Raw genomic sequence first — 128,039 nt, 5'->3', positions numbered from 1 at the left:
GGAACAGCTGCAGCTTATGCCCTCACTTCTTTGATTTTGTTGCCTGAGGAGTGACTGTTAATAAATAAATAGACTGAATTACAGCTAACAGTGAAGTGCACTCTGGAAGGCCAAGTTCCAGTTTGGTGGTAGAATCCTGGTTCCAGTTTAATGGTGGAATCTGACTATCAGAGCTGGGAGAGAACTTCAAGTTCTTCTTTTAGTGCAACTAACACAACAACCCCTCTCCCAACCCATTTTATAGACTAGGAAAACTGAGGCCAGGTAGGTGAGATGACACAACTAGTTTGGATTGGTAGCAGGGCTTTTTTTTTTTTTTTTTTTTTTTTACCTTGAAAATATTTTCAAGTGGGTTTAACACAAACGATTTCACCTTACCAAAATCATATCTGGAAAGTACTTCAAATACTTACATATTTGTTTCATTATGTATACCTTTTCAGAAAGGAGCCAAATCCTAAAATGCCATTAGTCATAAATAAACAAAACCTTAAACCAATAATTCAGGCAAAGCCCATTCTTCACATTACCCTTACTTGGCCATTTCAAGCATTTCTCAGGTAGAAACAGGCCCACATCTTCAGGGGCAGTAAAATCTAATGGTTCAATTCAGACTGCTCTGTACAAAGCTCAGTCTATTATTACTAGTTCATCTCTTAGCTTAGTCTCCTAGTATGAAAGAACTGTACCCACCTCTTAGAGCTGGAGTTGGGGGGGGGGTCACATGAGATAACGCACTTTTAGCACCTACCTGGCACTCTATAACTTTATGATTTGGGCGTAATTCTTTCCTCTCTTAAGGAGATAGCAATTCACTATTCGATGACCTTAGACCACTAGACCTTAGACCACTCCACCTTAGACCACTCCGATGCTACTAAACCAAGGAGAAACCCAGCTGTGACAGGCTGAGACATTTCCGTCCCCACCCCCATTCCCTTTTAAGACAGTGAGTAGGCCGGAATTCTGGTTGATAAATGAGAGGAACTGAGAAGGAGCTGAGAGAAGCTGCAGTGATGACTGTTCTGAGAATCTGATCTGCGAGGAGACGAATCTCCACATGTACCGTGGAGATGCTTTGGGAAAGAGAGCCGGCCTACCTGACCGAAGGAGGACCAGAGAGAGACGGGCTGGATGAAAGAAATGCTTAAAGGGAGATGGATTGACTGGAGGTGCCCAAAGAGGAAAAATTGAAACGGGAAGCAGAGGCTGAATATTGGGAAATCTTCTGGGCGGTGAGTGCCATTAAAGGAGGCATTGCGTGTCCCGGGGATACAGATTTGGGGCGAAAAGCGGAGTAGGGACAAAGGTGGGCTACTCAGACTGCGGAGACAGAGCCCCCAAGCTGTGGGGGGTACCCGGACGGCCCGAGGGTGACCAGGGCCGGCGAGGACCGGAAGGCGGGGCTCTGGAGGCACTCACAGGGTTGGCGGGGGGTGGGGGGGGTAGGTCTGGAGCCGGCAGAGGAGCCGACGCCGCGTTCGCCCCGGGGAAGGTCAGCGACCCCGGGCCGGGGAGCTGAGCGGAGACCCAAGAGGGGCCGCGGTTGCCATGGCGCCGGGCGGGGAGGGGGTGACTCGGGCTCCGCCCCGAGCCCCGCGGGACTGCCGGCTCCAGATGGTCCCGAGCCTCCCGCGGGAGCCGGCGGCCTGCGGCAGGGGGAGGCTATTGTCCTCCTTCCGCGGCGCCGCAGTCCCGTCGCTCGCGCCCGCGCCCCGCCACCGCCGGCCCCGCGCGCTCCCCGCGCCGCTCGCGCCCCGTGACAGCGCCCGCCTGCAGCCTGCCGTGCGCCCCGCCGCCGCCCGCAACCGCCCCTCGCGGCTGGGCTGCGGGCGCGGCGACAACCGGTGCGCCCCCGCCCGTCGCGCTCCCGGCTGTCCGGCCGGCGCTCCGCACCGAGGTAGGTGCCGGTGCCCGGGCCCGCTTTGTCCCGGCCGGCGGGGCTGTGCGCTTTGTGCGGCCGCATGCGGGCGGCGGGGTCGGGGTCGGGGTCGGGGTCGGGGTCGGGGTCGGGGCCGGCCAGGGGAGCAGGGGTGGGAAGATGCGGCTCCTGGCGCTCGCTCCCGCTGGGTCCCGGGGACAGGATGGAGAGTCAAGTGCCAGCCACCCAGGTACCCGTGTGCGAGCAGCGGGGATCGAGGCTTGCGGGACGCGGGCCTTTCCGGAGACCAGAGAAGAGTCTGGAAGAGTTGGGGCTGACAAACGCGTTAAGGGATCGGGTCGCTGGGCTCTGAGCGTGTCTGACAGCGCCAGCTGTTCGCATCGCGGAGGCGGGCCGGCCGGTGCCGGTCCAAGTGCTGCGGACACGCTCGGCTGTCTCTGCCCCGCAGCTGTGAGCGCCCGACTCCCTCTCGGGAGCTAGCTGGGGGCTCCCTCTGGAGCCGGTGGGCTTCTCCTCGCCTCTTTGGTAGCTAGCTGCATGCTCTCCTTTTATGCTCCCTCACAGTGTGTGTGAGAGAGGGACACGGTTGGCTGTGGTGACCGGAACACTGGCAGAGGAAGAAGGGAGAATGAAGCCCCTGCGGGTGGCGGGGAAGAGGCAGCGTAAGGTGTCCCTGTGGCCGAGATATGCAGAGGGCTTGGAGTCCGCGGGCACAGAACTAGTGGGCAAGGCCTCCTCCTGAGCGGTTCCAACTCCAGCACCACAATCGGCATTTACCATCCACTGTGGCTCAGAACGACTTTACCCCTTTAACCTCGTGGCATTGCACGCTTGTCTGATCTGCAGACTTGCCCCTGTCCTAACCTGCTACATGCTGTCTCCGTGGGTTGTTTCTCAGCTGCCCTCCTCCCCTCCGAGAGCAGCCACAATTCCGGCGCTGGAGAGCTGGTCGGTTCAGGCACCGGCACGGTGTCTATAAACCAGTTTCCCTTGAAGGTGAAGGGGGCAGAGTGAATTCCAAATACGTGACTTAGCTTGAGGTGCTGGGCAACCTCTTGGCATATTCAGAAGAGCAAGGGATAAGGGAGAAAAAAGCTAATAGGGATCTTAGATTTGTCCCTTAGAGAAACTGATGTAACCCATCGGTTACAGACTTGGGGGAGGGACATAGCAAGGGAGTGGAAATTAATCTGAATAATTCTGCCCTGAGTGGAGGATTCTAAAGGAGAAGATCAAACAAAAATCCAGTCCCACTCTTCAGCCCAGTTCCTAAGCTCCTTGGAGGAGAGTTCCTGGTGCTTTATCAGGAATACAGCCTTGAGGGAAATGGTTGGGGTTTCTTCTCTTGGTTCTCTGGTTGCCCTGCGTGCATTTCCTTTTGCTGTCCTAGGAGCCCCGAGTTTGTTTGTGATTTCTTTTTCCTTTTATCTCTCTGCTGGTCCACTCATACTTTGAGTCAAATAAGATTTTTACTTTGCCAAAGTCCCCATTCCTTCTCATCTGTTATTCATCCCGCTGTCATTTGTTCAACTCCACCTCCCAGCAGCGTCTCCAGCCATATCGTCGTCCTTCCGCACATCTGCGATTCGCCTGTGTCCAGCCATCAGCTCTATTTGTCTCATTAGATCTAGAGCCCACTCCATCTTCATTTTCCTCTCTCATTGCCTGAGGCTTCTGGTTCTTTGTGGGTCTTGGGGTTTCTGAGGGGAAGTTGTATTTGAGTTTAGCATGGGAGAGAGCCTAAACAGACCCAGGGGCTAACCTCAGGTCACACTCACCCCTGAAACTTTGTGTCTTCTCTGTCCTCATAGCTTCTCTAAGTAATTCTAACTGCTCCTCATTTTTGAACAACAGTGGCCCTCAAGATGTGGTCTCCAGACCAGTAGCTTTAGTATCATCTGGGAACAGTTTAGAAATGCAAATTCTCAGGCCCCACCCCAGATCTCCTGAATCAGAAGCTCTGGGGAGCAGGACCCAGTGGTCTGTGTTTTAATAGCCCTCCAGGTAATTACGATTCATGCAAGGTTGAGAATCCCTGATCCTGAACTATAGAGCTCAACACTGACGGTACTCCAGATGAGAAGCAGAGGGTCTTCTCTGATGCCATTTTCATTCTTTCCTTGTGTTTTTTCCTCTAAACCTAAAAAAGACATGAATTTGATGGAAAAAAAAAAAAAGAATTATGGCCCATTCATTCAATGTCTCTTTTTAAAATGTTCTTTTTTTTTCTTTTTTAAAAAATTTTTATTGGAGCATAGTTGATTTACAGTGTGTTAGTTTCTGCTGTACGGCAAAGTGAATCAGTTATACATATACATATCTCCACTCTTTTTTAGATTCCTTTCCCGTATAGGTCATTACAGAGTATTGAGTACAGTTCCCTGTGCTATACAATAGGTCTTTATTAGTTCATTCAATATCTCTTTATTGAATACCTATTGTACTGGGAAAACACCAACATGAGTAAGATGCAGCCCTTGTCCTCAATGGGTTAAAAGTGGAGCAGGCAGAGAGACACATAAACAACTGACTGTAATACAATGTGATAAGTGTAATAATAGCTGCATGCTGAAGTGCTGTGGGAGCACAGAGGAGGGAATGATCAACTGTCTCTGAGGGAGGGAAAGAATTAATCAGGAGGAGGATGTGGCGAGAGAAGGAATTAGGGTACAAGACAGACTCTAGCCCGGGGGGATAGGATTTCTAGCTTTACAGGCCAGCGAAAGGGAGGAAAGGGGAAGGGGGCAGCTGCCCTTGAGGGTCAGCACTAGGCTGAGCAGAGTCCGCATCCAGCAGCGCTTGGGCATATAATCTAGCAGGACCCCAAACTTGCAGCTGGTGGGAGTTGGCTTTATCATAGCATGAACAATGTAAGCTACTTGGGCCTGGCCTCCAGGTCAGTGGCTAAGAATAAGGCATTGGTGAAACTGTAATCTGTAATCTGGATTAGCTGCTGTACCGTCCTATTGCCAGAGTCCAGGAATCCATGGAGAAGAATCAGGTTGATGATTCCCCAGCACAGAGTTGAGTTAGGGGGTCGTGGGGCTGGGGCACAGGCTGACTAAGGAAATGAGCATGGAGACCCAAATCATAAGCGAGGAATGATAAATCAGAGAAAAGAAACCAGGGTGGGATCTATGTAGAGAAACTCAACCAGAAAACTACAGGACTCTGGACATGGCAGCAGGGAACATAGAACACAGCATATTGTCCAAAAGGCCAGGGGTCTGCAGAGCCCAAATGCTTGAAAACCAAAACTCAGAGGCTCTCAGAGCCACTGTGCTGAAGGACACCAGAAAGCATCACTCACTATGGGAATAAACTCCTTGGAGTTCCAACATGGTGGCCCCATGGAGTCCTGTGACCTAAGGCAAGGGTCCCCAACCCCCGGGCCGTGGACCGGTATGGGTCTGCGGCCTGTTAGGAACCGGGCCGCACAGCAGGAGTGAGCAGCGGGTGAGTGAGTGAAGCTTCATCTGCCGCTCCCCATCGCTCCCCATCGCTCCCCATCGCTCGCATTACCGCCTGAACCATCCTCCCCGCACCACCACCATCCGTGGAAAAATTGTCTTCCACGAAACCAGTCCCTGGGGCCAAAAAAGTTGGGGACCACTGATCTAAGGACACCAGTGCCATCTTGGTTCCTTATCTATATGATGGGAGGCATCTTGGAAACTCAGGATGAAAAGCGTGTATGTCTCAAATTGGATTTAGCCAGGGGACCATTTTATTTGGGAGAAGGAGAGGTTCCAGCTTCATATTTTCTCCCCCAAGTTATAGGAGAGGCTGTAACACCCAGACCTCCCTGAGAGGTCTGGATCCCATGCCTCGGTCCCAATAGGATCCGTCAGGAGGACAAAGTTGGAATACCAAAAAGAAGCCAAAGCGGTACATGTTTAGGTTTTGTACAGCTTCCAGAGGTCCTGGGGACACACAGCAGTTTGGAGATGGGGTCTGACAGTCTGCTTCTTTAAGTTTCTGCTCTTTATGGAGTACAAAGATATAAAACAAGGTGTGAAAACCTCAGAGGCCTTCAGGGGCCAAGCAGGTAACAAAAATGTGTGACAAGGCTGGGAAGGAGCCAACAGGGAATGGTGGGGCCTGTAGAGAAGTGGAAAGCGCAAGCCCACCTAAAAGAATCCCAAATTAGTTCTTTTATAACAGCTCATTGGCCATACCCCTGGGGGCTGGCTTTAGTAGGTTTGTGACTCCTGATAAAAGGAAAAAGGGTCACAGAATAGAAGGCGGGACATTGTATGTAGGGTTTTTTGTGGAGAGCTCTGTGCAGGGAGAGTGGGAGTGCTAGAAATGTGCATCCCAGAGCTAAGTGTGAGCATGGCTGCTGTGGAAGAAGCCCTAATCTGAGGGGCCCAGAGAAATGGAATTCGAATTGGTCCCAGGGCTCAGGCTGCTTCCCTGTCCAGTGGCTGAGAGTATTCGGGGACTCTAGTTCAGGTCACACCTTGCCTACAGCACTCTTTGCTCAGGATGACTTGACTCTGCCCTCGAATTTATTTTTATATAAATATTTACAGAGCAAATTCAAAGAATCTGCTGGGGATTAGGGAAAATGATGGATTTTAAATGAGAAAGGAGTCCTCGGCCTAGTAAAAATGAAGCTCTCTTTCCTATTACAGGGAATGAAAAGCCCAAATCTAGGAACCTGAGACCTTAACTCCCAGGGAAATGCTTGCGTGTGTTTTCTTTTTGGGAGAAAGGGGAGGGGTAGTCAGTCCTGGCCTTCACGTGGGGCAGGTTCCGCTTCATGAAACCACTTAATGACAGAAGCCAAGTTCTGCCCTGCGCACCCATGGGAACACTTCTCGCTAACCACCCACAACTCACCACCCATTCTTTCTTCCTTCCCCCACACCACACAAGAGGTACCATACCTTCTTTCTAGAACCAGAGACTGCCAAGGTCATAGCCCCAACCCTAGGAAGTGGTGCTAAGGATGAAAATGTCTTTGTATTTGAGAGGCACTAGGAAAATAAGAAATGCAGAATTTGGGGTTCAGTTACAGAGTCAGCCCCCTCCATTCTCTTGGATGGCTGCTGAATTACTCGAGAACTTTGGATAGTAGAGGTTTAAAAAAAAAAAATCCCTAGAAGCTAATCTGAAACTCATTTGTTAGTTTGGAGAAGGAAAGGGTTTGTTTGTGTAAAATAAGTCGTGAGTTGTGCTGGCGAGCATACATGGTCCCAGTTTCCCCAGCCTGGGCCCTAGAAGGGAGCTCTGAAGGGCTCCAGGAAGTTCAAGGAACATGTAAATGTTATGATTAAGAGCTTGTCCTCCAGAGTCAAAAAGAATCTCGCTTCAAAACCCAGCTCTGTGCCTTCCAGCTGCCTCCCAGTGACCTTGAACCGTGATTTAACTTTCATGGAGCAACTTCGTCATCTATGAAATGGGGATGATAATGGACCCTTGCCCCACAGAGGGTTGTGATGAGGTGATGCATGTAAATGGCGAGGACACATATCACAGCTGATGTTCATTGAGCACCTATTAAGTATTCTCTGTCACAAGTAAAAGGAAAAAAAGGGGAGATAACCATACTGTGTCCTCCTTTGAACTCCTGGGCTCTTTATCCATACTTACTAGCAGTGCATCAGTCTTCCTGGTGTATCATAGATGCATCTTGGCCTGAGAGCAGGATGTGGGTCTTTTCACCTCAAATCGCTTATAGCAGCAGTCCCCAACCTTTTGGTTTCATGGGGGTGGGGGGGACGGTGGTAATGCCAGCGATGAGGAGTGATGGGGAGCTGCAGGTGATGCTTCGCTCACTCACCCGCCACTCACCTCCTGCTCTGCAGCCTGGTTCCTATTGGGCCGTGGACCCATACCAGTCCGCGGCCCGGGGGCTGGGGATCCCTGGCTTACAGGGTATAGGAGGCCATCTCGGGGGTGGGGCGGGGGGCACTCAGAATAGTTTGTGGAACCAGGAATGAAAGAACTCCGGTTTATACTCACTATTGCCCAAGGGGTCCCAGGCCTGCTTCCTGCATTGCCCTGGTGTACACACTGCTGTCCTGAGCCACGCTGAGGGCCATCACCACCTTCGGCCCCCTGCCCACTGTCCCCCTCTGACCTGAGGCTCTGGAGACCATCTCCACTATGTCGCTCTGAGACACTGCTGCTTTCCAGCCTCACTCCATGTGTGTCTGTTGTGTTCCTGTCTCTCTGCTTCTCCACCATGGCTTCCTCTCTCCCACTGGGGGATGATTTCCATTGGTGAAAACAACGACCACAACCTTTGGCCGTCAGGAGAGCAGAGCAGATCTAGGGCAGGAAGAGAGGAGGACACGGTGAGTGTTGGACTCAGTGGCTTTGAGATGCGCCTCACCAGCCACATTCCCCCTTGCAGGAGCAGGAGGCCATCCACCACCATGAGCAGCACCCTGTCACCCACAGACTTTGACAGCTTGGAGATCCAGGGCCAGTACAGTGACATCAACAACCGCTGGGACCTGCCCGACTCGGACTGGGACAATGACAGCAGCTCAGCCCGCCTCTTTGAGAGGTCTCGAATTAAGGCCCTGGCAGGTGAGGTCAGGGGAGGGCCGGGGGAGATGCTGAGAATGCTGGGATGGGAAGCTTGTCATGAAGAGTCCTTCAACTTCATGGGAAGACCGACTCTCTTTCTAAGCTGCTGCACTAGAGCGGGAAATCCAGATCACCCTACCAAGCCCCTGGTCCCCAACTCCAGCCTCAAGAACAAACCGCGCACAATCCATAACATGCCCAGCTTCCTTCCCCACAAGCAGGGAGAAGCCATGCTGACCCTGGGACTCAGCTGTGTTCCCCTCTGCGCTCAGCTGACTTCCTGGCCTCTATCCCTGAGTCATGGTCCTTAATTCTTTTCCGCTCTTAGTCTTGCTGTTCTGTTTCCACCCACCTCTCCCTTACCTTTCATCCTCTTGTCTCTTCCTTGATTTCCACTGTCATCTCTCACACCTGTTCTCCCTCCTAGTCCAGTAGCCTCTCCTCTCCCTCCCCACCTGTTCCTTCCACCTGCCGCCTGTTCCTCCCTCTATTTCATCTACTGGTTCCCTGAAACAGGTTCCCTCTGCCTGCCTCTGGTTTCCGCAGCCGCCCATTCTCCTGCCTGCCTCAGCCCCTGCCCTCCCCTATGGCCTCGGTTCTCTCCTTCAGCCCCTGCGAGCACAAGCAAACCCGTTCGACGGGCCTCCCTGCGTTCTGGGGAGGAGTTGTCATGGCAACAAGAGTGCGGCTGCCACCTGACACCACCGGCTGCGGCTGTCGTGGGGCTGAGTCACCCACACACCCCAAGGCCACCCACCTTTTTGGTTTCCTTCCTCCATGCCACCCTTGTCTTTTCCACTGACCTGCTGGCCTCCCAGCCCAGTGCAGTGGGAGAGGTCACAGCTCCTCCTTCCTGAGAGGTGGTGCTCCCAGCATGGGTGGGGTGGCCTCCTATAAGAAGGGAGACACTGAGGGGGGTGGTTCCCAAACTTGGCCGCACTTTTTACAGGATCACCCACGGATGTTTTCACAAATATAGGTTCTCAAACCCCTTTCTGGACACACCGAATTAGAATCTTTGAACTTAAGGTCCAGGAATCGGAATTTTTAAGCTCTCCAGGTAATTCTTTTCCGCCAGCCCAACACCATTCTGAGGATCCCCATGTGGTAGCCATTGCTTCTGGGGATCCCTTATCATTTTCTGCTGGGCCTCCCTGTCTGCTCAGGTCTACGCGCTGGCTTGTGAAATACTCATACTGCTGTTTCTATAGACGAGAGGAGGCAGAAGACATGGGTTATGGAGAATCTCACCTCTTTGGGGGAAAGTTTCCCTGGTACCCCGATTTTGGATAAGAGTAGCCTCTAGAATGGTCATGATGTCTGTGTGCACACGACACGTGATACCCAGGACTGTTGCAATGTTTGTGCATGCGACATATGCCACCTCATGCTGTCAATACGTGTTTATCTCCACTACTAAATGGGGCTCTGCTGTGGAGGTGTCACTGTATGGGCTTTGCCTAGCACTGCGCCTCACACTGGTAGGTGCCAAATAAATACTGAATGAAGGAAGATGGGAGAAGGGCAAGAGTAGCTTGTAAGTGACAAGGGCTGAAGCCCATAGAAAGGTAGGAAGGAAATCGGGTAGATGTGCCCAGCAGTGGGTGTACTGGGGGCCTGGGATGGCCTGGCCAAGGAGGGCCTGATGGGCCCCATGGCAGGGAAGGAGCTGGTACTGGAGGTGAGGATGACAAACAAGTGAGGAAGATAACAACACCTATCTCACAAATAAAGGAATGTAAGCAAACACCTAGCACAGTGCCTGGCTAGTACTACTGAGCTGGCTTTGCCCCTTCAAGGATTTCTCTTTCTCTGCTCCCTGAGCTGGGGCTCAAAGCCCACATCCTGAAGGGGGACCTCCGAGAGTCGCAGAGAGGGGGCATCCTCATCACAGCCGCAGACCTTGGGAAAGCAGGACTTTGCTTCGGGGCCCTCTCCCTCGGGTCTTGTGTACTCGGAGGCAACTGGGGGCCAGACGGGCAGGTCTCTAAGGCGCTGGCAGTTCCCTCCTGCGGCCCGCGGGGCCTGGCCCTGCCCCAGCCGGAAAGCTCCGCCTCCCACCCCTCCCCCGTCACTGTCCGACCTGTTTGTCTGGAGCTGCCTCCGTCTCCTCTCGCCGCAGCCAGGTGTGTTCTGCCGACGGGTCCCGGAGCTCGGGGCTCAGACGTCCCGTGACCCCTTTTTCCTACTCCTCGAAACTTCCACCGTCCTTGAGGCACAGCCCCTGCCACCCGGGGACCCCAGGCTCGCGGGATCCCAGGCTCGAGGGGGAGCGGACCCTCGGCGCCCCGCCCCGGCGCGGGCAGAGCATGGACTCTGGGCCCCGGGAGAGTAAGAGGCAGCAGCATCATGAACGGGCACGGAGTGAGCAGGGCGCACGGGCACGGCCTGAACGGGGCCGGCGAGTTTTACTACGAGGCTGTGGAAGAGTCTCAGAACCCCGGGGGCCTCCCGCTCTCGCCGGCTGCCTTCATCAGCCCGGCTCAGCACGCCAGCGTGCTGGAGGGACGCTTCAAGCAGCTTCAAGGTGGGCTCCGGGCGGCGAGCGGAGGGGAGCCGCGCGGAGAGGGGGTCCCGCGGAGCGAGGGGCCCCGGGGGCGTGGGAGAGGAGCCGGAGCCAGGAACCCGGGGTCGGGGGGAGCATCTTCTGTGACTCAGACGTTTGTGTTGGGAGACAAAGTGCCGGGGGAGTAATTACAAGTGGCCGGAAAACACGGGGATGCTGACAGAATCGGGAAAGGCTTGGACCCGCTGGAGGGGCGGTGAGAGCGAGAGCGGGTGTGACGGCGGCGGCTGCGGGGCCCCACTGGGCGTGTGTCCTCGAAGGCGAGGAGAAGCGTGGTTCACTGAGACTTTCCGGCCTTTAGGAGGAAACGCCCGCTGGGGTGGTCAGGGAAGGAGACAGGGAGAGTGAGCCAGTAGGCGAGGGACCTAGGGCGTGTCTGTGCTGCCCTGGGTTTCTGAGTGGGTGTCTTAAGTGTGTGTGGAAACCAGGGAGAGTGTCAAAGGGAGCTGGTGCAGACAGGCTCAGGTATATGTCTGAGCAGGCTGTGTTCACCCTGGCGGCCATACTCCAGTGTATCTCTGGGAGCCACTGTGTCTTGTGTGTCCGTGGACGCCTTGTAAAGTTACATTTTGTCCCTGGCGCTTGGCTTTGCACATTTTTCTCCTAGCTGCCCCCGTTTCCACGTCTTCCCCTTTCATGCTACCTGTGCGCCAAAATGGCCTCACCCCCGTGTGCCTGGCATCAGGGCAGACTCCATGGATCCAGTAATGGCTGATGTTCCGGGCGGTCCCCGGCTGGGGCAGGGCCTGTGGACCCTGAGAGAAGGCCCACAGAGCATCAGGATAAATGAGCATTTGTTAGGACCCCAAGGTTGTCCCAGGTACGGGGTTGGATGTAAGAAAGACAGAAATAGACATGGGTGTGTCGCTATGTTTTATGGGTGAGGTGCGTAGGAATGTGAGATTAAGGGGTGAGTCTTTTCGGTTTCTGAGATGCTGGTGCTGAGACGGAAGGACAAGTGACTCTTCAGGCCCTGGCCATTTGCACTGGGTCCTTGCACTGGGCTCCTCTGGGGAGAACTGGTGGAAATCCTAGTGGCCGGAGCAGCTTCCGATGGCCTGAGCCTCTTCCCTCACGTTGTCATTTATAATATTTTTATTTCTTATTTTTCTGTGAAAAGTAACAGCATCCCCTCATCAGCAGCTCCCGCTGTGGGCCAGGCAACAGGCATCTCCTCACTTTTTTTGAGATTGGCGCTAAACTCTGCCTGGCTTCTTCCTGCCCCCACCCTGTGTTTCTTGGGCTCACTGTTTTCCCTGTTTCCTACTTTCACGATGATGTTTTCCCTCTTGGCATTGGAATATTGGTGTCCTGGGACAGGATCCCCTTGCAACCAATTGAATGAACCCAGAAGTAGAGGAACCTGTCTTCTCTTTAAATTATCCCAGGAGAGCAAGCTGACTCAGGAGGCCTGCAGCCTCTATTATGTCACATCCTTCTAATGACCACTTGGAACAGCGGCTGCTGTAATTTAAGTCCACACCCTCTCCTTTGTCCATCACCAAAAGGGAACAGCCATACCTCCTGCTGGACCGACCTGAGCAACTCTTACTCTTTCCTTCGGGTTAGATCATGCCTGTAAACAGTAACTTGTCGAGGAGCCACTTCGTGCCGCATCTTACATACGTTGTCTCAGTCAACACAATGACTTGCTGAAAGAGAAAGTAATGTGCCCATTTTACAGATGAGGAAAGTGAGGCCCTGATGGGTGAAGCGACAGCGTTTCACCACTGTTACATGACAAAGCCCTGATCCCAGACCTTCCCTGCATGTCCCCTGCTTCTAATTTCTTTCATCCTTTCTTCTCAAAGCCTGTTTTCCGTCTCTTATTTTTGTTCTTCACCTTGCTTATGAACTCATTCCAATTTCTGTATTTCCCGGCTTTTTAAGCTATGGGTTTTCCTCCCGGCCGTCTTCCTGCCCTTCCTCCTCCCCAGACCTCACTTCCCCAACCCCACCAACTGGTGGGGGTTTAGAAGCAGGTGCACGGTACTTGAAGGGCAGAAATGACCCCATGTTGCTGCCACAGATGAGCGAGAAGCTGTGCAGAAGAAAACCTTCACCAAGTGGGTCAACTCTCACCTGGCCCGGGTGACATGCCGGGTGGGAGACCTGTACAGCGACCTCCGGGATGGACGTAACCTCCTGAGGCTCCTCGAGGTGCTCTCGGGAGAGACACTGGTGAGCTGTGGTCACCAGGGAGGAGGCGGCCTGAGAGACAGTGGTCAAGGGGGCAAGCTATGGGAGTGGCCCTGAGCGAGAAGAGTGACACCACAGAGCAGAAAGCAGTGGCCGCCCTCTGCTCAGAGGATGGTTTCATTTTGAGAGGCTTTGCTGCGTGTATTAAACCAGGAGCATTGCTTCGTGGAGACAGGAACAGTGGCCCCATTGAAAACATTTTTTTCCCACCCACTCTGGGTGTCGTTAATTCCCTTGGGAATCTTAATCTGCCCCAAGCCTCATCTGCAACTCAGCTTTAGCTCCCTGGGGCGGTCCCTGTGTTCCTGAGGGAGGTCATGGGGAAGGTGTAGGAAGCAGGGCCCCGGGAAAGCTAGGAGGGAAGGAGGAGGAGGCCCACGGTCCCATGGCTTTGTGTCCCCGGTCCCTCAACAGCCAAAGCCCACAAAGGGCCGCATGCGGATCCACTGCCTGGAGAACGTGGACAAGGCGCTGCAGTTCCTGAAGGAGCAAAAAGTGCACCTGGAAAATGTGGGCTCGCATGACATTGTGGACGGGAACCACCGCCTGACCCTCGGGCTGGTGTGGACCATCATCCTTCGATTCCAGGTACCCCGCACGGTGTTGCTCGGTGGGTGCCCTGCACACCAGTGCTGCAGCCCCAAAGGTCACTGCACACACGGGGGGCCTAGAACCTCATACGCCAAATCAGGGGACGCTCCTCATTAAACAGGGTGGAGGCCAGCGTGGGTGTTGTCAAACTTCTGTGGCAAATTCCCTGTGGCCTGGGCTGTGTACTGGTCACGGGCTATAGGACCACATGTCGCTGCACAATGGACTAGAAATTTTACAGACTGTTCCTTCACCACAGTGAGCTTTAGAGCTACATGTGGGGTCTGGTCACCAGCCCACTCTGCTGCCTCAAACTCTGCTCACCTCCCTCAAAAGAGGACAGCTGCCCTACTCCTTCTTATGCTCTGAGCAAAGCCAGTCCAGTGTCCTAATGCCATCACAGCTCTCCTGATTCTCCTGCCTCCTCCCCGGGTGTAACCTCCCCTGCTCCTTCCAGCCCTAAGCAGAGCTCTGTCAGCTTCACCTTTGAAACCCAGCTCTCAGGAAATGTTCACTCCGCCACCTGCAGTTCCCCCACCTGCAGGAACCTGCATTCTTCGCTTCGAGCCACTTCCACTCTTCTGAGTTCCCATTCTGCTGCCTCAAATCCCTTTGACTGAAGTTTTGTGGTCACTGACCCAGGAGGAAAGGTCCCCAGGCTCTGTCCTTGGACCCCTAATCCAGGAATCTAAGGAGCAGTTTCCTGCCGTGTATCACTGAGCATCTCTGATAATTCCAGGAGCCCCTGTTCAGGGAGTGAGGGCCTGCCTTCCTCCATTCCTTCCTTCCTTCTGTCCTTCCTTCCTTCCTTCTTAGATCCAAGACATAAGTGTGGAAACAGAAGACAATAAGGAGAAGAAGTCAGCCAAGGATGCCCTGCTGCTGTGGTGCCAGATGAAGACCGCGGGGTGAGGCTGCCCAGGCAGCGTGGCCTTGGAGGGTTGGATGCACCGAGGCTGTGCAGTAAAGGAAGGTTGGGGGTCAGGAACCACAAGCTGGGGGTCCGTCCTCAAGGCACAGACCAGGGTGGCCCTCCTCACTGTCTCTCCTGGCCTCTGTTTACAGGTACCCCAATGTCAACGTGCACAACTTCACCACCAGCTGGAGAGATGGGCTGGCCTTCAATGCCATTGTACATAAACACCGGTGAGAAGACGGGGGTTCGAGAGCTTGTCCGAGTTACTGGATGGGTTGATGACCCATGGGCCCACGCACACATAGACAAAGCAGTGAGATGAGATGAGCTACACGGCAGTTACGAGAAAGGAACATTCGGAGAAGAGCCAGGATGTCGGGGTGCCTACTGCACGGAGGGCTTGCGATGGGAGCCCTGGGGCGGGGAGGGTTGGGGACTTAGGGAGAAAGATAGGGGTGGTTTACTTTTCCTCTTCAGAATCTCACATGCCCTTGATACCTTCTATATTCCCTCCCCACCCAGGCCAGACCTGCTGGATTTTGAGTCCCTGAAGAAGTGTAATGCACATTACAATCTGCAGAACGCTTTCAATCTGGCTGAGAAGGAGCTGGGACTTACGAAGCTGCTGGATCCTGAAGGTGGGGCAGAGAGGCTGTGGGTTAGAGACAGAAGGTAGATGAGTGGGTGCCGGGGGCTGAGGGCGGCGAGAACGGGAAGGAACTGCAGATGGTTCAGATGGCTACGGGGTTTCTTTGGGAAGTGACGGAAATGTTCTGGATTTAGATCGTGGTGATGGTTGCACAATCCTGTGAATATACTAAAAACCGTGGAATAGTATACTTTAAAAGGGTGAATTTTATGGCGTGAAAAGTATATCTCAATATAGGAAGAAAGGCAGCCCCTTGGCAGAAAGAGCCCTGGGGTATGGTTCTATCCCAGCCCCTCCACGGAGCAGCTCTGTGACATAGAGCCAGTCGCTTGGCCTCTCTGTGGCTCAGTTTCCTCATCTCTAAAATGAGAAGATTGGTCTCCGTGGTCTCTAAGGGCCCTTCTAATTCCAAAACTCTAGGGTTCTAAATTAAGCTCCGTGACCTTGAGGTCTCACAAAGCACTGGCCTTATGGTCAGTTGACCCTACCCATTGGCCCCTGTGGTTCTGATCTAATGCTGATGAGACTGGGAATGGCCACTGAGCTCTTGTTTTGTACCTGGCACTACACTTGACGTGCTCTAATTAATTTAATCCTCACAACACCCCCTTTGAAATCAATATCATGCTCCATTTATGGAAGAGAAGACAGGGGCCTATAAAGGTTGAGTGACTTCCCCAAGGTCATACGGCTGGTGGAGCTGAGATTCAAATTCAGGCAGCCTGGCTCCAGAGCCTGTTTCCTCAGTCACCTCTCTGGGAGAGCAGAGAGCAGTCAGCAGTCTTGGTGCAGCCAGAAAAGGGAAGGACAGAAGGGCCGAGTGACTTCCTTGCTGGAAATGCTTCTTCTGAAGCTCCTTGGGCAGATTTCGGACTTGGTTACTTTCTCCCTGTCTTCCATCCCACCTGTAGTCCCTTTTCCCGTGCCTTCTTAGTCCAGAATGACAAACATCAGCTAACTAGTGATCGAAGCAGCCCAAGTACAATGTTCCTTGGAGAGCATTTGAGAAGCACAGCTATGATAAAGAATATTTAAGTAAAGCCTCGTATCCCATAACTTTCTGAGATGATTTCCGTGGTTCCCGCCTGCCTGTGGGAGGTCAGAGGTGGTCAGGAGGGCTTCTGGGCTAATAGTCTTCCCTGTAGGTAGGATACAAGCTGGCCCAATTAAGAGAATCAATTAAGAGATTTCAAGTCATAGTCAGCCTTGGTGTCCTCGTGGTAGGAGTTAATTTGGCTTGAAGGACACTCACCTCCTGGGCCCACAGCTGAACTTTGGGACTGAGGTAAGAAATAGCCATGACTGTGCCCCAAGATGGCCCTGAGAACTGGCCTCTGTCCCTGCTTCCAGGGCTCCCTGGGCCCATCCCTCTGAACATCCTGGGTTCAGGAGGCCTCGTTCATGCCTTCTGTCTTGCTGCCCCTGAATTGGATGACTTCTTGGCCATCTTTCCAGCCCATAAGTCCATGATCCATCCCCCAGTGGGAATGCTATTTCTTTTCTTGTCTCTCTTCCTCCAAACAACTAATTTTACACTGGGTAAAAGCCTCTTTGGGCTTCTGGATTTTAAACTCCGCTTGTTTCTAGGAAGAGGGGGAATAGAAAGGTTAGCTTTTCATGCCCTTTTAGTCCAAATAGTTTATTTGTCATTTTACTCTGAAGGGAGCTGGAAAGATATCAGCCTGGGAGGGCTAGGAGGCTCCTAGGATTGGAGTTAAGTGATTCGAGTTGTGGGCATACTTCTGGGAGGCAGGTTTCTAATCTCGGCCTGATCTGAGTGGTCCTTTTTCTCAGACGTGAATGTGGACCAACCAGATGAGAAATCAATTATTACCTACGTGGCTACTTACTACCACTATTTCTCCAAGATGAAGGCCCTGGCCGTGGAAGGCAAAAGAATTGGCAAGGTACTCTCCAGCATGGGGGTGGTAGGCATAAAGGCCAGAGGAGGCCTGGCCTAGGGGTCCTACTCCCCTAAAGCAGGAGCAGGGGAGGACTGGGCCAGGGAACCCACAGCACGGTTTCACAGGTGCTGGACCACGCCATGGAGGCCGAGCGCCTGGTGGAGAAGTATGAGTCCCTGGCCTCAGAGCTGCTGCAGTGGATTGAGCAAACGATCGTGACCCTCAATGACCGGCAGCTGGCCAACTCCCTGAATGGTGTCCAGAACCAGCTCCAGTCCTTCAATTCCTACCGCACTGTGGAGAAGCCACCCAAGTAGGTGTCCCTGAGCCACACCCTGCCACGGCCTGCCTGCCCCAAGCTGTGCTCACACAGCAGGAAGCCTAAATGAGGGGAGCATTTTGGGGGGGAGATGCGGCAGCACATAAATGCAGTGGAGGCTCACTTCCCCCAGCTCAGAGCCCCAGAAACAGTTCCAAAGTAAAAAATTTTAATGGTCACCCATTACAAGAAATCAACGCTGTGGAAATGATTGCCATGGTATGTAGAGCCGGTGCAGTCTACTCAGATGAGATTGGTCAGGGTGTCTCGGCAACCCAATCCCAGCTTAAGGACAGGGGATTGGACCCGACAGGCAGGTTGTCGCTGGCAATACATGCATGTGGCTGGTCACTTGCACATTGCACAGGTTCTTATCATTTATGTATTTTAGCAACTGACTGTTGAAGTATGGAATTACTACTAGATGATTCTATACAGTACATGCAAAAACTTCTGTGTTTTTTGTTTTTGAGCTCTTTCGGAGTTAATGTGTTTCAGCTCCAAAACTAATATTAATCCAGAAAACATCTGTTCCTGTGCATTCCAGGGAATGATTTGAGGTGTGCCCTTTGACCCAGAAAGTCCTCTCTGGGCATTGAACAAAGATGTAGCTTCAAGGATGTTCACGAACGTGACCTTTGTAAAAGAAAAATAAGTCATGGGACAGCCACAGAAAATAATATTGGAGAAATGCATTTATTGACCTGAAAAGACGTTCATGAAACATAAGAGTTACAAGACAGTTGTCTGTGGACGGCAGAGAGCAAAGGGCTAAGCGTCCAGATTCAAAGTACCTGAATTCAAATCCTGGCTCTGCCACCTGCCCTTGTGAGCATTGGGCATTATTTAGCCTGTCTGTGCCTCGGTTTTCACATCTGGAAAATGGGGGTAATGAGAGAATGTAGGTAACAGTGAGAAGGAGTTAATGCGTGCAAAGCCCTGAGAACAGGGCCTGGCTCTCAGTGAGTGAGTCCTCAACAAATGTTAGCCATGGTTATGGTAAGATCCCATCTGTGTAAAGCAAAAATGCAGTACGTACATGCCCAAGGGTGACAGTGGTCGTGTCCGTGTGGTTTTCAGTTGTTTTAAAATTAGGTTCTTTTTAAACGTGGTTTGCCAGTATTTTCACAAGCTTTTACAAGAAGAAAAGCAACACAGAACAACTTCATTTTGAAATGTAAAGAGTCCCCGGGCCCCTCGTGGCCTTTGACTCTGACCCCACCTGGCCTCCTGCCTCAGGTTCACTGAGAAAGGGAACTTGGAAGTGCTGCTGTTCACCATCCAGAGCAAGCTGCGGGCCAACAACCAGAAGGTCTACACGCCCCGCGAGGGCCGGCTCATCTCCGACATCAACAAGGTCCACAGCCTCCCTTCCATCCCTGGGACGACCCACCCTCAGCACCAGCCCCTACTGTCCCTGCTTGAACCCTCGGCCTGGCTTGAACCCCACCCATCCCGGGTGCAGGCGTGACTCCCACATCCTCTCCTGAGTCCTGCACGTCCCCCTCCTCCTCCCTCGGTCTCTCCATGCAAATTATACCCCAGTCCCTTATCTTGGTCAGCATACCCTTGACTCACTGGCCCTACTTTTGTTTCATTTTTTTCACAGACAGCATGAGATTAACAAAAGTAATAGGGTTCGCCCACAGCCCCACCACCACAAACAAACCCAGTGATTTCCACTGTGCCCTGTCCCCCTCCGGTCTTTGTCCAGCAGCAGACGTGGTTTTCACGGGGCTCCACGGCACTCACGCCACCCTGTTCCTCATATTTCCCTGCACAGGCGTCTGACCGCATTCCACAGACCCACTAGACCGAGCTTCCCTGGGACCCACCCTGCACCCCCAGCCCCGGTGACCCCTCCCCGCCCTCACTTCCTGAGCCCTGGCCCTTTAGCACTAATCCCGTCTCCACCTCGCAGGCCTGGGAGCGGCTGGAGAAAGCTGAGCACGAGCGTGAGCTGGCCCTGCGCACGGAGTTGATCCGCCAGGAGAAGCTGGAGCAGCTGGCCGCCCGCTTCGACCGCAAGGCCGCCATGCGGGAGACCTGGCTTAGCGAGAACCAGCGCCTTGTGTCCCAGGTAGGACACGGGGGGCTCTTGGCCTGTCCAGGCAGGTCTGGAGACATGGGAGAGTGAGAGAGAGAGTGGTGGATAAGGAGCCCTGCGAGGTGGGGAGCTAAAGAAACAAGAACTCCATCACACAGACTTGGAGACCAAGAGCCCGGGAACCAGGGGCCGGAGCCTTGAACAGGAGAAGGGCTGGTGAGACAGGTTGGGGTGGGATAGAGAGGACGCTTAGAGCCACCCCGTGGAGTTGGCACCTCGCAGCAGAAGTGCTCCGGGGGGTGGGCAGGGGGTGAGCAGAGCGGCGTCCCGGAGCTCCCAGCCCTCCCTCCCTGTCCCCGCCCCAGGACAACTTTGGGCTGGAGCTGGCCGCCGTGGAGGCAGCAGTGCGGAAGCACGAAGCCATCGAGACGGACATCGTGGCCTACAGCGGCCGGGTGCAGGCGGTGGACGCCGTGGCCGCCGAGCTGGCCGCTGAGCACTACCACGACATCAAGCGCATCGCCGCGCGGCAGCACAACGTGGCACGGCTCTGGGACTTCCTGCGGCAGATGGTGGCCGCCCGGCGGGAGCGGCTCCTCCTCAACCTGGAGCTGCAGAAGGTGTTCCAGGACCTGCTCTACCTCATGGACTGGATGGAAGAGATGAAGGTACCAGCGGATGCGGAGGTGGGGTCGAGGTGGTCGGGACCGTGGGAGGACGAAGGGCACATTCGCTCATTTGCTCAGCCGAACCTTTGCAGAGTATGTACCAGTCCAGGGCCCTGTCCCCAGTTCAGATGAACAGAGCAAACAGCTCCCTGTCCTCATGGGGCTCACGTTCCAGTGGGAGGAGACTGATGATAAAACCCGTGGGCCTATCGATAAACAACATAGCAGGTGGGCGTGAAACCTACGAGGAAAGGGAAACAGGCGGAGTGATGGAGGGGTCCAGGAAGGCCTCTCTGAAAAATGCCATTTAAGCTGAGAGCAGAACGTCCCAAGGAGCCAGCACAGGGAGATCTAAGGAGAGGATGTTTCCAGGCAGAAGGAACAGAAAGGCCCTTGGCCTGCTCACGCGTGGCATGTTCCGGATGAGAAGGGAGGCCGGGGGGTGGGGGTGGGCTGCTGCAAGAACAGGGAGGGGGCAGGGGATGAAGTAAGGGAGGAAGCAGCCTGCTCGCTTAGGGCTTACAGGCCTGGTCAGGGAGTTTGGATTTTACTGAGAGTAACATGGAGCACTGAAAGTGATTAGAAGGTTTTGAAAAGGGGGAGAGACATGATTCTGCGTTTTTACATTTTTTTAAATGTCACTTTGACTGCTATTTGAAGAATGGCTGTGGGCAGCCAGAGTGGGAGCAGAGAGACCAGTCACAGGCTGTTGCAGTGATCTAGGCGAGAGACGGGGATGTGGATAGGTCTGCAGAGATGCTGACGAGTGCTGGGGTGCTGGGGACTGAGCCACGACCATAGGAGGGTGGCGATAATTCTGGTGCTGAGATGATGAGTCAGAGCGGAGATTCCAGGAGCAGGGTTTAGTAGGAAAGTTGTTCGGCAGGAGGGGAGTTGAGTACAAAGAGGCCAGGGTGCTAGGAGAGAACTCAGGGGTCACTATGTGTGTGAGTGAGGGCTGACAGCTGGGAGCATGTGTGCTCACCTGGGTGCAACACCTGGAGCCGCCCCAAGAGGTCGGGATGTGTGGTTGATCCAGGAAGATGGGGCGAGGTTAGCGCATGTGTGTGGTGGGGCAAGAGGCCTGACTGGGAGGGAACCAGGCGGCTCTCAGACGGCCATCGACATGCCGCGTGCGCCCCGCAGGGCCGGCTGCAGTCCCAGGACCTGGGCAAGCATCTGGCTGGAGTGGAGGACCTGCTGCAGCTGCATGAGCTGGTGGAAGCCGACATTGCCGTACAGGCTGAGAGGGTGCGGGCCGTCAGTGCCTCTGCGCTGCGCTTCTGCGACACAGGAAAAGGTGAAAACCGGGGCGGGGGCGGGGGGGGGGGGGAGAAATTGGAAAAGGGAGGGGCTGGGAAGGAGAACATTAAGAGCTGAAGCAGCAAGACTGGAAAAACCTGGGGACAGGAAACATGATGGGTGGACGGTGGGCGACAGAGCTAAGAGAGTGGGGTGGGGGGGATTCGTAACTAGGGGTGCACAGGGGGCAGGAGAGGGCTGGGCCACAGCTCTTGGCCCTCTGGTGTGACTGTTTCAGAGTACAAACCGTGCGACCCCCAGCTGGTGTTGGAGCGGGTGGCCACCCTGGAGCAGAACTATGAGTCGCTGTGCAACTTGGCAGCGGCTCGGCGGGCCCGGCTGGAGGAGTCCCGGCGGCTCTGGCGCTTCCTCTGGGAGGTGGGCGAGGCCGAGGCCTGGGTGCGAGAGCAGCAGCACCTGCTGGCCTCGGCAGAAACCGGCCGGGACCTGACCGGCGTCCTCCGCCTGCTCAACAAGCACACAGCCCTGCGAGGCGAGATGAGCGGCCGGCTGGGGCCCCTGAAGCTCATCCTGGAGCAGGGCCAGCAGCTAGTGGCCGAGGGGCACCCCGGGGCAGGCCAGGCCGCCGCCCGCACCGCCGAGCTCCAGGCCCAGTGGGAGAGGCTGGAGGCCCTGGCAGAGGAGCGTGCCCAGCGGCTGGCCCAGGCCGCCAGCCTCTACCAGTTCCAGGCGGACGCAAACGACATGGAGGCCTGGCTGGTGGATGCGCTGCGCCTGGTGTCCAGCCCCGAGCTGGGACATGACGAGTTCTCCACGCAGGCCCTGGCCCGGCAGCATCGGGCCCTGGAGGAAGAGATCCGAGGCCACCGGCCCACCCTGGACACCCTGAGGGAGCAGGCCGCGGCCCTGCCTCCCGTGCTGAGCCGCACGCCGGAGGTGCAGGGCCGGCTGCCCACCCTGGAGAGGCACTACGAGGAGCTGCGGGCCCGCGCGGGTGAGCGCGCACGTGCCCTGGAGGCGGCCCTGGCGCTCTACACCATGCTCAGCGAGGCCGGGGCCTGCGGGCTCTGGGTGGAGGAGAAGGAGCAGTGGCTCAACGGGCTCGCCCTGCCTGAGCGCCTGGAGGACCTGGAGGTCGTGCAGCAAAGGTAGGCCCCGTGCACGCCCCACCCTCCCGAGTGGCCTTGTGAGTTTGGGGCCAATGTATAGGGTGGCCCCCACGTGTATGGTGTATGGTGGGTGCCACCGTAAACTGCCTGCTCTTGCTACATACATCCCTTTGAGTCTTGCCAGTAGTCTGGTTTTTGCTTTAATGAAAAACGTTAAACATACTCAGAAATAGAAACATTATGCAGCGAATTCCTATATGGCCATCACCCAAATTCAGTAATCATCAATATCTTGCTCTGTTTGATTAATTTTCCTTTTCAAAAGCAAATCCCCAGTATTAACATTTCACCTCTGTATTCTCCAGGAACATAGAAATTTGCAATAGGAGTACATTATTTTTTAATTGTGTGTGCAGGCTTAGAATAGCTAAGGCTTTGAAGTTATAAACCTTTTAGACAGAGACACTGATTAACCCCTCATGAAGTAGCTTTATTTACAGAATAAGAAATCCTAAAATAATTTAGAAATGATGTTTTTCTTATAGAACCACACACAATACCATTATCACATAAAACAAAATTAGCAATTCCTTGATATCACCTACTACTCAATCTTCTTTTTCCTTTATTTATTTATTTATTTATTTTTCTTTTTTGGCTGTGTTGGGTCTTAGTTGCGGTACTTGGGATCTTTGTTGCGGCATGCAGGATCTTTCGTTGTGGCACGCTGTCTTCTCTCTAGTTCTAGCGTGCGGGTTTTCTCTTTCTAGTTGTGGCACACGGGCTCAATAGTTGAGGCGCGCGGGCTTAGCTGCCCTGTGGCGTGTGGGATCTTAGTTCCCTGACCAGGGATGGGACCCGCGTCCCCTGCATTGGAAGGCGGATGCTTTACCACTGGACCACCAGGGAAGTCCCTACTACTCAATCTATAGTCAAATTTCCTGGTGGTTTTAAAAATGTAATTAAAGGTATTTTGTTGCTTTTTTCAATATATCCCATGACAGGAGTCAGAAACCCTTATGCCAAATACAGCCTCTGCCTGTTTTTGTAAATAAAGCTTTATTGGAACATAGCCATGCCCATTCATTTGCATGTCATCCCTGTGTCTGCTTTTGCACTAAAACAGCAGAGCTGAATATTCGTGATAAAGACCGAATGGCTCACAAAACCTAAAATATTTATTATGTGGCCCATTTGCAGACTCTGCTCTATGAGAATATGAAATGTTCCGGGAGAAGTTATGCTTCACATCTTTATCACTTAAATTTTTTTCGTTATCAACTCATTTTTTAACACATATTAGTAAGGTGGGACCCAGGTAGGCAGCTAAGGGGTAAGTCCCAGGAGGAATAAGGGAGGTTCTGCTGAAGGGTGAAGCCCTGTGCCAGGGATTAGTTTGACTCGTTGTCCAGCTGGTCCTCACCTTTAATTTTTACCATGTTTTTGAGCCACTCTAGAGATGACAGTTTTTCTACTTGTCTGGGGGGAGTTGGGGGCTCCCCCTTGATCCCCAGATGCTATGAACCATGTAGGGAAGAGGTGCAGAGGCTCCTGTCCATAAGCCTCATGTTGACGGAGAGGAGTTCTCGTGGGCATCTAAGGGCAGTGGACCAGCGCACCGCTGCTTCCCACCACTCATGCCCAGCTCTTCCACCCCATCAGGTTCGAGACCCTGGAGCCTGAAATGAACGCCCTTGCAGCGCGAATTACTGCTGTGAATGACATCGCAGAGCAGTTGCTGAAGGCCAACCCCCCGGGGAAGGACAGCATTGTCAACACCCAGAAGCAGCTCAACCACAGGTGGGGTGAGAAAGGATGCAGCAGACAGGACGGCAGCTGGAAGAGAGTTCTGTAGGGCATGGGAGGGAGGCTAAAATGAGGAGGGAAAGCCATCTGAAATATGTCGGAGGGGGGTGGTGATGAAAGAGATGGAAGTGGGGGAAAGGTCGTCTGAAGAGGCTGGTGCCTGGATAGGGAGCAGACAAGAGGAGTCACGGGAAGATGAGTGGGGAGCAGGCCCCCTAAACGGCAGGAGCAGGCAGTAGGATATACCAAGGGAGAGAGAGCAGGAAGAAGCTTCCAATCTACCTGCACAGGGCGGGAAAGCTGAGCAACTCTGGACACTCCCTCTGCCCTCAGGTGGCAGCAGTTTCGGTCCCTGGCGGACGGCAAGAAGGCAGCTCTGACGTCAGCCCTGAGCATCCAGAACTACCACTTAGAGTGCACAGAGACCCAGGCCTGGATGAGAGAAAAGACCAAGGTCATCGAGTCCACCCAGGGCCTGGGCAATGACCTGGCCGGGGTGCTGGCGCTGCAGCGTAAGCTGGCCGGCACCGAGAGGGACCTGGAGGCCATCGCTGCCCGGGTGGGCGAACTGACCCAAGAGGCAAATGCCCTGGCTGCTGACCACCCCACCCAAGCCCCTGCCATCAACGCCCGGCTTGGAGAGGTGCAAGCCGGCTGGGAGGACCTCAGGGCCACCATGCGGCGACGAGAGGAGTCGCTGGGCGAGGCGCGGCGGCTGCAGGACTTCCTGCGCAGCTTGGATGACTTCCAGGCCTGGCTCAGCCGCACGCAGACCTCTGTGGCCTCTGAAGAAGGGCCGGCCACCCTGCCTGAGGCAGAGGCCCTCCTGGCCCAACATGCAGCCCTGCGGGGAGAGGTGGAGCGGGCCCGGAGCGAGTACAGCCAGCTTCGGGCCGTGGGTGAGGAGGTAACCCGGGACCAGGCCGATCCCCAGTGCCTCTTCCTACGACAGCGACTCGAAGCGCTGGGAACCGGCTGGGAGGAGCTGGGCCGCATGTGGGAGAGCCGACAAGGCCGTCTTGCCCAGGCCCACGGCTTCCAGGGGTTCCTGCGGGATGCTCGCCAGGCCGAGGGCGTGCTCAGCAGCCAGGTAAGAGTCTGTGGGGCAAAGTCCCAACCAGGAAGAAGTGGGAAATAGGGACCAAAGGAATGTGAAGGAGTGGTGGATGAGGAGGTAGACGCAGCAGATGGAGTAGGTGAGGGAACAGGATGGGCAGGGAGAACATGTTAAAAAAAATACGGGAGTAAAAAAAAAAAAAAAAAAGATGTAAATATAACTTACCAAAACTGACTAGAGAAGAAATAGAAAACCTGGCTTGTCATAGAACAGAAATGTAATCAGCAGCTATAAATAAGATGGAACAGGATTTGGAGTGTTAAAGGCCCTCCAGCCCAGCTCCCTTCTAACTTTCTGAGACTCCCACATAATCAGGCACCATCCCTCCGTCTTCAGAGCCAGGGTCTGCCTGTCCCTACCTGGTTGGCTTCCATGTCTCAGATGGGGCCTTTGGTAGGTTCCTTCTGAGAGGTTGAGAAATGAGCTCGGTATCTCCCCTCCCACACAGGAATATGTTTTGTCTCACACGGAGATGCCGGGGACACTCCAGGCTGCTGATGCTGCCATTAAAAAACTGGAAGACTTCATGAGCACCATGGATGCCAACGGTGAGCGGATCCGCGGGCTCCTGGAAGCCGGGCGCCAGCTGGTGTCTAAGGGCAACATCCATGCCGAGAAGATCCAAGAGAAGGCAGACTCCATAGAGAGGAGGTATGATGAGGACAGTGGGCAAATGAGGGGCCCTAAAGGGAACCAAGTGAAAACAGGATGAACATGGCACTCAGACCGATAGATGGGGGTGGGGAGCTGACAAAAAGTAGAGGAGGAAAAACCAAGTGGTCGGAGAGGGACTAAGTCACGGGCGGGGAAGTTCCACCTCCCTGAAGTCTCCTAGGGTAGCTGGACACTGGACCTCAGGGTTCCTGGGTTGTCTTGTAGCGCTCCCAGAAGGTATTGTCCCCAGAGGAGGAGGACTGAGGGCTTCTAGGTTAGTTAGAGGGTCATAACCCTTTCATAGCAAGTTCAAGGGCTTCACAGGGGCCTGTCATTACAGACACAGGAAGAATCAAGAAGCAGTGCAGCAGCTTTTGGGCCGTCTTCGGGACAACCGAGAGCGGCAGCATTTCTTACAAGACTGTCACGAGGTGAGGCTCTCAGTCCCCCATGTGGCCTCTGACGTTCCCTGGCCACCCCTTTCCCACAACGCCCTCGCTCTCTGAGCCTAGAGTCGGTCCACTGCAGTGTCACCTGAGCATGTGAATCCCTGCCTGGCTTCTCCCCACATCCACCACCTCCCCCGACTCACCCTCGCCCCCTTCCCGCTTCACGCTTCCCTTTCTCTGAAATGTACTCTGCCCTTCTCCATCCCTGCTCCGTGCTCGGTCCAGCTGAAACTCTGGATTGACGAGAAGATGCTGACAGCCCAGGACGTGTCCTATGATGAGGCCCGCAACCTGCACACCAAGTGGCAGAAGCACCAGGCATTCATGGCCGAGCTGGCCGCCAACAAGGACTGGTTGGACAAGGTGGACAAGGTGAGCAATGGGACGGGAGCAACAAGAAGGGAGCCTTTGGGGCCTCCTCCCGTCAGCGTCCCAGCCGCAGTGCACGGGAGGGTCCTGGCTTCAGGATCTGGCTTAGAGATCATGGAGCCCTTGGTGCCAAACTTCCAAGGTGGAAAGAAATGGTCTGGGGAGCAAATGTCTTAGGTCCATGGGACAGTGACTCCAGAACTTTGAGAAAAGGCAAATTAGTACGGAGCCAGACTGCAGCTTTGGGCCAGCACGATACCTATTCCTGGTCCAGAGCAGGAGGACACTCTTCAGTGGGGTCATCAAACTTCTATAAAGGGCCAGGCAGAAAATATCTTAGGCTTTGCAGGCCACACAGTTTCTGCTGTTATTACTCAACTCCGGTGCCAAAGCAGCCACAGGGAATACATAAACGAATGAGTGTAGCTGGGTTCCAATAAAACTTTATTTATAAAAACAGGTGGTGGGCCAGATTTGGCCCTCGGGCCACAGTTTGCCAACCTCGTTTTTGAGTCTTCCTTTCCTGGTATTTGGTCTCCCACCCAGCTCTTCCTCAAGAGCTGAGCGCAGGCAAAACTTAATTTCTACTCAGCAAGTGTTCCTGGACAACATCCTGTGTGCTCAGCACTCTGCTAGGTGCTACAAGGTATATAAAAAGATGCTTTCCTTCCCTCAAGGGCATGACGGTTGGGAAGAGGAAGAGACCAGTGTGGATCCAGTTTCTCCATTTGTTCAGCAAATATTTACTTTGTGCTACTCTGTGCAAGGCCTTGTATTAGGCACTGAGTGGGGAACAAAGGTGATTCCATTGCAGGCTCCACCCTCGAGGAATGACACCCGAGCCAGGATATGAGACATGTACACAAACAGCTAAAGTCAATCCAAAGCAGGATGTAACAAATATAATGAGAGAGCCTGATAAAGCCTGGGCACTAAGGAGAGAGGAGATGTGGGAATCCTAGAAGCAGGGGCCAGCGGGGCAGTCCATGAAGGACGAGTAGAATTTGGACAGGCAGAGGTGTTGAGGGAAAGATGTTTCTTGGTAGAGAAACCGGAAACCAGGGGTGTGGAAGTGGGGCGCCTGTACGGGAGCAAGGGGGTAAGTCCTTCTGGCAGGAGCACAGAATGCGCGAAGCGACCATGGAAGGAAAGGTGGGAAAAGCCTGCCAGGCCGGGTCATGAAAAGCCCCGATCACCACGTAAGGACTGTGCATCAGAGTGGATTGTGCCGACGGTTGGTAAAGTTACCCAGCGGTGCTCTTCATCCTGGCGGCATGTGTAAAACGGCCTGAAGGCAGTGACTTGGTTTGTGTTCCCCTAGAAGCAAGGCTTCCAGTGCAGGCCACTTCCACGGGAGGTGATCACAGGAATGCCAGTAGCGGGTGGGGAGGTGAGGCGGAGAAGGGAAGGTAGTCAGTGAAGGGTCCACTGCCATGCCAGTTACCCCAGTGGGCACCTGGCACTCAGTCCTCATGGGACACCTGGGCGACGGTGTGGAACATGCATCAGAGTTATCCCAACCAAAGCAAGGACTCCCAGTGTTCGTCCACCAACGCCCTGGCTGTCGCTGGTTGAGGGCTGTTTCTGGGGGCAATAACTCCCTGGCACTTCCAGGCCACCTTGCCTACAGATCAAGTCACGCTGCCCTCACCTCCCCAGAAACCAAAGTCCTCAAGCGGAAGGGCTGGGAGTGGGGAAACCAGGTGAGGTTCACTTGCCATAGTTCAGGTGAGAGGTAATGAGCTGAGAAACACAAAATGATGGCCGATAACACAATGGCACGTGCAATATGACACTGAAAACCACAAGCACCAGGGAACTCAAAATAAGGAGAGAGCGCAGTGGCCTCTTAACTGAGACGAGGTTTGATGGGACCTTGAGGAAGGAGTAGGGTTTACTCAGCAGTGAGGCCAGGGGAGCTTAGAAAGCTTGGAGAACACCCAAGAAGTCGGTAGGATTGCCCTCACTTCAGGTCTCTGCTGCCCTTTAGGTCCCTGTTCTGCTGTCGACTCGTGTTCAGTGGTATCTAATTCTGACACTGACCCCTTCCTTTTCCCACACCCAGGAAGGGCGGGAGCTGACTCTGGAGAAGCCGGAGCTGAAAGCTCTGGTGTGGGAGAAGCTAGACGACCTGCACAGGCGCTGGGACGAGCTGGAGACCACCACCCAGGCCAAAGCCCGCAGCCTCTTCGATGCCAACCGAGCTGAGCTGTTTGCCCAGAGCTGCTCTGCCCTGGAGAGCTGGCTGGAGAGCCTGCAGGCCCAGCTGCACTCCGACGACTATGGCAAGGACCTCACCAGCGTCAACATCCTGCTCAAGAAGCAGCAGGTACACGGCGGGCCTTTGGTGGGACTGGTGAACAGCAGAAGAAGGGAGGGGGGAGTCAGTAGCTCTTGAGATTCACGAGGCCATCCTCAGGCCTTGCAGACAGCATCTTCACTGGTATTTCTCAAGGCGATTTCCACGGGCCACCAGTGTCAGAATCTCTAGGAGTGTGTGTCAGTCAGAGTAAAGTCGGGAGACAGAAACCAGACTCTCACTTGAACAAGGAAACTTTAGTGAAAAGAACTACTAATTAATAAAAGAGGGTTACCTGCCAGTGGGGTAAAGGGAACTCCAAAGCAGGGATCAGAAAACATTTTTCTGTAAAGGGCCAAATAGTATTTTGAGCTTTGAGGGTCATACGGTCTCTGTCACAACTGTTCAACTCTGTCCTCGTAGGGTAAAAGCAGCCATAGTCGATGCGTAAAAGACTGGTGTGGCTGTGTGCCAATAAAACTTTATTTACAAAACCCGGCCGGGGGCTGGGTTTGCTGACCCCTGGTCTAAAGAATGCAGGAATAGCAAATGTAGGGAGCAGCTACTGCCTCTAGGACTGAGGAGGGGGTGCCCAGGAAGGAATGGGATGCCCTCCTCCTACCCCAAGGCTGAGTTTCAGACCTCACTGGTGAAGGCAGAGGCCCGCTGGATGGCGTAGAAATTTGCTGGGGTGTCACAGACCAGAGCAGGTCTGAATCTGGCAGGCCAAGGCTGGCCATCAGGAAGTTGCCACTGAGATGCCAGCAAAACCTGCTGGAGGGTGAGGGCCACCGGGTCTCCTGCACACCGTGGGCAGTTGTGCCGTAGGAGCAAGAAGGAAAGCACACTGGAACCGTAGCTAGAAGCCTCTGCCTCGCCTGTGCATTGTGGTGTCCCTCCAGCGCCCTCTACGGACAAGGCCTAGTGTTGCACCAGCTGGCAAAGGAGAAATATTTACAGGGTCCAGTTCCAGTGACTCAAAATGGGCAAAGATGGACTTGGAACTGAGATGGATTGGGGACTGAGAGACAGTAAATTGATAACTGGCACAGTTATCACACCCCTTGGATTCTTATATATATTAAAGTGAGCTCCACTGATGTAGGCCTGAAGAGATACTCTCCCTGGGGTGTGCCCCAGGGATAAGAATTCATGATTGGCTCGATATAGACCAGTGTCTCCGCTGAGTTTGAAGGTGGAGGCACGGTGATAACACCTCCTTCCTCTTCCGGTTGGCAGATGCTGGAGAGGGAGATGGCTGTGCGAGAGAAGGAGGTGGAAGCAATCCAGGCACAGGCAAAAGCTCTGGCCCAGGAAGACCAGGGTGCAGGGGAGGTGGAGAGGACCTCGAGGGCTGTGGAGGAGAAGTTCAGGGCCCTGTGCCAGCCCATGAAGGAGCGCTGCCGGCGCCTGCAAGCCTCTCGCGAGCAGCACCAGTTCCACCGGGACGTGGAGGATGAGATCGTGAGTCTCCGGGACCTGGGACGGGGTAGAGTCTCCCTCATGGTAAATTGCTCCCTGTCTTTGGCTCTCTAATCTCCTTCTTGGATGCTGGTGGGATGCCAGCAGTGCTCTGTTTTCTCTCCCCTTTGGCATTGAAAGTCAACCCTCTAGGGACACCTGGGGACACCCTCTAGGTCCCTTGACCCCAGAACCGGGAGCCCTAGAAAACCTTCCCCCAGGAATCCCCACTATCCAACCCCTAGCTCTGACTTTGCCCTCCGGACCTCCACTAACCCCCACTTTTGTATCCAGTTGTGGGTGACGGAGCGGCTCCCCATGGCTAGCTCCATGGAACATGGCAAGGACCTGCCCAGTGTCCAGCTCCTCATGAAGAAAAACCAGGTGAGGCAGAGGCTAAAGGCAGAAGAAAGGGTCCTAAGAGCCTCCCCAGACTTGAAAGTGTGTTTTCTTAAGAACTGGGGTTTCTCTGGCTCCCCCTGGTTGCTGGGTGTAATCCTAGACTTCAGTGGTTTGCCTTTCCTCACCTCGGGAGGGTGGGTTCCCCTGGTGGGAGATCACGTGGACTGAAGGGGCGTCATGGGCCAGAAAAGAGGGGAGGTGAGAGGACGCAGGGAGGATGAGAAAGAACGGTGTGAAGGGGGGCTTGCTGTTGAGTAAGCGTAAGGGGGGGATGTAGGGTGAGGGGGTCCCTCGGCAAGCCTTTCAGCGTCTCCTCCTCTGTCGCTATGGACAGACCCTGCAGAAGGAGATCCAGGGCCACGAGCCGCGGATCGCGGACCTAACGGAGCGACAGCGCACTCTGGGTGCGGCAGCAGCAGGCCCGGAGCTGGCCGAGCTACAGGAAATGTGGAAGCGCCTGGGGCACGAGTTGGAGCTTCGAGGGAAGCGACTGGAGGAGGCCCTGCGGGCCCAGCAGTTCTACCGCGACGCCGCGGAGGCAGAGGCCTGGATGGGCGAGCAGGAGTTACACATGATGGGCCAGGAGAAGGCCAAGGTGAGAGCCAGACCAGAGCTCAGGCTACGGCTTTCCTCCCCCCTCCCCCTACTCTCTGCTGCCACTCTCCCCTCCCCCAGGACGAGCTGAGTGCCCAGGCAGAGGTGAAGAAGCATCAGGTATTGGAACAAGCCCTGGCCGACTACGCCCAGACCATCCACCAGCTGGCAGCCAGCAGCCAAGACATGATTGACCATGAGCACCCAGAGAGGTGAGCATAGCACCTGGACCCCCAGGCCAGTCCCTGGGGGAGAGGGGAGCCAGTTCCAGAAAGGCCCAGAGATTGCAGAGCCTTCCGTACTGCATGTGTACAGAACCATCTAGAAAGCTGGAGAAGCAGGGACTTGGCCAGCAGTTGGGGGGCAGGACTCTCTGGGATAGACTAGGGGTCAGAGCAGTGTGTCCTCCCCTCCCCCGCAGCACGCGCATATCGATCCGCCAAGCCCAGGTGGACAAGCTGTACGCCAGCCTGAAGGAGCTGGCGGGAGAGCGGCGGGAGCGCCTGCACGAGCACCTGCGTCTGTGCCAGCTCCGCCGGGAGCTGGACGACCTGGAGCAGTGGATCCAGGAGCGCGAGGTGGTGGCGGCCTCGCACGAGCTGGGCCAGGACTACGAGCACGTGACTGTGAGTGCGGGGAGGACGGCGGCCACACGTGGGCTCCAGGAAGGGTAGAGGACCCACTGGGAGACCAGCCCTTCATCCTGGGCGGAGCACCAAGGGGCAGGGGCGCAAGACCAGGTCGTGCAGACGCTGTCCTCTGGGTTCTGAGATATTTAATTGGAAGAACCGTGCAGAAAGGAGGACGTGGGGCCGCGCATAGACGTGGGCAAAAAGGAAATGACCAATCACTGTTTTCCAACAGAACTCACCAGTACACTGGGGACTTGAGATTCCTCTCCACAGTTTGGGGGTTGGACACTCACTGGTGCCGAAATATGGACCATAGTTAGGGTATCCTTGTCTGAAGACTAAAGGTTCCAAGTACCCCTTTGCTGGGGGCTGGAGGCTGGGCGTGTCAGTCAAATCCAGGGTCAACAGGAACCAGTTGCTTTTGCTGCCTAACTCGGCCCTGCTGAAGAAATCTATTTTGGCCCGTGTGGCCCAGGGAAAGAAGTGGGTTCTCAGTCTGGGGTGAAAGGACTTGCCCCACGAGTCAGGGACCACATCCTCCAGTGTCACAGTGTTGTCCGTGCAACCGCTTCCTCTGCCAGATGCTCCGGGACAAATTCCGAGAGTTCTCCCGGGACACGAGCACCATCGGCCAGGAGCGCGTGGACAGCGCCAACACCTTGGCCAACGGGCTCATCGCCGGGGGCCACGCCGCCCGGGCCACGGTGGCCGAGTGGAAGGACAGTCTCAACGAGGCCTGGGCTGACCTGCTCGAGCTGCTGGACACGCGGGGTCAGGTGCTGGCAGCGGCACACGAGCTGCAGCGCTTCCTGCACGGTGCGCGCCAGGCCCTGGCGCGGGTGCAGCACAAGCAGCAGCAGCTTCCAGACGGGACCGGCCGGGACCTCAACGCTGCCGAGGCCCTGCAGCGCCGACACTGTGCCTTTGAGCACGACATCCAGGCCCTCAGCGCCCAGGTCTGACTCAAGCATGGGTGGAGGCGGGGGGAGGGACGGGGGCGCTTAGAGGGGACTCCGTGGGGAACATGGGGAGGCTGGAGGGATCGCATCCTCTGCAGGGCCACGTAGGGGTGAGGTTAGGATGGTTCCAGGAAACCATCTCTGGCCAGGGGACATCTAGCCACCCCATCCACACCTGTAATGACAAGGCTTTGTGAGGGCCTGTGACATTTTCAGATGGTCCTGGTGGGTAGAAGATTCTTCATGTTGTACTTCATGTTGACCATCTGTTGGCCCCACTCAGGTGTTAGACCTACACAAGATAAGCATAGATCCTTCCTGCAGCCATTTAAACCCAGTCGGCCCCCCACTGAACTCCCTTCTTCAGGCCAAAAATCTCACTCTAGCAATCTTTGAGGTCCCCCACGAGCTGGACAGGCCTCTGAAAGCTCACCCAGCTAGTGACCCTTTTAAAGGGTTGATCCCCAGGCTAAGCCCAGGCCCCCTGGTAAGACCCTACAGGGCAGAGTATGACGGGGCTTACTCTGGACTCCAGCCCTCATCTTTCCCAGCACACCCCCCCACTCCTCCTCCTGCTTCTCCGGCTGGTAAAATGGGCAGGAGGTGTTGAGCAGAGGTCAGGCCTGAGGGAGGTTGCAGCCCCTCAGAGTCTCCCAACTCTGCCTGACTTTGACCTGGGCCCCGGCAGGCCCAGCAGGTGCAGGATGACGGCCACCGGCTCCAGAAGGCCTATGCCGGAGACAAGGCGGAGGAGATCGGCCGCCACATGCAGGCCGTGGCCGAGGCCTGGGCGCAGCTTCAGGGAAGCTCTGCTGCCCGCCGCCAGCTGCTGCTGGACACCACGGACAAGTTCCGCTTCTTCAAGGCTGTCCGGGAGCTGATGCTGTGGATGGACGGAGTGAACCTGCAGATGGATGCCCAGGAGCGGCCCCGGTGAGGCCCACAGAGCCTGGCGGCCTCTGGGGGTTATGGGCTGGTGGCCGGGATAGGGTTGTGGGCAGCAGGTGATGTGGTCTCTGTGCCCCCAGGGACGTGTCCTCTGCAGACCTGGTCATCAAGAACCACCAAGGCATCAAGGCGGAGATAGAGGCCAGGGCTGACCGCTTCTCCTCTTGCATCGACATGGGACAGGGGCTGCTCGCCAGGAGCCACTACGCGGCTGAGGAGGTGTGTGAGGCCTGGGCGTAGCCAGGCACCCTAACGGGGGAGGCCTGAATGCTGATTTCTCCTCTGAGTCTTCCTGCTTCCTTTCATTCTTTCTTTGCAGAAACCTTTCACCTTCCCCTTAGTGCTGTTCAGTGATCTCCCCATTTTATCTTTCCCCCAGAACTGTCTGCCTCTTGAAATAAGAAATCACTGGTTCCCCCACGTGAGACCCCCAGGGACCCTGGCAAGGCCCCGCTGGGTGCTAACTCGCATCTCCGCCCCCTCCCCCCCAACCCAGATCTCAGAGAAGCTGTCTCAGCTTCAGGCACGGCGCCAGGAGACAGCTGACAAGTGGCAAGAGAAGATGGACTGGCTGCAGCTTGGTGAGCCGCTGTAGGAAACTGACTGAGGGCTCCAGGCCCTGGGCGGTGAGGGAGCGGCTGGGGGTCTCGCACCCTGTAGTTTCCAGAGTAGGCGAGACCAGGAATCTGGGGCATGGAATTCAAGGCCCCCACCCTTGGCACTGCCTGGCTCTGCCCTAAGCTCCTGCTCTGGGGCAGTGGCTTTCTCTGTGTCCCTGTGCTTGAAGCTGCTGTGGCTATAATACCCTGTCGTTGCCCACCCTGATTTGCCACCTCCCTGCGACCCCCAATCCCTGCAGTTTTGGAGGTGCTCGTGTTTGGGAGAGACGCAGGTATGGCGGAGGCCTGGCTGTGCAGCCAGGAGCCGTTGGTGCGAAGTGCTGAGCTGGGTTGCACAGTCGATGAAGTCGAGAGCCTCATCAAGCGGCACGAAGCCTTCCAGAAGTCCGCAGTGGCCTGGGAGGAGCGTTTCAGCGCACTGGAGAAGCTCACGGCGGTGAGGGCTACAGGACCCCAGGAATACCGGCCCCATCCCACTGCCCCAGACTTTGCGCGCTCTCCTGCTTGAAGAAGACATTTCTTCTCTTCCCATTGCCCCAGCATCTCCCAGATGTGAGCCAAGAGTGCCCTGTTGTCACCTCAGCTTTAGGAGCCATCCGTTTCCCTGGGTGGCACTAAGAGACACCATCTCCCCCATAACTCCTTATCCCCGCCTTCTTCTGGAATTATAGTCTCCATTCTTCCTGTTTCATCAGACTAGAGCTGAGACATTTCAGCTTTCCCCAATGCCTGGGACCTTCCATGCTCTGACCTCAGAATTTTTTGACAGCTGGAGGAGCAGGAGAAGGAGCGGAAAAGAAAGAGGGAGGAAGAGGAACGGAGGAAACAGCCCCCTGCCCCAGAGCCCACCGCCGGTCTGCCTGAAGGGGCCCTGGTGGACAGCCAGACAGCGCCCGATGCTACCTGGGACAGGTGGGAGGTGGGACACTTCGGGGAGGAAGAGGAGGCTGAGCCAGAGCAACGCATAGACCTCACGTTCTCTGTCACCTCTGCCGTTCCAGAGCCCAGCCCCGCCTGCCAGCACCCTCACAGCCAGCCAGCATGAATGGCGTCTGCACAGATGCGGAAGCCCCACAGGTGACTCCTGCCGCCCTGAGCGCCCCCATCAGAATCTTAGCCCCTCCCCTTGCACATCTGCTTATAGCGTCTTGTCCTTGTAGCCCCTGGTGGAACAACAGAGACTTGAGCAGGGCAGCTTCCCAGAAGCGCCTGTGAGTTTCTCTTGGAGGTGTGGGTATTGATAACTGGGAGATATGGGACGAAATGGGTATGTGAGCTGGGTGGTGGGGACAGCGGGGTCAGGAGAGGGCAGAGACTCAGAGGAAACGTGGAGGTGGCAAGACCAGCTCTTGGACTTCCAGCTTTGCGACCTGCAGGCTAGGTGTCTCCCATCTTATCTTTTTTTTTTTTTTTAACTTTGGGTTTATTTATTTATTTATTTATTTATTTATTTATTTATGGCTGTGTTGGGTCTTCGTTTCTGTGCGAGGGCTTTCTCTAGTTGCGGCAAGTGGGGGCCACTCTTCATCGCGGTGCGCGGGCCTCTCATTATCGCGGCCTCTCTTGTTGCGGAGCACAGGCTCCAGACGCGCAGGCTCAGTAATTGTGGCTCACGGGCCTAGTTGCTCTGCGGCACGTGGGATCTTCCCAGACCAGGGCTCGAACCTGTGTCCCCTGCATTGGCAGGCAGATTCTCAACCACTGCGCCACCAGGGAAGCCCTCCCATCTTATCTTTTGACACAGACACCGTTTTCTTCACAGGGGTCTGGTGCTGGGGACGAGGCCAATGGGCCACGGGGAGAGAAGCAGACCTGGACACGGGGCCCGACCCCTCCTATAATGCCCCAGAGCAGGTCATCCGAGTCAGCCCGGGTTGCCACTTTGCCCACCCGCGGCCCGGAGCTCTCTGCCCAAGAACAGATGGAGGGGCTGCTGTGCCGCAAACAGGAGATGGAGGCCTTTGGCAAGAAAGCCGCCAACAGGTACTGGGTCTGGTCATGTGGTGCCTGCGGCCCCTGCGGCTCCTGCCTTCTGGAGAGGCTTGCCCAGAACCTCTTCCTAGACTGGGGGGGGTGGGGGGTAGGACTCAGGAGCAGGTGGGGCCTCAGGTGAGGGCCGGGAGGGTATAGAGACGATGGGCCTAATGACAGGAGTGGCACTGGGAGTCCTCGGACAACCAAGCTGTTCCCAGGATGACTGGCCCCTCAAAGGCCAGTCGGTCACCTGCGTCTCCTCCTCGTCACCTGCACCATGTCCCTCCCAGGTCATGGCAGAACGTGTACTGTGTCCTGCGGCGTGGGAGCCTTGGCTTTTACAAGGATGCTAAGGCAGCCAGTGCAGGAGTGCCGTACCACGGAGAAGTGCCTGTCAGCCTGGCCAGGGCCCAGGGCAGCGTTGCCTTTGATTATCGAAAGCGCAAGCATGTCTTCAAGCTGGGGTAGGAATGGAACGTGCCCTCAGGATGGGAGGGAAGGTCACAGTGATACAAGGCACAGGGGAGCCACTAGGGGACAGAGAGGTCAAGGAGGGGGAGGCGGGGGATCTGGTTGTATTCCACACTAAGGGGAGGAGCACCAAGACGCAGGCCTGTCAAGCTGAAAAATTATCCTGCCTGGGAGATCTTGAGGCAGGATGCTGGCACTCCCCTGTCTCCAGGTACATCCGGGGGCTTGCCCCTGCCTGCCAGCCGGCAGCCAGAGCAGGAGGCAGGGCCTGGGATGGAAGTGAGCTCACCCTGGTCCTCGGCAGCCAATCAGGAAGGATTTGCTTTGGCACAGTCCTGGGAATCTGAAGAACGTGCAGAACGTGTCTGATCTGTCTCTGAGGTTCCCGGGCTTGTTCTCCAGCCTGGTCTCTGGGTGATAGTGAGCTCTCACCAGCCCTGATCTGGCCAGTCAGAGTCTCAGCTCTGCCCTGAGGTTTCTCTCTCTCCCAACAGCTTACAGGATGGGAAAGAATATTTATTCCAGGCCAAGGATGAGGTGAGCTGTCCCTTCTCCTCCCGTGTCCCCCTTCTCTCTGTGCAGTCTTAGAACCTCCAGATGCACATTTCTTTCTTCCCTCGCCTCTCTCTTTTTCCTTGTCTGAAGTGTCTCATTCTTTGATATCAGACAACCCACAATGTGCCAACTGGATGTTTGTGAAGGCCACACCAAAACATGTTCCCTACCTTAAAGGGGTCTTTTTCTCCACTGAGATGAGGCAGTCATTTCCACCTCCTCCTCTTCCGCTTCCCCACTGTGGGCGAGCCAGCCACCCAAGCATAGCATCCTCCAAGCTGACCAGTTGTCTTTCCGCGCCCCACTGCAGGCAGAGATGAGCTCGTGGTTGAGGGTGGTGAATGCAGCCATTGCCACTGTGTCCTCGGCCTCTGGAGAGCCTGAAGAGCCAGCGGTGCCCACTGCCACCCGGGCCATGACCCGGGCCATGACCATGCCCCCGGTATCACCGGTCGGGGCGGAGGGACCTGTCGTACTTCGCAGCAAGGATGGCAGAGAACGAGAGCGAGAAAAGCGCTTCAGCTTCTTCAAGAAGAACAAGTAGTTGGGGGCGAGACTCCCAGGCCAGCTGCCTCCCTCTGTCCAGGAAACTGCCAGGGACCGTCGACAGGGACCACCCTCTTGTCAGGACAACTGCCTGCTGCTAGGGTCTGTTGCCAAGGTCAACCCATCACCAGGAACTGTCTCTGGAGACAAGTCAGTGTCCCCAAGGGCAACCCTTCTCTTCTGCTATTTAATTCCAGACTGGTGGTGGGGCCCAGGCAACCCCCAATTCCACTCCCCCCCTTCTGCCCTCCTCCCCTAGCCTTACGCCTCTATCCCCACCGCAGCGCAGATAGCGCAGCACCCTCTCCATAGGCCACGTGGGGAATGGCTGCCCCTGCCTTGGGGTCATTCTCCCGCCACAGCTAGGGCACGCCATCCAGTCCTTGCCCCTGGGGACCAGCCAGGAACCTCTCAGAGCTGAAGCAGGACCTGGGGGCAAGATTGCCAGATGACAAGTCAGAGACGCCGAAGCTCCCCCTTCCCATCCTCCCTCATCCTCTGACTCAAGCAGCCCCTCCATCTCCAGCAACTCTCAACAGCTTCCGGGTGTGAGTTGTTCAGGGGCAACCACGGCCTTGAGTCTGGCCAAGGAGGTGATTAAACAGCTCAGCTTCTCTTACTGCCTCTGGGTGTCTTTGCTTTCCTGACCACAAGCCTCTCTGCCCATGCCCCTGTTCTTCCTTCTGGCCCTGGTCTCCTGTGTGTCAGGTTTCCCACTCTGCCCCCAGCATCTAAGCCCACCAAGAACCACATTATTCTGTGAGTCTCCCTACCATGACCTCATTTCCCCATGACAATGACCTCCTCTTTGCTGGGTTGACCAATGTCAAACCTCTTTTTAGACCAAAGACGTTCACCATGATATTAACAAGCAGTATTGAGGTAGTGAATGACTGCTTCCCTGGTGCACAACTTTCTTCACTCGTGATTCTCTCGAACTGTTTTCAAAAATGGAAGACAGCCTAGTCTCAGCCACTGCTCAGCCTGACGGCGGAGAGTGGAGCATATAGGTGGTGATTACTGACCCCCACCTTCTGTCTCAATAGAGAGGACCCCAATAGGGGGTCGAGGGAGTTCAGACAGGGATCAGATAAGTAACAGGTTCCCAATCCACTGACCAACAGAATGACATCACCCTGGGAAGCCACGAGATACATCCTAAGTGTGTAAACAAAAACACAGGAGAATGTATTTTAGATCCAGTGAAGTATTAAAAAAAGGAGCAGGTGGCTTTCCCTCTTGTCTCTGGCTCGGCAACTGGAGGTTTCAGGGCAATAGTATTTGCCTTGATGGCCTCCTATAGGAAAAGCTTTGTTCTTTCATTGCTTCCCATATAAAAACAACCATTTCTTTTCAGGGCTCAGAGACCTTTCCAGGAAAGCAGCCCCATCTTTAGCATAATCGGCCAAGGGCCCCGGCTGAGCAGACCCTGACTATCATCAGCCGTGACAAAGACAGGGTCAGGTGTGTGCAGGCCCAGAACGTTTCCAAACATGAGATGTGGTAGACCAGATAGTACACAGAATAATTATCCCTTTCTCTTAAGAAGAGCAGATACAGTATGCCAAAGTAAACATGTGGATAATGTAACTGGAATAATCTGTCGTGGGACTAAATGGAGTAATATATCAGCACTACACAGACACCTTCTTTTGTTCTTCAGGTATAACTGTAAAATCCCCACTGTATGAAGGAAGAGAAAGTCACACATTGCGGCGTGCTCAGGGAATCTGGGTATTTGTACTCCATGGTGGCAAGCCTGGGGGTTGGGGGAGAAAGCAATAACTGGAGATTTTAGAAGGAAATGTATATGGGGGTGAGGAACCAATGGAGAAGTTATCATTTTAACTTGTAAATAGGGCAGCCAAGTGAAGCAGTCCTGCAGAATGCGGTCAGACATTGTGAATGGAGACGTAATAAAAATGTGGTTTGAGCATTTATGAACACATGGTAGCTGAAGCTACCTAAGTCCATGAATCCTTAAGGACAGGACATAGAAGAGGATAAGCATAAGCATAAGGTCAGGAAGTAAGTCTTGGGAGACACCTTCGGGAATGAGTGGAAGAAAGGGAAAGTTCCAGGAAAGATGACAGAATGGAATGGAGTGACAGATATGAGGCAGATTAGAGCACAAAAATACAATAATGTGGGTTCCACAAATCAATGGGGAAATAGGGACAGATAAAAATGGATTAATTATTTAGAGAAAAATGTTTGCATTCTTACCTAACCCCACCCCCAAGGGTGAACTCTAGATCTGTGCTATCTGGTATGGTAGCCACAGGCCATACGCGGCTACTAGCCACTTGATACGTGGCTAGTCCAAATTGAGATGTGCTGTAAGTGTAAAATGTTTTCTGGAGTTTGAAGACTGAAGAGGAAAAAAAAGAATTTAAAACATCTCAATAATTTTTATACTGATTATATGTTGAAATAGTTTAGCTATATTGGATTTTGAAAATATTAAAGTTAATTTCAACTGTTTCCTTTTATTTCTTAAATGCGTTTACCTGAAAATTTTGTATATGTTGCTCACATTATATTTCTGTTTGGACAGCACTGCTCTAAATGGACTACAGGCCTAAATGTGAAAGGTAAAAACATTAATGTTAATAGAAGAAAATGCAGGAGAACATATTTGTGACTCAGGGGGATGGAAAAGGACATTTTATAAAAAACTTCAAAAGCACAAACTTTAAGACAAAAATTGATTAAATCGATCACATAAAAAAATTAAGGATTTCTGTTCAGTGACGGAAGGACTCCGTGGACAAAGTTAATAATTTGGTGGAATGAGAGAAGATATTTGAAACCAATAAGAGATTAATATCTAGAACATACAAGAAAATCCTGCAAACAAAAAGGAGACTGTAACCTGACAAGAAACACGGGGAAAAGATACAAATAGGGAAGTTACAGAAGAGTCAACCTCCCACACTTAAGAGAAATAAGAGATGCTTAGAATCATTAGTGACCAGAGAAATGCAAATTAAAGCAACAATGATATACCACTTTATAGCTATTATACTGCCCAAAATTAGACAACTGGATAATGGCAAACATTGGCAGAGACACTGAGATGCAGGGCCCCTCAGGTGGGAGGGTAGACTAGTTTCCAGAGGACAACTTGGCACTACTTGGACAAGTTAGTTCCAAGTATACCCTACGACCCAGCAAGCCAGCAATTCCACCCCTGGGCTTATCTCCCCTCAAATTCTCACACCAAACCATTAGGGCACACAGAATTAACATAAGGATGTCCACTGCAACCTTGTTTATAACAACACTAAGGAGTTGGGAGGCAACCTGAGTGTCCTATGCTGGGAGATGGATAGGCAAAATATGGTGGTTGCACACTGTGGAGTATTACTCAATAGTTAGACACCACAGAGTAACTTAGTGCTTAGTGAAAAGAGTAAGAAACAGTGAGCTATACAACACAATTTACATAAACATTTGCAAAATTAATTTATCCAAATAAACAATGGGCGGGCTTTGTCTATATCCATATTAGGAGAAACCAAATGTAAAAAGGGATACTTGGGACAATCTAGGAAATTTTTAAATATAAATATTAGATGAAATTAGCATAGCATAGAGCTGATGTTTTAGAGGCAGTTAGTGAAAACCTTACAGGCGAAATGACATTATGTCTGGGATTTGCCTTAAAAAAACTCCAGCCCACCCACCCACCCACACACAAAGTAGAGGGGCTACACAAAATAAGATCAGCAAAATGCTGATAACTGTCAATGCTGAGTAAGGGGTCCATAGGAGTGCATAATATTCTCTATTTGTGCCTTTTTGAAATTTTCCACAATAAAACTTTTTTTAAAGGGAAAAAGTAAATGTGCACTAAAAAGACATGTTTTGTAGAAAACAAACTTACGGTTACCACAGGGGAAGGTGGGGGAGGGATAAATTAGGAGTTTGGGATTAGCAGATGCAAACTACTGTATATAAAATAGATAAACAACAAGGTTCTACTGTATAGCACAGGGAACTATATTCAATATCCTGTAATAACCTATAATGGAAAAGAATATGAAAAAGAATATACGTATATATAAAACTGAATCACTTTGTCGGATACCAGAAACTAACACAACAGTGTAAATCAACTATACTACAATTTAAAAAAAAGACATGTCTTGCAAGAACACAAACAAAATAATACACACTAAACTCATTTACTGGTTGCCTATGAGGGAAGGGGAAGGGAGGTAACAGGGAATAGATAAGAACAGGGAAATAGATGGGGGGGAAGGAGATGTAATGGTATAGTCAGAGCTATGAGGAGGAACAGCATAAAAACACAGGAGAAAAGGATGGTGAATGAATGAAAATTTTAGAAGGGTGAAAACTGTTAAAAGGACATTCGTTTTGGTGACCTCAGAAAACTTGGGGCATTGGAGAGGAGGACAGAACCCGAAACACAGTGCACGAAGGTGGGCAACAGCAAGTTCAGACTCTATTTGTGGAAGTCTGTCCTGGAACACAGGGAAGAAACCCAAGTTAAAAAACCGTGACAGTGGGGCTTCCCTGGTGGCGCAGTGGTTGAGAGTCTGCCTGCCAATGCAAGGGACACGGGTTTGAGCCCTGGTTTGGGAAGATCCCACATGCCGCGGAGCAACTGGGCCCGTGAGCCACACCTACTGAGCCTGTGCGTCTGGAGCCTGTGCTCCGCAACAAGAGAGGCCCGCACACCGCGATGAAGAGTGGCCCTCGCTCTCCACATCTAGAGAAAGCCCTCGCACAGAAACGAAGACCCAACACAGCCAAAAATAAATAAATAAATATTTAAAAAAAAAAAAATCGTTAACAGTGAAGATGAGTGAAAGCTATTTCAGAAATGGGCAAGGAGGTCCCTATACATGTTTTAAAAGTCTGAGTGTAGAGAGAAAGTGGAAACGACCAAGAGGAGAAGGAAAGGGGAGAGGTAAATAGAAGTAGGTGGGAGACAAGCATGAGTGTTATCAGAATTGGAAGTACAGTGCCTCTTCTGAAATTGCTGGGAAACAAAGAATTCAGTGAAAGAAACGTAACAAAGTAGTTGGAGAGGAAGAGGTCAGCCTGCAGAATTTGTGCCTGACAGTATCAGAAAGCATACCAAGGAGGAATGGTGATTGACAACCACCCTGGCATGCTCTACTTGGAGATAAGCTCAGTCCATCAATCTCCATAAACTTCTATTCTTTGTTCAAAGGTGACAGAGTAATCCACCTCAATATCTTCCTTTTTGCCACCAGGAGGTGCCCTTGGACCACAGCTGAATTTTGAAAGGCGGAAAGTGCTCAGGGACTCAAGTTGCCCAGTCCACCAGCAGCTTGGTGTGGACATGAAGACCTGGCCTACCCCCAAAACAAGAAACCTCTCTGGGCCTCCTTTGGTGTGCTCACCACGGATCAGGAACTGTGAAGGACACACAATTAGAGCTTAATTCTCTAGCTAGGGAGAGAAAACCAGCCTTCACGTATATGTGACAAAACTTGACTGATTAAGTGCAGCTAGGATAGAATGCCTCTTAGAGCTATCTCGGCTCTGCCATCTTTGGTTCTCCTTTTCCTCACCAATGCATAACGTGTTTGCAATTTAAAAATTTTAAATTATGTATAAAAGCTCTACCAAAAAAAGACTAGGTTAGCTTAAAATGTGGCGCGCCTCTATTGCTAAAATGTTGTCCCAAACTGCCATAGAGGTTGGCAGGCGCAAAGAAAACCCCCTTTTAGGGGACCCAGTGAGATAACCCTTTGTCATCAGCAGCCGCCTTCCTCCCCCACCCCCGCTCCCTCACATGGCCCGATAGCACGATCCATTGTGATGCTTAGTGATTCTCCCGGGTTTCTGATTTCACCAAGTCAGTGGTTGCGTCCAGGGCCCTTCTGACGCTTGAGCGACGACCGCCCACCTTCCAAGGTGGTGATTGGCTAGTCAGGCCAGGGGGCGGGCTGACCTCTGCTCCGCAGCGCCGTCACCAGCTGGCCCCGCCCCCGTATCGGGGCGACTGCGAGCTGAGCCCGGGGCAGCCATTTGTATGCGGCCGCGGGATTGGTCGTCCGGCTCCCGCGAGGGTGAGGGGGGGGGGGGCAGCGCGCACTCGCGCGTGCGTGAGCTGGCGCGCGAGAAAAGGCCCGGTCGCGCTGAGGCTCGAGCGGCCGTCGCCATTTTGCAGGGTTCTCTCTGACGCGGGAGCCGCCGCCGCCGCCACCCGGAGGTGCGAAGGGTTCTTGTGGGTGTGTGGGGAACCTACGAGAGGGCCGGGTCGGGCCTCTGGCGGACGGGGTTGGCCCAGGGTTAGGGTTTCTCCTCTTGCTGCGGGAGGTCCGGGGAAGACACCGGGAGGAGGCGGGGCCGGGTTTCCGGAGGGGGCGGGGCAGAGGTCGGGTCGAGTCTTTGTTGGGGCGAAGGAACTGGAGTTGGGCCGCTGGGGCGGGGGTGTCCCAGGTTGGGGCAAAGGGGGCCTTTTACTTCTTAGAGTATCTTGAAAGATGATGCCGCACGGAAGAGAGGTACACAAATTTCCCTCCAAAACCTTGTTACCAGGGTCAGTAAGATATATGCCTCTTGACCCCTGCTTGGACTCTTCTCTTACCTGGCCCCCAAAGAGAGTATTTTCAGCTAACCCTGTTACTAAAAATGCGCCTCATTTAACGGAGATGATGGGCTGTGCACTGCCTGCTGACACCCGACCTGTTCGCGTGTCACACACAACTCACCTCACACTACTCCTTAAGAGTAAACCTTTCCTCCCGCTATTGAAAACATAATGAACGTCTCTGTGAGGATCTTGATGGTGCCAGGAACTTTGGAGGATTAATCCAAAATGCAGTGCACTGAAATTTTTCCCTCCGCCCCTAACTTTTGGAAATCTCCTTTCTTCTTTTCCAGGCTCTTGTCAGGATGGTGAAGCTGTTCATTGGAAACCTGCCCCGGGAGGCCACAGAGCAGGAGATCCGCTCACTCTTCGAGCAGTATGGGAAGGTGCTGGAGTGTGACATCATTAAGAACTACGGCTTTGTGCACATAGAGGACAAGACGGCGGCCGAGGATGCCATACGCAACCTGCACCACTACAAGCTGCACGGGGTGAACATCAACGTGGAAGCCAGCAAGAATAAGAGCAAAGCTTCAACCAAGTTGCATGTAGGCAACATCAGTCCTACTTGTACCAACCAAGAGCTTCGGGCCAAGTTTGAGGAGTATGGTCCAGTCATTGAATGTGACATCGTGAAAGATTATGCCTTTGTACACATGGAGCGGGCAGAGGATGCAGTGGAGGCCATCAGGGGCCTTGACAACACAGAGTTTCAAGGTGAACTGCTCTGGGGCCTGGGTGGCAAAACTGAGTGGGGTCTAGCTCTAGACAGAGGCAAGAACACAGGACCATGGGGCTGGCAGGGTGGTTTCTTCCATTCCGTTTTAGCCGGAAATAATAGAAAGATTGTATGTTTACCATGCTTAAGCACAGCTTACTCTTGGAGAAGCAAACACTTCTCCTTTTCAGATTTGCTGAGATGTTCCTCAGCAACTTTGTAGAATCACAAACGGTGGGTTACTTTATCCTGCAGGCCATCATTCATTTGGGTGCTGTTGGAAGTTTAATCTGCCTGGGCAAATGAGTATCTCATGGGAGAAGGGAGGATAAAGGTCTGTGGGTTACCTGCTTCTTCTGTTATGACAAGGAAGCCTTATATTTGAGAGTTTAAATGCTTAGGGTTTATACTCTTTACTGCCTTGGGTGATGGGTTGTGGTGGGAAAGAACAACGAAGACATCTCAAAGAATTTCTATATTATAAATCTGGGTGGTGAATCTGGATTTGGAGAGTATCTTTTGAGTACTCAGGTTTGTTCGGTCTGAACTATACAAGCAGAGCCAAAAGCCATGCCATGGTCTGTTTTGCTCCACCTACTATTATTTAATCCTAAGGGGAAAAAAGGAAATTTCTAAAAATATTAGGTTGAATGGGAATGATGGTCCTGCTTCTGAGGAGATTCCAGTAAGGGTGTTGTATCGAATTATTTATGTCATTAATAAACGTACATATGTTGTCATTAATACCACAAGAGGTTGACTGAAGACTCTCTAGGACTGTGCTAATATGGTAGCCACTAGCCACATGTGGCTATTACATTGAAATTAAATAAATTTTAAAATTCAGTTTCTCAGTTGTGCTGCACACATTTCAAGCACTCAGAAGTCGTATGAGGCTAGTGGTGAGTGTATTCGTGCAGTTATGGAACGTTTCCATCGTCACGGAAAGTTCTCTTGTACAGCGCTGTTCTACAAGTTTTTTGTTGACACTATCTTGGACCGCACGTTTATAGCCGCTTTTCAGGTTCATAAATTAAGACCATTTTTTCTCTGAGTGCCACTAAAAGGGTTAAGACGTACTTAAGAAGTACTTAAGGGTCCTCTACTAAACCTAGAAAACAGAAAAGAAATGAGGAAGAGGAAAAATTGACCAGAAAAGGGTAAGAAAGCGTGCAAATAGTAGATTACAAATGGTGCGTCACATATCTCTGGCCTCAGCCAGTGTTGTCTTGGCCTTTAGCTACTCTTTAAAGCACAGGGCAAAAGTTGTAGATACTTTCTACCGTTAACTTGTCGTATGACTTTGGACAAGTGTTTTAACCTCTCAATGCTTCATTCTCCCCACTTATGAAATAGAATTAATGATCCCTGCCATACCTCCTTCACAGGATGGTAGTGAGGCTAGAATGAGGTAATAAGATGTGAAAGTGTTTTGACAGTAAAAGCACTGTATGATGAAAGGTGAGTGGTGGTTGCAACAATGAGTGTTTCTGTTACGGTTAGAAACTTATTTAAAATGTAATAGTTGGCTTTCATTATTAGCTGTTGCACTTCAGACAGCTTTAAAAATATTCTTGATTATTTTCATTTGATGAGGGAGGGGATCATGAATGGATGGTGTTGGGGAAATGGGCGTTCTCTCTTGACAAGTAACAAGCAAAATGTAAAAAGTGCAGTTAAAGTCAGGTACAAAGTGCAGAGGCATTCTAGTATAATACTGCATGTTTTTGCCTTTTTAATATGCAATTGAATAAAAGGGTAGGGGCCAAAATAAGTATATGGAAATCAGTTAACTGGGGGGAGTGGGCTTGAAAGGAATGTTTGTTTTAATATAGTGAGTTTAATTACTTCAGGAAGCAGATATCTGAGTAATGCAATGATCCATGAGATTTTTTTTTTAATGTCTTTATTGGAAGAAAAGGATCCTTTATTTGGTTTTCATGTTATTAGCCTGGGCTCCTGGAAAAAGCACTCAACGGCGTACGTACGTACAGACATTTTTATAACCAGCTCTTTTTTTTCCAGATGACAAGAGAAAGTTTAGCATTGGATAATAAGTTGCAGTTTTACAGAAAATACAATCTAGATACCAATTTGTCACATTTTTCCATGAAGCCTTTTCAGTCATCTCCTAATGAAGGGGGCCTCTTAAGAGTGCCACTTTGGGCATCTTTTGAACCTTTATGTGTTAATGGCCGCCATAGGCTTCCTCATTGTATGACTTTTGAAAGAAAGCAGCGGAATCTGAGTTTACCTGGGTCTTTCAGGATGTTTCCTCTCCACAGGCAGCAGTGAACTGAACCACTATTGAGTTAGCAAAGAGTTTGCATTGGAAGACCCTAAAGAAGCTATTCCCAAGTAAGAACTCAGGCAGCTGAATTGGGAATGATATGTAAGAGTTCAGACGTTTCGTTTTTCCCCAATATGTAAACAAGCATTAAATTGGAGTTCAGTTGTATATCAGCTATATCCCTAATCTTCTCTGGATCCTGACACTTGATAGGAGCTCAGCAATGAGGATCCCAAGTTGCCCGCCTCTTTGTTTCAAAACAAAACACTTTTGCGGGGGCTGGTTTTCTGGGAAATGTTGGCAACACATCTCAGTAATTTTTTGGAGATCTCAGAAAATCTTTAAGCTTTTGGCCTCTCCAAGTGTAGTAGAGTGGTAGAATTTAATCTTCTTTCAATTTTCTTTGCCCTGGTTCCTTAAGATAATAGAGAAGCACAGTATATTTCAATTATAAGAACTTTAGGGCAGGGGTCCCCAACCCCCGGGATCTAATGCCTGATGATCGGAGGTGGAGCTGATGTAATAATAACAGAAATAAAGTGCACAATAAATGCAATGCACTTGAATCATCCAACCCCCCCGCCCCCCGCCATCACCCTGGTCTTTGGAAAAATTGTCTTCCACAAAAAACGTCCCTGGTGCCAAAAAGGTTGGGAACCGCTGCTTTAGGGGATTTAAATTAAAAGCCTAGTTACAACCTCTGGAAAGATCATGTGAAAAAAAAACCTGTCACTTCTGTTGCAGATCTTTTAGTTCTGGGTAAAAAACTTTTTTACCTGAATCCTTTTCACAGCTACTACAGAGGTAGATTTTGCCACAGATGTTTATAAACTTCTGAGTTCCGCTCTAAATAAAGCAGTGGTGAAGACTAGATGTATTAATAGAAACATCAAGGTGGGGGCAAAAAAAACTGGGTTTTATTTCTCAAAAAAAATGGACCCATAATCTATAAAGGAGCAAGTTAAATATTTTCCTTAAAAATGTACTTCTAGGTTTCTGGATTGGCTGCTTTTTAGATTGGCATTGTTACACTGACTTCAGAATTGGAGCACAGTTTGTGTCTTTCACACAGATTAATGTCACCATGCATGTTTGAAAGCCAAGTTAACTTGTAATCCTCCAGTCTAAATTATAGGGAATTCTACATTTGGGATATAAATTGGGGCAAAATCGGTGTGTTTCTGTTCTAAGCACAGTTAGCATTTGGCCCATAATAACTTCTAAGAATGGGAATATCTAAATTTCTGAAAATACTGGGATGGCTAACTGCTGCTTTCAGAGAATTATTGCCATTTGGTATCTGTTGACGGTATCAGCGTTGATGGTGGATGCTGCCTCTCTGCTAGCAGCTGGAAGTAAAAACCTGAGCACCTTTGTTTCTGCTAAAGAAAGGGTTTTAAGTTTGAGGCGGCAACTGCTAGAAACTGGGGTGGTAGGAATGTTGGACATTGGGCAGAACTGAGTTTGACTAAAGTGATATTACTGCACTAACCCGCTCCCCTCTCAGGGTCAGTGCATGGCGCTGTTCTGGCTGCCGTCCTGAATCGGGCTGTTTCCAACAGGATGGTGGAGCACGAGGCCTCTTATCGCATAGCTGCATCCAGAACAAGGTCTGTTAAAGAGAGAGCAACTTACTGATCGCGGAGGGGGGATTTGTTCTGAGCCGCCCTTTAGAGTGATGTTCTCTGCATCTGTACTGGCTGCCTTTTGGCTACAATTTGTAAAGCATTGACTTGATCTCCAAAGTCTTAGGCAGTTTGGCACTAAATGCTGCCAAGAATATGCCTTTTCTCAAACTGCTTTTAAAGACCTTGGATGCTTTCATTAGTAAGGGTCCCTTGGCTTGATGGTACACACGGCCAGGGCAAAGATTTTTTCTTCTCTTAGCTGTTCCTCGTTCTGGTCATTTTCTGGAAGTATGGATGTGGCTTGTTTGTATGGGTGCCCAGAAGCCTTTAGGCAAATGCTGTGTTTTTCTAACAAGTAGATAATCCCCTATAAAGAACTGTAAACCACATAGCAGGATGAAATGCCGATCATTGCATTACATGGAAGCACACCGTCCCTAAGAAACCAGTACTGCTTCAAGACCTAATTCTAACTGTTGACAGGCCTAGGTCAAGTAGTTTTCTTTTCCACAGTAGGCATGGGTTCACCCTTGCTGAAAAAAGTGGGGGTGGGGTTGAAATGTGGAGGGTCTTATAACTAACTCTTAGAGGTACTAGAGTTGAAGCAGATGATGAGCCAGGTATGATTTGTGTACCCAACATAGCCTTCTGGTGACACCTGCAAAAATGGCTGGAGGAAACAAGATGGACAGCATATTGCTGTGGTTTTTAAGCTACAGTAAATGCTCAGGTCTTATGTGGCCCTGAGTAAATCAGTGAGAGGTAGGATGCTTTCCTCTGGCGTAACTGAGGTTTTGTTGGATATTTGATTTGAAAAAACTGTCAGATTTTGAATGGTTAGAATTAATAATAGTAGTGAAAAGTGGAAACTTTCTCAATTTCTGTGTTGGAGAAGAAAGTTGTGGAGACGGAAGTAGGAGGGAATCCCGATCTACTGGTGTAAGTAGAAAGTACTGACTGGTTTCTGAGGACTCAAATTTTCTAGCTCTCATCTGTTAAAACTTCAACTTCCTTTGGAGGGGATTGCTGAAATAGGGTTGCAGGAGCGTGCGTATGTTTGTGTATCTTTTGCCAACTAGCTCACTTTCATTTTGGGGAGGATAAAGAATGTCAATGAGTTATAATAAATCTTCTTACGTCTATTTCCTCAAGGCAAACGAATGCACGTGCAGTTGTCCACCAGCCGGCTTCGGACTGCCCCTGGGATGGGAGACCAGAGTGGCTGCTATCGGTGTGGGAAAGAGGGGCACTGGTCCAAAGAGTGTCCGGTAGATCGTACGGGTCGTGTGGCGGACTTTACCGAGCAGTATAACGAACAGTATGGAGCAGTGCGCACACCTTACACCATGGGCTACGGGGAATCCATGTATTACAACGACGCGTATGGAGCGCTCGACTACTATAAGCGTTACCGAGTCCGTTCTTATGAGGCAGTGGCAGCAGCAGCAGCAGCTTCCGCGTACAACTACGCAGAGCAGACCATGTCCCATCTGCCTCAAGTCCAGAGCACAGCTGTGACCAGTCACCTCAACTCCACTTCTGTTGATCCCTACGACAGACACCTGTTGCCAAACTCAGGCGCTGCTGCCACCTCAGCTGCTATGGCTGCTGCCGCTGCCACCACTTCCTCCTATTATGGAAGGGACAGGAGCCCCCTGCGTCGTGCTGCAGCTGTGCTCCCCGCAGTTGGAGAGGGCTACGGCTATGGGCCAGAGAGTGAGCTGTCTCAGGCTTCAGCCGCTGCACGGAATTCTCTGTATGACATGGCCCGGTATGAGCGGGAGCAGTATGTGGACCGAGCACGGTACTCAGCCTTTTAAAAACTGGAGGTGAGAGTGGGGTGGGTGTGGTTAAGAGATTCCATTTAGTTCCCCAGGAGGGAGACCTGTGCCACATAGAGGAGGCTAAAGCCACCTGTTTGCTGTCAGGACAGTACCAAAAGGTATAAATTGCATGTTAGTCTTAAGTATTTCTCTGACTTAGGCCAGGGGTTCATTTGGCCTGTTGAGGTTTTAGTTTGCAACTCCAACCAACCAATTTGTTCCTTCTGAGAGAACAACAGCAACTCAGTTTGTTAGTAAGAATATTGTTCTTTAATCAAGTGTAAGCAGATCTGGGTTACAGAGACATAGTTAAGAGAACTAACACTTGTTGAGTGCCCTCTTTGTACATTATATCGTTTAATTATACAGCTAGCCTTTAGGATATTTTCTTTTATGGAGAAGGGAACTAAGGCTCAGAGGGGTTAAGTACTTTGCCTAAAGTCATTTGGTAACTGAGAGGTAGAGCCAGAATTCAAACTCAGGCGTGCCTGAGTCCAAAACCACTTTCTCTTTCCACCACCAAAGTCACTGTAGTGTACGCTGAAGAGTACAGGTTCAGGAGTTAATAATGAATGTCACCAGTGAGAATTTAAGCTATAACTTCAGGCTTCCAATTTGCTAATAAAACTACTACTTCGGTCATGAGCCTTTATCAGAGGAAACTCTTCTAATGTATCTATAAGCCAAATAAAGTCCTCTAAATTCTAGGTGTTCAGTTCCAGGATACTTGCCTGAAAGCAGAACGTTTTGATGCCACTGTCCCATGGTGTCCCTTCCTTGTTAGTAATCCAGAGCATCGTGTTCTGTGTGGGCACTTAAGCCGTATTTCTGCATGGCTTATGCTATCATTTAGAGCCTGACACTTCCCATTTCTTCCAGCAAATTTTGTTTTTTTTTTTGTTTTGAGAGGAACATTTAAGGAGCTAGATAAAACAGGTAATTTTCTGATGTGTTTAAGTCCCATTGGTGGTAACCTTGCAATTTTTCCTACTTCAGAAAATGTATAGCAAAGATGTTCGAATGTCAAGAATAATTAGGAGTATCTAGAGATTGATAAATCTCTTCATCTGAGTGGAAATTGCATCATAACTTTCTATTCTCATGGTTTTCCTTGCACCTTGAAATTGAGCATCAGTAGAACTGGAGGCCTCGTAGCAAAGTTAAACTGAGTTACCACTGAGTTTTCAGGGTTCCTGAGTACCCCTTTGGTATATGTGTAGAAGAAAACCAAGTGACAGGAATTTGCCCTTTTACGTAGTGGGAAGCAAATATGATGTGAACCTGTGATAAGTTATGTCCTATATGACCATGACAAGACAGATCCCCTGAGACCGCTGTGTAGTGTGTGTTCATGTGCATGAAGAGGATAATCTTACAACTAGTGTAGTTTGCCATTAATTTTTACTTTTACTGCTGCTGGATCTGCCATGAAGTAGGATATGCCTCTAAAGTAAGGTGGTATCTTCTATCGGATAACTTATATTTCTCTCAAATATGTTCCAAAGTTAAATATTAAAGTAGTGTATATTGTGGTCTTTAAAGGGTATTGCTAAGGTATCTTTAAGTGATTTTTGACTGCGAGCAGTGGTTGTTCAACTAACCTCTTTTTAGTGATGACTTTTAAAGAAACTTACCTTCCAGGTGTGAACCTCAAATGGACTGAATAACCTTGAGTTGGTTGCAGTCCCAGGAGCCTGATGTTAATGAGGCTGCCAGGATGAAATACTCCAGAACTGCTGGGGATCCAAATTCGGGTCTCACCCTAGCAGAACTGATTCAAGAACGTCACAACTTTTGAAGTCGATTGGCACAGATCAAGACCAAGATTTGGCCCTTTGTCTGTAATAAGTAGAGGAACTTGGTGTGAGTTAACTTTTTTTTTCCCCCAGCCATTGGTGTCTGGAGTTCCCATCATCAGTGGAAGAATTAGAGAATTTAGGATTTCTTCTTTTGATTTGGTAAGGGAGATTTGGTCAATTAAAGGAACTACTGGAATTATGGCTCTAAATCTGTGACAGTATGATACGCAGATAATGTTGGAGGATGAATGAACCACTCCTTGATACCCTTTGTGATTGTCATTTCTGAAAATTTGTTCACTATGAAAGATTAAAAATGAGACAAATTTAGAAGAGTGCAGTTGGCCATATTTGAGACCTTGGCATCTTCTGATTTTTCCGGATAAATTATGGTTCTTGATAATATCTGTATGCCCTTTGTTGCAGCGACAGTAGCCTTGTATCACAGAAGTAGTCTTGCCTAAAAGATTGGTAAGAAAGTGAGAAAGATAGGTTTATCACCAACACAGCAGTCTTCCAGATAGACTGCTTCTTGTTCTATATATAGCTAAAAGTAAACTCCTATATATAGCCATAGTAGACTCCTAGGTAATTATATGAGTTGTAAGTTTGATCCGGTCTGACTTGGTTTTGTTTTGTTCTGTTCTTTTTTTTCCCCCCTGGAATACAGGACGGGACCAGGGCCCTTGTACTCGGAGCCAAGCTGCTCTCCAGGCATTGTGTAAGCCTCTTGTGTTGTGCTCTCTTTCAGGTAGGATAATTGCGGACTGAACCCTCGGGCTGCGGTCATATATGAGAACTTGCTCCGCGCGGTCCCCTTTGCCGGGATGTTTCCATTGCTTCATGTTTCAGTAAACAAAGGAGTTTGTGACCAACTATGTTTTCTTTCTTAATTTAATTCTTCTAAGTTGACTTTTCTTTCCTCCTGATACTAGTCTCTGTAGCCTTTCACTCTATTCCTTATGTTCTCAGCCTCTGAGCAGCCCTAGGTAAGGATTATGCTGGCATCCCCTTTTTCCTGTACAGTGGAATCCCTCTTATCTTGCTTTCCTTAGGAGTTGAACCCTTCTCCCTGTCTACCTGCAACATCTCCTTTCCCTTTAAAATGACCATGTAGTGGCAAGCAGCCTTTTACTCTTCTCTGTTAGCTCTGGACTCTAACGTTGAAGCTAATCTTCTGAAATTGCTAGGACCATTGGGGTTTTGGTTGTTGTTGTTTTGTTTGTTTTGTTTTGTTTTTTTATGTCTGACCTGTGATCATGGTACAGCATTGGCTGAAATTTAGCCTTGTTTTACTCCACTTCTCCCCCCTTTTTTTTTTTTAATATTTTGACAAATAAACGTTTCTAACACTTAAGTATCTTTTTGTATTTGTGTGACTGTTATTTACCACCAGTATCTTCTGGTTCTTTCTCAGTTGTGCTCAAACCACAAACTTCAGTGACAGAATAGATATCTGAAATTTAGATGTACAAGGAAGGATTTAGTCAGATAAGTAATATGGCTGCAGCAATAAGTGGAGATAAGTTAGCCAGCATCTTGAGACATTGATAAATATGCTATACCTGGTAGTCAGCTGCTTCTCTCTAAATAACCAGAGCTGCTTTTTCCCTTTTATAGGCCAGCAAACCCAGGTTAGTAGTGATAGAAGTAAGCCCCACAGAGAGAACCCTGGATCAGGAAAAGGCTGAGCCAGAACAAAGGACCTGTCAGATTCTCAATTTGACTTCATAGTATATGTTCATTTAAATTCACAATTTAAACTAGGATTAGACTTTGGCTAAGGTGAATACAATAGTTACGATGATATGGGGAAACGTGTCAGTATTTTGAGCAGAAAAGCAAGTAGGGTATTCGTAACTGGCAGTGATAATATTCTGCAATAAAATGTGTCCTCTAGAAATTTTTTTTAAAGATTTACTGACATATTTTCTTATTGCTTAGATCCTCATAAAACAAGTTTAATGATGGACTCAACCCCACTTAAGCTTTATTATATCCTGTATCACATGGTGATATAAATTCTGTGAACCTTTATCTAACAATTATACAGTACTTTCCCCACATATTTTGTATTTAAAATACTTTTGACATAGGTGAAGCAAAACTTTTCCTTGATTTTTGGGGGTAGGATACAACAATCATCTAGAGAGGTTAATCTCTCTATGCACACACTCCAACTAGTGATGATGTATATCCAATACCTATGTTAGCTCCAATATTCCCCAAGGAGGCGGGATTGTCCTTGTTTTACAAAAAAGAAGGCAAAGACACTGGGATTTCCTTGTGATTGATCTGCAAGGCATCGGGCAGAGCAAAGAAATAAAATATGTACAGCTTTTGTTAGCCTCACCAAAATCTCTGGTCCTCCTCTGTGCTAAGTTAACATAGAAATTTAACATATCTTGATTTCCATATCACTGGCAGGACAAGCTAGAAAAAAAATTGGATTCTGCAAAACAGTTTTACATCAGCACTGTCCAGTAAAACTTTTGGCAGTGTTGGAAGTGTTCTATATCTGTGCTGTCCAATTTGTAGCTACTAGCCACATGTGCCTGTTAAGTACTTGAAGTGTACCTAGTGAAGCTGAGAAACTGAAGTTTTTATTTTAATTATAATTAGCCACATGTGGCTAGTGGTTACTGTATTGCACAGCACAGTTTAAATGGTAAAGTAGGGACTTCCGGTGGTACAGCGGTTAAGATTCCGCACTTCCACTGCAGGGGGGCACGGGCTTGATCCCTGGTCGGGGAACTAAGATCCTGAATGCTGTGTGGTGTGGCCAAAAAAGTAAATTAATTTAGAAAATAATAAATGGTAAAGTAAGTTTCTTAGGAGGAGAAAAGCCTTGAAGAATCATATAAAATATTTCTCCCTTATAAAATATTTCTCCCTTAGAAAATCTTTTCACTCTACCCAAAACAGATGACACCGGGAAAGGGGTTAGTTTTCAGCCAACGTAAGAGGACTGTTGAATAGGAACAAATAGGTTTATTTCTAAACCTCAGTTTAGAAATTGCATGTTGTGGGTACAAAATTCCTTTTATTCACCAAGACCAAGTTCCTCATTATAGACCATTTTAGAGTCCCACGAGGGCTCTCACACTAAAAGCTCTGGAATTCATTCATCAGTGATTTGAATTCCTTCTGGGCCAAGATTTGGGTGATGAATGAGACATACGTGATTCCTAGTTGAGAAGCAAACTTTGACCACGTCTCTCATAAGCACAACAGAGGGACAAGTACAGGGTGCCTTGAAAACATGTAAATAGTGACTGGGAGAGAGGTGGAGGGGGGCAGTTGCTATTCCAGGTTGAAACAGCATATATGAAGGATCCTGATCAAGGAAGAGTGTGGTGCCCATTAGGAACCAGAAAGGGAGCTCTGTGGCAGGAGAAATGTGGTGTGTAGCAGAAATCTGAAGAGGTAAGTTCCAGCACAGTTGACGAGAGCCTTGTGGGCTGTGTTAAGGAATTTCATCTTTAAGACTAACTGGGGGGCTACCCTGGTGGCGCAGTGGTTGAGAATCTGCCTGCCAATGCAGGGGACACGGGTTTGAGCCCTGGTCTGGGAAGATCCCACATGCCGCGGAACAACTGGGCCCGTGAGCCACAGCTACTGAGCCTGCGCGTCTGGAGCCTGTGCTCCGCAACAGGAGAGGCCGCGACGGTGAGAGGCCCGCGCACCGCGATGAAGCGTGGCCCCCGCTTGCCACAACTAGAGAAAGCCCTCGCACAGAAACGAAGACCCAACACAGCCAAAAATAAAATAAATAAATTTATATATAAAAAAAGAAAAAATGTAAAAGCATTGTGAGAGTTCAGAGGACAATTATTTATGCAATCCTACCAAAACTCTACAGCTTATTCTTGGTGCCTTAAGATTAAAACTTTTTTTAATATTTCTCTCCTTTGAAATGAGAATACTTATCAGTAGTCCACAAAGAGGGTGAAATGTTTGTGAGGGATGAAGGCCGAGAGGACATCCCTGGCCCAGTTTGGAGAAAAGAAAAAGCTAGAATAATACCCGAGGCCTTCCATCTCCATGAATTTCTTCCTGAGCCGTCAGCTATTTGAGGTGGGGTTCTGGGCACCACTCAAGCAAGGCCCAGCCACAGCAGCAGCACTCTGAGGTACTTCAGGTACAAGGCAAAAGAAACCGCAGACTGATTCAAACACCGCAGCTGGGAGAAAAGCATCCGGATTCCCCCAGGTGGTGTCTCTGAACTCCTGGCTGTTACTCAACACCTTCCTTAGGGCGGTGGGGGAGACAAACAGCTACGGAGCCACAGCTCCAACCTGGCAAACGCTGAGACCACTGCAGCCCGAACCCTGCCTCTTAGGCCTGTGGCGGACTCCAATCTCCCCTTACCTCCAATCTCCGGCCACACGATGAAGTTAGACAGTGTGGCACAGAGAGATAAGAGGCCCTCAGGGCACTCAATGCACTGCACAGAGCTTGTCCAAAGGGCAGGAAAGGGTTTGCTGGCTGCAAGGTAGCCCAGGAAAGGGAAGCAATGTGCCTAAGATTGGCCTCATGGCTTGTCAAAATTTGGCTCACAAATCTGGGCCTAAGAGTTGAAGTGTCTCTGGCATACCTGGGAGGAGGAAGGAGGAAATAAAAATACATTCCTAGGAAGAGCTGTCAGCTTTGTCAGAGGAATCCACCTCAAGGCTTTCTTAAGATCAGGGCTATGCTCTATTGCCAAGGAGAACCGAAGTGCAAGAAATGACAGTTCAGTCCCAGGAACCCACAAAGGAAGAGGGAAAGGTCTGGCAAGATGATTTCAGTCAGCAGTGTCTTAGGTTTGCAGGCTCTCTGAGGATCCAGGCCAAATTTAAACCGCACAACAGCCCTACGGATTTAATGACACCCATTATCTCTAATCCACAAGAACCCAATGAGGTAGCATCCTTTGGCTCCCCTGGTAATTAAAGCAACTGAGGTTTAGAAAGGTTAAATAATTTGGCCACCCTCCCCACACACACACAGTGGTGAGGAAAAAAGACCCCCGAATCCTACTGCCTATTCATCACAGCAGAAAGCCAAAGAAAGAAGCTACTGAAATGGAGACGAACAGCTGGTAAAGGCACCCTAAGTCCTAAGGCTAGACTCTATCTACCCTACTCGGGGGCGGGGTAAGCCTCTGCATTTGGCAAGGTGAACTAGACTTCCAGTGATAGTGGCCCTGGCCCACCCTTGGCTCTGGTATCTCAGAGGCAGGACAGTTACTATGAGAATTAGGAAAATGAGTGGTTAGGGAAAAGGCTCTCCCCACCCTAAGTACCGTTATATTCCCTCCACGTTGGGGCATGGCCAGTACGCTTCAGTGGCTGTGTTTGTGAATCATACCTCACCTCTCCATAGGGACACAAAGAGGTATTTGGGCCAAGACCACCTAAGCTGAGTAAGTGGCCAACACTCCGGAGACCGTGCCACTGCTGCCACACGCCCACCCCACCCCCCAACCCGGAACCGCACTGCACTGAACCGGACAAGGTGAGTCAAGCTTAAGATGGGCCGGCGCAGGTCTGGCTGGAGGAAGCTCGGAGGTCCGGACCCTGCAGGGAAGTCAGAACCCCGAGTGTGACTGGGAGTGGAGCTCGCACTGCCACATGTCTCAGGACACTCACTAGACTAATGGATGAAATTCAGGCTCTGGAGCTGGACTTAAATTAAGCCAGAACTTAAATCCAAGCCCATTCTGTGGTCTTAGACATGCAATTTAACCTTTCAGAGCCTGTTTCCTCATCATAAACTTCCTCTTAGAGTTGTAAACTTCCTCTTAGAGTTGTTCGGAGTAAATGCAAAGCACTCAATTGGCCATTATTATCACAGATGAACTGTGATGTGTGCAAGCAAAAGAGAGGGTTCCACCCTATCCATGTAGGGAGCTAGAGGGAGGAGAGCTGTCATCACTCCCTCTTCAGTCTTCAAAGATTCCAGCTCCTCCTCCTTTCTTTCCCAGCTGTGGGACCTAGACACAAACCCACTCAAGCTCTGCCCTTAGGGATCACCAAATCTCAAAGCTGAAGGGCCCTCCTAGGTTATCAGTTCTGCCACCTCTGTCTTTCTTGACTGCTGACTTACGGGATGGGGCACAACACCAACCCTAACAGGGGCCATCCAGGAATCCTCCGGTCCTACCCCCGGGTCTGGTCCTATGCTGGCACTCAGTTTCTTGAATGACTGGTAACTGCTAGGGCAATGAATGGATGAGGGCAAAGGCAGAGGGTAGTATGTTCCCAGGAGGAGCACATCATTCAAATGATAGCTTACATATATACATATTTATTATTAAATGCCTGTTACATGTCAGGCACTGTTGCCAGGCACTGGGGCAGTTTCCTATCCCCCTAACTACAATTCTTTGAGGAAAATATTCACTAAATGAGTAAGCCAAGAAATTGAGATAAGTACCACAAAATACAAAAACTGGGCAAAATGGTAGGGAAGAATAAGGGGGCATCTCTTAGAGGCTGTCAAGGAGGCCGCTCCAATGCTTGATCCTGAAGCTATGACCTGAAGGTAAGAAATTAGTCTTAAAGTGGTCAAGGGGAAAGTCCTTCCAGGTAGAAAGAAGGCCCTGAGGCAAGAAAGTTTTTGGTGAACAGGTTCTGAAAGGAGGGCCAGTGTGGTTAGAGAAAGGCAGGTGGGGAGCCTGCTGATGACACTGGAGTGCAGGGTAGAGGCCAGATATTTCAAGGCCTAAGGACTGGCATTTTAAACACAATAGGAAGCTGGAGTTATGGAGTGACAATCTAATTTATATCTAACAACATCATCTCAGCTACTGAATGGAGATTAAATTGAAGGATGACCAGAGGAAAAAAAGGAAGGAGGAAAAGAGAGACCAGAATGCCACTGCAATAGTCCTGGTGGGACTGTATGGTCTCCACTGTGGTGTGGCAAAGACATGGACAGAAGTGGCAACATTTGATATAAAATATGCTAAGGGACAGACAAGGGGGATAAGAAATGAGGGAAGAATCAAGGATGACTACCAGGAATCTGGCTGGAGCGGCTACGTGGACGGTAACACCATTTAAAGAAATAGGGAAGGTTGGAGGAGAAATTATTTTGGAGTGGGGAGACTCAGGAGTTCCATTTCACACACATCAAGTTTGAGATATTCTGTTAAGACAACCAAGGAGAATGCTCAAGCAGGTCTTTGGATTCCTGAACTTTGAGCAAAGAGAAGAGATTTGGGAGAAGAGATGTAAATTTGAGTCTTCAGCATCTAGATCAGCATTATGCAACAGAAATATAAAGTGAGCTGCAAAAGCCACATGCGTAATCATTGAAAACTACTAATAGCCACATTTTTTAAAGTGGAAAGAAACAGGTGAAATTGTATTATTTTTAATAATGTATTATATTTCACCTAATATATCCAAAATATTATTTCAACATATGATCATTAAAAAATGAGTATTTTTACATTCTTTTTCATACGAAGCTTTTGAAATCCCATGGGTATTATATACTCACAACACCATATGTGCCTGTGGCTCTTATACTGGACAGCACAACTTTAGATGGTACACAAAGCCAAGGCGGCTAATGAAATCACTTGGAACAGGGTTTCAACCTTGGCACTACTGATATTTGGGGCTGGGTAGTTCTTTGTGTGCGAGAGGCTATCCTGTGCATCGTAGGCCGTTTAGCAGCATCCCTGGCCTTCACCCATTAGATGCCAGTAGCATCCTCCCAACTTTGACAATTAAAAAGGACTTCAGACATTGTCAAATGTCCTAGGCAAAGGGTGAGGAGTGAAGAGGGGAAATCACCAGTGGTTGAGAACCACTGACCTATACAGAGAGAGAGTGTAGAGAGAAGAGGGCCTAGGAGAACGCTGGGAACTCCAGCCTTACCATCTGCCTTAGGTAGTGTGCATGGGGAATTAAAAGGTTCAATTCTCTGGTTCAATTTTTCTAGGACTGTAGGCCCAAGGGAATTGAAAGGAAGGGGTGGGATGATTTCATGTGAAAACTGCAGAGGTCCAGTTTCTAGCACATGAAAACATCCAACCAATGTCGGTAACAGCAACAGCAAGAGGTCCTCCCCCACTGTCACTTCTTATATAATGAAGTTTTCCTCTCCTCATCTGACCCCTTCCTCTTGACAAGCGGTAGCATTTACCAAGGACCACTGTCCCCAAAGAGAAACTCCATATAACTATTTGCAGAAATTGGGGGTTACCCAAATTAGAGGAAACCATGGGTATAGATTCAATATCAAGCTTCTATGGCCTCGTATGTAGACACACAGCTTGCTTGAGCATAGAGGAGAAAGTTTGGGACTGGAATCTAGATGGTGGGTAAAGCCAAGGAAATTAGTGATAATAGAGGGGCCCTAGCCTAATTGTTAACAGTCCTGAAAACTTATCAGCTTCCTTTCCACCTTGAAAACCCAAATCTGTTTTTAAAACAAACAAACCAGGCCTTTAAGGAACATCTAGAGGAATAGCTGGTGCAAATACTAAGGGAGGAAGGGCCCTGGCATTGACTAAGATGTATAAAAAGTCCGGCGTACAGTGTGGCTGAAGCCAAGTGAGCAAAGGAGAGTAGGACAAAGTCAGCTAAGAGGAGGAGGGGGCAGATCATGTAGGGCTTTACAGACCTTGGCATGGACTCTTACTCTGAATGAAATGAAAAGCCCCTGGGGGGAGGTGGGGTTTGAGCGTTTTGTGATGTTATCTGATTTCCGTTTTAAAAGGATCACTCTGGTGTAGACAATGTAGAAGCAGGGACATTAATTAGTAAAGAATTTAGGAAATCCAGGTGAGAAATGCTGGTGGCTCTGACTAGAGTATTAACAGGGGGATTCTAAGAAGTAGAGCCAATAAGATTTCCTAACGGACTGAATGTGGGTATAACCATCATTTTCAGCCAGAGTGCATCACATCATGATACTCCTCTGCTTAAAAACAATGCAAGACTATTTCATTCAGAGTAAAGACCAAAAGTACCCCAGATGATCATTTAACTACCTGACCTCTTCTACCTACCCCACCCTCCCCCATCACTCCACTCTTGCCTCTGGCCTCCTTACTTTGAGAACTGGCCAGCTACAATCCCACCTCCAGGCCCTTGCTCAAGCTGTTCTCTCTACTTGGAATACTAGAGGGCTGTATGGCCAACTTCCACCTCATTCAAGTCTATTTAAATCTCAATTTCTCAGTGATCTACACCCACATACATTGCTCTTGCTCTCCCAGTCCTCCTTACGCAACTCTACCCTTTTTAATACAAAGCTCTTATTTCCTAACACACAGTTTACTTATTTACTATGTTCACTGTCTGTCTTGGGTTGGAGTGGAAGTTTCAGATGGTGGAGCTTCCATTAGTTTGGGTGATGAGACTAACAAAGAGGAGAAACCACCAGCATGTCAACCATAATAGACATGTGGCATGAACAAGAAATAAGCCCTGACCTTTTTTACGTTTAAGAAAATACCATTTCACGATTTAGCATGAAATCACTAGCAACATTCCTGTGGAATGGCAGGGGTAAAAGCCTGATTAAAGAGGGTTTAAGAAAAAATGGAAAGCAATCATTAGAGAGAGAAACCATATAAAACACTTTTGAGTTTTGTACAAAAGGAAGTGAAGAAATAAAGTGGTGATAACCGGCAGGGGAAACAGAGTCAAGACATTTGTAAAATGGGAATGACAGAATGTCTGTAATGCTAACAAGATTGATTTAATAAGAAGGAAAAATGGATGACATGAGAGGAAAAGAACTACAGGAACAAGAAGAAGGGCCCTAATGCATAAGTAGAGCAACTAGCCTTAGATAAATGCACAGTTAATTGGGATGCTGGAAGGTGAATAGGTGTGCTGAGAATGCTAATTCTCTTCTGATTGCTTCAGTTTCTTCTGCAAGGTGGGAAGCACGTTATTCATTAGGTAAATAAGCATGAGAGGAGAGGAAGTGAATGGGAGGGCAAATGGACCAAGGACCTATTCTCTAATTCTGCCTAGCAGAATTATGGGTCTACACCAGATATAACGTTTGTAATAATTTATTTAAAGTGAGAGCAGTCACTGGGATTGTTTTTGTCCAGCAACCTTCAGCCTCATCAGTCAGACAAATGAATAGATGAACTGCATTTAATCTGGGTTGTGGTTTTGCCAAGTATGATAAAGCTGGGGACTGGGTAGGCTTTGGGCTTGCAAGAAAAATGATGGTGTAGCAAAGGAATGACAGTGATTGGCTATGGTTTTCAAGTTGGATAAGGAGGTGATAATATTAGAGGGTGAGGGACAATGAAAAGTAAAATCAATGAATTGGAAGTTCCAATGGGATCAAAAGGATTGGAGTATTAAAGAAAGCAATCTGGAATGACAGAAGATGGCTGAGTTGAAGATAAGAAATAAATTTCAAAAGACTAAGAGGATGGCATTTTTGAAGGATTGTCTCCAAACCAAAAAAACAAAACACACTTCTACATCAACTGGTGTTTAAGAATGGTGCACCACTGAGGTGATTTACCCATTCCCCCTTGTTAAAGGGGGAAAACACTGCCAACCAGATTTCTTACCCATCCGCTATCTTAAGAGACATTCAAGGGCTTCCCTGGTGGTGCAGTGGTTAAGAATCCACCTGTCAACGAAGGGGACACAGGTTCGAGCCCTGGACCAGGAAGATCCCACATGCCGCAGAGCAACTAAGCCCGTGCTCCACAACTACTGAGCCTGCGCTCTAGAGCCCACGGGCCACAACTACTGAAGCCCACACGCCTAGAGCCCGTGCTCCGCAACAAGAGAAGCCACCGCAATGAGAAGCCCACGCACCGCAACGAAGAGTAGCCCCCGCTCGCCACAACTAGAGAAAGCCCGTGCGCAGCAACGAAGACCCAACACAGCCAAAAATAAAATAAATAAATTTATTTTTTAAAAAAAAGAGAGACATTCAACACCAAAACCTAAAGGAAATTTGTTTAAAGAAATTGTTTAATAACTAAGTTAATTTATGACTGACTTTGGAGGATGCCCAGGTACTGTTTATTATTTCATTCTTTACTTTGGTAAAGCAGTATGGTTCTAACATGACTCTTTCTAAATCCAAAGGTATATTAACTAACTATATAAGAAATTAATCTCTGATGAAAAATTAGACCAAACAGTAAGAATGCTGGTCTATATACTCCAAGTCAGTCAAATACGTTAGTGAAATTGTGGGGGGGGGGGGTTGTTAAAAAAAATTAAAAAGGCTGTTCTTGTTGCAGCACAAGAATGTAGGCGAACAGGACACCAAGAGGGGAAAATGAAAACAAAAAACCCATGGCTTTGGGCACCAAGAAAGTAAGATATCTGCTAATAAGCTGTAGCTTGACCTACACAACCATTGCAGAAAACCAGTTGGGTAAAGTCTTCCACCCAGTAGGAAATCTGGGGGATAAGATCTCCACTTAGGCCAACATAATGGCCCATAATTTGATAAGTCTAAAGTATGTCTTCCAGCCAGATAACTTACATATTGTAAAAGGCTACCAATAGTCTTAAAGCCTAATTCAAGAAAAAGGCCATGGGATATAAGTAAACTCCAAAATAGCAAACATAAGAACAGGCCAAATATGGCAATGCACCTATATGAAACTGGAACAGATTTATCACCAATCAAGTAGAAGAGCTCCTTCACCAAATATGAGGTGGTTCTAAAAACATCAAATAAGGACTCCCCTGGTGGTCCAGCGATTAAGACTCCACACTCCCAATGCAGGGGGCCGGGTTCGATAGGGAACTAGATCCCACATCAATGCCACAACTAAGAGCCCACCTGCCACAACTAAAAGATCCTGCATGCTGCAACGAAGATCCCACGTGCGACAACGAAGATCCCACGTGCCACAACGAAGATCCCACATGCCACAACTAAGACCTGGTGCAGCCAAATAAATAAGTATTAAAAAAAAAAAAAAAAAGCAACCCTCAAATAAGCTTTGTTTTGGATTGCCAAGGGGGGATAACTTGACAAAGAAAAAATTTTCAAAAGTTAAGGGATTAAAATTTATGTATCTACCCCCAACTGTTCTGCATGCTGTCCACCAGAGATGGAAACAGTGTAAGACAGAGAAGGAAAAGGTGAGGAGAGAAATGTCATTCTCATCCATCTTGACAAATAGAGGTAGATTGGGTCCCTGTAGGTTCAATCCTATTAGAGAAGTCCTGGGCATTGTCACAATTGGATTGGGGAGCACTACTGGTTGTTTGGTAGGTTCTGTAGGTTGACTCCTACAGATTGAATCCCTGGAGGACAGGCATGCCAAACCACAACAAATCTGATTTATACTCTATAAAGCCTAAATACATTATTCAAAGCACTCTAGGCACAGATTTACAACCAGGGTTGACTTTTCCCCCAACGCCAACCCCTACAGACTGTGATTTAATGGGTCAAAGGCAGTGGTTCCCCCTGGATAAGCAGGTTTTGTTCGAGTAGGTAGGACGCATCTGTATCCTGTTCATTCCAGTCTTTCATGAAAAGTGCTAAAATTTCTTGCTTCTTATAATCAGAAGAGGAAGTATGATGTTCTAACATTATTTTCATTCCTTTAGTTCTACTGCAATTAAATTGAGATTTCTTTCAATTTGGTCCCCAGCTGAGTGGCCACCTAGAAAGCAAAGTCAGGTATCTACCTCATACTTTATATCAAATAAATTCCAAATAGATTAAATTTTTAGTTAAAAAATGAAACCATTAAAGTATCGGGAAAAAAGTAAGAATTTTCTTATGTTCTTCAAGTGCAGAAATCCCAAATATGATGCAAATCCTGAAGTCCTAAGAATAAAGGCTGGAAATTCAACTACCATACATTTTATTTTCTTGCATGGCAAATACATCATGAATAAAATGACAAACTGGAAAAAACACTAGCAACTCCTACCACAAAGAGCTACTTTCCTAAACATATACATTGCTTCCACAAGTTAGTTAACATGAAGACCCAATTTTTAAAAAAAGGTAAGGACTAAGGATATGAAGAGACAAAAATGAAATACAAATGGCTCTTAAAAATATAGAGATGATCAACCTCATTCATTGTAAAAATAGACGCTAAGTATAACTATAATAAGATACCATTTAACCCATCGCGTTGGGAAAGATCAATAAATACATTGATGACGGTTTAAAGAAACATTTGAAAAACTGGAATAAATTCTGAGAACAATCTGACATGTAGCAAAATGTAAAATGCCATTCCATCTCTAGGAATATAACTTAGAGATACACTTGCGCTCATGCAAAGTAACCATATTTCATCTAATACAAATGCCACTGATTTTAAGGTCATCATTGATTTTAAGATGCATCATTATTTTATGTACCACTAAAATCAAAACACTGCCAATTAAACTATGGATATTAAGATACATTCAAATTTCTGATATTAAAAAATGTGGGGGAGGGCTTCCCTGGTGGCACAGTGGTTGAGAGTCTGCCTGCCAGTGCAGGGGACACGGGTTCGAGCCCTGGTCTGGGAAGATCCCACATGCCGCGGAGCAACTGGGCCCGTGAGCCACAATTACTGAGCCTGCGCGTCTGGAGCCTGTGCTCCGCAACAAGAGAGGCCACGATAGTGAGAGGCCCGCGCACCGCGATGAAGAGTGGCCCCCGCTTGCCACAACTAGAGATAAGCCCTCGCACAGAAACGAAGACCCAACACATCATAAATAAAAATAAATAAATACTTAAAAAAAAAATGTGGGGGAAATTAAGGAATATATATATATCCTATAACGAAGACCCAACACATCATAAATAAAAATAAATAAATACTTTAAAAAAAATGTGGGGGAAATTAAGGAATATATATATATCCTATAACCTCATTAATTTCATTCCGTAATTTTTTAAATTGAGGTAAATATTCAAAATCTGGTTCCCTATCTTTGCTGGGCATCCTGAATTTTACAAGATGTGCCATGCTGAAATTCTACAGGAAACCTTTTTGGGCATCTTAGCTCCCAGGCTGCTTCTCTGGCTCTCCAGGAAAAACTTTTCATCATTTACTACGAAAGTCTGCTCTTCAAACCATTTCAAGTCTATAAGTAAAATCTGAATGTCCTAGTCCAGCTCAAGCTAGTGGGTAAAAACTATCCTCCTTCCTCTTGCAATAGCCTAGATGGAACAGATCAGGTTGGATGGTCTATACCATCGGTCCCCAACCTTTATGGCACCAGGGAGTGGTTTCGTGGAAGACAATTTTTCCACGAACGGGGGCAGGGGATTCAGGTGGTAATGTGAGTGATGGGGAGCGGCAGATGAAACTTCGCTCACTCCCTCGCCTGCCACTCACCTCCTGCTGTGCGGACCAGTTCATAACACAGATCAGTACCGGTCCGGGGCCTGGGGGTTGGGGACCCCAGGTACTAAGGAAGCTCCAAACTCAATCTGGTTTCAATATTCCTTACATAGTGAAAATGAGAGAGGTCCCATCTCGTAGCTTAACTGAGTACAAACAATTCAGCATGTTAAATAGAGGTACTCTACTGAACCAGCAGGCTTAGCCCTTAAAAGAACCAGCCCCAGTGGACTAAGAGCGTAGTACTCAGTTTCCCTATTGGCCTTGACAAGTTAGAGAAAACATGAGCAGTAGTAACATACTCAATTCAACTTTAAGATTTACTTATCATTAGCTAAGCCCCTTCCTTCTTTGGTGTCTTATTTCCTTGACAAACTGCTAGCACCACCCCTATCCTGTATCTCAGGGGTGTTATTTACTTGCCAGTGAATAATACTAGGCCCTACTCAGGTCAGAAAATTTGCATTTGGTGAGAAGTTGGAAGGTTTCCCAAGTTAAGCCATCATCTCAGGCTTAGGGCAGAAAAAAGCCGTTAGCATAAAACTTATTTTTATCAAAATTATCCACGAACATGATTTAGCAAAGCAAATGTAACAAGGCTTTCAAAAGTCTCTTGCTCCATCCTCCCCAAAAGCAACAGATCTTAGCTCTTTTCAGTGTTCCTTACCTTTGTGTCTGAATAAGATGCTCATTGTTCTCCATTTACCACTTTAAGAAATTATCTATTAATTTTTTTGGGTAATATTTATTTGGCTGCGCCAGGTCTCAGTTGAGGCACGTGGGATCTTCATTGCCGTGTACGGGATCTTCGTTGTGGCAGGCGGGATTTTTTTTTTTTTTTTTAGTTGTGTCGTGCAGGATCTAGTTCCCTGACCATGGATCGAACCCAGGACCCCCGCGCTGGAAGCCAGGAAAGTCCCTATCGACTTCTATTATGAAATTTTGAGTTTTGCTCTTACACACCCCATTACTTACCCACCCACACTTCCCTATTCTCCCAATTTAGTTAGATGACAATTATTTTATTAAATATATAAATCATGCTGCCATGATTATGACTCAGTAGAGCCCCTAATTATATTTTATGAGTTTTTGTTTACTCTGGAATTAGCATTTACATTTTTTCATTTATTTTCTATTATCAGTAATTGAGCTAAGTCTTCAAATGAACCAAAATTTCCTCAAGATACTCAAATATGGTAAGTTTTAAAATCAGTCTTTGAGTCATTCTAGAACTCAACTTTCCCTTGCTGCAACCTAGAGTACTGTTCTCCAAGCCAAAGTAGAAAAGCAGTCCTGGGACTTCCCATTGCCATCATTTCTGGGAATTCCGTTTGCCTCAGCATGAGACCACATGGAGAATTCCAGTACTAAGCAAACTTTACTGGTAACTTGCACCAGCATTTAATACCACAATGCAAACAGTCTACCTCTCGCTACTCTATCCCCCTAGCGTCTAGCTTATTGCTGATGTAGCTCGGGGATAAGCAGCCTGGTTTAATTCAGCATTCCAAGTCAACCCCAATTTTGAGGGTGTCTGGATGACTTTTAAGTGAAAGTTAATCTAACACCAAATCAGTATCATCCTGAAAGCTGCCCTCCTAAGTCCTCTGACTCATCCAGAATCGGGCTGGGCTAGACGCCATCACAACAGAATGGTGTAACCATTCCTATCTCCACCTAACATATATACCAGTTATTTGCACACCCAAATTGCCTACGCAGAAAGCTGCCTCTGTAGGCAAAGTAAGGACAGGCACCTAATCATCTTTATTCTCCACATGGTACTTACAAGTAGTAGGTAACCAGTGAGTACTTCACGATGTGCAAAGCAAGCTCTCAGGTGGATGCTAACCACAGTTTACTCAACGGAATGAAAAGTGGAAGGCTACATGGCAATTCCCTGGCCGTCCGGTGGTTAGGACTCAGTGCTTTCACTGCTGAGGGCCCGGGTTCAATCCCCTGGTGCGGAACTAAGATCCCACAAGACATGCAGCGCAGCCAAAAACAAAAGTGGAAGGCTACAGAAAGCTAGTGTATTAAAGCATCACTCTTAAAAAGCTACCGTACAACTCCTGAGGCTAAGTGTTAGCAGTATAACTTTGTCAGTGACACAGGGCAGACTATGTGGCCTCAACTCGAGATACATTTGATTGGAAACTCACACAAAAATAATTTCAAAAAATGTAATGTTTAAATATCAGCGAATTCAATCATTTCAAAACACCTTTCTAAAGTTTTAGAACTATTTTTCCACTGTTCTTAACAGTGTTTTTCCTTTCAACAGTAATTAAAAAAAAACAAAAACAAAAAAACACTATAGTAGAAATACAGCATTAAACCAGCCCAGATTCTGGCAGTCATGAAAAACTCATGTTGTCTGTTACAGGGAGATCATGCTCTCAGAGGGAGAAAGAATGCTTTATAATGCAAAAATATATTACCCCCATATTTAATCCACTATGACGTCACCACCTTCATTGACCATTCCCATCTAAATGCTCTACTTGACATTATGTAGTTTCCCTCTTAGAATGTAAGCTCCAGATCTAGACCTAAAACAGTACCTTGCAGAGTACCACTCAAAATTTTTATTTGTTGAATCAGTGAACACTGCTAGTCCCCATCTTTTGAAACTTGCCAACCCCACCGATTGGACCAAGGGGTATGTTCATCAGTGCTGATCAGTAATGGGTCCATCTTTGGTGGAAAAAAGGAACCAAAGCAGGAAAACCCTCTAAGAAGTGGCAGTGGCAGAAAACCAAGCCAGCCAGGGAAGATAAAGACAAATCCAAGGACCTAGCCTAGATAGTAGTCATAATCTTCTTTGTTGATCACTTCTTATCTGTAGGAGCTAATAACTCTTCCCACCCCTAATCCCAACTCCACCAACAGTTTTCCCAGAACTGTTGTCTTTACCACTTGACCTCTCACCAAACACAACTTCCATATTCAGTAAAATGGTGGCTGGGAGATTAACACATGAAACACCTCTCACAGGGTTTCAGAGAGCAAATATCCAATAAATTACAAGTTGTACTCATAGTTATCCCCATCTCAGCCATCTATGAATTAGACAGAAACATTAAGTAGGAAAATCTGAGACTACCCAACTAAAAACCAGCTCCTTCTTATCTCCCATTACCACAACCCACCTTTCCTAAAAGCATAATGCCTGGCATACAGTAAGTGCTGAGTATTTGTTGAATGATGCTGGGAAATGCCCTAACCAGACACAACCCCACTATATATATGTTAAAACTGGAGCAAGAAGGTACAGACAAAAAACATCTGCAAGACAGTCCGTTTTGATAAATGCATGGAGCTAAGACGCAGTGGCTCTTCCTTGTACTCACCCCCATCCTTGTTGTTAAATAATCTAAAGCTCACTTCTGGGTCCTTCTTCTATGCCTATCATTCTAAAGGAAATGAGGTACTAGTGGGGCCACTGAGGAATTCTTTGGATTTTGGCAGAACTGTACAAATACATGGTGAAAGGTATCAAAAAATGTTGCTTACTGGCCTAGGAAAATAGCAGAATGCTGTTGGAGCCACAACTTAATTTTCCATATGGCATGAAGTGAAAGCTGACCTCCTGTTCCCTCAAACCCTTCCTTATTCTAGACCTCTTCCTTGGAAAGTAAGTCAAACTAGATGTACTGATTGACTGGGTGGTTGGAATGGTAGTAGTAAGGGGTGGGTGACAATTGTTTCTCAAGCAGGGAGAAGTCCCACATCTCAAAACTCCCAGTAAGTTGATGGTTTTATAACAAAGGTGTATCAGAGACAAAGTCTTTAATGGAATAAGCCTGCTTGCCTGGGTTCTTCTATATTAAGCCCTCTTTTACCTTTGGCACCTATAAATCCTATCTACAGTAAAGAAAATAACTGCAGTGATGTTCACCCAGAACTGAATGTCAAACTTCATACCCTCCCCTTCTCTTCCAGGGACAAATAAAGAACCCAGACACAAGCCCAAGTAAGAACTCTCTCAAAGCACACATTCCCTAAGTTGAAAAACCATTTATTTCACCGGAAAGAAAAAAGTGATCCAACTCTATGTGTCTACCTGCCATAAGCCTTTGGGTCAAAAAGACTCAGGAGCAGTGACACTCTCACAACACCCACTGGAAGCAGGAGGTGGGGATACAGCACAGCCCCCACCAGTTTCTGCACACAATGAGGCCTGCTGGGAGAACAGAACATGATGGGAAGCTACAGAAGTACTGAAGGACAGAAAGAACAGGGAAATGGGCAGGAGAGAGGAAAGAAGAGGTGGTCTGAACTTAACAAGGTAAATTAAGGTCCACGGTTCCTGGGGGACTGAACGCACAGAGCTGAGAACGTCCCGGAGATGGGGTACCACGAAGGGTGTATTCTCATGCACAACCGCAGCTCGGAATTTCAGCCCACACACATCCCACCTGAAAGAGAGCACAATACAGGGGCTTTACAGCAAAACTCACAAGGGCTTTCCCACTTACACTTCAAAGAACATCTTTACAAAGTACGGTAACTTGACACTCCTTTTAAGTTTACTTGTATCCATCCATAGTATCATAATAATCTCTAAAAGTGAAAAGAGCTTGAAGGCCAGACAGTAACTGGGAAGGGTCAAGCAATCCCAGACTGGCCTTTCTCTGAACTAAATAGCAAATCTTCTTTCACGAGAGTAGACAGACATTGCATTTCTCTTGATGTTAGCACATTAGCATTCCTCAGAGAAGGCAATTCCACATTTACAAACTGTCATTGGAGGGCAGGAAAAAGGGAAAGGTTCCAATTAGCTCTTAGCTCTCCGGAGTAAAAAGTATGTTTGAATCTTGGAGTTCCAAGTTAAAAACCGTTTAAGGTCTAAGAAAAAGTGGCATTAACTGAACAAGCTGTAAGACCTGAGGGCGTCCAACTCTGCCTAGGGAAGAAAATAAAATAAAAGAGCGTACTGGAGGGCATGTGTAATCTACACATCAGGTCACTCAAGTTTCTTCTCCAGCCCTATCAGTGATTTCCTATCCAATAACCCTGGGCAAGTCACATACCTTCTGCCCTAACGGAAAAGATGACAGTATCACCCACCCTGTTACTACAGGATTACAGACCAATGGTAACGTCTGGGACACAATGGGAGCTACTCAAGACAAAGGGTGTTGTGAAACACCCATTAATACAACAGCAATCTCAAACACCTAGAGCCCAAAGCTGGCAAGCATCAGAAGAGAATACACTCAAGTAGAGCCAAATGGATCATGAGGCTCAAAATGTATAGGAAAAAGCCAGAGGACTCAAGGTAGAGCTGGTGGTTCAAGAGTGTTACATGCTCATAGCTGGTGGGAAGATGATGGGAGTGATGTGCTTAAGGCAAAGCTCCCAACCTTGGATTTCAACATTACTGAAGAAGAGTAGAATTAACAGGGTGCATACATATTTACGTTATTATATACCTTAAAGAAGTGGAGAGAATGTCAAATCTAATACTGTGGGGACAGTTTAAAAACAAAACTGAACAAAGTAAACGGGCTCTTACAGGACAGATTCAAAGATAAAGCAATGGGGTAGGCATTCTATTCAGCTCAGGGAATGAATGTGAACTGAGCAGAGAAGTTGAATTTGAGTCTATGCCCCAGACTCCTTGTTGAAATCAACTTTATAAGTTGAAAGATACCTTTTTCTACTCCTCTCTGCCCCAACTTACCATCAGACCTTTCACACAGCATGAAGAACAGGAACCTTGCAGACCTTAGTAATGTCACACACCTAGGAATTTCAACGAAGGCTCTGAGAAACAGCACACCTGGGTCTGAATGTCTGGTTTCCAGGTTTGGGTCAATTACAGCACACAGGTGTGACCCAAGATTCATCACACCACTGTTTGCTTTTCCAGGCACAAATGGAATCAGATTGACTCCCAGGACTAGGAGCCCTGGAAAAACAGCCATGAGGAATAAGGATGTTTATATATTTCAGAAAGTAGTTAGGACTTCTCCCTATCCTCTGTACCATTAGCAACCTTACCCTAACCCTGCAAAAGCAAGCAAGCAGGGCAGCCTAACTGGAGCCTTTAGGCTGCAGGAGGGATGGCAAAACCAGAACAAGGGACACCCCACCGCTCTCACCTCAAGCTTTAAAAGGCTGAATACCGCGCCCGATCCGCATACTGCTCCCGCTCATACCGGGCCATGTCGTACAGGGAATTCCGCGCGGCCGCCGAAGCTTGGGACAACTCACTCTCATGCCCGTAACCGTAGCCCTCTCCAACAGTGGGGACTGGGCCGCGACGCAGGGGGCTCCGATCGCGCCCGTAATATGAAGTGGAAGCTGCAGTAACAGCAGCAGCGGCTGCTGCAGCAGCAGCAGCTGTAGCAGCAGCAGCTCCTGAAGTCGGCAACAGGTGTCTATCGTAGGGATCAAGAGAGGTGGAGGTGAGGTGACTGGCCATGGCTGTGTTCTGGACTTGTGGCAGCTGGGACAGGGTCTGCTCTGCGTAATTATACGCAGAGGCAGCTGCAGCAGCCACTGCCTCATAGGACCGGGCAGCACGGCAGCGCTTGTAGTAGGCATCGAGCGCTCCGTACGCGTTGTTGTAATACAATGAATCCCCATAGCTCATGGCGTAAGGTGTACGCACTGCTCCATATTGCTCATTATATTGCTCGGTAAAGTCTGCCACTCGGCCCGAACGATCTACCGGACACTCTTTGGACCAGTGCCCCTCTTTCCCGCACCGATAGCAGCCGCTCTGGTCTCCCATCCCGGGCGCAGTCCTAAGCCGGCTGGTGGACAACTGCACGTGCATTCGTTTGCCTTGAAGAAACAGACGCAAGAAGGGTTGCTATCACTCTTAGTCATAGCCCCAGCCCCTACCCCAGACACTGGTCATAGCAATGGCTTTACCTAGACAACTCTAATGCGGGATTCATCGCCATTTTAAAGATTTTTTTTTTTTTTTAAAGGTCCAGTATAAATTCAGTATAATGACCTGATTTCAAGCAAAGATCAATTAAATGAAGAAATGTTTCACCTCTAACACCAGTTTAACGCTTAAGAAAGAAACTACGCTCGCTCAAAAATAGGCGTTTCATCCTTTGCCAAGTAACTGTGGACAAAAACTACTCTGAACAGTGGCCCAATGTCAAAAGAAACCACAATAATAGTGCTCCACAACATTCTGACACCTCCAATCTTCACTATTAAGACTCCTGAATTCAGTAAGCAGGAGAATGCAAAGGCAAGTCACCCACACCACCCCAAAATCAAAGAGAATAGAGTAGGACTCTAAAGTTACCATTGATAGTAATCCAGACTTGATCCGTGGCTGAGTGCGGTAGGCAAGTTTCAAGACTTTTGGGAAAAACACTCATGAATGGGGGAAGAGGGGTGAAATACGAGTAGAAGGGCTGCCTTCCCCCTAAACTGGGTCCTTTAAATTGTTAGTTCTGATATTCATTCTAACAGAGATTCTTTACAATATTTAGTGACCCCTTATAACAGGCGGTCAAACAAAACAGGGCAGACAGTTCACAAGATGCCTGAATTTTCAGAAAGAGTATTATGAAAAATGTGGAAGAAAAGGGGGGATGAAAAAAGCGGAGAATGACCAATAATGTTAGTGTATCAAACTGTTCATGTTAGCAAGATTAAAGTACTTTTCCTCCTTTGGAGATCTAAGATCCTAAGAACATGCACTTCATACTAGTTTTTGCTGAAAATTACAATTTGTATTCTGGAAATGAAAAAGTTTAAGTTTTAAACCTTTTCACAGAAGCAGTTTCCACCTAACATGATCTACCATTTTAATAGTAAGCAAAACTCCTGCAAAACCTTTCCAATACAAATGGCTATCATGCACCCAAGCATGCAGATGGCGAAGAAGTGAATGCTCAGAACCAGGGGAGTTAACAGATAAGTCATCTACTCAACTAACATTATAGAAAATGGTAAATATACAATTTCACCTACAAAATTAAAGTTAGGTTCTAGAAGACTAAAAAAGGGAAAAGGGAAGGACCAAAACATCAAAAAAAAGTCCCGGTTTAAACATTTTATCTGATAAGTGTAGGTTGCCAGTTAAAACCTAAGATGTGCAATTAAGTACTTAAGTGCTTTAAGTGCTAACCCGTGTCCCTCGCATTTGTCCAAGTGGCCACTTTGGCACCTAACAAAACCAGAGAAAGTAGGGGCAACCAAGGAACCAACCATGTCCCTTCAAGACATAAAGGTCATTAATAAATGTCCTGACCTAAAGATTTGCCAGAAAAAATTCCAAAGTCAGAAAAAGAAGCTAAGTCTTTAAAAATATCTAAAACGGATGTTCCTTAAATGGGTGAACAATAAAAAGAATATCCCCAACACTGAGAAACTGAAAGGGAAAAAGACCGCCATAATAAATACTGCTACTCTATATACACATAAAACTGTACTAGACAGTGCTAAGGAGAATGACTAATAGTAAGGAAAACAGAGCAAAAATAACTAAACATCAGAGAGCCTAGAGTTCAGATACCAAGAGTTATGCTCTAAGTATGATGTGTCCTGTATCAGTTTACAATATCCTTCCCTTACACGTGTTAACTGTTACAAGGAGACACCACCACCTCTTCTATGACTTGGTTAAATTGTAGAAGAGTATCCAAAAATTAGATATCATAAACCCTCCACCAGAGCAGCCTTTGCTCCCAATTAAGTTGTTGACACAAAATAATTCTCAACTTACCAATTAAAAAAGGAAAACCAGACCTGAGAGACCTGTGACATTTTTCTTTAATAATGCACAGCAATACCCATGACACAGGGCACCATTAACTTGGGGGAAATGATGATCAGACTTCCAGGTCTAAGAAGGTCCAATTTAAGTAAACATCAAAGATAGCTGAAATGACTCTTAACAAGAGTGCTCAGGAGAAGCAGCAGCCACTACCTTGTTCCGGCTGAAAAAAGTTGGAATATAGATTAAAAACGTTAACAAGGAGTTGTGGGAATACTCCATAATTTAGAAGTAGTTACACTGAAGGGGAAAGGCTCTTTTCTGGCTTTGACACTGGGAACCCAAAGTGGGTGGACGAAGAATAAGGGTTAGCAACTCACCATGGTTACCACCCCCTTCACAACTGCCACCCTTGCCACAGGAGCTTAGATCTTAAACCAAGAAAATAAAATGTCTATCCACAGCATCACTCATGCTGCCTTCCAGGCACACTATTAATCTGGTCAAGGCTCCAAGGTTAACACCCATCTAAGTGCTCTATTCACCAAGGATGTTAGAGCTCACTCCTCAAACCAGTGAAACAGCTTTGCCGTTATCGCCCCCCAAATCCCAATACCTTCTCCTCAGAAACTCCTGAAATTAGCCTTCAGTTCTAGAGTGTCCTCGTCCTCCAAACCGAACCTCTTGGTGCAAGCATAACAAAAAAGCAGTAAGAGCTATAACAATTTAAAAACACTAGTATTCTAAAGACCTGTTTAACGACAAATTATATTAACTGAGAAGCCATGAATTGGGATGAGGTGGGGGAGCTTCACAGATATTTTGCTGCTAAACATGTGGCTTAAGCCAGCTTTTGCCAGGTCCTTCCACATACAAAATAACACATGGGGGGCTGAGGCAATAAATTTCAGAGTGAAACACTGTTAGGTGCTGTACTACCGCACCCCCCCCCCAAAAAAAGACAAAACTGAAAAAAATCTTCAGAGAAAAGGATTTCTGCACTAATAGGCAAAAAAGCCTAGGAGTTCCAAACTAAAGCCAAGTGGTTTTTCTCCCAGACTTGATTTGCCTAAGGGAACGCCTCTAAATCCCAAGCATTCTCCATTTAAGCCCATCACCCACACACAATCCTCACCATCAGCCAACCAACAGCTGTATCTCTATCTCTATCCCAGACCCCTCCTATCCAGCCTATTTTCTACACAAAACCTTGTGTTCAGCCCTCTTCCCAAAGAGGGTGGTTCACCTTGAAACTCTGTGTTGTCAAGGCCCCTGATGGCCTCCACTGCATCCTCTGCCCGCTCCATGTGTACAAAGGCATAATCTTTCACGATGTCACATTCAATGACTGGACCATACTCCTCAAACTTGGCCCGAAGCTCCTTGTTGGTACAAGTAGGACTGATGTTGCCTACATGCAACTTTGTGGATGTTTTGCTCTTATTCTTGCTGGCTTCCACGTTGATGTTCACCCCGTGCAGCTTGTAGTGGTGCAGGTTGCGTATGGCATCCTCGGCCGCCGTCTTGTCCTCTATGTGCACAAAGCCGTAGTTCTTAATGATGTCACACTCCAGCACCTTCCCATACTGCTCGAAGAGTGAGCGGATCTCCTGCTCTGTGGCCTCCCGGGGCAGGTTTCCAATGAACAGCTTCACCATCTCGGACACAGCCTGGGAGAGAAAAAATGAAATTTCTAACAAAAGACCTCACGCCCACGTCAGTTAAAAAAAAAAAAAAAAAATACTGCCATCTCCTTTGGGTCTGGCAAATATTTCCATTTTCCCCCCTCTCAGACGCCCCACACGCACCCCCCAGATAATAATCAAAGGGAAGCGGGAATAAGGAGGCCTGCTACAATTCCAGCTACAGAACCTACAGAAAGGAGAAAGCATCTGTGATACAGATCCTTAGCAGACACAGACAAAGGGTTTGGTAAGAGCTGAATAGTTTCAAACGGGAACGCAAATGAAAGCGGGGCATAAATGCAGCCCTGGGGGTACTGGGCTTTCTACCTACTAAATAGACGGCAAATTCTCTGGAGGTCCGGTTAGGACTCCACGCTTTCACCGCTGAGGGCCCGGGTTCAATCCCTGGTCGGGGAACTAAGATTCCACAAGCCACGCGGTGGCTCCGCCGCCAAAAACAAAAAAAGACAGTCAGAAAACAAAGGTCTAACTACTTGGCTGACTGAACTGACTGAAATTATGAATTGGCTCTTCTTCTTGCAACCAAAGAATTAGCCATTTCCTGAAAAAAGGACCTTATAATAGCTACGTTTTAGGGTTTCCTTTGGAAGCAGTGAACCCGTGACTTAAGCTGGATAGCGAGGCGTTCGGAGAGTACAGGAAGTGCTGGAGCGGGGAACGCCTCTCTCGGGGTGCCGTCCTACGAGCTCCTGGAGAACTGGAGAAATGCATGGTCGGAGAAGGGGCCTTGAGCCTCATCGGCCAGACGAGTGTCTTGGGGCTTGAAAAATTCTCGAAACGGGGTTGTAATTCCTAAGTCTAAGGGAAGCGCGGTTATCTCGGTAAAAGCCTCGAGGCAGTTAAGCCGAGCAAAGTCGGGTAGAGGGCAACGTGGGGAGAAAGCAAGGTATTCTCGGGGGAGGTCGTGGGGGAAGGGCTGCTTGAGGCTTACCGCGCAACGCCGAGCACCGAGGTCGGCTCTCAGTGACGGGTGAGGAGGCCAGGACCACCCTAGAATACCCCTAAAGCCCAAGTCGTGAGATTTAACAGGGCAAAAAAAAAGACAGTGAAGGGGCTCGGAGTCTCTCACCCGCACGAAAAGCAGCAGGGGCTCTTCCTCGCGGCACGGACGCTTCTGACAAAACGCTAAAATGGCGGCGGCTGCAGCAGTGACTCTGGGTAGAGAGGGGGAGGTGAACCTACCACCGGATTGGCCGTTCAATAAAATAAAAGGCAGGCGTTCCCGTAGATCCTCTTCCTGATTGGTTACCACGAACGCCAATTACCTGAGGCCTGGAAGAGGTGGAAACGTCAGTAACCCCAAAGAGTTTATACGAAAGCCAATGAGCACCTCTCTAGACAAACTGAGGTCACTGATTGGATGGAAGGTCGGCGTGAGGGAGGAACTACCAACGTGGGCTTCGCTGGCGGGGTTCCGCCCGCCATTAGGCGGAGCGAGGTAGGGATCCGGTGTGGTGGTTTTTAGCTTCATGGCGCCAACTTTGTTACGCTTCCACATTTCGCCACTCCACGTGCGCTCCATTTTGCCTTCTACTCCACACTTCTCCCTCTAATCTCCCAAACGCCATCCCCCTCGCAGCCAGGGTGCTGCGGGCGGTAGCTTACGCAGACCCAGAAGCCAGGTAAGAAAAACAGCAAAGCTTCCCACCTGAAGAAACCAACCTCCTCCTTTGGCCAAGAATCCGCACTGGCGCCCTGGGAGTCCCAGAGCTACCCCCACATTGAAACTACTTTCATAGGTGGTGAAAGGAACTCTGAAAACGGTTAATGGGCTCAGCTTCAATTAGGGTATAAAGGCCCCGACGTCGGCTCTGTTGAGGGCTGCATTACTCAGGAGGCGCCGAAGAGACAAGTTCCTTCAAGGAACCAGCCTCCCGGGGTCCAAGATGAAGAAAAGGCTTCTCTGTGTGACCGTGGAGATTGCGCATACACCCCCACCCCGCCCTGAGAAAAAACTAGAGCAGCAAAGTTTTTTGTTTTATTTTATTGGGCGCCATCAGCCAGAGCTGTAGGTTTAAACTCCTAGAACCGACCTTAGAGGGAAGAGCCTAAGTCACAACCAGCTATAAGCAAAATACAATCAAAACAGCATTCTCCAGAGGGTCCGGCTTCCCTCATCACATTTTTTTATCATCCTTTGGCTTCTTCACATAACCCCATAATTCATTGAACAAGCAATGACCCTTTTGCAAGGCAGCTTTTGAAGAGGGAGTTTAAAAAGGGGGATGGAAGAACTTAAAACATGATAAAAGCAGTGAGGAAAGGGATCATCAGGAGTGAAGATGACAAAAGCAGAACATACTACCGTTCAAAGCAGCCCCCCCAAAAGGGGTGGGGATCATAAAGAGAAAGGTGAAGTCAAAGTTACGGAAATAGATTATAAAACCTGACGTGACTCAGAAATCAAACGGTGGGTAATTGGTCAAGAATTTATTCTAGGGTGGGAAAAGGTAGGAATCTAAAAATGTCACATTTACAAATGTAGTGGTCACTAATCTTGGTCCGTTTTCATTGTGGATCCTGATGCTGACACTGCGGCTCTGAATAAAGGCCAAAGGATCAGTGATGAAGAAAACCAACTGCATGTTAGCTTCAAGTGTGCCCTCTGGAGGGGCCCTGCATCATCGGGAGGTGGTCACAACTCCATGTGCGCAGAGAAACACATCTGGTATAGAAATCCTTTCAGCTCCTTTGTTTGATCTTCCAAAATTTTTGTCCTAATAGCCTTGGAGATAAAACTTTCTTCCAAAATACCAAAGCATATGAGATCAGCTTACTCTATGAAACTAGGAATCTCTCCAAGTCCAAAGGGGAAAAACTGGGAATAGAAATCTTCTCGGGATCACAGTTCAGGCCAGTTTGCAGACCACCACCCACACCCACCCCCTGATATAATTATATTCTTGATTTACCTTCTGAAAGCCCTCTAGGTCCAGTTATATTTGTTTCATTTTGCAAGCTCATCCAACTGAGTAAACCACATTAAATCATTCCCCTGCTTTTTAAATTAAAACCCATGGCAACTGGAAAAGTTTCAATTCACACTACCCAATCTGGTTGTTGCCAGAATCTCCCAATCTCTGTAACAATTCTCCTACCCCCATCCCTAACACACCCTACCCCAACTATGCTCCAGCACACTGGCCCCTTTGTCCCAAGCTCATTCAGACTGAAATGTTCTTTCTCCAAGTCCTTCGCTGGCCACCCCATCTAAACACAGCCCCCCACTCCAACACTACACCTTGGAACTCTATCCCATGACTCCATGTTGTTTTTCCAAATACTTACCACCACTTGAAATCCTATTTGTTCATTCATTTTCTGACTCCCTCCCACACACTGCCCCCAGCAAATACTTGTTCTACAGGGGCAAGGACCTTTTCTTGTTGTCTACTAATTATCCTGTGTTAAAATTGCCCCTGGCACATGGTAAGCACTCAAATATTTGTTGACTAACTTAACAAATAGATAACGCATGAGTTAAATTCTTGATAACCAAGAGGAGAGAAATGACTTTGGATTTGCAGTATCAGCTTAAGAACATGGACACTAAAAAAAAAAAAAAAAAAAGAACATGGACACTTAGTACTAAAAACAAGCCCTTTTGCTCTTATCACCTAGTATACTTTCCAGTCTCCCGCAAACATAAAAAGCCCAAAAGCCAGGGGTAACATGCTACAGCTTCTGATCACCAGGATTACGTTTGACAAATGCTGCAAAATGAAGCTTTAGGTAGGGAGATTTGTAGCTCCAGTGTCTCCATACTGATGTTCATTTTCCCAACTGTATTTTACCAAAATACTTAAAAATTAAGCGTTTTTAAATTAAGGATATCTGGTCCAAATCCTCTACCTTACCACGCCAACTACAGAGAATCGGATGTTTTAAAAGCACCTTGTCTGGAACACTGCAAATGGCCACTTTGGTGATTCTTCTGATCAGGTTAACAAGCCTCTAAATTAAAAGATAAAGCAACTTGTCCAAAGTCATCTAACCTCTCTCTCAAAGCCAAGCATAAATATGTTCTGGCTCCACATCTTGAAGAGATGAAAGAGGCTGGAGCCTGGACTCTTGAAAGGGAAATGAGAAACAAATCCAAATTCAGGGGGAAACACTGTTGTCAGTGTAGACCACTCAAATGTGAATAAGTAATCTATTTGTTTCACACTCTTAGGAATGTATACAACTTACATACCTAATAACTCTGGCTCCTAATCCAGAAATGAGTTACTGGTATAATAAGGGCTCAAATTAAAAACCAGTAATCTCCAGGGATGTTCAGAGGGAGCCACTAGGCCAGTCAGCAAGCTTCCTAAGCCTCCAATCCCACTTCCAGCTACACACTCTTAAGCCTCCCCTTAATGTCTGTGCAGATCCCCTACTCCATACCTTTCTTCTCCATACCTAGGAGAATCTGACCCCCAGGACACAAGTGTTGTCTGACACTGGAGGTGGCCAAAACTGGTATGGTCCAGTGGCCTACATCACACCTAGGTACCACTCATTACAGAAATCCCCCTCCTTCACTGTTACTCATACTTGCTGTACTCACACCTACACCCAAAGTCCTTTGCTCAGCTGTGTGCTCCCCTACGCAATCCCAATCTCCCCAAAATGTTCTAACTCTTTATTTCTGAGATGGCTAGCATTTAATGAGCAGTGACTATATATGAGGCTCTACACTTGCTACATGTTATTTGCTCCAACAGTCCTGGATGGTTCAAAATGGCTGGTTCAATTCCTTGATCCACGACTTTCTAGCCATGTGATCTTCAGAAGTTACTTAACCTACAGCCTCAATTTCCAAAATAGGTTTAAAAGTACCTAATACATTTGAGTTGCAATAAAGGTAAAATGAAATATGGGAAAAGCACTTTTAACAATGCTTAAGCATGTGTTCAATAGATGTTAACTATTTTCCTGATCTTATAGATGAAAAAACTTAGGTAGAATTCCTGACATGTCCAAGATCACCCAGATAAGCGGCAGAACCGGGATTCAAACTCAGTAAGCCTGATTTTAGAGCCAGCACCCTCAGTAATTCTCTCTGTGCCAAGTCAGTTTTCAAATCAAACAAATCCCATCTCCACAGTTTTCTCTAGTGGGGCTGCCCCATCCTCTCCTTCCTTACCTGTCACTTCCGCAGCATTGCTTATTAACTGTAACTAGTTCATCGAGATAGGTCCTGCCCCCTCCCCCCGGACTATCGATTTCCCAAGGTCAGCCCAAGGGCTCAGCTACCTGAACACTGTATTTCCAGCACTACAGACACGCAATATTTCTAATGATTTACAGCTAGACTTGAAATCATTTATTAATAACTTGTTCTTCCTGGAAAACTAGATTCTACCCTTTATGATCTTTTTAAAGGTTCCTATAGAATTTAGGTGAATAAGAATTTTCCACCTATCATATCCATCTTATCTTCTTTATTACCCAAACTCCTATTACATTACATACTAGTCCATAAATCTAGGAGATTAATTTTCATTATGACCTTAGTCATCCCACATTATAGTCAACTGACTTGGCTTGATAGGATAAACGACTGCAGAACCAACAGTCTGCGCACAGACTCTGGCAGAGCTTAACTGACGGGCATGACTAGAAAGGCAGCCTACCCATGGAGGCTGACCACTCAGTGACAGTGCCGTTACCTCCAGTACAAGGGACGGGGCCCCAGGCCTACCCCAGACAGAATCTGAAACAAGGTCCAAACCGCAGAAGAGAAGAGGCTGAAGAGGGGAGAAGCCTTTACATAGTCTTGTTCCAGGAATAAACCATCTAAAGCTTCTCCAATGAAGGTCAAGTTATAGAGGCGATAGATCAGAAGAGCAAAGATCTGAAGGACACTGGGAGTGCATATTCCCACCCACCTCTCCCAAAACACACATTAAATGTCTATCCTCCCATTCATTCAACCCAACCGTCTCCAAGTTATAGGACCCTGGAAATCAGAAATCCACAAAAAGCAAAGTATGAAGAGTGGGCTATAGGATTAACAGGTGGCATAATTTAAAGAGGGAGGGAATTTTAAAACAATCTGCAAGAAAGAGGAAAATGACAAATGATTTAGCTTTAGCTCCTTCTAGCTTAAATGAGAAGCCTGGCAGCAGAGGCAACAAGGGCATCAGGACCTAAAGATAATAAGCAGAGTGATCATCTAGGCCAGGTCACTCTGAAGAACTTGGGCTGCAATAAAGAAATATCAGCACTGGCCCCGAGAGCACATTAGGCTATTTTTCATAGGAACCATGGGATTGGGACAGTGGCAGAACCCTCACTGGAGAAAAAGATGACAGAAAGCCACTGACAAAGAAAGAAGTAATTACAAATACACAGGCCACAATCACAGCACTACAATTAACCAACCCTTGATTTTCCGGGGAAATAACCAGAGCTAAGCCTGTTAGCTTGGCCCTGAGATTACCCCACCCTCACGGCAGAAAAGTGACAAAAAACCTATCAAATTCCCCCTCCTCCCAGTCCTGCAAACAAATGAAAAGGAGCAGCAAAGCACCTGAAGGCAAAGAAGTGAGCAGAAAGAAAAGGAGGAGGCTATAGCCTCAGTATCCCTGAGATTACCCCCAGTTTGCATCCACAAATAGGAGCTCACGGTTAAACAAAGACCGTATACTTTTGCCCACTGGGCAGAGGGAAGAGAACACCTGGAGCAAACTACTCTGTCACAGGGAAGTTCACAAGAAACCAGTGAAGGAAGCAGAAGAGAACCCACCTGAACTCCATTTGACTGACACACACACCCCCAAAATCACCTTGCCCCAACAGATTCCCAAATCAAATTTCTAAAGCCCCCTTTCCCAAAGGAATGTCAGTCAGTTTCCTGTCACCACCCTACCCAACCAGTCTTTCATTCACCCATCATAGAGCCCAAGCCTCTGTCTTGTCCATGGCTGGAATTGTCTTATTTTGTGCTCAGGTCCTCTGAACCCCTAGTCCCAGAATTAAAGTATAAACAATCAATTCCTCAGCATATCGCAGCATCCCTATTTGGTTATGCTTGCACCTCACCCCCTTCCCGGAGTCTATCATAACACCTTCAAATATAAACCCAACAAGAAAACATCTGGAAACCCTAACAAATGGAGATAGGGAATTTGAGTCTCAGGTGACTATGATGACAGGGGTTGGCAGGACGCAGGAAGGACACTCCATGCTGTTGTTCGACATGCGAAATACCAGGTCTACAGCCAGAATCCCCCATACCGGCTTCCAACTGTCCCAACCACAGGGCATTACCAGACAGTGACATGACCCCCCCACCCCAACTACTGGCTCCTTCCCAGGTCCCAGCCCCAGTACTCACTGGAGCCCACTGCCTGAAAGACCTACTAGCCTCATAAGCACCAAAGCCACCCATTCCCCACTTCTCACCTGAGAAGCCGAACCCCAGAACCACCCTGCTGGAGCCCAGGTTTTTCCTGAACTGGAGACAAGTCAAGGAAAATAGCCAAGTACAGGCGAGGAAAATGGGCAGTAAATTTACTGCATTTTGGTGTGATTAACTCAAGCTGAAGCAACCTGGGCCGGACTCTCCAGTCCTAAAGATGGCAGACTAGCAGAACGACGATGGGTTAAATCCCTCTGGCAGCAGGGAAATCATTCTACTTCCTACATTCAAACCCCTTTCCTCATCTGCCCTGGGTTCTCTGGCCACCCTCCCTTTAGTTGTCATGTCTTCCTGGATGTCAAATTGGCTTCTCTGAAACTGAGTGCAATCAAGACAATGACAACCAGGTTTCCAAACTGCAAATCGCCCCAAGTTTTATTTGTAGTCCATACAAAAGGGAAAAAAAATTAAGGTTTTCTAACACCACCTACTTGGGGAGATGGGGAAGTGGACCGTGCCGCACAGCATCAGCTAGAACATCAGGGGTCAGTAGGGATCTGGACATATACCAACCAACTGTCCCAACAGGAACTCAGTCTCAACACAGTCTATAGAGGGACAAAGTCAGGGCCCCCTGGACAACTGGCACAGCTTGGCGCATAGGAAATGGTTAAGCTAACCCTTTCCTGGCCTCCCTCACATCTAAAAAGAAAAAGGCGCCGCCGACCTCAGCTGCAGGTTGCTTCCCCATCCAGACGACCTTAAATATCGCGCACAAAAATAAAAGGGAGCCAGGAAAAAAATAAAAACATAAAAGAAATTCCCATCCTGGGGAGACGGGAGGCAGGGGAGAGGGGAACCGCAGATCTAGAGCCAGTAGCAAGATTTGCTGCTGAGGCGAAGGAATAAAGTAGGTTACTGCCGAACACTCAAAAGGATCGTCTCCTGGGGAAGGCCCACATGGTAGAGGGGATGAAAAACCGCAAACAGGAGAGGTATGGGCCAGTGGTTATAACCTGCGTCTGCACCCTACCCCACCCTCTCCTCTCCTTCCCTCCCTGTGGAGCCCTGTCCCAGGATGGCCCTACATGCGGCGCTGGTAGCCAGAGTGCATCTGAGCTGCCCGCAGGTAATCATTATAGGAGCCCGAATAGCGTGCGTAATCGGAATGGGCATCGGGCAGGCGACGGTAATCCAGCGAGGACTTTGTCGGCGAGCGGCGGAACGAAAGCTGCGACTCTGATAAACGGCGGTAATCAGAGAGCTCGGCTAAACGCCGGTCGGAACCATACCTAGTCGAGAGAAGAAGACAGTTGGTGAATGAGACAATTGAGGGGAGGGCTCCAGGTGGGCACGGGGGAGATGCCAATGGGGATAGGGAGGGTGTAATCAGATTGGTCTCCAACAAACAAGATTTTGTCAGAAGGCTCAACACCCTATCCAGGGCAAGAAATCAAGCCTGGTCCAACTCAGTGGGAAACCAAGCCCACCACTGAAGACCTCCCTTCTGAACTGGCCAAGGTGGATTCTGGTCCGCATTCCCAAACCACAAACAAACTACCCCACCCTTGGGCCCTGCAGAGAAAGACCTTGGTTGTTTACCAACAGAACGGCGGACGAAAGCAAGGTCCCCAACTTCCCAAAGAGTGGACGCACCACATACACCCTGCCTTCAGCCAGTGACTGCCAAAGGGACTACTCTTTCAAACCCACCCCCACCAAAGGCCAGGACAACCACGTAACAGGCTTAAGGATCCTTCAGACAGTGGGAAAGACTACGGGCCACAATCTTGCAGGCAGTAGCTCCAATAGCACTTGGGCCAGCCTTGACAGGTGACACTTTTCCCAGCCTGACTAGCTGGTACCACCCCAGTCTGAGCACTATGCTCCACTTGAACCCTGGTGACCAGGAAAGTTCACAGACATCACCCCCCTCAGCTTCTGGACATCCCACAGGAGTAGAGAAGACCAAGGGAGGGGCCGATGGCTCCAGTTTCCCTCCCATGCCAACCTCAGCCCCTTGCCCTGAGCCCCAGCTGGGGGCAGAGGCGGGGGGGCATACAGTACCTTTTCGACATGGCGACAGCCTTTTTGTACGGATCGTCGTAGCTGGCCCGGGGTGGGGAGAGGCGCGTACGCTCATAGGGCGGCGGGGTGCTGTTGGCGTTGGCAACGGCCCCCTGGGACATGGACAGGTAGGCTGCAGACGGCTGACCTGCCCCATCGTAGGCATTGCCCGGCTGGCCACGGTAGGAGGCAGCAGCCTGAGGATGCTGCTGTGCAGCATACGAAGCAGCCAATGAGGCTGACGACTGAGTGCGGTAAGGAGCTGCCAGGGTGGCAGAAGGTTGGGCCCCGTAAGCAGCTGCAGCACCATAGGAGCCAGTGGCCGCAGCAGCTGACTGAGCCCCATACGAGCCTGAAAGGCCCATTGATGCTTGAGCCCCGTAACTATTCAGCTGGGTCTGAACGACTGGCTGGGCCCCATAGGAGCCAGCCATTGGGGTAGTGGCTTGTGCAGCATACGCAGCTGGCTGGCTAGCATAAGCAGCAGCTGTAGCTGGTTGTGCCACATAGGCAGCAGGTTGGGAAGAATAGGAAGCAGCCTGTTGTGCAGCGTATGGGGCAGACTGAGCATTATAAGAGGCCGAAGGCTGGGCACTGTAAGAAGCTGCCTGGGCCCCGTAAGCTAGTGAAGAGGCTGCAGACTGGGCCCCATAGGAGGCTGCCTGGGCCCCATAGGAGCCTAGGGAGGAAGCTGCTCCCTGGGTGTTGTAGGAGGAGGCAGCCGCACGAACCCCATAGGAAGAGGCAGCCTGCGCCCCGTAAGAGGATGGCTGGTTACCATAGGAGGCAAGGGAGGAGCCCTGAGCCCCATAGGAGTTGAGCGAAGAAGCCGCAGCTGGCTGACCCCCATAGGAGGAGAGGGCCGAGGCCGAGGGCTGGGCTCCACCATATGGACCAAGCGAGGAAGCTGCGGCAGACTGGGAGCTAGGACTAGCCAGCTGGCCCCTGTATGGGGCCCCAAGGGAAACAGAGGGCTGAGCGCGGTAAGAGGCTGCCTGGGCTGTCATGGGCTGAGTCCGATAACCGACACCCAAAGAGGCAGAAGGCTGGGCCCTGTAGGCAGCGCCCAGTGACACTGAGGGCTGGGCCCGGTAGGTGGCTGGCTGGGCCGTCAGAGGAGCCACATACGAGGCTCGGGGAGGTGAACGGCGCAGGGGGCTGCGGTCGCGACCAAAGAAGGGTGGTGTAGGCTGACGGGCTTGCCCATCAAAGCCACCAGTGCTGTTGCCAAAAGCCTGCTGGTAGTCGAAGGTGGCAGAGAAGCCACCAGTTCCGGGGAATGCCGTATCCCCAGCCCCTGGTTTCTTGGTCTTGTCCCCAGACTGGATAGCCAGGCCAGGCCCCTTCTTCTGACCCTTGGTTGAGAGTTCCACGTTGATGCGCTTGCCCTTCACTTCTTTGCCGTTGAGCTGCGCGATGGCGGCTTTGGCATCTGCTTCCTTCTCCATGTGAACAAACGCGTAGTCTGATAAAGCAGCAGACAGAGGGTTAGCAATTAGGGGGGCAGGGCATGCTACCTGATGGGTCCCAAACTGGACACACCAACAGCACCCAGCTGTTGCCAGCTACCTCCAGGCCTCCAAACCCTCCTCTCCAGGAGTAGGTCATAAAATGTGGCTCCCATATAACAAAGCTTCTGACTGTCCCAAGCAGGCAGCTTTGTCTATGGCTTTCTTCCCATTCTCCCCGTTCCCCCTGCCACCTCACCCAACTTCCTGGTGAGAGAAGAAAGAGCAAAGATGAACAGCAACACAGGATAAAAATCTTCACATCTCCTGTAAGTATAAACGAGCAGACAAAAAGCAGAAAGCATTCCTGGATCACTCAATTACTCAGTATTGTCTATCCCAAGATCACCAAACACTACTGTTCACCTTTGAGGCTTAACGCTCAAACACTGGAAATGACCACTTATGTCTTGGAATGACCCGTGTCTCAGCCCAGGGTCCAATTAAGGCAGGAGAGCTACACTGCAATGCACAGTCCATGAAATTCCTCCAGTATGATCTCCCCTTTTCCCACAGTACTTCCCAGTTTTCAAAGCACTTCCATGCACAGGACCTCATTTGGGCCTCACAACAACCCCAGGAGGCAGGCAGAGCAAAGGATCATTATCCCATTTTACAGGTGGGCAAACACACTCAGAGAATTTATATGGCTTGCCGCAAAACAATGTGTCAGACCCAGGAACAGAATCCCAGCTCTCCATGCCTCTTCACTACACCAGTCTACCCCTGAGAAATCAATGTGTAAGGCAGGATTGTGTATTAAGACTAGACATTTAAGCTTAGAAGGGGAGAAGCTGGACCCCACGTAAGCCAATAAGATGTGGGAATGGAAACTGAGCCTCCTGGCTGAGTTCAGGCTCAAGGCACACACACATGCCCCTCACCCCCAGGCTACATTACATCAGAGGTTACTCATCAAGAGACAGAAGTATTCCTTACCCCTTGGGCTTCTGTTCACAGAAAAGATTTGGTTTCTCAGCTTCACAGCAAGAAGCTGCAATTACCGCAGCTAGCAGGCTCTGCTAAGCAGGTTACCCCTCAGGTCCTCATTCAGTCCTAAATGAGCTGTGGTAGGAAAGCCTCTAAGACAGGATGTTGATCTCAAAGTCCTACTCATCTACCATATAGAACAAGAAAACTTTAGGAAACGAAGTAATAGGAAGAAATTCTTGTTCACATCCAAATTCACAAACCACAATGGTGCAAGCAGAATCTGAAGAACAATGAAAAAGGTCATGCTGGTGTTAAGTAAGGCCATGCACTTAACCCCATCTGAACCTGTGGCTACTTTTAAAGTCCAAGCACCAGGACCCCATCTCTCTCACATCACCTTAGGAAATGAATTACCTAGATGAAATTACTAAGGTTCCATTCTTGATAAGAAATCCTTTTAAATGGCCTCTAAACAAGTGTCCTAATTTCTAGAAACTTTCATATTGGGATGCCCTCTCTAGCTGTTCCTATAAAGCAAGCCATTTTCCTGGATGTACGGCAATGCCACCAATGTGACTCTCATACAAATAAGAATAAAAATAATCAACAGGTAGAAGTCAGAAGTGTGGTATAGCAAAAGGAATCCTGGGGCTAGGCGCTAAAATGCCTCAGCTGAAGATCCAGTTCACTGACTTGCTGTAAGTTCTTACAGAACTTACAATTTATTTCTCCATCTGACAATGTGTTCTACCCACCTCAGAGTTAGAAGATTCAAATGAGATGATAAAAATGCCTTGTAGAAAGGCTGCGATAGTGAGAGGCCCGCACACCACGATGAAGAGTGGCCCCCACTTGCCACAACTAGAGAAAGCCCTCGCACAGAAACGAAGACCCAACACAGCCATAAATAAATAAATAAATAAATAAATAAATAAATAAAATTTTTAAAAATGCCTTGTAAAGTATAAATAGCTATATAATGATAAAAATCATGATAATCATTCAAGCCTAGGAACAACCACAGGCTTAGTTCCCTACAGACACGATCTTTCATCTCTAATAAAACACAAGAAATACAGTATCATCTGCAAATGCAAATTTGGAACTAGTCAGAGACGATAAAGGAACAAAATGAAGTATCACAACTCTGTCTTCACACCCCTATGGCCAGAACCTGATTCTTCATCTACCAATTGCAAAAAGCGAAAAGTGTTCCTTTCGGCCTAGCCACAGGGCACCAGAACTGTCCTCTCATCTCTCATCTCTCACCTCCAGTTTGGGTACAGTGAGCTAAAAATCAATGCTGGTGGTCCCAGATCTCTTTAAAAGCAAAGGCTGAGCTGACCCTACCACCAGGAGAATGCAATGGCCAGCAGAAAGCAAGAGTGTAGGCAGATTAAAGGGAATTAAAAAAAAAACTTTCAGGCACTATGAGGGAATATTAAGGAACCATACTACATTGCTGGTTAACCTATCCACAAATTCCTAGGACTGGAATAAGCTAGGAAAAAACACCCAACAAAAACTTTCAATGGGTTTACAAGAGCAATAGGACGTCACGTTACCTACTCCCTATGCCCTACTTGGCTGGGTTTTATTAAGAGACCAACTTGTGAAACTTGAAAATTGAGATTTCATGTGTACAATTCAATTGACCACACAGATAAGCTATATAGCTGATAAAAAGAAAGCCATCAGATACAATTATATCCAATTTATATCAGAGAGTTTCTAAGCCTGATACTGGAGGGAAGTGCGAATAGGTTGTCCAGCTGACTCCATCACATGAGGGCTAACTAACCCTTATCACAGTGAGCAGCTAAACCCAGACCTAGCCCTACCGAAGATGCCCGGGAACCTAACTACTCCTAGGACAATAAAGAAAAACGAAAGATCTAGCAAACTCCAGGGACCCACCTGCCTAGAGAGGTAGTTCAAGTTAACGGTGACCCCCGAAGGAAATCCATCGCATTTAAAGGGACTAGCAGGCAATGATTTACAGAGCTATCCTAATGGTCTGGTGACATCACAATTCCTCCAGTACCAAAGTTAAGAGAATCCAGAAAAATGAGTTTTCCTTTTCTCAGAAGAGTAAAAATTCTAATTTGAAACTACAGAGCTGTATGTAGGAGGAAAGAATGGCCACCCACAACAAAGGAAAGAAAACAGTTTTCCTATTCTGCCTTTCAGACTTCTCATGAAATCTAAATGGTTCCTAAAGCTCTCAGCAACTCTCAGACTTCATCCTTGAACACCCAACAGAATGTAGCTGTGGAGAGTGGTTACAATCTGCTGTTGCTATGGAAATTTTTACTCTACAAATCATATCTAAGCTCCGGGAACCAAGCAACTACGTTATTCCCCCTGTGAAATAAAACGGAACTGGCTGTCCTGTGCAATGCCAAGCTTCTGTGCTTTTCAAAGACCTGACAACCAACACAAGATGACTCAATCAAGTGCCCATTCCCAGACCAAGAAATAAGTAAGCTATTTATAGAACCAGAGCCAGTCTCTTCTACTACATTCCCAACTTAAAAACTTCATTTTCCTTCACTCCAAATAGAAAGGCATCAGTGGAGAACATGATCCTCAAATCTTTACCACAGTCCCTTACATCAAAGTATTATCAGGCACTCTCTTACATATCAGCATAACTACAAACAACAGCTAACCACCACTCCCTAAGGAAGTCAGTGCATCTCTGCCAATCAAATGTTCGCAAAGGGACAAAATGCGCAAAACTTTCACTCTAACTCTCACAAGGAAACAGCCAGGAGTTCTAAAAACCACATGCAGTTACACACTTCACCCCACCACCCCCCCACCGTCACTTGGTGTCAGTCCCAAGCAAATTCAGGCAAATTTTTAGCTTTCTCTACCAAGCCAAAGGAGGCTTCTCGACCAATGAGTTCCATAGAGACTGTCCCCTCAGATGCAAGTTTCTAGACTCCCAATCTAGTAGCCACCCTGTCTAAGAACCACACCAAAAAATGTAATAGGTCAATCAAACACAGAACTCTCATAATGAGTCATATACATTTCCTGGCCAGGCCCCAATCTGATGCCCTTCCCACTCTTTCACTCTAAATAAAAGCAAAAATTCATGCACCATACAGCCTGCCTCATCAGAGCACCCAGCAGGAAAGCCTGATTCCAGATAGTCATGAATTTGCATAGCCTGAGTTGAGGAAAACAAAATGCAGTATTAACGCAGAAGGAATTACTCCTAGTGGTGGAGACTGCAACCCTCACACTTCCCCCAGTTACGGAAAGGATAAGGAATGACCCAAAAGATGTATCTTGGTGGAAATGAATAAGCACCTGCTCCCAAATTTATTTACTATCCTCAAAACTTCTCACACAGGGTATGAGCAGCTATGAATCCAACACCAGGAGCAAGGGATCAGATACTCACTCCCAGGTTGCGTCCCTGAAGACAGCAAGGCAAAGTTAACTCTGATCTGTTCCCAAGTGGAACAGAAACTGGCCACATACACAAGGGCTATACCTCCAAATCTTGCCAACAAAAAAGAAAAAGAGCTTAGGAATAAGAACCCAGACTATGAAAAAAGTCAACTAAGTCCCAAAAAGGAGGTCAGGCCTAAATTATGGTGATATATTCTTCTCGAAGGCAAACTAGGGATCTACCCTGACAATTAGACTACTCAAGCAAAGATGACTATTAAGTCCCCACGTCCCGCTCAGAGTGTGCCCCCTTGCAAAATCACCAAGTTTCTAAAAGGATACTGCCCTAGGGCACCGGCTTGACCAGTTAGTTGCTCAGAAGAGGCCGTTTCATAAAACAAGCCTTCGTCCACATGCGAAAAGTCGGGATTTCTAGTTTATAGATGTAAAATCGATCCCAAAGGGAAAAAAAAAGTTTGAGGGAGTTGGAAAGCACAGAATTGCCACGCCTAACAATACTGAAAGGCCAAAGTGGTTAGGAAGGGGCCCCTCCTGTACCCACGAGTAACTATACCCATCAGCAGACCCACGCCACACAATACTAAAAGATCCCAGCCCAAGAAACTTCCAAGGGCCCCGTTACCTTCCGCTCGGGAGCATTCATCGAGAGGGAACACGACGGTGGCCTTGGGGGGGGTGGGGTTCAGCCCCCACCTTTTCCCTTTTCCCTTGCTCTGACAGACTTCTGGAGAGGAAGTGGGGAAGTGGCGAAATCTTCCCCGCTCCATGATCCGGCTTGTGCCCGTCACTTCCCAATCTCCGCTCGGTGCCAGGCCCAGGAGCCCAGTGGAAGGCGCGCCCCCGGTACCCTCCCAAGTCTCTCAGGCGCGTCCCCGGCCCCGTAGCTCGGCTCACAGTGGCCGCCGCACCCACCCAGAGCCGCTTCCTCCCACTTGGTTAATGGTGCCTGGACCGCACGGGAGGAGGGTGGCTCTACCCAACGCGCCCCCAACACCTCCGGCCTCACTCCCGCGGACTTCCCCCCGCCCCCACCGCCAACCGCGCAGTGACCGACCCCCGGGAAAGGGGCGTGGCTAACAAGCAGTGTGCCCCGAGCGCGCCCGCGCCCGCGCGCCCGCGCGCCCGCCTCCACATTACCTTTCACCACGTCACACTCGATGACGCGTCCGCGGCGCTCGAAGAGGCTGCGCAATTCCTGGCTCGTGCACGCAGCCGATACATTGCCCACGAATATCTTCCAAGTGTTAAGAGGCCGTGGGCGCGACATCTCCACCACGAGCGCGCGCCCCGGCCGCAGCTCGTGGCCATGCAGGGCCTCGATGGCGCGCAGCGCGCCCGCGTTCTCGCGCATGTGCACGAAGGCGAACTGTTTCATGACGGCGCAGCTCATGACCGTGCCGTAGGGCGCAAAGAGAGCTGCCAGCTCCTCCGGCGTCGTATCCGCCCCATCGACGTTTCCCACGAATATCTTCATTTTTCCGCCGCAGCCGCCTTCCCGGAGAGCCTGGACCTCTCCTCCAGCGACAGGCGAAACGTCTGACCCGCCGGCAGTCCTCCCCAGGAATGGCTGGCGACCGAGAACCCCGCCGCGCAGGCGCTCTGACCTAGCCAATCGGAGCCCAGATCCCGCGTGCCCTGCAGCCAATCAGAGAGGCTGAGAGAAAATGCACTCAGGCGCAGCCAATCCCAGAGGGCCTGGAGCCCGCTCGTTAGCGGAGGGGGTGGGAGAGGGACGACTGCGCGCGACCAACCGCCACTGCCCGGGGGAGGGGGAAGAAGGGCTGGAGAGGGGGATCCGCGTGCGAGGAGTGCAGTGGCTGCCGAGAGGCCTAGTCAGTGAGGCGGCCTCTGGCCTGGGTGGGGCCGGGATCGGCGGGCCCCAAGAAAAAACTTTGTTCAGTCGGAAGTCAGAGCCCCTCCCATTCTGGCAACCTAGGCCAAACCCGCGCCTAGAGGTGGCGGCGAGTGTCCACGGGAAGGCCCGGCCTGGCGGGAGAAAGCAGGACAGACGCCTTCCTTCAGCAAACGACTCCCAGGACTGCCGCCTGTGGTCTGAGGGGACCCTGAGAAGCATCTGCCCTGGAGAAACCCTCGTGCCATTAATTTATTCTTTGGAAACACATTCCCTGAGGTTGCTGAGGTCCTGGCAGACGCTGGAGACGCTGAAAAATCAATAAGAGCCCGCCTCTCCCTTTTATGGACTTTGCAAACGAGGAATGAGATATATATCTCTGGTGTACGTTTGAAATTTTCCACAGTAGAAAGTTTAATAAAATAGGAAATTAAGTCAAAAGAACGGTCCTTGAGAGGGTAAAAATTGAGCCTTTAAATAAAAGAGGAAAAACTTCAAAACTGATGGTTGTATGTATGTAAATAAAAAGATTTCGCACGGCAGAAGACGTCAAAAACAAGAACATGTGACAAGTTCAGGGAAATGTTTGCTTACAAGTTCATTCTACAAATTTTGAGAACCTACCCTGTGGGGCAAGACCAAGGATAAAGCAGTGAACAAAAAGTTACAAAAATCCCGACCTTGGAGCTTATATTATGGTGGGGAGAGACAGATAATAACAAGTAAAACATGTAGCCTGCTAGGTAGTGATAAAGACTTGAAGTAACTGAGGGAGCAGACAAGCCATCCTCTGGGGGGAATCATTCCAGCGTGAAAGTACATGTCAGGAAGTCCTGGGGCAGGAGCATGTCTGTCCAAGGAATCACAAGCTAGTATGGCTGGAGGGGGGAACAGAGTGAATAATAGAGCATAAGGATGGGGAGGAGGTGTAGCACCTTGTGGGCCATTGAAGTAATTTTGGCTTTCACTCTTAGTGAGGCCGGAAGTCTAGAGAGCAGAGGGGTTCATCTGATATGACTTATCTTTCATAGTTTTATAAGTATCATTCTGGCTGCTATTGAAATGGGTAAAAACAAAGAGAAAACAGTCATTTGCTCAGAACAGTTATCACTATGGCAAAAATCCAGGAGAGAGGGACTTCCCTGGAGGTCCAGTGGTTAGGACTCTGCACTTCCCCTGCAGCGGGGTTGGGTTCAATCTCTGGTCGGGAAACTAAGAACCCTTATGCAGCACGGCCAAAAAAAAATCCAGGAAAGAGATGATGGTGACATGGATCAGGGTGGCTGCAGTAGAATTCAGGGGAAGTGCTCAGATTTGGATATAGTAGTTTGAAGGCAGAGCCAACAGATTGTGCGATCAGATGTGAGTTGTGAGAAAAGTCAAAGATGACGCCAGGTAAATGGAAACATGGAGTTGCCATTTATTGAGATAGGGAACATTGTGGATGACCAGGACATAGTAAGTTGTTTTTTTGGTTTTTTGGTTTTTTGTCTGTTTTTGTTTTTGGTCATGCATCGCCACTTGTGGGATCTTAGCCCCCCAACCAGGGATCAAACCCAGGCCCACAGAAGTGAAAGCATGGAGTCCTAACCACTGGACTGCCAGGGAGTTCCCTGGACATAATAAGTTTGAGATGCCTCTAAGTCATCAAGTGGAGATACCAATGGACAATTAGATATGTGTCTGGAGTTCAGGGCAGAGGTCTGGGCTGAAGATACAAATTTGTGAGTCTAAAGAGTTAATATCTATACTGTACAAAGAACTCCTACAAGTTGATAGGAAAAAAAGATGAGATAAATATGCCAAGGATGCTAACTGGTAATTTTATAGGAAAAGAAGTACAAATAGCCAATAAACAAGAAACTTCATTGCTAGTCAGGGAAATGCAATTTCCTGAGAAAATAAGAACGTTTTCGCCCCTCAGATGTGCAAAAAAATCAAAGATTTATATCTGTTGGTGGTAAGGGTGTGAGGAAATTACACTCACAGATTGTATCTATGAACTACATATGTAGTGTGAACTCTACATCCTTCTTGGTAAGTATTCTGCCAATATCAAAACTTTAAATGTAGTGAGCTGGGATTTCCCTGGTGGCGCAGTGGTTAAGAATCCGCCTGCCAATGCAGGGGAGACGGGTTCGATCCCTGGTCTGGGAAGATCCCACATGCCATGGAGCAACTAAGCCCGTGAGCCACAGCTACTGAAGCCCACACTCCTAGAGCCCGTGCTCCACAGCAAGAGAAGCCAGCACAGTGAGAAGCCCCTGCACCACAACAAAGAGTAGGCCCCGCTCACCATAACTAGAGAAAGCCTGCGCGCAGCAATGAAGACCCAACGCAGGCAAAAAATAATAAATAAATAAATAAATGTAGTGAGCTTTTAACATAGTAATCCTGCTTTGGAAATCTAGCCTACAGAAAACTCATCAATAAGGATATTGGTATAAATTTATTTATTGTAGCATTGTTTGTAGTAGCAAGCAGTGGAAGCAACCTGAATGTCCATAAATAAGGAAATATTGACTTATGATGGAATATTATGTTGCTATTAAAAATAGGTCAGGGGACTTCCCTGGCGGTCCAGTGGTTAAGACTCTGCACTTCCACTGCAGGGGGCACAGGTTCCATCCCTGGTCAGGGAACTAAGATCCCACATGCCCCGAGGCCAAAAAAAAAAAAACAAAAAAAAACCTCTAAAAATAAAAATAGGTCAGAATCTATTGACATGGAAGGATGACCATAATTTAAGAGGGAAAAAATGTAATTATATAACATTACATCTTTCTAAGCTGTAGGTGAAAAAACCCTTGATATAATATGCATACATTTTTTCAGCAAAGAAAAATAATATCGGTTACCTCAATGGGATGAGATGGGGGTTAATTTTTTTATGCTTTTCTGTATCTTTAGACTTTCAACAATGAGCATCTAATTCTTTTATAATTTAAAAAAGTACACTATAAGGAGGAAAAGAGGGGCACCATTTTGATACCACTCTGATATATTCACAAATCCAAACTGCTGGTGCTATTCTCAGAGCAGGGTATCAGCAGACCTCTGGACACCCAGGGCACATAGTCTTTTCTTAAAAGGATTCGTGGTGGCAGTTCCATGTTTGTTCCAAAAAATCCTGGGTTTAGAGTCAGAACACTGCAATAGAAATATAATGTGAAACCCATATGTGCTTTTAATTTTTCTGGTATCCACTTTAAAAAATAAAAAGAAACAGGTAAAATTAACTTTAACAATATATCTTATTTAACCCAATATTTCTAAAAAAATATTCTTTCTTCATGTTATCAATATAAAAATTCTTTTTTTTTTTTTTTTTTTTTTTTTTAAATATGGAACGCTTCACGAATTTGCGTGTCATCCTTGCGCAGGGGCCATGCTAATCTACTCTGTATCGTTCCAATTTTAGTATATGTGCTGCCGAAGCGAGCACAATATAAAAATTCTTGATAAGATATTTTACATTCTTTTCCTTCAACTAAGTCTTTGAAATACATTGTGTATTGTACACTTACAGCACATCTCAATTTGGACGGGCCACATTTCAAGTGTTCAGTATGTAGCCACATGTGGCCAGTGGCTGCCATCTTGGCTAGTGCAGGTTTAGCCGTCTTCTTGAAATGGCCTTTAGATCCTGAAGAGACATCCTTTGGAAAAGCAAAACTTCAACGTTGGGGATACATGTGATTTTTTTAAATAGCCCTATATTTTTCAGAGCCAAGTGTGAGGAATGAGGATTAGCAGGAAGATCAAGCTCAGAAATATCCATCAACAAATAGTGTCAGAGCTGCCGAGGATTCTTCAGGATGAGCCAGGCCAGGCCAGGCTGACCCAAACCCTTTAAAGATCAGAGACTCAGTATCCGTTAAGGCTGCATTAAAAATACTTTGTTGTTTATAAATAAAATAATAAATAGATAAAACAAATTAGGTTCTAATTATAAACACATTTTTTTTTTAATTAATCAATTTATTTATTTTTGGCTGCGTTGGGTATCCGTTGCTCTGCGCGGGCTTTTCTCTAGTTGCAGCGAGCGGGGGCTACTCTTCGTTGCGGTGTGCAGACTTCTCATTGCAGTGGCTTCTCATGTTGCGGAGCACGGGCTCTAGGCACGCGGGCTTCAGTAGTTGTGGCTCGCAGGCTCTAGAGCACAGGCTCAGTAGTTGTGGCGCACGGGCTTAGTTGCTCCGCGGCATGTGGGATCTTCCCAGACCAGAGCTCGAACCCGTGTCCCCTGCATTGACAGGCAGATTCTTAACCACTGCGCCACCAGGGAAGCCCCTAAACACATTTTTCACCTACAAGGACATCTCAGTTAATTATATGAACAAACCAAAAATTTCTTGGTTTAGTTGGTGACTGTAGTAGGCCAAAGATATCAGTTCCTAATCCCTAGAACCTGTAAGTATTACCATATTTGGAAAAAGGGTCTTTGCAGATGTGATGAATTTAAGGATCTTGAGATGGGGAGAGTATCCTCGATTACTTGATTAGGCCCTAAATGCAAGTACCTGTATCCTCATAAGAGGGAGACAGAGGGAGACTTGGCACAAATACACAGAAGGAGAAGGTGATGGGAAGACAGAGCGGGGAGAGTTTTAAAGATGCTGGCCTTGAAAGTTGGAGCGATTGGCCGCAAGCCAAGGAATGCCAGCAGTCATCAGAAGCTGGAAGAGGCAAGGAATGGCAAGGATTTTTCCCTAGAGCCTCCAGAGAAACTGTGGCCCTGCTGACACCTTTGATTTCAGCTCAGTAGTACTAATTTTCGACTTCTAGCTTCCAGAACTGTAAGAGAATAATGATCTCTTTTAAGCCACCCAGTTTTTGGTAATTTGTTACAGCAGCTACGGGAAACGAATAGAGTTGTAAATTGTTTTTTTAACAACACAAATGAAGATATTTTCACAGCATGGACTCATATTATCTTGTTCCAAACTTTTCCCCTTTCGACCCCCTTCCTTCCTGCTCTCCACCTTGTCCTATGTAAGGGTGTGAAAAGCGGAGGCTTGGGGCTGTGGTAGCAGTCAGCCTGCAACCAAAATGGGAGGGGGGTGCTAAGAGAAACGTACTGGTCAGGGTGACACAGTGTCCTGACACCACTGAGCCACTGGACTGGCTCTGAATCCTCAAACCTCTAGACTGCTTATCTTATGAGATAATTAAATGTCTTAATTGCTTTGACCCCTATTAGGACTCTTGCTACTTGCAGCAGAATTCATCCTAGCATAGAATTCAACAGACAGTATCAAAACTGCAAGTAAGGAAAAGCAATACATTTCCCTGGTGAATAGCGATAAATTGATTTGCTGATCATCAGGGAAATGCAAATCAAATCACCTTGATTTATCACCTCACACCTGTCAGAATGGATATTGTCAGAAAGAACACAGGGAATTCCCTGGAGGTCCAGACGGGTGGTGGGAATGTAAATTGGTGCAGCCACTGCAAAGAACAGTAGGGAGGTTTCTCAAAAAATTAAAAATAGAACTACCTCATGACCTAGCAATTCCACTCCTGGGTATACATTGGAAAAAAACAAAAACACTACTTGGAAAAGATACACGCACCCCAATGTTCACAGCAGCATTATTTACTATTGCCAAGATATGGAAGCAACCTACGTGTCCCTCAACAGATGAATGGATAAAGAAGATATGATATATAGGTACAATGGGATACTACTCAGCCATAAAAAAGAACAAAATTCTGCCATTTGCAGCAACATGGGTGGACTTGAAGGGCATTATACTAAGAAATAAGTCAGAGAAAGAGGAATACTGTATACTATCACTTATATGTGGAATCTAAAAAATACAACAAACTAGTGAATATAAGAAAAAAGAAGCAGACTCACAGATACAGAGAACAAGCTAGTGGTTACCAGTGGGGAGGGGGGAGGGGCAGTACAGGGCTGGGGAAGTGGGAGGTACAAACTATTGGGCGTAAGACAGGCTACAAGGATGTAGTGTATAACACAGGGAGTATAGCCAATATTTTGTAATAACTTTAAATGGAGTTGAGAACTAAATTATTGCCTGCCATATCAGTAAACAAAGGATTTCACAGCCATCAGCCATCACATTACCCCCGTTTCAGTGAGCCCAGACACTTGCATCTTCCCATACATAGAAAAGTGGTAAATTCCTTAACTTGAGATATCTGGTTTTCTTTTATTATCAAGTAATCTTTTGAGGTTCTGACTACATTGGTTCTGTTGCAAAAACTCCTATGTATCCTGGCTCTTCCCCCTTTCTCTTTGGAGCAGTCTCTCAGAGTTATTTGAGATGCTATCTCATGGGCTTGAAGTCCTAAGAATGTCTGCCGAATAAAATAGAACTCTCAGGAATTCCTGGCGATCCAGTGGTTAAGACTCCATGCTTTCATTGCTGAGGGCGTGGTTTTGATCCCTGGTAGGGGAACTAAGATCCCACAAGCCTCGTGGTGCGGCCAAAAAAAGGAAAAACGTAACTCTCAACTTTCAAATTGCGCGTTTTTATTTTATTTTTTCAGTCAACAGAGTATAACCTTTAAAAACTGTATAAAAATAAATTTTAAAAATTATTTATATTAAAAAAAAGACCTGGGGCTTCCCTGGTGGCGCAGTGGTTGAGAATCTGCCTGCCGATGCAGGGGACACGGGTTCGAGCCCTGGTCTGGGAGGATCCCACATGACACGGAGCAACTGGGACCGTGAGCCACAACTACTGAGCCTGCGCGTCTGGAGCCTGTGCTCCGCAACAAGAGAGGCCGCGATAGTGAGAGGCCCACGTACCGCGATGAAGAGCGGCCCCCACTCGCCGCAACTAGAGAAAGCCCTCGCACAGAAACGAAGACCCAACACAGCCAAAAATAAATAAATAAATAACTAAATTTATTATTTAAAAAAAAAAAAAAAGACCAGGGGGACTTCCCTCGTGGCGCAGGGTTAAGAATCAGCCTGCCAATGCAGGCGACACGGGTTCGAGCCCTGGTCCGGGAAGATCCCACATGCCGTGGAGCAACTAAGCCTGTGCACCACAGCTACTGAGCCCACATGCCACAACTACTGAGCCAGCACACCAAGAGCCCATGCTCCTCAACAAGAGAAGCCACCGCGACGAGAAGCCCGTGCACCTCAACGAAGAGTAGCCCCCGCTCACCGCAACTAGAGAGAGTTCACGTGCAGCAACGAAGACCCAATGCAGCCAAAAATAAATAAATAAATAAATAAATTTTTAAAAAAGCAATACAGTCATGTTGTCTAAAAATATGGAGGTAAATTCTAGGAGAAATGGCCAAAGGAGTTGAAATCTGTTACCTCTAGAAAGTGGATTTGGGAAGAGATGGGACAGAAATTGCTCTTTTTCATTATAAGCATAGTAGTACTATTTGACTTTTTAAGTTGTGTACCTATGTTACTTAGATAAAAATCAAAATTTAGGACTTCCCTGGTGACGCAGAGGTTAAGAATCCTCCTGCCAGTGCAGGGGCCATGGGTTCAAGCCTTGGTCTGGGAAGATCCCACATGCCACGGAGCAACTGAGCCCATGCGTCACAGCTACTTAGCCTGTGCTGTAGAGCCCGCGAGCCACAGCTACTGAGCCCACGTGCCACAACTACTGAAGCCCACACCCCTAGAGCCCGTGCTCCACAACAAGAGAAGCCACCGCAATGAGAAGCCCCAGCACCGCAACGAAGAGTAGCCCCCGCTCGCCCCAACTAGAGAAAGCCCGCGTGCAGCAACGAAGACCCAACACAACCAAAAATAAATACATAAATTAATTAATTTAAAAAAATAAAATAAATAAAAATTTATTAATTTTCAAAGTATTTTTTTTGCGTTGGGTCTTAGCTGCTGTGCGCGGGCTTTCTCTAGTTGCGGCGAGCAGGGGCTACTCTTTGTTGCGGTGCTGGGGCTTCTCACTGCGGTGGCTTCTCTTGTTGTGGAGCACGGGCTCTAGGTGCGGGCTTCAGTAGCTGTGGCACATGGGCTCAGTAGTTGTGGCACGTGGGCTCTAGAGCGCAGGCTAAGTAGTTGTGGCACACAGGCTTAGTTGCTCTGTGGCATGTGGGATCTTCCCGGACCAGGGCTCGAACCCGTGTCCCCTGCATTGGCAGGCGGATTCTTAACCACTGCACCACCAGGGAAGCCCTCTACTGCTTTTTTAATGTAAATGGTTTTTTAATATTGAGATATAGGGAATTCTCTGGCGGTCCAGTGGTTAGGGCTCCACGCTTTCACAGCTGAGGGCCAGGGTTCAATCCCTGCTCAGTGAACTAAGATCCCACAAGTCATGCAGCGCAGCCAAAAAAAAAGAGATATAATTCATACAACATAAAAGTCACCCCTTGAGTGTATAACTCAGTGGTTTTAGTATATTCACAGGGTGGTGCAACCATCACCACACTATCTAATTCCAGAACATTTTAATTAATCACCCCCAAAAAGAAACCCTATACTTATTAGCTGTCACTCCCCATTCTCCCCTTCACCCATGCCCTGGTGACCACTAATTTTTCTGGCTCTGGATTTGCCTATTCAAGACATTTTATATAAATGGAACAATACAAAAATATATGGCTCACATGTCTGGCTTCTTTCACTTAGCTTAATGTTTTCAAGATTTATCCATATCGCACCTTGTTTTGTTAATCTAAAATAATTACAAAATACAGCACTTTCAAAAATTGACTTTAGGGTCACGATTTTTAGCTAAAATGTGTAATTTTTTTTAAAGTTTGTAAACAGTTGTAGAATAGTTTCAATGTATTTGTAAGGCTTAACAGGGGGACTTCCTTGGTGGTGCAATGGTTAAGAATCTGCCTGTAAATGCAGGGGACACAGGTTCGAGCCCTGGTCCGGGAAGATCCCACATGCCGCGGAGCAACTAAGCCCGCAAGCCACAACTACTGAAGCCCGTGTACCTAGAGCCCATGCTCAGCAACAAGAGAGAAGCCACTGCAATGGGAAGCCTGCACACTGCAGCGAAGGGTAGCTCCCGCTTGCCACAACTAGAGAAAGCCTGAGTGCAGCAATGAAGACCCAAAGCAGCCAAAAATCAATACGTAAATAAATTTATTTTTTTAAAAAAGGATAGGGACCCACATAATAGAATATCTTTAAAAAAAAAAAGACTTAGGAAGTATGTTGAGAAGTTTACATTTAGGCTAGGAATCTGTGGTATTTAAGAAAATTAAACATATTAAATATACAAATACAATTCTTTAAAGTTTGAAAGAATTTAAGTTGCAGATGGGTATGATTATTTAAAGGAGTCCAGTGTAGCCAACCAGAGTTTATCAAAGAAAAGGTAAAGATAATAACTCTTATTTTACTAGATTTATAGATAGAACAATAAACGTTGTAAAGTTAAAGCCTTAAGGAAAGCTAGGCTTTAAGTATGTTACTTTAATACAATTGAATAGTAACTGTATTAGTTTCCTGTGGCTGCTGTGACAGATCACCAAAAAACTGGGTGGCTTAAAACAACAGAAAGTTATTCTCTCACAGTTCTGGAGGCTAGAAGTCCAAATTAGTAGCACTGGGCGAAATCAATGTGTCAGCAGGGCCTTGTGCCCTCCAGAGACTCTAAGAGAGAAACCGTCCCTACCAGCTAGCTTCTGGTGGCTGCTGGCATCCCTAGGCTTGTGGCCGCGTCACTCTAGTCTCCAAGGTCAATACCATTAAACTTCTTTCCGGACTTCCCTGGCGGTCCAGTGGTTAAGACTCCTTGCTTCCACTGCAGGGGACATGGGTTCGATCCCTGGTCAGGGAATTAAGATCCCGCATGCCCCGTGGTGCCAGGGGTTGGGGGGGACCTCCTGGGCCTTCTTCTTGTAAGAATACCTGTGCTTGCATTTAGGGCCCATCCAGGTAATCCAGGATAATCTCATCTCAAAATCGGTAACTCAATCATATCTGCCAAGACCCTTTTTCCAAGATAAGGTAATATTTACAGCTTCCAGAGATTAGGACCTGATAATTTGTGTGTGGTAGGGGAGGCATTATGAGCCTATCACAGTAACTTTAAAAAAAGAAGTAATCACAGTCTCTTCAGGTGCACCAATACCACTAACGTGCATCATAGACACGGTGACAGGATTCTCTCCTGCTGAAATTTTTAGCGGTATTATTAGGCAATTAGACCAAGGGAACCCACAGCACTTTCCTCTTGGCCTTAAAGCTCAGCCCTCTCTCTGTTATGGTGCTTCCATCACCAGGGTTTTTAGGTATAATCTCCTCTCTCTCTCTCTCTCTCTGGCTAAGATACCTCAAGTCCTTTTCGGAAGTAGGTGACATATATGTATTTAAATTAGAGGGGAAGATTTTGGGGGCTGGAGGATAGTCCTGACTCTACTCCTATAACACATAGCTCCAGTTTCTTTTTTTGTTTTGTTTTTTGGCCGTGCCCCGCAGCTTGGGGGATCTTAGTTCCCCAACCAGGGAATGAACTTGTGCCCCCTGAAGTGGAAGCTTGGAGTCTTAACCACTGGACCACCAGGGAAGTCCCTAACTAGTTTTTTTTTTTTTTTTTTGGCTGCGTTGGGTCTTCATTGCTGCCCACCGGCTTTCTCTGGTTGCGGCGAGCGGGGGCTACTCTTCGTTGCGGTGCGCGGGCTTCTCATTGCGGTGGCTTCTCTTGTTGCAGAACGTGGGCTGTAGGCGCACGGGCTTCAGTAGTTGTGGCACACGGGCTCAGTAGTTGTGGCGCATGGACTTAGTTGCTCCTCGGCATGTGGGATCTTCCCAGACCAGGGCTCGAACCTGTGTCCCCTGCATTGGCAGGTGGATTCTTAACCACTGCGTCACCAGGGAAGTCCCCCTAACCAGTTTTAAAACGTGAGACTAGTAGTTCTCAAACTTTAGTGTGCTTCAAAATCACCTACAAGGCTTTTTTTTTTTTAAATTTTGTATTGGAGTACACTTGATTTACAATGTTGCATTAGTTTCTGCTGTACAGCAAAGTGAATCAGTTATACATATACATATATCCACTCTTTTTTAGATTCTTTTCCCATATAGGTCAAGACAGAGCATTGAGTAGAGTTCCCTGTGCTATACAGTAGGTCCTTATTAGTTATCTATTTTATATATAGTAGCGTGTATATGTCAATCCCAACCTCCCAATTTATCCCTCCCCACCCCCCCAAAGGCTTTTAAAACAGATTCCTAGGCTTCACTCACCAAGTGTCTGATTCAGTTAAGTCTGGAGTGAAGCTCCAGAATTTGCATTTCAAACGTTTCCAGGTGTTGCTCAAGTCGCTGGTCGAGTGATGACAAGGGCCCCCACTTGAGAGCCACTGGTAGTGGAAAAGCAGAGAAGACAGAGGAGGAACAGAGAGAAGGGTTTTCAGAAGCCAGAATTTCACTTACCTTCGCATAACAGCCCCCACCTCTTCCAAGGATCCCACCTGTGGCCAGGAGTCCTTGAGCCGAGGCTCTGCCACGGCTCTGAAGAGTGACTCCAACTGGGCCCCTCTACCAGGATTCAGCTGGGGAGATCTCCCGCTTGGGAAAAAGGAGTAGCTCTACAAACCCACAATGTGGACCCCCAGGCAGAACTGAGAATGCAACGCCAGAAGGTGAAAACCCAGGGGGAAGAGGGCAGAAGAGATAGGAGGTCCCCAAGACGTGGATTATGAGGCTGGGCACTGGGAGCCACTGAGAAAGCAGCTGCGGCAGAGGAAAGATGCTAAATGGCAGCTGAGAGAACAGGGGGCAAAAGAAAGTATCTGGGTTCCCTGAGACACAGTGCAAAAATCCTTGGGGTTACACATGATTTTGAGCAATTTGTGGTGGAACAGTTTTTTTTCTTTTCTTTTTTTTTTTTTTTGGCCGAGCCGCACGGCTTGTGGGATCTTAGTTCCCCGACCAGGGATCGAACCCCTGCCCCCTGCAGTGGAAGCACCAAGTCTAAACCACCGGACCGCCAGGGAAGTCCCTGCAAACTTCTACTTATGGCAAATGACTCTTGCTTTTCATACGTTACACTGAGAACCAATATAGACTTAGAACCAGACCACCTGTGTCTGAATCTAGACTTGGCCAAGTAACTAGCTGTGTGATCTTGGGCAAGTTACATAATCACCCTGTGTTCCACTTTTCTCATCTGTAACATAGGATAATAACAGAACCTACTGGGAATTCCCTGGCAGTCCAGTAGTTAGGACTCGAGCTTTCACTGCCAACTAAGATCCCACGAGCCACGTGGCGTGACCAAGAAAAAAATAAATAACAGAACCTACCTTGTAGTATTGTCATGAGGATTCAATGAATTACTGCATGTGAAGTGTTCAGAATAGAGTCTGGCACTTAATCATCATTATACAGGTGTTAGCTAATATGATTAAATTTTCCTTTTTAAGTAAGTTTCAAAGTGAATTAATTTAAAGAATAGTATTTGGTAAATGATAGTACAGATGGTTGGTGGACATGGCAGAAGTTGAGAGATAACACGAAAATGCCTGAATTTGGCAAAGATTTCCCACCTGTGCTCCCTGAAGCCCCAGGGCTTTTGGGAAGCTTAGTCAGAGCTAAGCATCTTTGGCTGTAGTTCCACTTCTGCTTTACAGATAGGGTTTCAGGGTATTTGAACAGTGTTCTGTGATTTAAAACGAAGTTTGAAAACCACACGGCTAAGAGTTTAGAAGAGAGAAAAGTTAATGGGGATACTGATCCCTTAGGAGTAGAAAAAGAGTGGCAGGGGATGGTGAGCAGTTTAGCCATAAATGGGTTAAATCCAGCTAGAATTCCAGAATGAAGGTGAGAGGTCAGGAGGTGGCTGTGAGCAGAGTCCAAGGGGAGTTCCTGCAATGATTCTCAGGTGGAGAAACACAGCCTGGGCCCCAGGCTTAAAAGGACTTGGTTCCCCAGGAACCAAGGGGAGCTGGAAAGCAACCCGCATAGGTTTGGCGAGAAAGAGCAGGGCTAGAGGCAGAGCCAGCAGTCTTGAGAGGGAAACAGACAGGGCCTGGGGAATGGGAACAGAGCCAGGTGCATCTAAGCCAAGGCCAGCTGACTGTAAAACCACCCACCTTGTTCCAAGCGGGCAGTGGAAGGGGCAAAGTTTGCACTCTGCCAGCCTACCATGTCACAAAAGCAGCTTCGTCATGGATGAGCAAGCATGACACGGTCCAGTGGGGGCAGTGGGCACAACAGATGAGTGCGGAGCCCCAGAATTCCCCGCCCCAATTCCCCAAGGAATTCGATGTCCTTGGACATCGGCCATCCCTGTGAGAGGGGAGCCTGGCTGGGTCTGCCTCCAGGGGCCGCATTTGGCCTCAGAATCACAGGCACTACTCCCTTAACTTACCCTGTGCCAGGCCCTGTGCCAAACACTTTATTTACTCGATTAATTAAGAGTCTTTTACTTGCGAGTAAGGAAATCAACTCAAGCCACATTAATTTTTTTTTAGAAAGTGGGTGATGATGCATTGGTGGGGGGATGGTCTCTTGACTCCCAGGTCAGGAGGTCGCTGGCCTCACGAAAGGCCCAGAGTGCGGACTCCGGAGCATCTGGCATTCTCCTGCGACTCTTAGGTTCTCCCCGTGCATCTGCCTCATTCTTCCTCCTCAGCAGATGGCCTTTTTCTGATACTCGGTCCATAAGGCAGGGAGAAGAGGCCCACCCACAGTTCCCATATTTCCATGTTACAGATCCAACCCTAGGGAGAAACTAAAGTTGGATCCACTTTGATTTCTCTGGGAAAGCAAGGCCCTGTGTGGGTCAGGTGTCCATTTTGGTTCCAACTGGCCATAGTGAAGGGAGGGGGACAGGCCACAGACAGAAATATGTCTGCTATGGTCCTTCACTCTGACCCTGAGGAGAAGGATACGGCCCTCAGGAACTGTGTGGCTTTGAATCCAGTTTTCTTTGCCTCTGAAGCCAAGAGGTGGCCCTCGACAGGGAGGACAGAGGCAGAGAGACTGTGGTTATTAAGCCCATTAAGGGGCAACAGGACATGGACAAAACACAAAGTTCCATATCAAAATAAAACTTTAATTTGCCAAGGGAAGATCACAGCAACGCCTACACACCCCGCACACGAGTTCTCCTAGGACTGGGTGAGCAGGGCCTCCCTCCGGAAGTGCTCAGCAGGGAGGACAGTGACAGACCCGAGGCTGAGGCTGTGCTCAGAGGTGGGCGGGGGGACTGGCGGGCTGCTTTCGCCCGTCGCCAGCGATGGGCCGGCCTCGCTCCTCCCAGATGGTGAGCCCGTCGCAGGAGCAGATCTGCTTGGGGTTCTGGAAAAGGCCAGCAGAGCGTGCGATGATGCCACAGGCCAACCTGAGGAAGAGCAGTGGGGTCGAGACGAGCACCTACCTGCCCGGACCCTCCCGGTCTCCGCAGGCACTGCGGACAGAGCGCTCACCTCTCTCCCGAGTTCCCTGTGATCTTGGACAAGGGATGGCCACCCCGGCCCAGGTCGTCTTCTCCCTCATCGACGACCAGGCTTCGGCCAATCACATCACACACCTTTGAGGGGAGACAACGACCTCAGACAGTGGACCTGTTAGGAGAGGTCCCCGCCTTCTTTTCCACCTCACCTTCAGCCTCTCATCTTCTATCCTGAAGACGGCTCGGCCATCAGCTTCAGCGTGGATGTTCCCCAGGTCTCCGCGGTGCTGCAATGAGACCCGGGGGGAAAGGGCACGTGGGACACGGCTGCTAACTTCTGGCTTCTCAGTATCTGGTTCCCCTTCCTCAGAGTACCAGTGTCCTCCTATGGGTCCAGTCTGGTAGGATGAAGGGACGGCCCAGGACACAAGGAAGGCAACGGACTCTCTCTCCCTGGAACTAAAATCCTGGGCATGCTGAATGACAGCACGCTGAAAATGGCCAGTGACCCCATCCCTAGGAAGTCATGTCACTAGACCAGGCTGCTTCTCCTACAAGGCTGCTGCCCAGTCTGCATCCAAGCCTCAGAATCTAGCCCGGTTCCTGCTTCTTTCCAAGCCCACTTCTCCAGCCTCCCGATGACTCTGTGAGCCCCTGGTAGTCTGCAGTTCCCCTGGGCTTAAGTTGGCCAAGCTTGGCTTCTTGACCATCAGAGGTAGCCAGCATCCCTTCCCTGACGTCCGGCCTCCAGGAAAAGAAGAAACACAGGGGCGAAGGGCGTCTCCTGCCCCCAAGACCTGGTTCTGCCCACCTTCTCCCTTGAAGGTAATAAAAATGTCCTGGGACTTCCCTGGTGGTCCAGTGGCTAAGACTCTGCGCTCCCAATGCAGGAGGCCCGGGTTTGATCCCTGGTCAGGGAACTAGATCCTGCATGTCGCAACTAAAGATCCTGCATGTCGCAACTAAAGATCCCACATGCCACAACTAAAAAGATCCTGCACGCCGCAACTAAAAAGATCCCGCACGCCACAACTAAGACCCGGTGCAGCCAAATAAATAAATAAACATATTAAAAAAAAAATGTCCTAACACAGCTACTGAGCTCCGCCTACATCAGACACCCTCTGCCAGGCAGGGTGGGAGGTGATGGTGTATATGTGGTCAACCTCCCTCAAGGGGTTCAGAGCATGGTAAGGAGCCAGACATGGAACAGACTAGTGATTACAAAACACAGGGTTAGCACAACAGTGAGTGTGTTTCCTGGTGACAAGGCCCTACTGATGAGTCACAGAGACCCACGTCTGTCTGTGCAAATAAACTGCCCCCAACGTGACACTTGGGCAGAGGTAAGAGCCTGAGCCAACATGGGCTGGTACACACGGCCTTGCTGCAAAGCAGGGTCACAGAGCATGTCACTGTGTGATGGGGCTGACGAGCAAGCAGCAAGAAAAGCCACTTCTGCTTTATCTTGCTTTCCTTTAGGACATCTGCTGCTTACACCTGGCACTTTTTGTTGTGCCGGGTGTTGGGGCCTTTTGCGGTAGGAAGATAAAGGAGGGGGAGGCGTTTCCAGGACTGGGCGGAGGAGCAAGTGGCCTGGTGTGTGGCTCAGAGGCGTGATCCCCTCTGAATCCCTGGGGAGGGGAACACATAGCACCGCATGTGGAGGAGACGGAATTAGGTGTGTGCGGCTCAGAGGCGTGATCCGGCAGCAGAGGGTCGGGAGATGCAGGCTTTCTAGTCCCTCCCCTGCACACAGGTGGCTGGAACTGGGCCAGGCGGCACTGAATGTCACACCAAGTAGCCACGTGAGATCTGTACCCTTGGGTACTGGGGAGCCAAGAAAGGTTTCAGGCAGGGGTGTGACACGGTTACTCCATGCTTTGGAGTAGTTCCTCTAATACCGTGCATGAAGGGAAAGGGCTGGAGGCGGATGGGGAGAGAAGGGAAGGAAGCTTAGAAACCAGTTAGGAGATGTGCAAAGGGACAACCAGGCTTGGACATAAATCCCACGCTGAATTCACTTCTGTCTGGGCAAAACCAGACGCTGAAATCCAAAAGGAACACGCCAGTTATCATGGCCGCTTGGACACGTAGCTCTTGCTCAAGTCTTCCTCCGCCTATACCAAGGGCTCGGGTACAAGACAGCAGCTGGCTCCAGCCCCTTCAGACGCCCTGCCCCGAGAGGGGCCCAGGCCAAGGCACAGGTCGCGAGGTGGTCTCTTGCCCTTCAGAAACTCCACTTCCTACGAGGCATAGGGCTGCCAGTTCCCAGACCTCCTTCTTGCCGGTTCAAGCCTCCAGGGCTTTGTCTACGGGGCGTCCCCTGTTGAGCCTCCATTCCCACTCTCCCTTCTTCACCTGCCTGATTCCTGCTCAGCACCTTTCAAGGCTTCAATGAGGAAGACTGCCTCTAAGATGCACCCCCTGGATTCACACCCTGTGTGCTCCACCACGAGGGTGGGCTGGACCTGGTGTCACCTCCAAGCTTAGGTTACAAACGGAGTGTGGCTTCAGTCTTGGACGCCTTCTCTCTCACTCACTTGCTCTGACGGCAGCCAGCTGCTGTGCTGTGCACTGGCCTAGGGAGAGGCCCACCTGGCAAAGGACTGATGTCTCTAGCCAACAGCCAGGGAGGCCCTGAGGCCAGCCAACAGCAACATGAGCTCGTGTGGAAGTGGGTCCTCCCTACATCGAGCCTTGAGAGACCCGAAGACAGAGGCCCCCAGCTAAGCTGCACCCGAATTCCTACCCCAGAGAAACTGTGAGATGACAAATGCTTGCTGTTTTAAACCTGGGAGTTCCCTGGTGGTCCAGTGGTTAGGACTTGGCGCTTTCACTGCTGTGGGTTCGATCCCTGGTTGGGGAACTAATATCCGCACAAGCCAAGCAGCTTGGCCAAAAACAACCCCAAAAAACCCTAAGTTTGGAGTAATTTGACTCTCAGCAATAGATAACTGACACACAGAACGCAAGTGTGACACTATGCGATGGACCCAACAGAAAGGCTTGTCCCACTCCCCAGGGGGCGGGGGGCGAGGAGTAAAAACTTTGATCATTAGAAATGTGACAGAGCTGTCAAAAGTCCAAAAAAACAAAAATCACTTACATGAATTAAGAAACACACACCATGTTTTCATTTGTTTGCCCTCCCCTGCACACGGGTGGGTGGGGCTGTGTGATGGGGCTGACGAGCAAGCAGCAAGAAGAGCCACTTCTGCTTTATCTTGTTTTCCTTTGGGACATCTGCTGCTTACACCTGGCACTTTTTGCTGTGCCGGGTGTTGGGGCCTTTTGCGGTAGGAAGATAAAGGAGGGGGAGGCGTTTCCAGGACTGGGCGGAGGAGCAAGTGGCCTGGTGTGCGGCTCAGAGGCGTGATCCCCTCTGAATCCCTGGGGAGGGGAACACATAGCACCGCACGTGGAGGAGACGGAATTGGTGTGTGTGGACAGGGCATTAGGAAACATCCCATCACTGAGAGAGGAGGCCGTCCTCCTGGCACGACATCTAGGACAAAATTTCAGCTTGGTGTTAAAACATCTTTAACGCCTCTCTGACATTCACTAATCACTCTGACAAAGATAAAGCAGGCTGTAGTCCCTAGCAGGAGTCTAATGACACTTTTTAGGTCTGCATTGATTTATTTTCACAATGATCCTCCTCTTGGGGCTAGAAGTACTGGTTTCCTATTTTCTGTGGCCATATCAAGTTTCTTGTTAAAAATAAATCTACCTTAATTACATGAATGATGTCTTGATTTTCTTCAAAATAATGGTGGAGAAGGGCCAGGGGTGTAGATGAAGCAGGACTGGCCACGAGTTGGTAACTGGGTGACAGGGACATGGGGGTTCGGGACTCTACTTTCTCCACTTTAGAACTTGTTTGAAACCTTCAGTGACAGATTAAAATGTTAAAAATAACTAAATTTACCTAAGGGAAAAAAAATCAGTCAATTTAAATCAAAACATTGAGTAACTAACAGAACAAGTAGTACTCAGATAAGGCAAGAATCATTAAGGCAGCATGTGACTCACTGCCGATAGGGAAACAATTCTCTGGTGTAAAATTAAACTCCATGGCCAGGAGCTGCAGCGTCAGGGACAGCCTTTTGTTTTTAGTTTTTTTTTTTGGCCACACCATGAGGCATGTGGAACTTCCCCGACGACGAAGGATCGAACCCATGTCCCCTGCAGTGGAAGTGAGGAGTCTTAACCACTGGACCACCAGGGAAGTTCTGGGACGGCCTTTTTAGTTTACGTAAAACCTTTAACTTCCACACCATCACCTTCTCCAGGAAGCTTTCTCCCACTGCGTGTGCCCCTCGGGCTGGATCAGGAGCTTGCTCTGGGCTCCCAGGGCCTCCTGCAGGCTCCTGCAAGGATTCTCTCACTGCACTGCAACCAAGGAGTTCTCAGTGTCTCCCTCACCAGACTCTGAGTCTTAGGGAGCAGGCCTTCAACACAGAAAGGGTCAATAAATGTTTCTAAATGGAACCAAAAAAGTGAGGGAAAAAGACCCCAACAAAAAGGAATCATACTTTCAGGCCCCAAGAGCTGCCTGCCCTGCCTCTGAGACCTTGGGTTCTCTCTCAGCCCAAAACGAATACTTACCTGGTCGGGGAGTTCCCTGGTGGCCTAGTGGTTAGGATTCTGGGCTTTCACTTACCCGGTCAGAGTCCTGGGGACCCCCATGAGACATTCCATCAGGGTTAAAGTGGTCCCCACAGCTAAGAAGGAAAGATAGCAGGTGGGCAGTGAAACAATAGCTCGCAGGCCAGGTGATCCATCCTCTTACTTTACATTTGTTTCATTCATTCATTCACTCACTTATTCATTCATCCACTCATTCAACACACAGGCCCACTCTGTGCCAGGCTCTGGGCTGAGGGCACTAAGAAGAATCAGTCATGGGACCTGCCCTCAATAAGCTTCCAGGCAAGACACAGATGAGTAAACAACTAATGGCATGACAGCATGACAAACACCATGACATGGAGACCTGACCCTCCCGTGTCCAGGAGTCACCTTCCATCTCGGAGGCAGTAAGGTGGCTATGAGCAGGAGCGTCTAGGTCAGATTTTGGTTCAAATCCCCACTCTACCATTTACATGTTCCAGGGTCTTTGACAAGTCATTTAACCTTTTTGAGCCTCAGTTTCCTCATCTGTAGACTGGGCCTTTGTGTATATGCCTCCCAGGGTACTTATGAGGACCAAATGTGAAAGAGTGTGTAAAAAGCTGAACACAGCCCCCTGCACTTAAGTGGGTGCACAACTGGGGCAATAAGGATGCTACAGGGAGGTTACAGAGGACCCACCTGTTGCAGCTCCTTGTGAGGTCTCCGAACTCATGGACGTGCAGTCCGTGCAGCCCAGGCTGCAGGCCGTCAATGGTCCCCTCGATGAGGCAGCGCTCAGGGGTCAGCTGTAGGAAGTGCACCACTCCCTGCACAGGGCCAGGCCCCCCGAGAATGGCCACTGCTGCCCCCAGATTCTCTGTAAGGTATTAGACATCAGGGCTGGCTCGCCACCTCATCCAGCCCCACCCATTTATCAACTTGGAAAGGGCATGGAGAGAGCCCCCTATAACTTTCACGGGGTCCCCAAAGCCACGCCAACCCAAAGCCCCCAAAGGCTATGGTTGGATCTGTACCACATCCAGGCCACCTCCCTCCCAGAGAGGCCAAGGCCAAGGTTACTCACGGAACAGGCCACTGCCCATGCCCTTGAGTACCGCCTGCCTCCCAGTGCCTTCTAGAAGGGCCTGCACCTCCTGGCTGGGCAGGGTGGTCTGTACCAGGACCATCTGGTTCTCCAACTGCACCTCCACACTCTGGACACCTGGGAGAAGACAGGGGACAGAGGGCAGCAGAGGGTTGGCACCCGTGTGCTGGGAGCAGGGAAGAGAGAATCAGGGGGCCATTCCCTATCCCCATCTTAACCAACCTTCCTATGGTCGGAGGCAAGCTCTGAAGCTGCCTTCTAGCTGTGTAAGGCCCTTAACCTCTCTGAGTTTGTTTCTTTATGAATAAAGTGGGGATAACGCCATCTTGCCCCCGGGAGTGTTGTGAATTCTTATTTCATGCCAGGCATTATTTATAACTTTTGAAACATAGATAGTTCTTTTAAAAATGTTTCAGCACAACATTGTAAATCAACTATACTTCAAGTTTTAAAAATTAAATAATAAAAAAAAATGTTTGTATAAAAGTGGGCTATTAAAAAAAAAAAAAAAAAGTGGGCTATCAATAGCCACATTACTCATGATAGTCAAAAGGTGAAAACAACCCAAAAACCCATCAAATGATGAGTGGATAAACAAAATGTGTACCCATACAATGGAATACTATTCAGCCATAAAAAGGAATGAAGCACTGATACATGCTACAATGTGGATGAACCTTAAAAACATTATGCTAAGTGAAAGCCAGTCACAAAGAGCACATATTAGATGATGTCATTCTGGATGAAATACCCAGAATAGGTAAATCTATAGAGACAGAAAGTAGATTAGTGAGTAGGGGAGTAGGAGGGTGATAGCTGAAGGGTACAATTTCTTCATGAGGTGATGAAATAGACAATTGATAGTGGTAATGGTTGCACAACTCTGTGAATATACTAAAAACCACTGAATTGTATATTTTAATGGATGAATTTTATGATATATGAATATTTCAATAAAGCTGGCACACATAAAAAAGAGGGGGCTATCACCACTATCCTGAAAGCTAACATTTACTGAACATGCACTGTGGGCTTTTTCGTACTTTACCTGTATTAATGCAGTAACCCTGTGAGTTGGGCACTATTATCCCCACTTTACAGATGAGAAAACTGAGGCACAGAGAAGTTATGCAACTTGCTCCAAGTCACGTTGTAGTGAATGGTGGGACTGGAAATCATCCCAGGCAGCCTAGCTCCAGAGCCCGAGCACTTCACCTGAACACTGCTCACCCTGAGAACCAGCTCCAGCCTCCAGGCTGGCTTGGCACCCCCTCCTCCATCCTCCTGTGGCAGTTTCCACTTCTCCCATGTAACTCATGCTGCACCGATTACAATCCTCTGTGTGGGCAGGAGCTCTGTGTGGTCCACAAGGGTCAGGTTCAAAAGTCAGAGGGTCTCAACTGCCCTCCAAATCCCTGAAGTCACCCTGGTGTGTACACAACCTGCAGGACGATTCTGACACATGCTCAGTTTCGAGGGCCATCGAGCCAACTCAAAGAAGGACGAGAAGGGGCTTCTCTTTCATTCAGATGTTCAGGGCTCATAAACCTTTTAAGAGAACTCTTGAATCCTGAGCCAGAGCATGGGGAATGGCTGGGAACTCTGAGGGATGATCTCACCTGTGGAGCTTACAACCATTCTGCTCTGATCTTAGTAAGTGTGTCTGTTGCTCTGGCAGGGTAGAGCCCATGGGAGCCGGGAGCCCTGGGCAGCCCAGAAGACATAGGTTAAGCGAGGCATGTCCCTCTGCTGAGCCAGTGCTGTGTGAACTGAAGGCTGCACTGACTGTCTGCGTTCCCTTCATCCTTGGTTCCCCCACCCACTGCCACCCCCGTCCTGTATTCATTCAACAAATGTGTGCTGGGCCTGGAGGAGGCCAGGGTCAGGGAAAGCACCAGTCCTAGTCCGCAGGGAGCTCACGGGCTGCGGGAGATTCAAGACTACACCTGCCCATTTTTGGATTGGGTTGTTTGTTTTTTTGTTACTGAGAAAACAAATACAGTATGCTAACACATATATATGGAATCTAAGGGAAAAAAAGAAAAAAAAGGCCATGAAGAACCTAGTGGTAAGACAGGAATAAAGACACAGACCTACCAGAGAATGGACTTGAGGATACGGGGAGGGGGAAGGGTAAGCTGTGACAAAGTGAGAGAGTGGCATGGACATATATACACTACCAAACGTAAAATAGATAGCTAGTGGGAAGCAGCCGCATAGCACAGGGAGATCAGCTCGGTGCTTTGTGACCACCTAGAGGGGTGGGATAGGGAGGGTGGGAGGGAGGGAGATGCAAGAGGGAAGAGATATGGGAACATATGTATATGTCTAACTGATTCACTTTGTTATAAAGCAGAAACTAACACACCATTGTAAAGCAATTATACTCCAATAAAGATGTTAAAAAAAAAAAAAAAAAAGACTACACCTGGATTAACCATCAGGCAGTGACGGGAATAACAATCCCTGAGGCACACACAAGGAACCTCAGCTGTTCAGATTCCTTCCAACTCGAGGCAAAATGGGGAAACGGCACTGGGAGGAGGTAGCACCCAAGAGGCAGGACTGTTTGGCCTGCGGTTACAAAGGGTCCCGCGGTCTTGCTTCTACAGATCCCCTGCCCCATCGGTGACACTGTTGGGGGAGGGACCGAATTTGTAAACAGAAATCAGACAGACACACCCATCTCCTCCCCAGCAAGTACCGGGCAATTCTGCAATTCTGCGAGAAGAAAACCCCCCAAATAACCCAACTGCCCGTCACTTAACACAATGTCTCATCCTGGGCCACCTAGCGTGAAGCCTTGGAGCTCCAGGTCCACCCAGAGGTGCCTCTGGATGCCAAGGTGGTAGGGAGGACGGCAGGGAACTCTGAGCCTCTAGGGAATGCCAAGAGCTGTGTGCTCAGCTTTACACACATCAGGACAGTGATACTGTCCTCCTCTGGCGAGTGAAGAAATGAGGCTGGAGGGCTTCGCAACTGGCTCGAGATCGCAAAGCTCAGAAGGCAGCCTGTCCGACTCCAGAGCTGATGCTTGGTCCTCTTGCCCCACAGGAAGTAGGACTGGGCCCCAAAGGACTGATTGTCTGAGGCTCCCAGAGCTCAAGTAAGCATGCAGTGTGAGGGATTCACTTGCTTATTCATTCATTGAACAAATGTACACTAAGTGCCTATCATGTGCCCCGTTCCGGGCAGTAGGGATGCAGCAGGGAACAAGTCAGGTGATGTCTCTGCCCCATAAAGCAGCATGTGTTCCAGCACAGGAATATGGATATCAAACACATGCACAGGGACATTCAGATAGTGCAAAGTGTACTCAATGAAACAGGTATTGGGGAATAATTGGCGAGCCACTTAGGCTGGTGAAGGAAGGTCTCTCTGAGCCTTTAAGCAAAGGCCTGAATGTAGTCAGGGCAGAGCATTCCAGCAGAGGGTACAGTTTGGGCAAAGACCCTGAGGCAGGAACGACATCTATGTGTTCTAAGAAGAGAAAGGCCCAAGTGGCTGGAGCTGGAGTAAAGAGAATGATAAGATACAAAGTTGTAAGTGGAGACCAATGAAACAAAGCCCTGCAGGCAACAGGAAAGAATCTGGAATTTAATTTTAATGTAAGGGGAGGCCATTGGGAGAGGCCACAGAGTACAGTGGTTGAGGGTGTGGGCTCTGGAGTTGAAATTCTGAGTCTGCCACCTACTAGCTGTGTGGCCTTAGCTTACTCAACCTTTCTGTTGAGTTTTCTTTTCAGTTTCTTCATCTGAAAATGGAGATAATAATACGACCTACTTCAGCGGGCTACTGAAGGCCTAAACGAGTTATCTCCCATAAAGCACTTAGAACAGCGCCTGGCCTATGGGAAGCTCTTAAATATTATGACTTTTAGAGGATTTTAAGCAGAGCAGTGACAACATCTGAGGTTTGATTTAAAAAATCATTCTTGGCAATTTCCTGGCGGTCCAGTGGTTAGGCTTTCACTGCCAAGGGTGCAGGTTCGACCAGCGGGTCGGGGAACTAAGATCCCACGAGCCACGCGGCGCAGCCAAAAAATAAAATAAAATAAAATAATTGAAAATAAAAAATGAAAAAATCACTCTGGTTTCTATGTGAAGAAGCTATTGGAAAGGGCAACAGAGAGCCCAAAGATAAGGTTCTCGTGTGGGTCGTGGAGAGGTGAGGTGGCTTGGTTGGGTGTGAAGCCCAAAGTACGGAAAAAGAGTTTTAGACACAGCAGACAAGACTTTCTGATGGACTGGCTTTGGCACAGGTAGGTTGCTGCTCTGGGGTCTCCTAAGAAGAGCTGCTTCTCTGCACTGAAAGTGGGAGGGCCCCAGTGGGAAGCTCCTTGTGACTGCACTTCCCGAACTCTTGACCTGAGTCTGAACCAAGAAGGCTGGCTCCCCAGCTGAGCAGCAGTTCGGTTTGGCCGGTGTGTAGTGTGGCCAGGCCAGAAGTACCTGTTGAGCTCAGAGCCCAGAGAGGGAGAAAAGATAAGGCCATAGGGGACTCTAGGGTGGGTGATAAGAGTTCAAGGAAGTGAGCCTTGGGCTGGGAGGTTCTCTCACTTACCCCTAGGGGGAAAGCAGAGCCTTCTTCCCCAAAGCCCAGGCCTCCTGGAGAGGGCAAATCAACCAATCACTCTTTCTGTCTCCCTCTCTGCATCTGGGAAGCCAGCCCATGAGAAAGCCAAGCTGCTTCCAGTTACCCAGACCAGAAAACGTAGTCACCAGAAGTCTTTACCTGGTCTCTAAGAAACCTGCTGAGAGCTAAAAACTGCCCTATGTCCAACAGAAGTCCAGCTGTCTGCTCTCCCAGTAAGAATGTTTTACAGGAGGTAGAGTCCAACAGCCTTGGAAAGCTTTGGTCAGATCACTCCACTCTCAGTGGAATGGCTCAGTTTTCTCAGACACGCACCCCTCATTCCCAAACACACAGTCAAAGCAAACCCAGCTTTAGGATCTGTCCCCCTCTGCAAACATGGCACTGGAAGCCAGCACCAAGCACTCTGGGGGTTGAGGGCAGGCGCTGCCCGGCCGCTGCGCACCAGCCCCGCTCTGCTCTCCGTGCATAAATTCACGGGCAAAAATGAATGGCTAACAAAAGGAAATGGTGCTGGAACAGTGGGAATCAACAATTTTGCACAGAAAGCTTTGGGAGATGTTGTTTACTGTAGTCTGCCTGAAGTTGGGACAAAATTGAACCAACAAGAGGAGTTTGGTGCTTTGGAAAGTGTGAGAGCTGCTAGTGAACTCTAGTCTCCTCTATCAGAAGAAGTAACTGAAATAAATGAAGCTCCTGCAGAAAATCCAGGACATGTCCACAAATGTTGTTATGAAGATGGTTGGCTGATCAAGATGACATTCAGGAACACCTCAGAACTAGATGAACTAATGGGTGAAGAAGCATATGAGAAATACATGAAATCTATTGAGGAGTGAAAATGGAACCCCTAAATAAGCCAGTTTGAACAACTTAAAAAAGATCAGGGACTTCCCTGGCGGTCCAGTGGTTAAGACTCTGCGCTTCCACTGCAGGGGGCACAGGTTCGATACCTGGTGGGGGAACTAAGATCCCACATGCAGCACGGCGCGGCCAAAAAACAAAAAAAAAAGATTTGTCCCCTCATGCCTCTGCCCAACCAGCTTACCACCTATAAGCCCTTCCCCTCATAATTCCTAAGATTTAGTGGGCTCTCACTACATGCCAAAGACCTTTCTAAAGTGCTTTTACATGTATTAACTAATTTACTCTTCACAATGAACCTCTGGGGTAGCTTCCATTACCTTGCCCATTTAAACACTGAAGAAACAGACACAAAAAGTAACATGCATGAGGTCTTAGTGCCATTAAGTGGCAAAGGGAGGATTTGAACCCAAACAGTCTGACTCTAGAGCACATATCCCCGAAGACCTAGGACACACTGCTGCCTTATACAGAGCCAAGTGCCACCAATGTCCCAGTTTCAGAAGCCATCACATGGCAGCTCCTCCAAGAACTGCTCTTCCCAGCGCAATGCTTGTGCGCTCATGTTACCTGAGGGCAGAGGCTGTGCCTGAAACACTTGTGAACCCTCTTCCCTAAAAAGCCCCCAGTGTCTGGTCTATACCTGAATGACTGGATAAACATTTAACAGAATCAAAGGCAGGCAGTTCCCACGGCCATGCTGGTGGCTCTGCCTTCTCAGATCTTTCCGATCGTGCCTGGTCATCTCCAGACCAGCTAGCTGGCTTTTAAGAATCAGGGCCGGACTTCCCTGATGGCGCAGTAGTTAAGAATCTGCCTGCCAATGTAGGGGACATGGGTTCGATCCCTGGTCTGGGAAGACTGTACATGCCGCGAAGCAACTAAGCCTGTGCGCCACAACAGCTGAGCCCACGAGCCACAACTACTGAGCCCACGTGCCACAACTACTGAAGCCCGCGCCCTAGAGCCCGTGCTCCGCAACAAGAAAAGCCACGGCAATAAACCCGCGCACCTCCCCCGCTCACCGCAACTAGAGAAAGTGCAGCAACGAAGACCTAAAGCAGCCAAAAAAAAAAAAAAAAAGAATCAGGGCCGCCTAGGATGGAACATGGCTAGGGCTGCTGTTTGCTTTGTCAAGATTATTTTGTTTCTCAAGCAAGAACTGCCTGTGTTCCAGGGAAAACCCCCTGTAGGGGGGGACTACGCTCTGCCTACCTCCTCACCCTCCAGGCACCGGAGGTTTAAGACAACCAGAAGGGCAGGCAGTTAGAGCCAGTAGAAGAATCTGGCAGGGCAGGCCTGAGACCTGCACTCTAGACTCCGCCTCTGGGTCTCTGTGTAACTGAGAACATTCCTTCCTCTCTCCAGGTCTCAATTTCTGCATCTGTAAATGGGAGTAGGGTTGGTCTAAGAGATTTGCCTGCCCCTCCCAGAGGCCTCCTGACTGCGCGCAGAGAAGTTAATCTGGTTCTTACCTGCTGTCCCTTGCAGGGACGTGCGCACCGCGTCCACGCAGCTCTGACAGGTCATCTGCACCGCGAACTCCAGCTGCAAGGACGGGCCGATGAGAGCTGGCGAAACCTTCTTGCGTGACCCTGTTTCACTACCTCCCCTGTGACCACCCCCAAAGGCCTGGAGTAACGCCCCACGTGACCCCTCCTCAAGCGCCTTCTTCATTATCACTCACGATCATTCCAGGAGCAACACCCCTCAACATTAACGCCAAGGGCCCTGCTACTCTCACATTCCAGCCTGGACCCCGGGCCCCAATCCAGGTGTCCGCTCCTTCCCCCATTCTCAAGTTAACGATCACCCCAGGGGCCGAGGCTCTCTGCCCTGCGAGGCTCCCACACGAGGCCTCGACCCTCACCGTGCAGGCAGTCCCGCGGTTCCCCGAGTCCGATGCCATCCCTGACGCAGTCACCACCGTAGGACCCGAACTGTCCAGGTCCTGTGGCGCCAACCCCGAGATGCGTCGGGGGAGGCGGAGCCCCGGAAGCCACTCCTTGCCCCGCCTCCCGCCGCGAGCGCACGCAAGGCGCTTCATCCCCACCCACCCACGTCCACGCTGTAGCGGGCAAGTGCTGCGCAGGCGTACTTGGGCCATCCGGCCCCTCGTTGCCTTAGTAACCGCCAGCGCCGCCAGCGCCGCCAGCGCCGCCTGCGCCGCCTGCGCTGCCTGGTCTAAGATGGAGCCGTATAAGCCCGAGCCCGAGTTCCAGCGGTTTTACCACCGGTTGCTGCGTCCGCTGTCTCTCTTCCCCCGCACGACGACGCGCACAGAGTCTCAGAAGCGCCTCCCGCAGGAGGTCCCGATGCTGCTGCCCCTACCGGTCTCACGGCTGACGGTGGCGTCGCTCTGCCGCCGGGTAGCCGAGCGGCTGGCCAACAGCGGGCTGGAGGCGCGCGCGCCTCGCAAGGTACGACTCCGTTTCACCGAGGTCATCTTGGACGAGCTAAAGTGCAGCTGGCAGGAGCCCCCCACCGAACCTGGTCTGAGCCACTTGAACAATCGGAGGCTGCGGAAGCGGCTCCTGGTCTACGTGCTGCTCAGCAGCGAGCAGCTCTTCGTACGCTACCTGCACCTTCAGAAGATCATGTCGACCCCCGCAGCTGTCTTCACCGAATCAGCCACGCTCACCCGGTTGGCCGCCAGCCTCGCCAGGGACTGCACAGTCTTCCTCACCGGCCCCGAGGTCTACCGTGGCCTGCTCGCTGACTTCTGCGCCCTGCTGAAGGAAGGCCAGGTCCAAGTCTGCGTGCCCAGAGTGCGCCCCCTCGGCCCCACTGGGGCTTTCAGGCTCTGCGCTATCCCATGGCATCACAGCACTGGCTTTGCCCAAGTGCCGTATTTCAACCTCAGCCTGAACTACCTCATCCAGCTCAGCCGCCCGCGGGAGTTTGTCAGTGAGCCTGAACCGGATCCAGTGAAGGAATTGAAGTCCATTCCCCAGCTGAAGAAGAGGAAGCCTCTCTGCTGGCTGTCCACCATGCAAAAGAGGAGAGAAAGCAACTTCAATTCACAGATTGCCTCACTGCCTGGGTCCTCTGTGGCTCCCCCCAGCCAGGCTCCCCCCACCTCCCACTTGCCCCTCTCCTCCCAGCTCCAGAGGGGCCAGTCCATGCCCTCTCTGCGTGAGGGCTGGAAACTAGCAGATGAGTTGGGCCTTCCTCCACTCTCTCCTCGCCCCTTAACCCCACTGGTCCTGGTTGCAGAGAGCAAACCAGAGCTGGAAGGGGACACTGTGGCTGAGGACCTGAAGCAGAGGATGAAGAACATGCAATTGGGGTGGTCTCACTACTCACCGCTGGACTCGGGCCTGCCCCCACTCTTGGGGGCCCTGACCTACCGCCCAGCTGCAACACATCACATGGAAGAGCTGCAGAGAATGTTGAAGGGCCTCGAGGAGAAGGAAGCCTCAGAGCAGTGGAGCCTCCAGTCCCCCAGATCCCCTCCCCTTGAACCACAGCCAGTCACTGTTACTTTGAAGCTAAGAAATCAGGTGGTCCAGGCAGCTGCTGTACAGGTCTCAGCAAGAAACTTTTTGGATTCCTTCCACGTTGAGGGGGCCGGAGTCCTATACAACCACCTGGCTGGTGAACTGGAACCCAAACTTATGGAGGAAATGGATACTGATCGCACTTTTGGCAGTAGCATCAGGGAGGTCTACAAGGAGCTGATGAGCCGTGTCTCTAATGACCACTTCTCTTTTGACCAGGGGCCCCTGGTTGAGCCTGCAGCCAATAAAGACTGGTCGGCCTTCCTATCCTCAGCCTTTCTACGTCAAGAAAAACAGCGTCGTATCATCAACACCAAGCTGGCTGGACTTTATTCCCAGAGAGCCAACACTTTACAGTCCAACCCTGATAAGATGTCCTCCCTCACATCACTCCAAGCAAGTAAAAGCTGGGAGAAGTGGTCAAACAAGGCCTCATGGCTGAACTGGTGGAAAACGACTTTGTCTGTGGGTGACTACTTCAAGTACCTCACCACCCAGCAGACAGATTTCCTCCATGTCATCTTCCAAATGTATGAAGAAGAGGTTCCTGTGGAGATCGTGGCCCCTGTCAGAGAGTCCCTGAAGATTCAGCACCCACCGCCCTTGCTGGAAGACGATGAGCCAGACTTTGTGCCAGGAGAATGGGATTGGGACACGGTGCTGGAGCGCAGGCTGGGAACTAAGAACAACAGCCTCCTGGAAGACTCTCACAAAATCCTGAGCCTGCAGAAGCGTCTGGAGCGGCTGTGGTCCATGCTTGAGGTCCCTGACAAAGACCGGCTGGACATGGCCATCAAGTACAGCTCCAATGCCCGCCTGAGGCAGCTGCCGTCACTGGTGAGTGCCTGGGAGCGGGCCTTGCAGCCCATTCAGCTGCGGGAGATATTGCTGGGGAGACTGGAGTGCTTTGAGCGACAAGCCTCCGACCCTAACCGCTTCTTCCACAAGACCGACATGGGCCTGAGTCGCTTCCTGGAGGAGAATCAGATCCGCAACCATCTCCATAAGAGGCTCAGTCTAGTGGAGGCTCCTTTGGTTCCCCTCCTGGAGGAGATCGAGTTAGTCTTTGGTGAGCCAGTGACCTTCAAGGGGCGGCGCTACCTGGACAAGATGAAGCATGACAAAGTGGAGATGCTCTACTGGCTGCAGCAGCGGCGGCGGGTCCGCCACCTGGTCCGGGCCAAGAGGGCCTCCCATCCGTCAGCCCTGTCCAGGAAGCTCAGCAGCCAGCCTTTAATAGCCCCTGAGAGTACTCCCATTACTCTTTAACCAGGCGAAGTGCCCTCAGATCCCTCCCTCACCCCCATACACCCAGCAGCTCACCCAGACCTCTTGACTGCTTTGAAAGAAGAAATATCTGGGAGTGCGGGGTTCAGGAAAACTGTGCTTCCAACTACCAGGGGACTGAAATTAGCACTTTATTTTGACCATGAAGTTCTCATAAAAGAATCCACAAGCCCAGTAGTCCCATTTCTGTCAAGCCATGAACAGCACAGCCAAAAGCTCATGTATCAGAAGAACTGAGACCATCCCTTGGAGTTCATTGTAATGGGAAATGTTAGATGGAAACCATCCCCTATGGAACACCTCAGCTTAGCATTTCTATCACGATACACTAGATTGGCTGATTAGAACCCTAAGCCAAGAGACTCTATGGCATAATGGCTAAGAGCTAGTGCTCTGGAGTTAGTAGATGTGGGTTTAAATCCACATCCTGACTGTGTAACCTTGGGCACACTACCTAACTTCTCTGCATCTGGACCTTCCTGTGTCAGGTGAAGGAGTTGAATCCAGGTTGTCACTTCTTCCAGTTCTGGCCTACTGTTGGCAGAGCCAAAATTTTTCATTAAATTTTCACCAGTTAATACAAGCACGTGGTACAAAGTACACAGGGGTATGCACTGAAAAGTAAGTCTCCTTCCCATCCTTCCCTCCAATACCTCAGTTCTCCTCCTTGTGGGTAACAACTGTTACCAGTTTCTTGTGTATCTTTTCATTCCCTTATTCAGCAAATATTTATTGAGCACCTACTAGGTGTTCATGCTTGGTCTCTATCACTGAACAAAACAAAGACCCTTACCCTTTGTAGAGTTTACATTCTACTGGGGGGAAACAGACCGTAGACCATAAACATAGTACCGAAGCACATTGGATAATAGAAAGTTAGAGGGTGATAGGTACTGTGGGAAAAAGAAAAAATAGAGAAGGGCAAGAGGAAATAAAGTGTGAAGGATGTAGCTTTATTAGGGTAGTCCGTGTAGGCCTCACTGGGAAGGGGAGATTTGAACAGAGGCTTGAAGGAAGGGAGGAAGTGAGCCCCATGGACATCTGGGACAACAGCATTCCTGCCAGCTATTGGGAAGCGTAAGGCAGGAGGGTGCCTGGGGTGTTCCAGAAAAGCAAGGTGGCCAATGCAGGTGGAGCGGAGCTAAGGGGAAAGAGGGATGAGTCAGAGGGGTCGTGACAAGGTGCCAGGGGGCAGGTTAGATTATGTAAGGCCTGTAGGCCATTGTAAAAATGATTTCAGAGATGGCCTATGCATATATGAACACACATGAATATGTTGTCTATACACATGTCTTTAACTACACCAGCAGTAGCATGCTGTCCCCTGTTTTGCCCCTTTCTTTTTTCCCCAATGAGCTTGCCTCAAGTTCATTCCACATCGATACATATAGATCTGCCTTATTCTTTTTGATTGCTATCTAGTATCCCACTGGGTGTTTTTGGTTTTGGTTTTTTTTTTTTTTGGCGGTGCCACGTGGCTTGCAGGATCTTAGTCACCCAACCAGGGACTGAACCTGGGTCCCGGCAGTGAAAGTGTGGAGGCCTAACCACTGGACTGCCAGGGAATTCTCTTGAGTGTATTTTTATTTTGTTTAACCAGTCTCTTATTGTTGGACATTTACAAACAAAAACAATGCTCTAAAAAAATCCTTGTTCATCTCTTTAGTATGTGCAGCTACTTCTATGGTTTAAGTTCCTGGAAGTGGAATTATATCCAAGCATAAGCACTTGTAATTTTGATGGATATTACTGATTACCCTCCACAAAGGCTGTAACCATTTGCATTACTGTCAGCACTGCATGATGATAATAATAATTCCCCACTCTCACCAATAGTATTATCAAAATTTTTAATCTTTACCATCTAATAGGTGAAAAAATTGTATCTCATTTGAGTTGTGTTCTCATCTCTCTTATGAGTGAAGTTGCATCTCTTAGATGTTTAAAAGCTGGGTTATTTTCTGTAAAATTCTCATGCCCTTTGCCCACGTTTCAATTGGTTTTGACTATTTTGCTTTTTTTTAAATTTATTTTTGGCTACATTGGGTCTTTGTTGCTGTGCGCGGGCTTTCTCTAGTTTTGGCGAGCGGGGGCTACTTTTCGTTGTGGTGCGCGGGCTTCTCATTTAGGTGGCTTCTCTTGTTGCCAAGCCTGGGCTATAGGCACGTGGGCTTCAGTAGTTGTGGCTCGCAGGCTCAGTAGTTGTGGCGCACGGGCTTAGTTGTTCCGCAGCCTGTGGGATCTTCCCAGACCAGGGCTCGAACCCGTGTCCCCTGCATTGGCAGGCGGATTCTTAACCACTGCACCACCAGGAAATTCCCTTACTATTTATTTAAATTAACACTAATCCCATTATGTGTTTACAGAGATAATATATGTTATGAAAAACAACTTTTTTTTTTTAAAGTAGTGAAGAGTGGCTATTTTACTCTTTTGCAAATCTCCTGAATGTCTGGCTTAATAGGAGACAACTGGATTCTCATTTATGTTTCTGCTGCATCTGTTGCAATATTGCACTTCGTG

At 49.0% G+C, this 128,039-nt stretch overlaps 6 protein-coding genes, 1 long non-coding RNA gene and 1 other non-coding gene across 20 annotated transcripts; 3 read left to right on the top strand and 5 right to left on the bottom strand.

The window, feature by feature from the left end:
• The first annotated feature begins 988 nt into the window (after nucleotides 1-988).
• SPTBN2 (spectrin beta, non-erythrocytic 2) lies at nucleotides 989-39,128 on the top strand. Of its 4 annotated transcripts, none has more exons than XM_061202113.1 (37): nucleotides 989-1,235; nucleotides 8,247-8,425; nucleotides 13,021-13,172; nucleotides 13,605-13,778; nucleotides 14,598-14,689; nucleotides 14,847-14,927; nucleotides 15,220-15,335; nucleotides 17,141-17,253; nucleotides 17,376-17,563; nucleotides 18,809-18,926; nucleotides 19,491-19,649; nucleotides 19,982-20,284; nucleotides 21,431-21,584; nucleotides 21,825-22,695; nucleotides 24,319-24,456; nucleotides 24,796-25,552; nucleotides 26,028-26,230; nucleotides 26,574-26,664; nucleotides 26,908-27,054; nucleotides 29,117-29,380; nucleotides 30,590-30,814; nucleotides 31,106-31,195; nucleotides 31,548-31,808; nucleotides 31,889-32,019; nucleotides 32,229-32,433; nucleotides 33,021-33,395; nucleotides 34,087-34,331; nucleotides 34,427-34,565; nucleotides 34,843-34,927; nucleotides 35,206-35,402; nucleotides 35,736-35,878; nucleotides 35,968-36,043; nucleotides 36,127-36,177; nucleotides 36,729-36,949; nucleotides 37,231-37,404; nucleotides 37,906-37,948; nucleotides 38,277-39,128. In XM_061202113.1, exons 2-37 carry the CDS (start codon nucleotides 8,269-8,271, stop codon nucleotides 38,508-38,510), a joined length of 7,173 nt encoding a protein of 2,390 aa, XP_061058096.1. In that variant the 5' UTR covers nucleotides 989-1,235; nucleotides 8,247-8,268; the 3' UTR covers nucleotides 38,511-39,128. The 4 variants fall into 4 exon arrangements, with proteins under 4 accessions (XP_061058096.1, XP_061058097.1, XP_061058095.1 ...); XM_061202114.1 differs by lacking the exon at nucleotides 989-1,235 and adding an exon at nucleotides 1,855-1,900; XM_061202112.1 differs by lacking the exons at nucleotides 989-1,235; nucleotides 8,247-8,425 and adding an exon at nucleotides 10,469-10,952.
• On the bottom strand, nucleotides 2,066-8,877 carry LOC133098858 (uncharacterized). The gene is made up of 3 exons (XR_009702257.1): nucleotides 8,789-8,877; nucleotides 7,853-8,161; nucleotides 2,066-4,022 (listed from the first exon to the last, which is right to left on the bottom strand). It is a non-coding gene; the product is annotated as an uncharacterized LOC133098858 (long non-coding RNA).
• Nucleotides 39,129-44,626: 5,498 nt separating the features above from the next.
• On the top strand, nucleotides 44,627-54,710 carry LOC133098856 (RNA-binding protein 4B). 5 transcript variants are annotated; one of them, XR_009702256.1, is made up of 5 exons: nucleotides 44,627-44,726; nucleotides 45,401-45,824; nucleotides 50,896-51,572; nucleotides 53,208-53,429; nucleotides 54,036-54,710. XR_009702256.1 is itself a non-coding variant. In XM_061202109.1 (4 exons), the coding sequence occupies exons 2-3, from the start codon at nucleotides 45,413-45,415 to the stop codon at nucleotides 51,561-51,563; spliced, it is 1,080 nt and encodes a 359-aa protein (XP_061058092.1). In that variant the 5' UTR covers nucleotides 44,627-44,726; nucleotides 45,401-45,412; the 3' UTR covers nucleotides 51,564-51,572; nucleotides 54,117-54,710. The 5 variants fall into 5 exon arrangements, 4 of the variants coding, with proteins under 4 accessions (XP_061058092.1, XP_061058090.1, XP_061058093.1 ...); XM_061202109.1 differs by lacking the exon at nucleotides 53,208-53,429 and having other exon boundaries at nucleotides 54,117-54,710; XM_061202107.1 differs by lacking the exon at nucleotides 53,208-53,429 and having other exon boundaries at nucleotides 53,456-54,710.
• Nucleotides 54,711-71,684: 16,974 nt separating this feature from the next.
• On the bottom strand, nucleotides 71,685-79,237 carry RBM4 (RNA binding motif protein 4). 4 transcript variants are annotated; one of them, XR_009702255.1, is made up of 5 exons: nucleotides 79,153-79,237; nucleotides 77,624-78,047; nucleotides 74,399-74,477; nucleotides 73,369-73,596; nucleotides 71,685-72,100 (listed from the first exon to the last, which is right to left on the bottom strand). XR_009702255.1 is itself a non-coding variant. In XM_061202104.1 (4 exons), exons 2-3 carry the CDS (start codon nucleotides 78,033-78,035, stop codon nucleotides 73,798-73,800), a joined length of 1,092 nt encoding a protein of 363 aa, XP_061058087.1. In that variant the 5' UTR covers nucleotides 78,036-78,047; nucleotides 79,153-79,237; the 3' UTR covers nucleotides 71,685-72,100; nucleotides 73,790-73,797. The 4 variants fall into 4 exon arrangements, 3 of the variants coding, with proteins under 3 accessions (XP_061058087.1, XP_061058089.1, XP_061058088.1); XM_061202104.1 differs by lacking the exon at nucleotides 73,369-73,596 and having other exon boundaries at nucleotides 73,790-74,477; XM_061202105.1 differs by lacking the exon at nucleotides 71,685-72,100 and having other exon boundaries at nucleotides 73,523-73,596; nucleotides 73,790-74,477.
• A 29-nt stretch (nucleotides 79,238-79,266) lies between these two features.
• On the bottom strand, nucleotides 79,267-94,966 carry RBM14 (RNA binding motif protein 14). Of its 3 annotated transcripts, none has more exons than XM_061202101.1 (3): nucleotides 94,506-94,966; nucleotides 87,502-88,966; nucleotides 85,843-86,726 (listed from the first exon to the last, which is right to left on the bottom strand). In XM_061202101.1, exons 1-3 carry the CDS (start codon nucleotides 94,840-94,842, stop codon nucleotides 86,519-86,521), a joined length of 2,010 nt encoding a protein of 669 aa, XP_061058084.1. In that variant the 5' UTR covers nucleotides 94,843-94,966; the 3' UTR covers nucleotides 85,843-86,518. The 3 variants fall into 3 exon arrangements, with proteins under 3 accessions (XP_061058086.1, XP_061058084.1, XP_061058085.1); XM_061202102.1 differs by having other exon boundaries at nucleotides 86,609-86,726; nucleotides 88,856-88,966; XM_061202103.1 differs by lacking the exons at nucleotides 85,843-86,726; nucleotides 87,502-88,966 and adding an exon at nucleotides 79,267-79,355.
• A 3,592-nt stretch (nucleotides 94,967-98,558) lies between these two features.
• Nucleotides 98,559-98,665, bottom strand: LOC133100204 (U6 spliceosomal RNA). The gene has a single exon (XR_009702442.1). It is a non-coding gene; the product is annotated as a U6 spliceosomal RNA (small nuclear RNA).
• A 10,525-nt stretch (nucleotides 98,666-109,190) lies between these two features.
• On the bottom strand, nucleotides 109,191-122,720 carry CCS (copper chaperone for superoxide dismutase). The gene is made up of 8 exons (XM_061202099.1): nucleotides 122,600-122,720; nucleotides 122,205-122,277; nucleotides 115,252-115,389; nucleotides 114,867-115,044; nucleotides 114,217-114,277; nucleotides 109,760-109,837; nucleotides 109,585-109,688; nucleotides 109,191-109,499 (listed from the first exon to the last, which is right to left on the bottom strand). The coding sequence occupies exons 1-8, from the start codon at nucleotides 122,636-122,638 to the stop codon at nucleotides 109,346-109,348; spliced, it is 825 nt and encodes a 274-aa protein (XP_061058082.1). The 5' UTR covers nucleotides 122,639-122,720; the 3' UTR covers nucleotides 109,191-109,345.
• A 198-nt stretch (nucleotides 122,721-122,918) lies between these two features.
• On the top strand, nucleotides 122,919-125,551 carry CCDC87 (coiled-coil domain containing 87). Its single transcript, XM_061203830.1, has one exon. The coding sequence runs from the start codon at nucleotides 122,919-122,921 to the stop codon at nucleotides 125,496-125,498; it is 2,580 nt and encodes an 859-aa protein (XP_061059813.1). The 3' UTR covers nucleotides 125,499-125,551.
• The last annotated feature ends 2,488 nt before the right edge of the window (nucleotides 125,552-128,039 follow it).

The sequence above is a fragment of the Eubalaena glacialis genome, chromosome 10 (assembly GCF_028564815.1).
Source record: "Eubalaena glacialis isolate mEubGla1 chromosome 10, mEubGla1.1.hap2.+ XY, whole genome shotgun sequence".
NCBI classification, from domain to species: Eukaryota; Metazoa; Chordata; class Mammalia; order Artiodactyla; family Balaenidae; genus Eubalaena; species Eubalaena glacialis.
The sequence above is the reverse complement of the archived record's forward strand: the minus strand, read 5'-3'. Positions and strand labels throughout refer to the sequence as shown.

Bases quoted from the DNA above. Each gene is read 5' to 3' on its own strand.
- CCS (XM_061202099.1), bottom strand. From the start codon at position 122,638: ATGGCATCGGACTCGGGGAACCGCGGGACTGCCTGCACG. The intron at 122,278-122,599 runs GTGAGGGTCGAG...CCGTCCTTGCAG, and splicing joins ACCGCGGGACTGCCTGCACG to CTGGAGTTCGCGGTGCAGAT. The intron at 109,838-114,216 runs GTAAGTGAAAGC...GTCTCATTGCAG, and splicing joins GTCCCCAGGACTCTGACCGG to CACCGCGGAGACCTGGGGAA.
- CCDC87 (XM_061203830.1), top strand. From the start codon at position 122,919: ATGGAGCCGTATAAGCCCGAGCCCGAGTTCCAGCGGTTTTACCACCGG.
- RBM14 (XM_061202101.1), bottom strand. From the start codon at position 94,842: ATGAAGATATTCGTGGGAAACGTCGATGGGGCGGATACGACGCCGGAG. The intron at 88,967-94,505 runs GTAATGTGGAGG...CTGCTTTATCAG, and splicing joins CGAGTGTGACGTGGTGAAAG to ACTACGCGTTTGTTCACATG. The intron at 86,727-87,501 runs GTACTGTATGCC...TCTCTCGACTAG, and splicing joins GCTGTCGCCATGTCGAAAAG to GTATGGTTCCGACCGGCGTT.
- RBM4 (XM_061202104.1), bottom strand. From the start codon at position 78,035: ATGGTGAAGCTGTTCATTGGAAACCTGCCCCGGGAGGCCACAGAGCAG. The intron at 74,478-77,623 runs GTGAACCACCCT...TGTTTCTTCAAG, and splicing joins TGACAACACAGAGTTTCAAG to GCAAACGAATGCACGTGCAG.
- SPTBN2 (XM_061202112.1), top strand. From the start codon at position 10,775: ATGAACGGGCACGGAGTGAGCAGGGCGCACGGGCACGGCCTGAACGGG. The intron at 36,044-36,126 runs GTGACTCCTGCC...TTGTCCTTGTAG, and splicing joins CAGATGCGGAAGCCCCACAG to CCCCTGGTGGAACAACAGAG. The intron at 37,405-37,905 runs GTAGGAATGGAA...CTCTCCCAACAG, and splicing joins AAGCATGTCTTCAAGCTGGG to CTTACAGGATGGGAAAGAAT.
- LOC133098856 (XM_061202109.1), top strand. From the start codon at position 45,413: ATGGTGAAGCTGTTCATTGGAAACCTGCCCCGGGAGGCCACAGAGCAG. The intron at 45,825-50,895 runs GTGAACTGCTCT...TATTTCCTCAAG, and splicing joins TGACAACACAGAGTTTCAAG to GCAAACGAATGCACGTGCAG.